The 119,001-nt window shown below is 35.4% G+C and overlaps 1 protein-coding gene across 6 annotated transcripts; it reads right to left on the minus strand.

Annotated features, from left to right (window-relative positions):
* Positions 1-5,580: 5,580 nt before the first annotated feature.
* Positions 5,581-111,894, minus strand: CEP128 (centrosomal protein 128). 6 transcript variants are annotated; one of them, XM_061998051.1, is made up of 24 exons: positions 111,727-111,894; positions 107,982-108,142; positions 106,321-106,407; positions 104,296-104,422; positions 103,266-103,387; positions 100,665-100,756; positions 99,894-99,948; positions 93,115-93,231; positions 85,005-85,091; positions 83,517-83,591; positions 82,037-82,166; positions 80,516-80,676; positions 72,963-73,313; positions 69,751-70,401; positions 66,702-66,866; positions 61,754-61,927; positions 58,614-58,673; positions 56,174-56,366; positions 32,598-32,647; positions 30,638-30,661; positions 17,418-17,495; positions 14,147-14,260; positions 10,592-10,688; positions 5,581-5,886 (listed from the first exon to the last, which is right to left on the minus strand). In XM_061998051.1, exons 2-24 carry the CDS (start codon positions 108,126-108,128, stop codon positions 5,813-5,815), a joined length of 3,231 nt encoding a protein of 1,076 aa, XP_061854035.1. In that variant the 5' UTR covers positions 108,129-108,142; positions 111,727-111,894; the 3' UTR covers positions 5,581-5,812. The 6 variants fall into 6 exon arrangements, with proteins under 6 accessions (XP_061854035.1, XP_061854039.1, XP_061854038.1 ...); XM_061998055.1 differs by having other exon boundaries at positions 5,581-5,919; XM_061998054.1 differs by having other exon boundaries at positions 70,270-70,401; positions 111,727-111,809.
* Positions 111,895-119,001: the final 7,107 nt, after the last annotated feature.

Raw genomic sequence — 119,001 nt, forward strand, 5'->3', positions numbered from 1 at the left:
GTTTCTCCTAAGGGAAATTTGATATTAACACAGTGAAGACATATACTTTTTAATATGAGGTTTTATTAGGTTCTAGACTAAGCACTTAGGTAGATTTCCTAAATTGGTTGTAGTCTCTTTTTCTGCCTGGAATCAATAATATTTCAAGGTTATTGAAGCAAAGACTATATTTTACTATTTTCATCTACAAACTGATATTAGAAGGTATATTAAGTTTTTAAAAAATCTAGACAAATATAATAAGACACATTTACTTTTGCCTGTGGGATAATCTTTAAAATTAGGCAGCATGTAATCTGCTGTTAGTCAGTTTGTCAAGAAGGTTATACTTTACTGAACAAATAAGAATGTCAGAATTCATATGAGAAGAGACTGTTACAAGAAACAATTGCTTTCAAAATTCGTGTAATGCCCTGGACATATCAGATACAAAAATGATTTTCATGGGTTGAGTGAAGAAATTATAGTAGATGGCAGATGAGAAAAGTAATCTAAGATAAAAACAATTCTGGTCTGAATATAGATGAAAATAACAGACAACTCACCAACAATTGCTGTACTTATCCAACCAAAACACCTATTAAGGAGCCATGTCCCTAAACAGAGATAGCAGAATTATCCTGACAGAGCTCTTTATGCAGTTCTTGTATTTGAATGTAATACCTTAATGAAAACCCGTTTTCAACGGGTTTCAAATAGCATCAATAGGTATCTAAATAAAATTACTACAAACTTAAAAAATATCATTGTGGCATTTTCTCCAGGCTCATGATATTACAGATTGTGCCACTATTAAGGCAAGAGAAAACAAAGCCTCATTCTTACAGCCTGAGAAATAGCAGATGTGCAACTTTAGCTTTAAAAACATGAAAGCTATTGTTCTTAGCACAAATGATAAATGCTGGATGTTGCTGTATTTTAACCACAGCAATCTCTCATTTTTGTTGCCAGTATTCCCAGAGGCAACAGTTTACAGATTTTTGAAAGACTGAGGTTATCAGATTCTGCTGTGCTGTACTTCTGTATACAGCACTAAAATGTTTTCAGATTAAAATTGATTTTTTTTCTTTACATAGAAAAGCAAAATAGTTTGCACTCACAACAGTCTAGATATGTTTACAGTAAAAAACCAAGATGAGTTGTGCTAGAGTAGAAAGTATTTTAGTATGTAAATGATGTATCAAAGATGGAATCTTATTTAAGCATCACTTTCATTTAAATATAAACACCAGCTCCAAAGCAGTTTTTCAATCAAAACACCAAGAATGTAAGTATTCTGAATTTTTAAGTTAATCATCAGCTGTTTTCTGTTCCCTCTACTACTAGTTTTCCGCTACATCCACTTCTAAATTCTATAAATAGATAAAAAACATTTGTTTTTTAATTTGTGTGATATCCTCCACTTCTGAGAGGACTGAATCCCCAGATACTGGCCTGCAGCTCCCATTAACTTCAGCACCAATTACTTCTTTGAGGGTCAGTCAAGGCTTAGAGAGAAACAAATATACCACTAACTGTTTTGGCTTCAGACAAACTAACCTTTGAACATCAAGAGTTTAGCAGAGCCACGGCAAAATTTTACTGTAACAAGCAGTTCCAAATAAATTTATGAATAAATTGTCTGCTTGTTGTAGATATGAGAATGTATTCAGGTTTCATACTAATAATTTTTCACCATAAAATTAATATCAGTGTTACAAAGAAACCCACTTGTTTTCTTCCAAGGGAATATTGGCACTTTCATTCATGAAAATTCCATTCGGTGCTACACAGGTCAGAAACTATCCCTCATCAGCCAGAGATGAATTGATATGCAGATTCCTTAGTGCAAAAGTGGACTTAAGAATAGTATTTTTTTTGGTATACGGAATTTCAATATATCTTCTTTATTTACTTTGGTGTGATAGCTAGTAAAAATGTGCATGAGGTTTGAATACTTTAATGGTCACAAAAGACTGTATTCCATGAAAAATTTGAGAAGCAATTTTAAGAAAGTTGCTTTGGTTTGCACTGTATTTTTTTCTTTTTATTTATTTATTTTTATTCTGTTTTATTTTTATTTTTTACATTTCTTTTTAGGATGACCATTGCATAATAAATTCTTTTGAATATTTAGTAAATGCTATCAAAAGTAACTAAAAATAAGTACTCTTCAGTCTACTGTAAAACGGGGGTTGGACTAGATGACTTTTCCAAGTCCCTTTCAACTCTTAAGGTTCTGTAAAGGTCATAAATTTTAAAGGTTATTCAAATGACAATTACTTGATGCTGAAATAAAGGGCCAGTGCATTTCTGAAAGCATAATACTGAATCACCATATTTCAGGACAGCATTAAAAAACCCTGGATGCCTGATATTAGCTTGTTAGATCCGTATGTACTGAGCACAGACAGATAAAATTGTGTGACTTACCAAATGTTAAACAAAGAAGCAAATCAACATTTTTAGATGGAATACAACATTTTTTGGTTGCTGAAAAATGCTGTTGGCAAGAATCAAGGAACAGGTTCTTAAGGGGTTAAAGTATTAAAAAATTCTGGTTACCAGAAGTGACAGCAGTTTTAAAGATCTGAAATACACAAAATCTGTGTTAAAAAATTATCTGTTTCTCTACTTTAGAAACTGAAATCAGGCAGAGGAATATTATTTTAAGTCAATATGGAAAAAATATTATTTCTTAAACCACAAAGGGACAATTTCACACAATGTCATTAATGGAACTTTAGCCTTCAGTAAAAAGGAAACAAAATTCACTTTGTAATATGAATCTCTATCAAAGGTGGAAGGGAGACAAATATTACATGCTATCTGGATTGTCATGCCAAGAGTGTAAATTTAAGAAATAATTTCCTGCCTTTGGAGTCCATAAGCCTATTCATTCAAAAATTCCTCTTTTTATTGTGGTTTGACTTCTTCCCTTCTGTTCCTACAGCTCTTTTAGAATTTTTTTTTAAAAGGATATAAAACTCTGATGAAAACCAAGTCACATAGTCAAAAGCAAATATACTAAGCACTCAGCATATCTAAAGTCTTAAAGCAAAAATTATTCACCTAGTAGACACTTGCATCCTACATAGCATAAACATTGACTCAACGCTTGATGTAACAATAAGCAAGTTCAGACTGCTTATGTTTAGTTTTCTAACACTACAAAGAAGAGTACATACTGTTTAAGGAAACATACTTCAAATTTCTGAGTTATAAATGAAGAAAAATGTATAAATACATAAAATAGTAGCAGTAATGAATATCCAGATTTTTACAAATTCCTTAGGAAGAAGAGAGGATATAATTTTTTTCTGTATTACTTCTCAATTCAGACTCTTAAAGCCCCATTCATCTACCAACAGGTGTGTTATCTCAAAAACGCTTTCAATATCAGTAAATTGAACTGGGCACACGTTTATCCATCAGCAATCCATGCATCAGACCTCATTAGAACGTGAGATGTTTTGAGAAGATAATATACTGGTTTGGAATATACTTTAAAATGATATTTCTATACTTTTAGCCATCATTTGTAGATACCATAAAATCAGGTGATGTTTTATTTTGCAATATTTAACTCTTTCACCAGAAAAAACAGCTAAATTATTTTAAACACCGTATTTCCAGATGAACTCTAGTCTAATTAAAAAATGAAATATGTATCACAGAATCAGAGAATCTTAAGAGTTGGAAGTGACCTTGAAAGATCATCTTTGTCCAACCCCCTGCCAGGAATCATAGCATCCTAGAATGGTAGGAGTTAGACCTTTAGAATCAGGTTCACCTAGATCAGGTCACATAGGAACATGTCCAGTCTCCTCTTCTCCAGACTAAACAGCCCCAGTTCCCGCAGCCTTTCCTCGTACGAAAGATGTTCCAGTCCCCTGATCATCTTGGTGGCCCTGTGCTAGACTCTCTCCAGAAGTTCTCTGTCCCTCTGGAGCTGAGGAGCCCAGAACTGGACACAGGACTACAGATGAGGCCTCACCAGGGCAGAGTAAAGGAGGAGAAGAACCTCCCTTGACCTGCTGGCTACACTCTTCTTGATGCATCCCAGGATACTATGGGCTTTCTTGGCCACGAGGGCACATTGCTGGCTCATGGTTAGTTTATTATCAATCAGGACTCTCAGGAATAGGACCACCTGAAGTATGCTTAGTTTCTGGTATCTGACTTGAGCTAAACACTGCTACATGACATAACGCTGTTTCAAAAACTTCCATTTAAACATTAAAAAAACCTATTTTACTCTAAGGGTGAGGGAGCCCTGGCACAGGCTGCCCAGGGAGCTTGTGGAGCCTCCTTTCCTGGAGGTCTTCAAGACCCACCTGGACACTTTCCTATGTGACATGATCCAGATGGACTTGCTTCTGCAGGGAAATTGGACTAGATGATCTCTAAAGGTCCCTTCCAACCCCTACCATTCTATGATTCTATGACATCTACACTCTTTGTAGAACATGACAAAACCAAGTTTCTTTTTGTGTTGCCTTCTCCATAGTAGAAGTTTGTTTATGTTTCTGTCTTGGCCCTGTCATTGCTGTTGAGATCAGAAGGGATAGTTGTATCCATTTGATTTCCTTGACCTTCCAACCGAGCATATATGCCAGAACTATGCAAAAATATAATGTCAGCACTACAACGCACAGCATTATACACATAAAAAAGGTAACAAAAAACTTTTTAAACAAAGTAATGTAAGTGGATACAAAATTCCTTGTCTGATTTTGATACTCTCAGCAAGAAGTTCTGTTTGAAATAGGCTGACTATAAGGGGACTGTTAAGTAAGAGCACTGTCCACAGAACCCACTGGGACTGCAGACCTCTTCTTCAGAAATACGAAAAAAAATAGAAGCAGACCAAACAAAATGCTTTCAGTGGTGACATATTGCTACAGTACTCTGATAGATTTGGCAAATTTTTTAAGGTACATTAATAGTGATTTAATCAGAAGCACTGGAGAGAAGAATAAAATAAGGATCATAAAAACCAGTTGCATTTCTTTTGACATTCAGCAAATTCTGTTGTCAAGTGCTATTTGAGACCACAGTAACACAGAATGGTATCCAAACAAATAGAACAGTGAAATAGTCTATCAATTCTCTTCTAATCAACAACAAAACAGAATAAATAAATGCTCATTAAACCCTGCTACTAAAATGTTTGGAGACACATAGCAGTGTCTTTCGACACACTTAATACAGACAGGTGAGATTCAGGTGCTAAGTGCCTCACCAGGGATCATCTGTTCTTGTCAGAAGAATAACAGATACATGCTGAATCATGATATGAATATCCACTAATTTTGAGGAAACTTAGTTTAATATTTATCACTTCTTTCTCGAATAATTGTCAGAAATTGAAAAACCTAAAACCATAAATATGTCTGCACAACACTATATAATGACTTGTAAGACAAAGGTAATTTCTGAATATTTTTTCATTATTAATAATGTTATTAAACGTTATTTTTTTAAAAAGTCAAAGTAATTCCTGTACATGGGTAAATAAGCTCAAAACAAAGATGTCAGAGATCTTTCATTTAATAATATTTCAGAAATACAATAAATTTAGTTTAGGAGAGCACAGAAGTAAATACAAAACAATAGTATAATCCCAGAAAATCTTCGGTGTACAAGTTACATAAGTTATCACAAGACTTCATTAGACTCTCTCTTGATGTTCTTCCATTTAAACATTTGGCAATAGCTGAATGACTAAGGGTGCATAACGCTATAGCACATGGAATTATTACAGTTCAAAACCAAAAAGAGTGGAATGGAATTTACCACAAAGCAAGCTGGTGTGTTTTTGTAAAACGTCCTACTGCTTCCCTCTTTCTGCTTGCAGCTTCATTTCGCTGACAGCAACAGTAATGGAATCTTCCTTGGTGGCACCTGTACCCAAAGGAGACATTCTTTTAATAAATGCTAGAAATAGACAAGAAAAGTAATTCGACATCTTCAGTGAAACATACATTTTGCTGACTGACCATCAATGTCTATATGAAACTAATATTTCATTACACAATAATTTATACAGCAAGTAATATGGTATTAACAAATATTTATCAGCATAAGTTTTTCCATATTGGTCCAAAACTATGCTAGTGCCTGCTATTTTAGTGGTATCTTCTGTGGTCAGTACTGAAAGTAAAGTGAAAAATAAAAGAAAATTCATTGCTATGCTAAATAAATTTGAATTTTTCAAAGTGATGATATCAAGTTTCTAACCATTACAGGTTCTTATCCTTGAGCAATCTGAGAAGGTTTTATTCTAGAATGGTGTCCCAACACATCATGATGTTACAATGTTTTTTTACTTTTAATTAAGTTACTTATCTATAAATACCAATACAAACAGTCTTAAGAACTTAGAAAAAGCATACATTGAGAGGTGAAGACACACATCAGCATACACTGAAAGAGTTAATCGTTATGACAATAAAATCAACATTCAGGACAACTTATTTGTATTCAACCATTATAACATTCTTACTCTATATTGTGTTAACACAAGACTATTGTGTATCATCAGAGCCAAAGGGTCAGAGAAGACTGTGAACTCAGCTACACAAGTTGAGAAAACTGGTGGCTGTTTTCTTGTTCTTAAAGGCACAGCTTAAGAAGCCCTGGAACATATTCCCCACAAATTCCCAACAAGAGTAGCAATCCTAAAAGGCATATAGCATCTGGGAAACCATCCAGGTTAAAACCTTGAACTGTACAAAGAGAAAGGCAGGACCCAATTCACAAAGCTATTACAAAGCATTTGTAACTCTAGAAACTTTTGTAATACACAAGAAAAACAACTTCTGAAGATTATTCTTCAGATAACATCTAGTACTGACTATTCAGATGAACCGTTTTGGTCTGAAAACAGCACTGACTGCAAACCATGTCTAATGAATGCTGTCTTGTATAAGTTATTTTCTCAGTTAAAGTTTCTAAGAAAATGGGTACAGAAATAAAAGCTTCTTTAAAATAGTTTGTTATGGAAAAGCTGTTATAATTGTAAAAATTATACCAGAAACGTGAAGATGAGACAAACCAGAATGTTAATTACTTTCCCTTTTAACTGCCAGCTGTGTTGGCAACTTTTTTCTAAATATATATCTATATAAAAGCAGATTATTGTTCTCTTATTTACTTTTTCACACTTTCTCCCTCTCTCTTCAATCGATTTTAAACTTTAATTCCAGAATCTTCCTCACATATAAATTTAATTATATCAAACATGTCTGCTGTCCTTCATGGTACTCTCTACAAGTCATGAGACATCCACATTGGAAAGGGAGCTTCTAGTGTTATCTATTGACTCTGTAATCTGTAAGGTTTCATGAAATTAAGAGAAATGGAGTGGGGAAATACTAAATCACAACAAAATCCATTCTTCCATTTCTGAAGAAGTTAGGATATAAATTAATCAGAAAACACGTCATGACGTTTATAGGTAGATTTATTAAAAGCTACAGGAGGTTTGGGAGCAAAAGACCTCAAAACACTTTGCTGTCAAAGTTTCAAAGTGTAAGTAATTAATAACCTTACTGAAATTAGAAATTCATGTCATTTATGTGACTAACATGACTGAAGTAGCTAAATTTATCGTTTGCCACTCATGAGTAATTACAAGAAAAGCTCCTTAATACCACTGCAGAATTTTCACTGTCCTCAAGAACTACAGCAACAACTTAAAAATATGTATGAGTGGTGGACATCGGGTTCAGCATAAAGGTAAAACATTCAGTCACTAACCAAAGCTGATGGAGTATTTCACATGCCTTAGTGCCATAAGCTATCACAGACATCCAGAAAGAACCGTGAAAGATGTGATGGGACCTATAGGAATCTTATATCTTCCTGAAAAGACAGCCAGAAGTACACTCTCAGACATCTAAAATGACATCAGGTATCTTGGACAGACACGTGACATGCTCTCATGCTTACTTGCTAAGCACAAAAAAAGAACATGCAATAACATTAACTCTTAGGAGATCGGAATAGGCAAAGTGATAAAGAAAAGAACACCACCTTTATTCTATCAGAGTCAATGGGATAGGAAAAATTTTCTATGCCTACTTCTCTGGTTTAGTCTCAGAGATTTTGACTAATGCATTTTTATAGAACACAAGTGAGAACTTAGAAGTCTAAAGATCTTTGTATCCAGTTCCTTTCCCTTAGAAATAAATCAGAAAAAGTGAAAAAAAACACTATTCTCTTACCTTTTTTGCTTTTTTTTTGAAAAAAAAAAGTATTCAAAATAGCTCTTTACCATTTATGCAAAATAAATGCATAGACGCTCTCAACAACATTCTGGGATTTGGAAAATACAAAATATTAAGATTAGCTTAATTTATGATGTGGAAAATTCCTTCCTAAAAATTTTAAGCAAGAAAAAAAGGTCTCTTACCCATGCTTGATGTAGTGGTTTTGTCTGGGCCAAGTTTTGGTAGCACAGGGGCTACAGGGTGGCTTCTTTAAACAAAGAGCTGCCAGAAGCTTCCCCTGTGGCTGACAGAGCTAATGCCAGTCAATTCTAAGATCGATCCAAAGCTGACCATGGCCTGGTCAATTAGTGACTGAGGTAACACCTCTGTGAATAATGTATTTGAGAAGGGGAAGAAGTTGGTGGGACAGTTGCAAAATGGCAGGAGCAGAAGAAGGGAGTGAGAGTATGAAAACAAATCTCCACACACACCAAAGTCAGTGGAGATGGAGGAGGAAGTGCCCAGGCATTGGAAGAGAGATTTCCCTGTGAATCTTGGTGCAGACCATGATGAGGCAACTTGCCCCGCAGTCCATGGTGGCCGTCGGGGAGCAGAGATCCACTCACAGCCTGTGGAGGAGCCCACACCAGAGCTGGTGGATGCCCAAAGAAAACTGCGACTCCGTGGGAAGCTCATATTGGAGCAAGTTCCTGGTAGGACCTGAGAACCCATGGAGAGGAGCTGGTTTGCTCATAGGATTTATGACCCCATGGAGGACCCACGCTGGAGCAGTCTGTTCCTGAAGGACTGTTTCCTCCATGGAGGAGATCCATGTTGGGGCAGCTTGTGGAAAAACTGCACCGTATGGGAAAGACTCACATTGGAGCAGTTTGTCAAGAACTGCAGCCCATCAGAAGGATCCATGTTAGAGAAGTTCGTGGACTATCTCCTATGGGAGAGATCCCACACTGTAGCAAAGGGAAGTGTAAGAGATCTTCTCCCTGAGAGGAATCAGTGGAAGAGACCATCTGTGACGAACTGACCGCAACCCCCATTCCCTGTCCCCCTGAGCCACTGGGTGCGTGGAAGTAGAAACTTGTGAAGAAGGGAAAGGTGGGGGGAGGTGTTTTAAGATTTATGGGGTTTATTTCTCATTTTCCTGCTCTGTTTTGACTCTTTATTAATAAATAAAACAGTTTCTCCCCATGTTGAGTCTGTTTTGCCCATGATGTTAATTGCTGAGTGATCTCCCTGTTCTTATCTTGACTCATGAGGCTTTCATTATATTTCTCTCTCCTTTGTCCAGCTGAGGAGGGAGAGTGATAGAACGACTTGCTGGACATCTGGCACCCAGCCAGGGTTAAACCACCACATCTGAACATAGTTCCAAAAGAAGCCTTCCTCAAATGCTCAAAAGACTTTGCAAATATGATCAACATTGAATCACTACTTCATCACTTTTTTTAAATTACAACCAGTTGAATTAGAGAAGAAATACCAGGAATGGTTCATCAGATTGATTAGAAAGTACTAAATAACAACTTTAGGCAGTTGTCAGAGAAAATGGGATTCAGATAACATGTATCCCAAGTCCTACCAAGTTCCATTCAGAGTAAGAAATTTTAGGAACATTTCTGCTTCATCTTTAAATTTCAGCAAGTTTCTTCAGCTGAATCACAATTGCTGAGAGGAAGATCATCTTGTTCAATGTACCTGCAAGGTATGGGTTATTTCTCTGCTATATTACAACCAGGCTGAGCTGTATATTAACTTACAAGGGCTATTTGACAGAGATGAGATTAGGGAAAATGGAAAAACAGCTCTCAGACAGGGGAAGCTACTCCTGAAGCACAGATGAGATTAAGCATTTGCTTCTATGCTTCATTCCCACTATTGCTATTCTGTTTGTACTGCTAAAAAAAGATGTTTATCACAAACCACAGATTCTGAAAGGAAAAGAAAGTAATTATGTTTAACCACATCAGATCGACTACTACATAAGCGTAAGACTAACTGGTACAAATGAACAATCTGGGAAAGAATTTGTGGTTGAGGATGTCTCTTTGGTCCCTGAAAAGATACTTAGGTTACAGGTATGATTCTTGATGCAGAGATTCAGAACCAAGTGCAGCTCTTTTTTTTCTGTACAGGTTTGGATGACAAAATATATTGTATAAACCAGTTAAAAAATCCGAAACAACTGTCAGTGGGATGTAATGAAATACTTCCTAGACAAAAGCATCCATCCAGTATCTAGAGCTAAAACACACAAGGACTCTTAAGATGGTTCTACCATATTTTTGTTAAAAAATAGAGTGCTCTCTCAAGCAAAACAGTTTTAAAAGAGAAAAATATATTACTTGTAGATTTTTTTTTTCCTGTGAAACAATACTTACAACCTGAATCTGAAAGCAGTGATCTGGACAAAAAGCTGGTTTGAGTTCTCCAACTAGAAGAGGGAGTGGTTACTTCTACATCAGAAATTTCAGCATCCTATGGTAGACAAATAAAATAACTTTTATCTGACAAAATGAAGCAGCTGTAAACTTTAACAAAACACATACAGTAGCACACATACAGGTATATGCTGTGATTTCACATATGCTGGAAAATCTTGATTTGAATTCTCAGTATAACAGTTAGGTTCAAAACAGTTTGCTATGAATTTCATGCTCATTTCACCACTACAAAACCTCTGCTTTGCAAAGAGACTGCTTTGCCTTAGGGAAAGCATTGGGAGCACTGTAAGTTTAGTCACTACAATAAGTTGTAAAAATTCTCTTTCTTGTTTAAATCACATCCACATTTAGGACAAAGCATAACAGCAGGGAAGACATCACAGAATGATGAATTCCTCATCAATGAATGGTCCACATTAATTCACCCAAGTTTCACAAGTAAGTAGTAATAAAAACTAAATCAATTTTCCCTGCCATTGAGGAAACTCAAACTTCATTGATTTCTCAAAATACCTGAAGTTACTCTTCCATTTTTTTGTTAAACCATTAAAGAAAGTCTGAAATATGATATTAGTTAGTATTTATGCCTGGACCCATACAATGTAGCTTTTTGGTGAGTAAAGTCATTTGGTTTATAAGCTAAAAAACCCAAAAATTTAAAAGCCATTTAAACAAAAATCTCCATAAATCTTTATTAGTACTGCAGCAAGTAGTTCCCGGTTGCAATGCCTTCCAAAATAAGGTTAAAAGTTTTGCTTAGTATCCAAATTACTCAGTTTCTTGAAATAATAATGCACAAATGCACTAATTCATAAAACATTAAATTTTGCTACCAAATTCTCATCATAAACGGCTTCAGAGAATTTTGTTAAAACATCTTGCACCTTATCATTCGTGCTGATCCTAAGACTTGAAAACGAATCAGAACACAAAATAAAGTTCAACATTAATTCAGAGACACAATGAGCTTTTGTCCCATCACTGAAGAGCGATTTACTCCTATTAAGTCTAATGGGAATTATACATACTAATCCCCTTATGTGCTGATGAGAGACTTAATATCTAAATTGCATATAGCACAACTTTCAAAGAACAAAAAAAAGCTTTTTTTCTTTTCATTCTGCTCTCATAAATGTTCTCTTAGAATACAGCTTTTAAAAAAGTGAGGTGCTTCCACTAGCATCAGTAGTACAAAATGGCTTTCTATTTATAGAAATTGTTTGACTACATAGTCATTTTTTGTGGAAGAGAAACTGTCCTAAAATATTTGCATCTATCCATCATTATATTTATCTTTATTTTTCCTCCAGCATTCTCTTTTGATTTTGCTTCAGTTGGTATTCTCTATTATTTCTTTTATTATTATATGTTATATTTACCTTCCTTTTCCTCAATTTTTTATCCTCTATCAGGTCTTTCTTAGTCAAAAAAATCACAATTATTGCACTTGATGGTATTCTGCCAGTGTCTGGCCTCCTTTATTACTGGAAATCTTACATTTTAACATATACAAATTACGATTATGCTTTTCCTGGGCTTCCAAGCAAAGGGTATTTTACTGCCATCTGACAAGACTACATAGGTGTATGGAGATTGAGTGGGAACAAATGAAATCATAATAAAGGAAGAAAAATAACTGCTTTTAGGAGCCCATTCGACTTTGATTTCACTTTTGCTGCTTGAAATGAAAAGAGCCTAAGACACAATATTAGACAATGTCTGTCTGAGATTAATGTTGGCAAGCAAGCTAAAAGAAATGTATTACAAGAAAGGTTAGAAAGATGATAACAGAGGAGAAAGATTAATTCCCCAAGTCATTTTATCTAAAATGGTCAGTGTAAAAATTTTACAAGAACTGTTTTTTAAAACATGCATTTTCTTATCACCTACACAGTATCTGTCTACTTTGAAACATTATGTTGTGTTCAGAGTATGAATCAGAAAGAAAGAACTTTGATGTCCTCTTTCACCTCTTTCACCTATCAATTTTACAGCCTCTCAACTGATAAATAGTAAAAGAAAAAAAAATAAACAACAATGCATTTGAACTTGTTCCAAGGGAGAGTAAGAAAGGCAAGCATTAGAAATGGGTTTTTTAGACTAAGATAGTCTGATCACTGAAATCAGATTAGCACCCATTTGTTACTTGGTTTTGAACATTCTGTTCTATTTGTAATGGCTGTGACAGCAAACGCTACTCTAAGTCATGCAAAAACCCAATTAGTCCTGACAAAAGTGACTCCATTAAATGCTCTCTGTTGTCTGAAGAGTGAGAAAATAGTTTGGGATCAGCCTTATACTGGTTTCTGAATATAGAATTCAAATAATGCGAGCTCAGTAAGTTCAGTCAGCTGAGTGCAACATTATATTCTGCCATAATTGACTGCATTTTAGTTAGTTTTTCAATGTTGTCCAAATTTCAGTGGTTACTGAATTAACAACTTTTATGTGAAGACAAGAGAAATTCAATAAACTGAAAATCATCATTAGAAATTGACTGAATCTGTCCTGTTTCCTCCTTTCAGTTATTTACAAAAGAGAAATATGGCTTTAAGTAGCTGAATACTTCCTTCTGACAACAACTTACTAAGCTAAAATACTCAGCCTTTTACTTTTTTTCTGCTTTTTAAAAGACCTACTGCTATGTCCTCATTTTACAGAAGGAAGACCACTATGGAAGAGGTGAACTCAAACTACTTAAAGTTTTTTGATCTATGATGCATAATCCTAGACTTGAGCTCAATTGCTTAAAGATATTGGTAAGATTCATGGCCAAAGCATCTTGCTTTGATTGTGATAAGTAGCAAAAATACTAGCATGATTCTTCAGATTACTTATTTCAGCCACGTCTGTAAGACATTGTAGTTCTACAGAAGCTGCTACCATAGTGACACACAGCGAGAAGCAATATGACCATGAAAGAAAGTGTGTTTACAATTGGAAAGGTGAACTCATTACAGTTAATGTTTCTAAACAAGAGCACTGGATCTGTATTGCAGGGAGTTAAGAAATCATGCTGAGCCCTGTTATCAGTCCACTCAGTGCACTTTAGCAAATCACTTCTCTGTTTTTCATTTGTGTATGAAACAGACATAATACAGTATCTTTGATAAAGAATACAAAGACAAATGAAAAAGTCACTTTACACAATCTACAAAACACTTATCCTTTTAATGGAGGAAACAGATTTCTGTATTTTGTCTTTTACATGAAAGGACAAGGGAAAACTGCTGCAGGCAACAATTTGACAAAGCAGGTAAACACTTCAGAGTATTAAGACACAGCAAGACACTTTTCTGTGAAATTGTAAAGATTTTGGGAAAGTGTTCATGGCACTTGAGAATGAAGACAACATTGCTGTCCTCAAATTTTATATCAGTCATAGCAGCTACATAAGCCAGAAACATCGACATGTGATTTTAGTCTGTGTTCTAGGAGCTTATATATATATCAAATAAACCTGTAAAACAAAAGTGGAGTACACACACATACCTTGAATTGTTGGACTCTTAGTTTTGAATCTTCCAGCTGTTGCTGAAGAGAACTCACTATTTCTTTATACTTTGTAAATCTTTCCTCAATCATCTTCCTTTGGCAATGAAACTCCTAGAAATGCATTGGAAGATCAAAATGAATATTTAACGTGAAAAGCAGGTAATAAACATGAGCTGGCTATTGTTAACACAGGTATCACCAAGGATTTTCAATACAGCAAGAAAGAATTCATTATTGAATTTCACGTGTTGAACTAAAGGTACCATATGAAAGCATAGTGTTCTGTACCAGATATGTTAACATCAAAATAAGTTAAAATGTAAACTGGTTAACTGGTGAATGATTTCTTGTAATTCTTTCAAAAATCCAGTAATATCATATCTTTTAACAAAGAAATTCTGTAATGAAGAAAATTAATTGCAATAATGTAGAAACAAGCACTTGAGGAAAAAAGTGTTATAAGGATATGGACTAAACAGTATGCACAAATAAGAAAATATAATGCTTCTCACTGAACTAGCTAACCATAGAATGGTAGGGTTGGAAGGGACCTTTAGAGATCATCTAGTCCAACACCCCTGCAGAACCAGGTCCACTTACATCAGGTCACATAGGAACGTGTCCAGGCGGGTCTTGAAGACCTCCAGGGAAGGAGACTCCACAACCCCTCTGGGCAGCCTGTGCCAGGGCTCCCTCACCTGAACAGTGAAATAGTTTTTTCTTATGTTTAAGTGGAACTTTTTGTGTTCCAGCTTCAGCCCATTACCCCTTGTCCTGTTGCTAGCTACTATAGAAAAAAGGGATGTCCCAACCTCCTGACACCCACCATTTAGATATTTGTAAATGTTAATAAGGTCACACCTCAGTCTTCTCTTTTCTAGACTAAACAGCCCCAGTTCCCGCAGCCTTTCCCCGTATGAAAGATGTTCCATTCCCCTGATCATCTTGGTGGCCCTGCGCTGGACTCTCTCCAGAAGTTCTCTGTCCCTCTTGAGCTGAGAAGCCCAGAACTGGACACAGGACTCCAGATGAGGCCTCACCAGGGCAGAATAGAGGGGGAGAAGAACCTTCCTTGACCTGCTGGCCACACTCTTCTTGATGCATTCCAGGATGCCATTGGCCTTCTTGGCCATGGGGGCACATTGCTGGCTCATGGTTAGTTTATTATCAGTCAGGACTCCCAGGTCTCTCTCTGCAGAGCTGCTCTTCAGCAGTTCGACCCCCAGCCTGTACTGGTGCACAGGACTTTCTGAGGAGGATGTTGTGGGAGACAGTGTCAAAAGTCTTGCCGAAGTCAAGGTAGATGACATTCACTGCTCTCCCCTCATCTAGCCAGCTGGTCATGCACTCATAGAAGGCTACCAGGTTGGTCAAACAGGACTTCCCCCGGTGAATTATGTTGACTCCCCCGATAACCACATTTTCCTTCATATGTTTAGTGATAACATTCAGGATGAGTTGTTCCATCACTTTTCCAGAGATGGAGGTGAGGCTGACCGGCCTGTAGTTTCCTGGGTCATCCTTCCTGCCCTTTTTGAAGACTGGAGTGACACTGGCCTTTCTCCAGTCCTCAGGCACCTCATCTGTCCTCCATGATTGTTCAAAAATGATGGAGAGAGGCTTAGCAATCACATCAGCCAGCTCTCTCAGCACTCTTGGATGCATCACTTCAGGACCCACTGACTTATGAGCCTTAAGCTTGCCCAACAAGTCTTTAATCGCTTCCTCTTCCACTCAGGGCAAGTTCTTTGCTCTCCTGGCCATTATAAAAAAAAAAAAACAATTCTTTCCTTCTCCCTTAGTATGAACACTAAGGGAAGAACGTGGCAGCAGTGAAAGCCAATGAACGTCTTTGAAATACCTGATTCATACATTGCATTTGAGATTAAAATATGCTATTCTGAAAAAAATACAATTTGTTATTTTCAAATAGAAGAATTAATGAAACTCCAAATTGATGTAATTCTTAAAGCTAAGGTAGAAAGTTTAGTTCTCTTGAATAAGAAATTATTTATAGAATAACACATAGGTGTTGGTAGAGACTCATCTTAAGCAAATAGGCCTGAGGAGAACAGAGCTCAGAATAAACGAAAAAAATTGGGTTCCAGTCTCATAAATGCTTGCTAAGTGACAACTACAGCAAACTAGAAAATAACAATGTCATTTCCCAGTAATGCTAAGCAAGGGAGTGTAAGTGTGAAGGAAACTGCAGAAACCTCATATTCAAGCTATTGCTGCTCTCAGCTGAAAGCAGGATTTTTCCTTTTAGCACTGTGGAAACCATCAGAAACACAAGGCCAATGTCAACACGTATCAGAACAAAATGCTCTTCTGGTGATATCTGGAACATGAATTAAAAACTACACATCTTAACAACAGTCTTCTTTAAAAAAGCCCAAAGGTTTCAATCAGCATCTGTGTTCCTAACTGTTCATGATGACAGCAATAAAATAGTATAAAATTATTGACACATGATCTCATGCAAGGACACTCAGAATAAACAAGGTTCCAAACATGAATGTTTTGAAATTTTTTTATGACTACCTCAGGATGAGAAATTCTGTAGCAAGTAAAATGAAAATAATTAGGCATTTGTTGATCTGTGATTTAATACTGACTTAAAATTTATATTATGCAATGAGGTTGTAAATTATTTTTTAGTAAACCACCAGCTTCGTATACAGAAAGTAATAATAATATAGCAATTTAACCACTTAGCCACTGAAGATCTAATGTGAGTTTTACCATTCTTGACAGTTCTCTACCTCTACTGCCGATATGTTCCACTATGTTGAAACACACACACCTTGATTTGATAGTGCTACTTGGAAAATAACTGACAATTATGGCATTATGTCAAAACAAAAATCAAAAAAAATGTAAAGCTCCCAAGTTTTTACTCATTACTTTCAATATTGAAATAACTGGCACAATTAATTTCATTTCATTACTTTTTTTTTAACAAGTAATATCAGAATTCACCACTCTATAAAAACATTCTGAACAAGTAATTAAGACTCGACCTATTAGGTCCAGTTATCAATGTTTGCTTATATTATGGAGCATGTTAGCAGTGTTACTAATTAGGACTAAATTTATAACCTCAAAATATCGAGATAAACATGAAAATAATTTTTTATGGGTTTTGTCTAGATAATATGTACATATGTCATTTATCTTTTCAATCAATTTATCTATACGTATGGTAGATATTAATTAATCAAAATATTTCAGAAGTACTGAAAGAGTTAAATGAAATCTTTCTCACCCTGATATCTTTGAAATTTTCCAACAGGCTCAGTTTCTCAGGAACAGACTCCAGATGGTCTAAAGCTATTCGTGTACTCTAAAGGACAGAACATAAGACAAAGCATAAAAATTAGTCATTTCCTTCAGACATCTCAAACATTAAAAATCTATTACATCTATGGAAACAAGTTTATAGTTATATCTGTAAATTAAACTGGTCAAGAGTAAACAGGCTGTTAAGGAAAAAGAACAAAATAATAAGCACAGTAGCTTCCTTAATTTGAATCTCCATTAATAGTTACTAATTTATTGACCAGAACAATACTTATTTTAAATTTTGGAGTTTATGTATCCTTCAGTTTTCTTATATTGAATTTCAGTAAAGTACATTTCAGAAAAATATGAATCTATACTCACAATGTTTATACCTTTGTAGTTAAACACATTGTAATATATATTTTCTAAGATTTTTTTAAAAATACAAATATGTGCAGTGAGCACACAGCTCAATGTAGAATAACCAAATTTCGTATTTTTAGCTTAGATATATCGTACGTACTCCTGAAAGATGAATTACAACTCTAGGGAGAGTTAGGGTTGGACTCAACAAAAAGATTTCACATCCACACCTGTGACACAAAAAAATCTAGTTTATAGCAAGATGTAAAGAACTGAGGAAAATGAGTATCATGTTTCAGGTTTGTGCATGGGTGAAGTTGGTTGGTTTTGTATAAAGACTAGTCATGTCCCCAGAGTCCTTTGAGTTTCTCAAAGGTTGCCTTTGTATTATTTGCTGAAGAGTAAGTAGAAACAATACTATTCTTACTGTCTGAACAGTTGGCATTTCCTTTACAATTCTATATCACATTTGTTTTGATAAGATTCTGTCAATCTGGTATGCCATCTACCAATAATGGGCTTCATGAACCATATTAATGCCTTGTCACTTTAAAGTAAAAATCTATACAGCAAATAAAATTCATTAATCCTTAAGTCAAACATCATTATGCTGTAAAGCCTGTGCAAACTGAGTTACTAACTTGCCCTGGTAATCTTGGAAAGTCTCAATCTGACCAACATGAAAAATATCCCATATCTACTTAATCCCCAAAAAGACTTCACACCAGAATAAGAAAAATTCGTGTGAATATCTCAGGACAAATACAATTTACACCAAAAAGCTGTGTTTTGTGTTACATGAAGCTCCCTGACAATCTTCAAAAGCAACCCAATGAGTCAAGCCTGTAATAAAGAACTATGCTGGATATATCAAACCACAAATATAACATAACATAATACAGGAAAGCCTGTATTTGCCTTCAAACAAACCACCTGACAGCTTAATTACGTGCTCTCTCAATCTTACACTATAACAGAGAGCTTTATCAACCTTTATTTATCTTCTCTCTCCAACTTCTCATTTTACAGACCTCTTTCAATCTTTTCCATTAATATCTTTTCAGGCTGAAGAGTCCCAGTGTACTTAGTTGTTCCTCATATGGAAAAAGTTTTATGCCTTTGATTGTTCTTACGTATTGTATAGCCTCTCTAGTTTTGTGGCTTTTAAGATGGAGATGTAGTGAGGAACAGAGAACCAGAACTGAACCGAGTAACCTATATACAGACACAGCACTAATCTAGAATCAATGATCTCTGTCTTGTCTGATTCTTTACCAACAGTTCGAACCATTCCATTCAAAAAATTGTAAGAAATATGCTTTCCATGACAAATGAAGATCAAGTCTCATAAACAATAGGATTCATTTGCATCTCACAGAACTGAACTTTAACCAATATTCACTACCAACAGATCAAATTACATAGTGGTCATGAGAGTGGTTTTTCAGTTTCTGTAATTATATGTATGCAAAAATATTATTTCTGTAACATTATTTATTTTTCTGTTATTACGGAAAAATTACACTGGCAGTTAATATGCTGACAATATTAGGAACTATTTCTATAAAAGAAATACATTGATAATCATTTTTCAAGATATTTGGGTTTTTTTTTTCCCCTTCTGAGATTAATGAGGTTCAAACAGTATTTCCCACCTTCTAGGAATAAATTTTTATCCTTAGATTGTTTGGTTAGCTAAAAAAAGTGCTCTCTTATCCCACTGTTACATTCTGCAGTAGGAGAAAAACACATGGGAATTTCCAGATATGGCCCTTTTTACCAGGATAATTTCTACTCTTGACACAGTGTAGAGGAGAACAGGAATATATTGCAGTCAAAGGTGCTAGAACAACAACTACTCCATTATCATGGAGAAGTAATTAGAAAATAAGATAATAAGAGAAAAGAATTTTACAAGAGAGTTGGATGAATTATTGCTTCAAGAAAAATGGGAAGAGGAAGAAGCCCATAAAATGGCGTAAAAGGATTGACCAGCAAAGAAGGATATTTTAGATTTCAAGAAGCAGAGGTAGAATTGCCAAAAATGAAACAGACTAAAACAAAGATTCTTTATTCATTTAGTGAAAAGAAAATAGAAATGAGACAGAGAAAAACATGGAGATAAGTTTTAGGTATGAACCAAAATGAGTGTATTTGCTTCTCTTTCATACCAACACATTAATTTTGGTAGATTATTTAAAAATACACAAAAATTATACAAGACTACAAATATGAAGTTACTCCTGAAAGACAGGTAAACCACTTCTTGAAATGGGCAACAAGTAAGAAAAAGTCCTTAATTGCAATGCTGAGAATTGACCATGGGAAATGCCAGGAAAAGCCTGGAAGGACAGAAAGCTGCATACTTGTGCTGCCTTCCACTAAATAAAGTAGGGAAAATCAGTTTTGCAAAACTCCAAGTCAGAATTAATAAAGGTTATTTCTTCTAACAAGCAAACAGTACTTTCTAGTTTCTCACCTGCTGCATGAGAAAGGAAGTAAAATTCATGCTTAGCTAGCAGTGTTTGGACCAAAATTAATATTTACTATCTTCATAAGAAGTCCTGTATTGCAACATGTAACTTAATTTGCGATTATCTGTTTTACTTCTAAAATTCACCCTAGAAGATTTTATAAGGAGAAAAGAAATTACTTTTCCTGTAATGTATCTGGTTCTTTACCAGAAAAGAACTACAGAACCTACAGCTATACATTAATAATTAATAAGTAAAATAGATTCTTCTTCATATTTTCAGGATGCAATAAGGAGGAGGCCTACGTATGGCATTAAAAGTGGTTTTTACAGGTTATAGTGTAGAAATATTTTTATAGCTAATTTTTTTTTCAAATGCTACGATACATCTCCACATAAAAGCAAAATTGCCTAGAGGTATCTATCAATCTCTAATGTTTCCCTCTTATAAGAGCCAACCATTTCACTTTTACCACAGTAAAGCAGTATTCATTCATATTTCATGCTGTATTTAAAATGGCCTTATGTTCATCAAAGCATTGATTTTCCACTCCATTAATTTATGACAAGATGCAATGTCTGTCAGAGACATCCCTGTGTGTGTTTGTAAGACTGGGAAACATATGAGAGGCAGCAGACAATAAGCAATCAAAATTTAACTACACGTGGAACAAAACACTGAATCCTAATGTTTAAGCAGTCATCCTAGCATCACACAGATTTCATGGACACACGTCTACAAAGTTTTTTTCACTTCGAACACCAAAAACTTCCTTACCCCTTCAGAACTAAAATCCTTCCTCACAGGAAATAAACCCAAAATTGTAACACTCCTCAACTTCTCTTCTTGGTCTAGCACCAAATTAATCCGTAAACATAGTTTAAATATAGCATTAATATACCATAAATATAGCTTATAGTATACATTACCCAATACATTTTGCTCAAGTATTTAATTTATGAACTGCAGAAAAATATACATTCGAGATGTCACACAGAGTTGAAATAAAGTTGCCTAGGACACAGGGCATATTTAATGTGGTGGCTCCTCAGCATGCTATAAAGTGTATTCAATTTACAGCATTTTTTGTTTTTCCAGCTACAAAGATTTTTGCTTTTTTCCCCCCCACTTTAATAAAGGCCACTTGTGATCTGTTCTTAGCATTAATGGAACTCAGCTTCTAAGTGTAAGCCCATGCCTTAAGCCATCCCATTTTTCAATTTGTTCTTTAAATTCTAATGCCAAAACTTCATGTCAACACTGTCTGTAAATGGAGTTAAGGAAGATGCTCATCATCTGTTCTTCCAAAGAGTCTCCTAAATATATCTCCTCTATTTCACATACTTTTTGAGGACGTGGGGGGTGGTGGAGAAATTTAGCTGTGCCTCAGCTAGTCCTCATTAGTTAAATTATTAAATGTCATCTTGAAAGAAGACCAGCCTTCAGCTTATATGCATACTCAGTTCCTTGGGGTTTTTTTTTTGTTTCCTCAAAAATCATGTGGATAACAAATGATACAGGGTATTTTGATTTCTGAAACGTTTTTAACACTTCTAAAAACAAAATCTAATTTTGCATACAAAATGATGGGCCATTACTATTACTGCTAAGAAAGTAGACTGTGGGGTAATAACATGTATTTACAAAAACTTGCTAACTCAATGCTTAATATCAATCAGAAAATGAAAACCAACACTAGATGTAATCAGGAAAGGAAAAAAGAAGCCAGAGAACAATTATACCTGAGTATTAATCCATACTGTACTTGCATCTTGAGTATTGAGTGCAGCTGTGGAACTCTATTTCACAATAGAAACAGGGAAAGGCCAGAGAAGAGCAACAAGAATGATCAAAGCCATGGAGTGCTTTCCACATGAGAAGTGATTAAATATAATGACTTGAAAAAACAGGACTCTTCAGCCAGGAAGACAGATGGCTGAGGGAAGAAATGCCCAATTTGCATAAAATCAGAAGTCAGATAAAGAGAAAATTTTATATGGGTTTAACCAGAAAACTGGGCAAGTTCATGAATGAGAAAGACCATAGAAGGGTTCCAAAACTGTAGAAACTACATTCAACTCTGTAAGACTCTGAGCTTTGAATGGCTGGAATCAGAATGAATGAGTGGGAAACAAAATATACATCATATATTCTTCCCCAAGCATCTTACTTTGGCCACTGTTATAAATGTCTATAACAGGGTTAGGCTGACCTTCGGTCTTAACCAGAACAGTTCCCTTTAAATTCTAAAAAGTCTTCCGAGCAGTTTGTGAAATGATTTGAACATGATAAGTCACATGCTAACATTTTCAGTGAAAGAAAGATGTGCTTTTTCTCATAAAACTAATGAAGAGAATGGAAGTGATGTGCAAATAAAAAACAGAAAAAGAAAAGAGTCAAGTTTGTTAGGGGAAATTAAATAAAGATGGTGGCAACAAAAGAATCTGTTGAAGAATGGGAGGGAAAGGTGATATAGCTTTTAGCCAGCCCACAGGCTCAGTCTGGTAATTTAATGAAATGCACAGCAATGTCCCCAACGTGGATCAAATGTCATACTTGTAACATTAATGACTACACTCTATTTGATTAACAGAGATCGACTGAGGTACACAGACAAAATGTGAAAAAAGATGTTGGCAGCACCTGACAGAGAGGGCAATTAAATACTATTAACTTTTTTTCCCAGCAAGTGGAAAGCTGTATGCCATAATGCATACAAATAATCCTAAAGAGCAGTCACATCTGTCTGCTCATTGTTTAACAGGGAACAGATGGTACTGATACAGTGCACGAATGGTACTGATAAGAGGAAGAAACACCAACTGTAATGACTGAAGCAGTATTAATGTTATGTTACTTAACAGCAGTCTCTTCCATAAGTAAGTGCTACTAATCTTTTTGTTTATAAAATAAAAATTATTTACTTTGAAAAGGGGCGTTCTATGTTTTCACAGAGAATGACAAAACAAATTACTCATTTTCCATTACTTCATACAAATACTTTGATGTTTAAACTGCATGTGAACAGTTAATTCTCCTATACTGAAGTATTCTTGGTGATAGACAGTTTCACAGTCTCAAGGGATAGATCTAAATCAAAATCAGATACACATTTTTAGTCTTAAAGCTGCAATGCTAAATGCAAATAAATCAAAGCAGGTTTCTATATAGTTCTCCTAAAGTTTGCCTTCATAGTCAATATATTGAAAATACAAAAATATTAAACCATAAAACAGACTTTCAAGTACAGTGCTCCTTTCTTATCTGACATAGGTAAAAACAAGTGGCTATCTGTATTGCATGTATATTTTGAAAATTAGAGTTGACTTAAGTACCAGTTAGCTAATCCGCAAAGAATACCCATAAAAAGATTAAATGCAACTGTAATTTTAACTGACTGCAAATGCAGCAGGCAGTTACTCACAATGCAAATGAAACATGTAATGTTAAAGGTGACCTACAATGATTTATTTTAAAATGGTCGGTCTCATTTCCCAAGTAATGAGTGATAAGACAAGATGAAATGGCCTCAAGTTGCACTAGGGGAGGTTCGGATTGGAGATGAGGAAGAACTTTCTCACTCAGAGGGCTGTTAAACACTGGCACAGGCTGCCCAGTGAGGTGGTGGAATCATCATCCCTGGAGATGTTTAAAAGAAGTGTAGATGAGGTTCTGAGGGATACAGTTTAGTAGTGGGCTTGGCAGTGTCAGGTTAGTGGTTAGACTTGATATTCTTAAAGGTCTTTTCTAGCTAAAATGATTCTATGATTCTGTGATTCTATGAATACTGAAATAGCAAGAATAGGATGCACACATCATGTGTAACAGTATCCTTTGCTTTCCTTGTTAACACGTCAATTTCTATCTCCAGCGCTGCTCTGATACATTATATATGCTGCTTTTACACAGGGTGTGATTCTACTTAAGAGGCCTGAAGTTCTCTGTTGACTTTCACATAACAGACAAATTCCATGATAGCTGCGTCATTCTATGATGTAGTACATCATATGTATAGAGGGAAGAAAAAAATGTATTCTGTATTTATATACTCCATATATACCATTACTGCAATTATACCACAGTTTTGATGATTTCAGGAGATCAAGAAATCAATTTACCTTTAAGATAGGCAACATAAAATTTATCAAATTACACAACATGCAAGTTTGACTGGCATTTTTTTCCTATATTACACAGTTTCATTAAAGTTTTGAGTAGTAAGACTGTTTTTAAGCAGAGATCTTTGTTAATAAAGCATTGCAAATGGCTAACTGGAGTTTTAATTTAAACCCCAGATGTTTTTGCATGGGGTGGAACACATTTTAATTAAGAGAGCTTCATGGATGCTTTCTTTCCTGTTTGCAATGACATCGACCACTCATGAGCACATACATGCCTGTGGTAACTATGGGAATGGTTTACATAGAAAAATAGTGGGAAAGTATTTCATGAATTTTTAGTCATTTGATGCATACTAGCAGCCGGAAATGGGAACGGGCCAGTGCAGTCTCTTCTGGCAAGTCAGCTGTCTGTGAATCATCAGCTAGCGCTCCAAGTTTCTGGGGGTCCACAGGACTAGTTCCTGAGAATGTCTTCCTTCTTATTAAGATTTCAATCAAAGACATGTAGATATAATTACTGGAAATTAAAAGAAATGTAACACAAGTGGCAGAGTGTGTAAAGTAAAACAATGTCAGTGCCCACATATTCTTAAAAGATATAAAGACTTCCTTGTCATTCATTCATGAATGCTATCTTCAACTTTCTGGAGCTTTGCAGGCTAAAAATTTTTTCATGTAATTTACATTAATGTTTTGTATGCCAACAGTATTCCATCAAGCCTTCCAGAAAGTATTATAAAAATTCAATTAACGTGGTCTTCATAGAAAAGAAGAAATATTGTTCAGTTTTACAGCTGAGAAAAACTGAAACACAAACATAAATTATTTAACCAAGGATTCACAGCAAATCAGTGTCAGAGTAGGAAAAAACACATGGAGGAATATGGCTTACAGATTTCCCCATTTTAATCAAAGATGCACAACAATGAGAGAACAAATATTATCATAGTATCAATAGTTGTAAATGGTGTCTCTGTTCCTAAGGTTGCAGTTTGATCAAACATTTAAATAAAAAATGAAGGATCTTGCAGCACATGAGAAACATTTTAATCAACAGTCCACTGTCAAATAAAATTGTAACTTGTTTTATGATAGGTAAAACAAATAAAGTATGATATATCACATATGTATCCTATATTCTATGGAAGAACCCATAGATACACATTCCACAAATGAAAGGCCAACATTTCTAAAGAGAATCCTGTCAATGGAGCACATAGGCTCCTTCTGTAAAATTATATTAATGTAATTATAGTCTTTGTAATAAAGATTTATCCTGAGATTTTAACTTTCTCTAATGGAAAATAGAGGGGGTTTTTGGTTTATTAAAATCTGGCAAATATACTTAATATTTGCAACATATGGAAGACATCTTCAAACACTGAAAAAAAGTTTTCTACTTAGAGAATGTAAGGTTTGCATTAAGAGGATAGATATGTCACAGGGTATCCAACAACAGCAACAGACATCGAGGGGAGAAGACAACATCAGGGAAGAAGGAAAGAGGTAGGTGAGCGTCAGGATAAAATAAACAGCTGGTGGCAAGCACCATCAGGTGGTAGAAGTTATTTGGTGGGAGTGAGCAGAGGAAAGAACCTTGGGAAGGTTCTCCACCCCCTAAGCAAAAGGAACTGATGCACAGTCTCATCAATCAAAGGAAAGGAAAGGGTGAGGCAGGCAGGACAGAGGATTTCAGACTGCTGCTCCTCTCCTGGTCATTTTTACAAGATCAAAGAATGGCTCTATTCTAGGAGGACCAGAAGGCATTTGACGTAATAGTAGTATTGGCAAGACTACAGAAGCAAACAAAGGCGAGAAGAAAGTATTAACTCTTAGACTCAAGAATTCCTAAACATTCTAAATATGACAGTCATGAAATAATCTTAAGAGCTAACAGAAAGATTTACTTATTGATGGAAGGCACACTGAAAGACATAAAGAGAGCATATCCTAAAACAAATGGTGGCAGGCAATTGTGCGATCTCTTCATGAAATGATTTGAGCCAGCAATGTGCCCTTGTGGCCAAGAAGGCCAATGGCATCCTGGGATGCATCAAGAAGAGTGTGGCCAGCAGGTCAAGGGAGGTTCTTCTCCCCTTCTATTCTGCCCTGGTGAGGCCTCATCTGGAGTCCTGTGTCCAGTTCTGGGCTCCTCAGCTCAAGAGGGACAGAGAATATCTGGAGAGAGTCCAGTGCAGGGCCACCAAGATGATCAGGGGACTGGAACATCTTTTATACGAGGAAAGGCTGTGGGAACTGGGCCTGTTTAGTCTGGAGAAAAGGAGACTGAGGGGAGATCTTATTAATATTTACAAATATCTAAAGGGTGGGTGTCAGGAGGTTGGGACATCCCTTTTTTCTATAGTAGCTAGCAACAGGACAAGGGGTAATGGGATGAAGCTGGAACACAAAAAGATCCACTTAAATATAAGAAAAAACTATTTCACTATTCATGTGAGGGAGCCCTGGCACAGGCTGCGCAGAGGGGTTGTGGAGTCTCCTTCCTTGGAGGTCTTCAAGACCCACCTGGACATGTTCCGATGCGACCTGATCTAAGTGAACCTGCTTCTTCAGAAAGGTTGGACTAGATGATCTCTAAAGGTCCCGTCCAACACTACCATTCTATGATTCTATGAAATGCATTGGACATTGTCAGCCTTCCCATACTACTTTTAAAATGAGTGGCAAATCAGAAAACTCATGCAAATTTGAGCCTGCTACTACAGTAGAAGAATCTAATAGCTTTTACATTGCGAGTACGTGCAGACAGAAATTTGTTCTACTGGTATTCAAAACCTTACTTTCACTAACATGAAATATGAGTTACAATAAAAATATGTAAATGCTCATACTGAACAGGAAATTCATATTAAATAACAATTTGCAGAATACTTACAGCATTACTGGAGTTAACCTAGATTTATGACATTGTAACAAAAAGCTGAATCGTGTCCAGAAAAGTCTGATCCAAATTTTCTAAGCAAGTGGTAACCTCAGTTCTCCATTGGTCAATAAAACAGCTTGCAGCTTTCAAAGGCTATAGAATGCATATGTTTGTTGGGATAACTTCAGGGCGTGGTTGAATTCAAAGTAGATTTCCCCGTCTCCTTTATCAGATTAGTATGCTCACAAATAACACAATGTAGTTTAGAGAAACTCACTAAAGTCACAAGCATGGCATAGTAGTATCATACACCTACACTATGCACTCCAACCTCTTTATCAGATCTGAGAATACAATACAGACCTTTTCCCAAGCAAATCATAGAGCTTTGACAAAAAACAATACAGAGCCAAACCTTGTATGAAAGAACTTAGCTACACTGAAGAATAAACTAAAGATCTTATTTAAAGACAAATTGTATTAATTCTGGCAAAACATCAGACTACATAACTGACTACTAATCATGAAAATTACTTGTTAATAGTTATGTTATAATTTAATTAACTTTATTAAACAGTATTGAACCAAAAAAATAGAGCCAAACAAAACATATAATCTAGGTACTCAAAACCTCAGTTTTGCCTGTACTTGTTACTCTGCTGGCACTCATGGGTTGAAGGATTATTCCAGAACACACCTTGGTTCTTAACCTCCTTTTACATCTACTAGTGAAGTTGTTACATGTTGACAGCTCTTCTATTGCTTAAAAAGGTATGTGCAGGGTAGAAACAATTTAGGAAGCAGCTACAAGAGGCTTCACACTTGTGGCAAATCAAAAACAGATCTTCACTAAATTTCATCTATTTCTGTGCAAAACAATTTCTTCCCAGTATTAGGTAGAATAAGAATCTCATGTTCAGGTATCCCACGTTCTTTCAGTTTAAAAACAGCTCTGGAGAGTTGATGCTTTCCTATGCATTTTGTATAGCTTGTGTATGTGTGCGTTCTGGCTTTTCGCTCTCTTGCCCCTTTTTGTATCTTGCATTTCATGAATCTCATGAATCTCACACTTTCTGTCCAAATTCTCTTAAGAAAATTTTTTTTCTACTATATTTAAACTTTTTTTCCCCTCTAAGGATTCTGTTTGAATTTGAACTGAATACTTTATGTCTCTCTTCCACTTTATTTTCTATAACCTCAATCAAATCACAAAATATGACTGGTTGCACTTGTTTTGATGTCAAGCTCTGAGAACTCAAATAACAAGGTGATGAGAAAATTATGCAAATATGAGTACCATAGCTACTATATACTCATTGTTATAAATTTTGCCTAGATTTACGGCTATGTAGACATACACACTATAAAAGTAAAGGATATGTTAAACAGCAAGCCTTATTCATTCTGATGCTCAAGGGCTTTTCAATCACAGCTCATCCTGACACACTCAGACCACCTAAGTATTACTCTGAGGGTATTTTGTTTTTAAGATTACTGAAGGATTGGGGGAGAAAGAAGAATGCTATCATCTTTAGAACTGAAACAGATATAAAAGTAAAACATGTATTATTTTAAAGTATTCAGCATCATCTATCTAACATCTGACCCTTGAGTATATTTAGCAATACATATAGCCAGAGTTCCTGATCAATTTAGCTATTACTGAAAGTGCATTTCTGAAAATCAGGCCTCAAAAGTCACAAAGTCAGATACCCATAAAATGAAGAACACAAGGTAATTAACAGTCTGTGAAAAATTTAGTTTAAGTGATTTGCCTGACATCATAGAAGAACTTAATGGTAAAAGTAAAATGAGTTCCTTGAGAGCATGAGTGCCTTGGGAGCATTCGATAGCCTTAGTGATCATCGTACTTTTCTTGCTTGCAATCTCAGGGCTTAACATTACACATCTTCAAATGTCAGCAATAACAAAAGCAGTGATTGATTTCAAGTGCTAGGATTTAGCACCATAAACTTCCATTCAGGTGTTACCTTCCAACTTGCATTAAGAAAGAAAATTATATTTTATTGATGACAATAATGCTCCTCTTCTTCCATTTGAACAACAATTTACAAATGTTCTTTCTTAAAGGAGAAGAGATTAAAAGTGTAAAAAGAGTATAGAAAAAAACAGAAACATTGTCACAAAATCTAGATTTAATTTGCTGCTGTGCTATTTGCAAGCAATTACCCTCTGCCTGTGTCAAAACAGCTCTGGGAACAGAAAGGATAAGGCATTTGCAAGCAAGCAGTTTAACTCATGGCTCACAAGAAACGGATGGTAGTGGATACATGCCTGACTAGTTGTCACGTAAACAAGTTACTAATAAGAGGCACTCCACAACAGAAGTTATGTTCTTGCAACACTTTACATTCCGACAACACTATGTGAAGGGCTAGGACACTGAATTTGAGCATTACATTCCTACTCCCACAGGGCAGGGGTTCCAACACTGCCTTTGATTTACAAAAACAGACTTTTATTTGTGAATGCAAGTTTTTTTAACATATTGAATGTATTTTAAATAAATGTTTGAAATTGAAAGCTGTTTTTAGAGATGCACAGAAAATCAGGAAAATAAAATAATAATTTGCAGAAGCAAATCTTAAGAGTTTGTATTTGAAGCCTTGATATTGTCTCAGTATTGGTTTATTTTGATGAAATTTTCTGGATTTCCAATGAAAAGAAACTATGGGCCTGACAGATACTATTGTGTCGTGTCTTATCAAACATTCCTACATAAATGGAAAGAAGCATGGTTCAAAAATGCTAGGGCAAGCCAAGACCCATCCCAGTCATTCCACCTGATAGATTTACTAGCTTGGGAGATCTGGATAGTCCAGATGAATTCAAGGGATGTACATGCATGAAGGCAATGCCCTTCTAATACTAAATAATAAAATGGTTCTCCTTCACACTTCTAATTCCTATGTTGACATAGGCAGATACATTGATTCTGTCTGCATCTCCCAGTATAAATATGTAAAAGAACGTGTAACAATTACTGAAATGATTAATCTATCACATGGACTTCGACCCTTAGAACCGTTAGCAACAGAAAAGTAACACGGTTTGCATGGCTCAAATTTGTGACACGTCCTCTTCCCATGGGTAGGATGAAGATTGAACTGTACGGAAAAACTACATTACAGTCTCTGCTATAACTGGTGCTCAAATATTGTAGTAAAAACCTACATTGCAAGATGCAGTGTAAAATTACCACTTCTCTTAAAGGTAAAGTAACAGTTAATACCGTAGAACTGCAATATCTTTTTTTAAATTCATAAAAATAATGTTTTTAATAATTTAGGAAAATTATCAGCAATGTCATTATAATTGGAAATGAATTTAAGATACTCACCACTTCTAGGGTCATAAAGCATTCCTAAAAATAAAACAAAGATGCCATTAGAAAGTAAAGAACATAAATGCAACTTCAGTTGAACAAAGATGAAAAGGATTCATTTTAATTTTTTTGGTGGTCACATGTGAAGTATTTTTTTTAAAATCTCACTGAATAAGAATTGCTATATTTAATTGGACCTGTGATCCATTCATGATACAATCTCACTTAGAAATCTATTCCAGAGAAGTGAATGCTGAGAAACAAGGCAAAAAAGAGTCTGATAGTACCATAGTTCAAATAGTACCATTAGGTTTTCAACATTGTTCATTTTACTCTTATGTACCCCAAAGTTTGATTTCTTGTCTTGATTGCCTGTGACTAAGTGTAGCATGATCTGGAGTTTATGTAACATTTCACATATGACTGTGAAAGCATGGGCATCTGAAGTAGTAAAAAATTGCCATCGAGCATCTGAATACAAAAACAGTAGTTACAAGTCACACGACTAGAAATACCAGTTAGGGAAAGGCATAAAGCAGTTTGATCAGAAATGTGACAGACCATCAGAAATACAGACAAGCACATATATGCACACCAGACACTATTATGATGCAACTTTCTGTAGTATAAAATTACTCCTCATTCAATCAGAAATAACATCACTAGAACAATTTGTCAACTACAGAGCTTCACATGAAAGCAGATGCAGAATTTCTTCACATGAAAGGAGATCTTTTTACATTGATGTAACTAGATACGCACCTGTGTAAACTGCTTGCGCAGACAAGCCCTCAGCCGTGCTGAACTTGAGCTGCCAGAAAGCTAGGCCAAGATTTTTGTTTGAACAGGAAACAGCTGGATTGGTGTGTTGTGTAACTTGGGTCTTGCAACTTGTCTCTTCTTACTGGATCAAACTGTTTCTACACTAACTCTTTGATACCTCTAGCCCTCAAAACGCCTTCTATTTATTATGAGAAGAGAAGGCTTATCTTCAGACTCCTATGGTCAAAATGCAAATCAATACATATTTTCATTTTCTTTAACAGTCTTATTTTCATTAATTCCCTCATAAATTTCCTGCTTCCAGTACACTTACAGAATGATGCTTCCGTGACACACTTGTCATATTATTCATATTTTTATAGACATGTTGGGTATTATTTATTGTAATTTGGTTTTTTTTCCTTCTGTATTCTGAAGAATACATACACTACTCTTCCTAATAACCTCCCAAGCCTCACAATTTAAACATTCCAGCTTGCTTTCTTAGCCATTTTCATCTCAAAGGAGTATGTTTTCTTTGACTGTAATGCTTAAATGCTATTCCAAAGCCAAGCCTAGTGTATAGGGTAATTCTTACTCTCTAAGTGTAAATTTAAATGGCTTAGCACTAGCAGCTGTACTGCTAGATGACATACAATGAGGATTTACTATATTGTACCAAGTCCTAGCAGATATTGACCAGTTCCTACTTCCTCAGGAAGGTGACTACAGACATTTAGTGTTAAAGACATATACAGAACATAAAATCTTTTACTCTGTTTTATTCAGAGATACAAAAGAAAGAAACACAGCCCAGAAAATAACACACAATCAACAAAACGGAATTTGGCAGTTCTGAATGCAGATTTGCCCTGTCCCTATTCACATACAGTTTCAATGAAGCCAGCAGTATAATATAAGAGAACAACTTTGGTGTACAGTGCGATTTAAAAGGAGCATTCTTTTCACTGATGGACTACATTTATTGACTAATAGGAGAACGCTGACTAATCTCCTCTAACTTTCAACTTAAGTCATGGTCAGAAACTCAGCAATGAGTATTACTGGCTATCAAGTCTATATTCAGCTGCATTTCTTTCCAAAGGTGAATGTAAGATTCTAACAAGTTCAGAAAACTGCAATGTTATAATACAATGTAGTCATTTTAAGGGTGACAAAAAGCATAGCTAGTTAGGTTAAATAGAAACCATACCTGCAGAACTCCCATTTCTTCCTCTCTTCTGAGGGTCTTCTCTAATAGCTCTATAAAATGCAAAATTGAATGTGTAAATTAAACTTCCTGTTTCATGGCCTGATAGAAAAAAGTACTACATAAAACAGCAAGCTTTTTGGTTTACAGATTTCATAAAATTCCTGTTCAATTGATTAACATAACATAATTTTCTGGCACTATATATATATATATATATGAAACATTTTTAAAAGAACTTATATATTAGAAGTGTTTTACACATTATAAAACAAATCAACAGAACTAATTTTTCAAATCAAGTAGGCAAAGATATTGCACTATAAATAGCTATGGTCAAAAGAATTATACAATATGCTGTATTTTTATGGGACTTTTTGTATGCTGTTTAATACGCTTGGGGTTTTTTAATAAGTTGTTGGGGGGGTTTTTTTTTGCTTTGGATTTGGAGAAAACATCCTATTATTTCAGATGGAGTACTACATAGAATCACCATTTAAAATGCAAAATCTGTTTTTTAAATATATGGTATCTAGCAACAGGACAAGGAGTAATGGGATAAAGCTGGAACACAAAAAGTTCCACTTAAACATAAGAAAAAACTATTTCACTGCGCGGGTGAGGGAGCCCTGGCACAGGCTGCCCGGGGAGGGTGTGGAGCCTCGTTCCTTGGAGGTCTTCAAGACCCGCCTGGACACATTCATGCAAGATCTGATCTAGGTTGACCTGCTTCTGCAGGGGAGTTGGACTAGATCATCTCTAAAGGTCCTTTCCAACTCCTACCACATAATTCTATGATAAAGGTCAACTCTGTAACATAAGTATATATTTTCAGTTAAATACCACCACTTCAATATCTACCTGTTCTTCTGGGGAGAGAGTTTTATGAAGTATCCTGCATGATAGAAAATTTGGGCAGTGGTACAACAAAGTAAATAGATATCCTTAATTTCAGATGCAGAATTTTCAAATCTAGAGACTGTTAGCCGAAATTACCTCGACTTACCATATATCTTTAAAGGTCTTTGAAAAGAAACTTGTAATAACATCGTTTTTACTTAAAACAATCATGTCTGTGCAATAGAAATTCAAATGTTGCATAAGAATTAAAAACAAAGTAAAATGAAGAATTTTGTTTTGGTCAAGTTAAATATGGAGAAAAATCATTTTCCATCCCACTTTTTTTTAATAAAGTTAGAATAACAATACAAATTTTTACCAACTCAGTTACAATACTGGAAAATGCCCAAAGAAAACATACAGGACAGTCTATTTCCAAATTCAAATTCTCACACTTAACTAATGTTGATAGCAGTCCATTTAGCTACAGTAATTTATATGGCAGTTGAGTCACTGTACTGGAAAGCATACTGAAGAATAATCCAGAAAAACACAAGTGTGCCAAAAGAAAGCAAAGAAACAGGAAAGGATTTGAAAAAAAAATGCATACAAGCTAGAAAGAAACAAAGGCAAGTCAATCTCTCTGCTTATGAAAGAAACAACTAAATTTTTATACATTATCTACATTGCTTTTAAATGATTGGTGCCTGAAAAATCTCAATTAATCTGCATGCAGTCAGAAACAGATAATGAACTATTAAAAAAGAGGGAATAAGTTAGGGTGCTTACAAGGAGGCTCCACAACAAAAGGAGAAAAAAAAGTAAAAGATAAATACGGCAAATTAACAAAATAAGGCAAATTCATGTTGGTAGACTTTTTGAAGTAGTTTCTATTGTAAGTCATTGAAGCTAATTTTTAGTAACTGAACTATGTATTTATCAGTAATCTTTACTTTTCAACAAAGTGTAAACAGGTACACAAGAAGTATACAGTTAGCTATTCTATACTTGGATGGTGAGAGAGAGAATTAGTCAGAATTCAGTCCTATGAGGTAGTCAAGGCTATTTCACCATCTCATAACTCTGCTAATCACTACCAAAAGACGTATGCAGTTATTCAGAATTTTTCAACATGCACATCCTCTCAGTTATAATTTTCACTGCTGGCAAAATGTATCAGAAAATAGATTTAGGAGCAGAATGAGTAAGATACAACTGTACCATCTTAGCTATTCTAATTGATCCATTAATATGCCAATAACTATAATGTCAAAAAGCAGTTCAACTCCTTAATCTCTGTGGTGGGAGTAACAAAGCTGGGAATTGGGGCATTGACTTTCTATTACCTGGAGCAAGCAACACCCTAAGAATTTCAATTTAAAAAAAAAAAAAAAAAAAGGAAATCACAGATTTTGGAAAAAACACTGAAAAGTGTTCATTCATTATTGAGTAAGAACAGGATTTTAAACTGCATGACATCCCATTTTAAGAAACTGAAGATGACAGACAATCTGCTTCACATTCTCTGTGAAGTCTGAAGTACCAGAGTAAAGTCAGTGAATGGAATCAATACCAGATTTGTATGTTACACAAGCATGTGGTAAACTCTTGAGACACCTCAATCATATTATCTTTAAGTCTGCTTTGATCAAAATTGCAATATATTTATTTCAAGACTTTCCTATCATTCTCACTTCAAATACACATCCCATAGCTTTCAGTCACCGTTTGGATATGGTGCCCACAAAGTTGCTGAACTGATACTGCAGCATTCCTGTAAATGCACAAGTCAACCAAGGAGATTTCCATCAAGTCTGAGGGAATTTTTATGTGGCATAATAAACGAGTTTCTCAGCTAGATCGTCACATGCCTACACAGCAAAGTTCAATTTTGTATTATATCATTTACATTTTTTTCCTTTACACAGGGATCTGACATGAAGTCCGTATTTTAAGCAGTGAATCAAGCAGTTTCTAACTGAACCAGTTTAAGCAATATGTTTCAGATTAGATACATTCATAGCCATTAGAGACAGAACAACTGCGAATTTGCCCTGTAGCTATGTTAGCATGATTCTTGTGAATGGTCTCACAGTACTGTGACAATAGCCATAGCCCAGAAACACTCTGAATACTGAAAGATGTTTCAATGAGGCTGAATCTTTTTTTCAGGTCAGGCCAGATACCATAAATCACCCTGACAAATAGCACTGGAACTCACATACTAATTGAAAAAGTACTTGTCATGTATGCAAGCTATTAAGAGAATTTCTACATAAACTATCTTAAAAGAGTTCCAGAGAAATAGGTATTTCTTAAAACTTTTGTTTTTGCTAGTGTAGAACAAGGCCAATAATATATGAGCATTTCAGGATGTGTTTACATGACCTCAAGTAAGATTAAAAAAAAGGAAAAAAAAAATTTGAACTCAAAGGTGATACTGTTTGACTCCAATGTAACTTACAGCATCTGTAAAATATCAAATATTTCTACCCTGCTAGTTTCCTCCCCACTTCATTCATAGATTTAGAGAATGAAGCTAAAGCTAAGACAAATTTCTAAAACTGGGGTGGGGTATATTTGAGTTGTACTCAAATGATTAATAGTTTTCAGGGTCAAGCTCAAATGTCACTACATTTTTTAATTTTTATTTTTAGCTTCTACTAAACATAAAAATCCTCAAGTGATTTTTTTTTTTTAATATGAATTGGAGCTTTCTAGTCCATTAGCAAATCTCTCACATTAAGATTGAGCACATTCCACTAACTTTAAAGATAATTCAGTTACCACCACTGCAATCAATGTAGTACTTATTACCACCAAGCTGAAACAGCTGTTTATTTGTATCTAAAACATTAGTTTTCTCATCTAGACATAAAAAGACCTCAAAACTCAAAGGAGTATAATTTTTAAAAAGGGATTCCCTTTTGCCATATTCTTTGCCTTTATAAATTCTAGCAATTTTTAGATACTACAGTCTTTAGCAAATCACATGACGAATATTTCAAAAGAATATCTTTTGAAGCCTTTTTTAATGAATTCAGTCTTTTGACACCTTTTAGATATACTCTTTTATTTTTGCTGTGGAACATCAAAGAAGTGGTGCGTTTGTTTGCATTAACCTGAAACAGCACCCACAATCGTAAGAAAGAATGGAAAAAAAAAGGCATCTGAAGCTAAGAGAAGGAAACAGTTCACTGTTCAAATTCCCTAAAAGACTTAGTGCTATGCAGAAAACAGAACAAACTGCATTTTCTTTCTGTTCCCTGAGGCTTTGGCAAAACTTTCTAATGTTCACATCTCCAGTGCTGGCCTGGTCTATATTGCGTTATTTGCAAAGAAGCTTTTGGGAAAAGAAAAGTATAACTTACAGAAGACAAATATAATAATAATTTGTGGGTTTTGAGGGACAACAGAGTGTAACTTAAGATTCTTATAAAATTTTCTCTTCAAGTCATACTCATGTTCATAACTTTTATGAGACATTTAGGAATTAGTGGTATCAATGTGTCAAGCCTAAAAGTCACACAGACTACATCCTAATTCAGACAGTAAGCACAAGTGTATAACAAAACAGGAAGATAAAAAAAGGTAGCGTTATTTACTCTAATGGCAGGTTCCAGCAATAAGAAGCTAGGAGAATTCCCAATCAAAATGATTATATCTGGACCATCCAGGATTGATCCAACCTCCATGAACTTGATTATTTCTTGTTTGAATCTATTTGTTGTTTTGGATGCCAGAATATTTTACAATGAGTTTCTTTAATTGAAACATATACCTTGTAAAAAACATGTTTCCTTTTATTTTAAACATCATGTCTGAAGTGTCTAAGGCTTCTTAACACACATAAATCTGGCTTCTAATTTATTTTCTTCAATAACTCTTCCTTATGTTTCACACTACTATTTCGCTTTATTATTTCCATCCTGGGGTGTATTAGAAGGGCTGTGGTCAGTAGGTCGAGAGAGGTTCTCCTCCCCCTCTACTCTGCCCTTGTGAGACCACATCCGAATATTATGTCCAGTTCTGGGCCCCTCACTTCCAGAAGGACAGGGAGCTGCTGGAGAGAGTTCAGCACAGTGCCACAAAGATGATGGAGTGGAGCATTTTCCTTCTGATGAAAGGCTGAGGGAGCTGGGGCTCTTCAGCTCTGAGAAAAAGAGACTGAGGGGTGATCTCATTAATGTTTACAAATACATAAAGGGCAGGTGTCAGGAGGATGGAGCCAGGCTGTTCTCAGTGATGCCCAATGACAGGACAAGGGGCAGTGGGTACAAGCTGGAACGTAAGAGGTTCGAAAGAAACACAAGGAAGAATTTCTTCATTGTGAGGGTGATGGAGTAGTGGAACAGGCTGCCAAGATGGGTTGTGGAGTCTCTTTCTCTGAAAACATTGAAAACCCATATGGATGATTTCCTGTGTAATCTACTCTAGGTGGTCCTGCTCTGGCAGAGTAGTAGGATTAGATGATTTTTCGAGGTCCCTTCTAACCCTTAAGATTCTGTGATTCATATTTGATGGAGACAGTTCATTTTTTAATATCTCCTACACTTCATTTACAAAACTTCTTCCAACTTTTCATTATTTCCAAGAAGTTGTCCTAAATTCTCATCAATTCTATAACCCCTTTGTACCTACAATTACATGAACTGATATGGTATCTGTCTTACACTGAATTCAAAATTATACAAGTGCATACGTATATATTTCACATAGGAAATTTAAGTATGCACTTAACACTGTGCCAAATAAGTATAATGCTTTCTACATTCCTAATATGCATGCTGTGGAATAGTTTGTCTGCACGAGAGATTAAATACAATCAGGAAACTATATAAGATTACCAAACAAAAAATTATAGGTTCCAATGTACTGTTTATGCATTTTTGAGACCTTTATCAAAAGAATGAGGCTTTTTCTAATGCTTACATAAGACTTTAGTTCTATTCCTGTCTCTGCCACTCAAGGTAGCATTTTCTGTGTGTCATTTAAAAATGGCTAAAGAAAATATTTGACAGAGCTCATGTGAGGCTTAAACTGCACTGAAATTCATGCAAAAGATATTGTTATGAATACAGAAAAACAGCACAAAATTTCATTATGTCTTAGCAATTGCCTAACTTATTAGCTGGGAGAGAGATGTTAAACTATGTCTACCATATTTATTTTGGACCATATTGATTCTCAACTGAGCCAAAATTCAATTAAAAGCAAGCTCTAATGAGAAGGATGTCTATAAGAGAAATAGGCTGGGAAGAATGAGGAAAAGAAGGTTAATTTAGAGTAGACAGATAGAAAAAGTATGTGTGGAATATTGTTCAAATAGAGGCTGTCCGAGGAGCAGGCTGTAATATCTAAAGACCTTATTGTGGTTCTTGAGTGATTAGTGATGCCTCTTTATGAGGAGTGCCAAACATATCTTTGTATCTGGGGAGGAGCTGTCCATATGGCAATGCAAATCTTTAGGAAGATTTGTCAGAGCTATGAATGTCTTCTCTAAATAGCTGCCACAATTACAAATTCAGAGGTGGTGTCCTGGGTGGTGTTTGTTCTCTGAAATACTGTCCAAGTGAGTAAGCTGAATTCCAGTTAAGACAGAATCAAGAGTCTCCTCTAGTCTAGAGATATTATATCAAAATCAACACAGCTGGGACAGCAGTATATAGGTTGGGACAGCAGCATATAACTATTAACTCACAGAAGCACTGGGAAACTGGTGAGGCCCAACTGCAGAAAAACCTATTTGTAAAATGCTGATTTGCTCAACTCTTCTCTAGAGAGATGTAAAAGCATATAATATCAGATCATCTGCATTTTAGTTTTCAACTAAGTTGTCTTGATCTTAAGCTGACACTGTTCTTTAGCAAAGAGTACTACATCTATGTAAGCATCCTTGCACTATGCACTTAAACTTACTTCACTGGCTGTAGGACAACACCACTAGTTTTTCTTATTTGAAGCCTTTACTAAATCACAATCCTGTAGATAGAGAAAATCACTATGGGCTAAAGTTCTCTTTATATCTCTAAAGATTTCTTAAAATTTTAATATATATTTCACAATAAATTAAACAGAAAAAAGAACTTTTCTGAAAACAAGAACTACCGGTGTCAAAAACTATAAGACCTGAAGAAAGACAAAGAAAATTGATGCAGTAATGTTTCTCAGAAAGTTATAGTTTCTGCCATGAAAATTAAAGTGGGATACATCAGAAACCAAGAATGCAGCTGCCAAAATTTTTTTTTTCAATTATTTTTAATAAATATCTCTGTAATCATGAAAACACTTTGGAGTTTCAGGATTTAGGATGGTTTCAAATTAAATACCTACTTATAAAAATAATGTTCATAAATCTGGACTAACCAGAAGATTGCTGTGAGGATTCAAAATAAGTCATACAGTCATTTGTTGAATCTATCCTCAAAAATCAATGAATTAAATAACACAAAAGAAACCAACATAAGAATTTCAAGGCATTCCCATACTGTAACATTATGTCCTGTGTAAAACTGTATCTGTCAACAGTCACCATCTTAGTAAAGCTGCCAGTGATTAAACAACTCAGAAAGCTAAAGCATGTAGTATAACATTTTTTTCCATTTAACGTGCTCAGGTTAAGGATGAAAATTGATAGAATATAGCAGTAAAAACTAGCATTGTTACTGCCTATGCTCTCCTCCCATATGAACTAACAAACATCATCCTGTATCTGCACTTCAACATTTCCAGTCAGCACCAAATCCAGACCTCAAACAATAACTGTGAGATTCTTCTAGTCAATGCAGCTTTTGGACTAGGTTGTCTACTAAGTGGTAAAAGAACAGATTTTTTTTTTTTTTTTTAAGTGCAAGACAAATCTCATGTCAAACATTTTTTTAGTACCACTAAATGCATTCATTAAAATATTTGCATTTGGTACCAGAGAAAGGAGTTTCAAACTTCATCTTGCTTATTATGAAAGACAAATATCCGAAAGAGAGATCAACACATGTACACTCCCTGCCTCTAGTTGTGCATTGCTCTTGGTTACTCTGCTCTGGCAAAAATGTTGAATTTGGACCTCCACAGGAATCAACTTTGTTCACTACAATGAGCAACGAGTATGCTGGCAAAACTGACAGTCTTACATGGCTAATAGTAAAATATTGTTATAGGGGGCTCCAATGAGGAGCAGACATGAAACAAGGGAAGGAGCAAGTAGCACAGATGGGAGTGAAAGAAACAGAAACAAGAACTCAGCCTTCTGTCTGCAGTGACATCAAATGACACCACTGAATGCGAAACTGCTGTCTGACCCACTAACTCATGATTATTTTGGATTTGTCACACTTCTGTCTGTAACACAGATCTACCCAAATTAACTGAACAATGGCTTTTCCCCCATAGTTTTTATTAGAAATGCTATTAAATAACCTGGAAAGGAGAGGGAAAGGAAAAAAAAAAAAACCAAACAAACCACCTCAAAAACATCAGCATTACAAAAGTCAAAATATAGTAAATATTCTCAGAGGGAGGCCTTCAGAAGAGCTGACATTTTAAACAGAAAATGCAGTTGAGCATTCTGTTTTATCACTGCATACAATATAGAATTGTTACAATTCTCTCCTGAATGAAGAAACATTTCCTTTCTGATGATGAATAAAATTTTCAAGGAGTTCACAGAAAGAAATTGAAACTTAATTTGTTTTCATCCACCAAATGCAAGCTTGAAAAGACAATTTGTCATTTCTTGTTTTAGAAAATTATATTGATATGTTTATGGTCATAGCAGCTACATAAAAATTATGGTATACTATATATAAATGACAAAATAGGAAATTGAATGCCATTTTCTTCAGTGAGCTCCCTGTCTTAATATCCTAGGCCTTTTTTTATGTTTATCATCCCAACCACATTTATGCATATCAACAAATTTTCTTTTGGCTACATCTGAAAGGCAGTTGCATATCAACGCAAAAATTCACAGAACTGTCTCTTCTTGGACCTAGCAGCTAAGGAAGAGTCAAAGATGAAGGGTATCAAGTTTTCTCAAAGCAGTAGTACAATTCATTTAAACTGAAGCAACTGAGCAAACCAAAGGAGGCCATCAGCTGCACAGCAGAAAGCTTTTCTAGCCAAGGGCACTCGCTACTTGAGACGAGTAATTCTTTGGAGTTTAGAAGTGTATTTTTAATTGAGTTGTTTAAAGATCAGAGCTAAACAATCCATCTGCAACGTTCACAGCGAAGGACAACAGATAATTTGGGAAGCTGAAAGATACAGGTCCTGAAATTAAGTTTCCCTACCAATCTCACGAAAAAAAAGAGATCTTTTAGAAGCTCAGGCATTTTAATAAACTGTCAGAAGAGTAAAGCACACTGAAAAGTTACAGCTCTGTGGGATTCAGTCCATAATAAATGTTACAATAAAGCTTTAATTCTACTAGGTAGCCCTATAACATCACTAAGGCTCAAACAGCTTCTTAGAAAACATTTATTTCAACCAGGCATACATACACATAGAGGTCAGTGTGTCTCACTGCAAAACAGGGAACTTTCCCAAATTCACAGAAGTCCCTTCTTAGTAATTAGATAGAAATTAGAAACCACAATATAATGCAACTAGCAGTTATACAACATCCCATCTCCCCACATATGCTTTAGAAAAAGATGCAAGAAACTGGAAACTGGCAATAATTAAGAAAGCCATAACAGTAACTCCTATTTCTAATTTTCTCAGCTGTGGTGAAGCTTCAGTATTCTTGGTGGGACAATACTTTCATTGTAATGTCCCCTGGTAACTGATGATATACAAATTAGACTTTTCAGCTTAGATAGTAAACACTTTAACTGCGAGCAGTAACATTTAATTATTTTGAAAATTCTAATATCTAAATGCAATAACTTATTATTTCCTCCATGTAGAAATGTATGAAAATCTACAGTATAACGATAGCAATTTTTTTCAGAGAAAAGCAGCTAATACACAGATCTGAGGATAAAAGTCTCCTATACTTTAAAAGAGAAAATAATAAGATAATTATATTAAACAATGAAGTTAGTTATTGCTTTGCATGCACAGGGGATATTTACTTGACTTCTTATTTCTCATCAAATTCCTAGAGACTGATCACAACAAAACCAAATTTACACTGCTGTTTTCACTGAGTAAAAAAGTAAGAGCCTCTGAATGGAGATTACATCGAGAAATGGATATCTAGTATGAGCAGTACAATAAATGCATTATAAAATCTGTTATATACAGTCATAGTCTTATTACAAGGTTAATCAGAGCTGCCAGAAAATTGTATTTATTATAGAATCACTTATCTCGTTTCTGCAACACTACAAAATTTTACAGTTAGAGATATTCCTCAGCTCAAGAGAGACAGGGAAGTGCTGGAGATAGTCCAGCACAGGGCCACCAAAACAATCTGGGGAATGGAACACCTTTCATATGAGGAAAGGCTGTGGGAACTGGGGCTGTTTAGTCTGGAGAAGAGGAGATTGAGGGGAGATCTTATTAACATTTATAAATATCTAAAGGGTGGGTGTCAGGAAGTTGAGACATCCCTTTTTTCTATAGTAGCTAGCAACAGGACAAGGGGTAATGGGATGAAACTGGAACACAAAAAGATCCACTTAAACATAAGAAAAAACTATTTCACTGTTCAGGTGAGGGAGCCCTGGCACAGGCTGCCCAGGGAGGCTGTGGAGTCTCATTCCTTGGAGGTCTTCAAGACCTGCCTGGACATGTTCCTATGTGACCTGATCTAAGTGAACCTGTTTCTTCAGAAAGGTTGGACTAGATGATCTCTAAAGGTCCCTTCCAACCCTACCATTCTATGATTCTATGATATTCAGTAACATTTAGCAAAAAAATGGCAAAATATGGTTGGACTAGATCTTAAAGGTCTTTTCCAACCATAATGATTCTATGATAAAATGACAGACAGAATCCCACAAAAATGCCACTGTAAAGGACCATATAACCTAATTCTTGTACCTGTTTACATCATAGTCATTCGTCTGTTCAGTCTTGACAAATGCTAGGAACAAACTGAGGTTTGCAAAGCTGATAAAATGTTTTATATGGTTTTTATGATAAATTCCTCTTGTAGCACACTGTTGACAAACAGAAACCTAGAAGTGCTTTTGATAGCTGGGGCATCAATGTCCTGGGTTAGTACTGAATTCTCAACAGTGTCAGGAATGAAGAGATACCAAGCAAATGGCCCTGAAAGGTGTAACTGCTGAGTTATCAGTTTAAAATGTGCATTGATTTGCTTATACCCCTTCAGAACTCTCTACAGAAAACTAGACTCTCAGAATGTGCTTATTGTAGACAATTCATACTATTTATGTTAAGATTTATATATCCTTTGGCAGCTTTAACAAATGGCTAAATTTCTCTTCCCCTGTGTTTTTTATGTTACGTAAGACAAAACATAATGACAGCAAATTAAAGTTCCTCAGCCTAAACGTAAAGACTTAAGCCCTAGCTCTAAAATAATGTTTTGCATTGTGAAAAAATACAAAAAAAAAAAAGTTGGGTTTACTTTTCAGAAATTTTTATGCCTCCAACCCAAAAACTGGTATCTTTTTCTGTGGATTCTATTATTTTTTTCCCTTTTGTCTAGTATAATTTCACTTTGCTGCAACGTTACCTTTTTGCTGCTAGCATATTTCTTTTAAAAGGTCCTTTGGTCAACAGAAGGATAAGGTTTTTTTCTATACTGAAATCTAAAGAAATAACAATTAAAATAATATGTAAATCAGACAAATGTCAGTTTCAAAATAATCTTTTAAATAATCATGCTAGGTTTCTCAGACTATATCAAGTTTTCTCATAGCATTTTTTCCAGCCCTATTCTGGACACATAGCATAATATCACATTGCAACACACAACTCTGCTTCTCCTATACATATTTGATCCTGAAAGTTAATTCTTCCCAAAGGACTAACTTCATAAACTATTAGGACTTTTTTCTCCATTAAGGACTTCCACTGCATCTTGGAAATGTCTGTCCTCCTGCTGTTTCAATGTCTATTTTATTTACTAGCAAACTAGTATACTTAGGCTGAAGGACAACAGTACTAGAATTTCCTCTGGAATAAGCTTTGGTTCTGATGGATCAAATTTTTATCTTTTCAAATTTGGAATATTTTTGCAAGAAGTTAGAAGCATTCCAACCTTAAAGGTCAGATCTTAATCATACTTTCTTGTTCATTTCCTAGCTGCATGTGTTTCATTGTAATATATGGTGAGTCATTAAATGTCATACAATGTCATTAAACAAATCTGCGTATATAAGTATTATTGCCCATGAATGAAGTATTAATACTTTTCCATCTTTGAAGAAGAACAAACATGCATACTGCTCTTATTATGAAGTTACCTGAATAATAAAACATGGCCCAACATATATTAGTTTTTGGGTTTTTTAAATCCAGGAAGAAATATATTACCTCTAAGACTTAGCTATTATATCTGTCCAGTAAGAAAACAATATTTCACAACAACGTTTAACAACAGTGCTTCATAATCTGTAACTGAAGTCCTCCATAAAATAGGCAAAGTTTGCAAATCATGCCCAAGAATATGTTATGACTGTATCCTAAACACATAATGGACTCAGACAAGAAAAATACTGTGACTCTCTTTGTCCACAATAAAGAAGATTCAAATATAAAATTCCCAATATTACAAGGGCATTTAAAATAAACCAGAGACACTTGTTATGTGGCAGTAACTCTTTGTTACTTACTGTTTTAATCACCATGATACTGTGTGTAGTTAATTTGCTTGCCTTCCTTGACTCAAGTTGCAAAATCCTTTAAAATATTTTTAAATTACAAAATTTGTAAAGCATTTAGAAGTATCAGTCACAATTCCCATTTTGAAAAACCAAACACAAATTTTGAGTCAGTCCTGTAGACTCAGTTAAAATAGTAAAGGAATCAAATCTGAATTTCACATAGATGCAGTCAGCTGTTACCTTAACAATGCTTACAAGAGTAACATGTTCACTGAATTGAGTAGCATCTAGCAATTTTTTATATTTAAACCCAGTAGAAGGAAAACAGTGTTAACTGACTGATCTACCACTTAGTGAATTTCATTTTTATTTAGATAAAAAGTCTGTTTTCTTTTTTCAAAGATTTGCTTGTAATGCCTATTCTGTAATTAAAATTATTTTACGGTATATAGTCGATATTAAGAGTTGATTTTACTGGCAACTGAAGCTCTTCACAAAATGGGAAACTTTCTGGTAATGGAATATAACTTAAGTTTCAGTTCTTCAAATACACTATCATTAGCACTCACTTTAGGGAACAAAAATGCTTTTTAAATAGCATGTCAGCTGAATGGATACAAAACCTCTTAACCTATCAATGAACCACACTGAAATACATATTCTAATACAGTCTAACAATTCCATGGCAAAACCGTAACATTAGCTCTAATTTTAAAAGATACTGAATATATAATATAGCAATATGCAAAATTCCAATTAATTCTTTAATTTCAAGAGTTTTCCATCTCAGATAGCAAGTTTCATTTCTGTTCAAATTTCCATCATGATTCATTTTAACTAAAATGACTTTGCCTATGGCAATAAGTGGGAGAACCACTGAGTCCTTGGTTCAGTTTCATTTCCTGAAAGATAGCATATTATTTAATTAAACAGGCATCTTGTCAGATATTGAAGAGTTTCTTGGGAATGTTAGTTTTAGTTAAAGGAGATTGCGTGACTGATAGTATGTTTCTGTTATGTACTTCTCAGGAAAATGCTAATTCAAGATACAAGCTTGAAACTGCCTGTGTTAGGGAGATTGTTTTGGTTGGTTTGTCTGTTCGTTTAATAGTGGTAAAATCAGTGATACTGATTCGGTATGAAAATACTATATATTCTGAAAGTGTGACATGCTAAGTCAAGGAGTTCTGATAAAGCTGTACTGCTACTTACAAGATTCTCTTTATTGTGCAGTGTTACAGCACTGTTAAAGTATAACTGTGATTGTATACACTCTTATGCCATGATTTCAACAGTTGTAAAACACCCCAAAAAACCAACAGTTCTTAGAATATCATCTCTTTATCTTGGTTTAAAGAAAAAAGTCATAATTGCTCTCCTATGTTATTTTTGTTAATTTTGACTTAGTTTCCAGTATGGAGAGGCAAGTCAAAAGGTAAAAGTCACAAATTTCTTACTGTTAGTTTGCACTACAAACTCAGCATTTTAATGGGCACATCATGCTTTCTAAGCTATATATCTGCACATAAATTTCAGATAAGCATTTAAAGTATGTGATTCAGAAAGAGAGAAGGAAAAGAATGAAGTCTTAAAAGTATCTTAGCTACAGTTTGATCCCATCTCTTACCTTCACCTTCTCACAATGGCAGCCATATTTTTATGAGAGCATAAAAAGTTAATGGCAAACAAAAATAGTTGCATGAAATTCTAGATAATTAGAGCAATATATGTCCAGACTGGTATTTCCAGATTTTCAATAGAAAAACCCACAAGGTACAATTTCCAAATGATTTGGGCTTATTTCCATTCTTCTAAGACTCCGAATGCAGGTTCATTTTGGCAAAGTTTAAAATAACTTAGAAGTCCTCCCTCCTCCTTCCCCCATCACATTAAAAAAACCAAACATTACTTAAAGGGCAAGAACACCATTAAGAAGAAATTAATTCTTTGAATAGTAATTATATTTCAACTTTATGCATTTTGACACTAACCATTAAAAATAAGTATTATGGAGACTTTCTCTGAAAACCTTCAGATTCCTTTATATACGCTTCAAAGGAACCCTCTCTACTGATGATCCAATTCCCTGTTCAATAAGAGATGACCTTAAAATACCTTGTGATGTTTCTTGCTGCCACAGTAAAAAGCATGTTGTCATAGAAAGACAATATGAGGCAATATATGAAAAAAAAAACCACAACAACAAATGGGAAGAAACAAAGCCAAAATGGCAAAATAGGGCTTCAAGTTATATTCAAAACAGTATATGTACTTCACTATTAAATTAAACATAATAGTTCATAATAGAAGGATTTTCGATATTTTAATTTTCACTGGTTCTGTATTTTGTCTTTTTCTCAGTTTAAGCAACAGATACTGCTCAGTGTCAGTGTACATGCACTCAATGTACTGTACTGTTCTCTATTTTGTACTTATACACCTTCTGCTTTAGTGTTCTTGGCTCAAACAAAATTTGGATGTTCTGGCTTTAAAAAAAACAAGAAATATAATTTGGAGGTTAAGATTTTGTTAAAACAAAGATTTACTTATATTTCAAATTTACTTCAATGTGACAATGTCTTTGAACCTACACTTTCAACAGGAGTTAAATAACAAATAATCCTGACTGAACCTAACAAAATTTTTAAGATCCTCTAAAATTAAAATAAAAGTATGTCATAGAATCATAGAATGGTAGGGGTTGGAAGGGACCTTTAGAGAGCATCTAGTCCAACCCCCCCTGCAGAAGCAGGTCAACCTAGATCAGGTTGCATAGGAACATGTCCAGGCAGGTCTTGAAGACCTCCAAGGAAGGAGACTCCACAACCCCTCTGGACAACCTGTTCCACTGCTCCATCACCCTCACAGTAAAATATTTTTTTCTTATGTTTAAATGGAACTTTTTGTGTTCCAGCTTCATCCCATTACCCCTTATCCTGTTCCTAGCTACAAGAGAAAAAAGGGATGTCTTGCTTCACTTACCAAAATCTTTATAAATATGCTTGATTTACCCTCACAAGTGATGAAACTAGGAGCTGTATTATGAATAGAGATGACATCATCAATAAAAACAGCTAAAACATAAGTCTTCAAATTCTATTTTTTATACTCAAACCTAAGAAAATGCATAAAAAATATTTTTTTCTTCTGACTCTTGTTTACAATGATTGTTTTCAGAATGAGAAGAGAATGAAAAACTTAACACCAGTGACTTGCCTGGCACAGTTTGGCACCTGTGACAAAAGCATCTCACCTAAGTCTCTTGTATCTCAGATCTAGAATCAATATCTTCTTAAGCCTTACAATCTACATCAGAGCAACTCTAAAAATGCAATCATTTCAGTGTGATTCTAGTGTAGACACTAAGAAGTAATACAGAATATTGCTTGTATCACCTGCTATTTCACATGAAGTCTAGCTTCTATATATTTCAAAAGACTTGCTTGCAAGAGCCATGTTTCAGAATCTGTTCATACTAAGTCTCCTTTCTGTACTGATTCCCAGAGTATGAGCCATAACATAACAGAAAAAGATACAGCTTTGTATAGAAGGTAAATTTTAAAGCATTTAGTATTTGTTACCTAAAACCACACACTCTTAACACCTTCCATTTTTAAGAAATGACATTACAATACCTGTAATATTTTAATGCTTTTTCTTTTAAGCAGCTACCCTACCTGCATTGTATATACAGAGGATTAGCTCCCTTCACAACTAAATTCAACATTATAAATGCTATGGCATCCTGACAAATACAGCCAAAGCTAGAGAATCTCACTATTTGTGAGACGGAGAGATGGAAAGATCAAGAAAGGAACACACATGGACAAATAAGGCCAAGGCCTGAGCTCTACAGTCCATAGTACTCACCTAGTTAATATATTTTTTTTTTAAATGAAGATCAAGATAATAACTTCCAAGCAGTTGAATCTATGCTTCCGAACTAAAGCCGACAAAAGAACACTAAAAGCAGTCATGTTCAGAAATTAAAAATTGAGACGTGCAAAGACAAACTAAATTACTATTACTTATGCATGAGATACAGTTTGATTACATAATTTAGAGGGAGTAGACGTGGTAAAAGATTTAAAGGGTTTGGGTATGAGTGGAAAATAAAAATTGCATTGTAGCAAACATCTTGACTCTGTTTTCCCAGAATGCTGATGTTGTACTCTTGATGAAGAGAGGGAGCAGACACTTTCTTTTGACTAAGCCAACCAGCAACTACAGCAAATCTATGTCTGTAAGACGAATGGGTGCTCCTAGGATCAAATAAAGACTGTCACTAATTTGTATGATAAGTTTTATGACTACACAATCTGTCTAGACCACATAAAACTGGATAAATGAAAAATGTGGGTAACGTAATTTGGCAAATTTGAGTAAAAGGTAAGGTAATTTGATAAATTTGGTAAAATTTGAGTACAATTCAGGAAGATGGAATTCTTCCTACACTCAAATATCTCTCTGTAATAATCACCTCAGGATATTCAGCAATTCCAGAATGCAAAGGATATTTAGTTAAGAAATTGAAATTTATACCTTTTTTATCTCGGATTTGCTCACTTCATTTAATTACTGAATATTTTATGCAATGCTATTAAAATAATTTTCACTTCGAGATCAAAAGCACTGCAAGAGGAGAAACCCAAGAAATTTTGATCCAAGTTGTTACTGAAATATCCCATTAGGTGGCATGTTAGATAAATAACCAGCACTGTATCTAAAGTACAAATCTGCAAATCAGAAATCAGAACCCACATTCTCTTCAGTTCTTAGGTAGATATTGCTAGATCTCTCAGTTTCTCAACTGTACAGGATGGCGTGCTTATCAACTGCAGCCAATCTTGACACATCATCAGGAAGCAATGAAACTTCTACTCTCTAAATGAGGCTGAAACTCTGTAATACATTGCAGTATCTTCCTTCATTCACGATTTTCTCATTCATGAATCTTTATGTTGGTGTACTTGTCAGGATTACACCACCTACTCAGACAATTTACCACCACAGGTAGTACTGTGATAATGTTAACCAATAGTAATAAATTATAATATTCCCCTCCCTCAACATGAATAAACTATAACATATCTGTTTTAGGAAGTAATACTGTCACGTATATTTTGGTGTTAAAAAAAGTGAAGGGTGTTTTTATCAATAACAGTAAATCTATTCTGCTTCAATAGCTTTATTCGTGCACCTGAGTTTTTCCCATAACTTTATTACTTAGTGTCTTGATATTTTTAAGTAATTATATTTTTTTATTTTTAAGTAATAAAAGCCAACCACCATTCTCTCTCCTATTTTAAATTTAAAATAATTTTGGTACATTGCTTTCTCCTTTCAGCTTAACACCTTTTGCATGCTTTATTCATGGGTTTTTTTGGGGGAAAGCAGCTTTTCCAGTTTTCCAAGTAATTTCTACACTAAACTCTTTATAAGTGTACATTATACTTATTGCATCATAATTAAACCTGGCTTTTCATTCAGCATATAGGAGTAACTGTCCAAGAAATATAAATAGCCATATTTTGTCTTACAAGTTTTTGTTAAAAAAAATTTAAACCCTTTATAAACATTTGAATGCATCACTTCATCAGTAATAGTACTTGGAACTCGTGTTGATAGACATGCATTCTGTTATTCCTCTACCTTTTACCAACTTACGAAAATAACTGATTTGGTGTAATGAAGACCATAGTTTTCAAATTTAAAAGAAAAAAAATACATTGACATGACTGTGAAGGAAACTAATAAATTCACAGGTAGATTGCAACTCTATTATCCTTGTGTAGTCACATGCACTGTCATTTAATTCCTTGGCACAAGCAAAGAGTATTGAGCACCAAGTCAACTTGCCCATTTCTTGAGGCATTAATAAAGAGATCTCTAAACTTTTTTCCTTCCTTGGCATCCAGCAAATGAGATTAAATGATACCAAATGATACTACTTCTTCTGTGTATCAACAGAGTCCCCACATTTTCTAAGCCTCCAAGTTTTATTATCATATTCCTACTCTCCACACTAAGCTTACTCATTAAAAAAAGTGAGTCTACAGACCAACATCTATAAAATAGAGCTTGGCTTGGAGAAGAGGAGGCTTAGAGGTGATCTCATTAATGTTTACAAATACGTAAAGGGTGGGTGCCAGGAGGATGGAGCCAGGCTGTGATGAAACGAATCATAAGTTTGTACACATGCAGACTATTCTTAATTGTGTACATAATGACTTGGCTGTGTAAACTGAAGTACCTGCTTCACTTTAACACTATTTTCTTCTCAAAGTCCAAAAAACTCCCGAGAAAAAGTCTTTTACAAATAAATTCTACCCAAAACAAAACCCCAAATCCCACGTTTCAAATTATATCCCACTAAAAAAAAAAAAATGGAGTGTGAGGAACTAGTAGGGTGCTTGACAGTTACCTACAAACACTGCCAAGTCTCTGTTTCCCTACCAAATATTAAATTCCATTAACGTTGACTGCCTACATCAGAAATAAATAAACTATTCTTTATGAATATTTAAGTAAGACACCAAGGAGGATGTTCTGGGAAAATCCACCAACAGCAAAGTTACCTACCTTCTGCTGCTGCTGCTGACTTCATGCCTATGTGACTCTGGATCGCCACTGTGAGCATATATCCCGACCCTAGACCCTAAACCTGACACTGGCCTGCACTGTAAGTATCCTATCATCTATTTTTCATCCTGTATTTGGTAGAATTTTAAAGTGTGTTTACTGTTTCGTGTTACTTAGAAAACTTTAACAACTATGTGATTTCCTTTTTCTTACCTACTTCTAAACCAGCATTCATCTCTAGAAGTAGATAGAAGAGAACATAATTTACTTAGAATTACAGAAATTGTAATTGTCCAGTAGCAAATAGAAATGCACATTTTTGTAGGGAACACAGGAATGGCCCTTCTATTCATAAGGTATGAGATTACATGCTATTTTAGGTCCTCAATGAATAGTATTACTTTTTACCACTTTCTTCAGTTTAATAATTTGCTATATTAACTTCGCCTATAGCTTGAAATTTAAATGCAGGCTATGAATTTTTCCAGAAAGCCTAAACCAAATTAGGTACAACAGATTTAAAAACTAAATATGACTTGCTTTATTTGCTAAGCATTTAAATTAAATAAGGCAAAGAAGGCCTCAGGGAGATCATCTTAGTAGATAATTTTTCAAATATAAGAACACTTAAACACTATTAATTATTAATTATTACATTGAGACCTTGGTGTTATTTAAACAAATGAAGGATAATGTTAGACATTTTCAATCTTGAAAGAGCAAACGATGTTCTTTTTCAAAGTTCTCTGTAAGTGGAAGAAGACAAATCTTGACAGGATCTTACTATTCTTGTAAAGAAAATAACTTATATTGTTCCATAAAATATTTACTTTTTTTTTCATTTTAGATCTTATTTTATTTTTGTTACAGTATTTCACATTAAAAATTCAATAACAAAGTCAACTACTGGAAGCTACTACTACACTTACTTAAAATTTCACTCTCATCTGAGTCTACAGCAATCTAAATAGAAAATTACTACTAAAAAATGAGCAAGAGTATTTATTCTGACAAAAAAATATATCCCTTTATCATCAATATTGAGTCCAGACTGAAGACCAAAAAATTCTCTTTAAAGAAAACACAAGAGGAAACCTGAGAGGTTACACTTTCCTTAAAAAACTCAGGTAGTCGAATACAATGAAAGCTCAGACCATGACACAGCGAGGTACGCAAACAGTAATCTAAGCTATTACATAAAAAGATGCAAACCAGATGACAAGTCACCCCTAATTATAGACTATCAACCCATAAGCCATGTTAATAGTTCTCAAGGTTTACCTAGATACAAACTTTCAGTAGATCTTACTGTTCTCTCCTCCATAGGTTAGATTAATGTCACTCATTTATATATGTCAAAATACAATCTCCTCACCATGTAAGCCTTCAACTTTTTCAGGTTTAGTCAAATCTTCCAATGTTTTATATGAATGAGGTGGAACATTAGAATATTTAAATACAGAAACTCTAATTTCTGGACCCTGTGTTCAACTGGCCCATTTTCTCAGTCATCACTTTCATACATAGGTTTAATCTCTTTCCTTTGATCACATTTCTTCTACCTCTACCTGTAGGATTCCCAGCTATCCACATTTTCCCTGATGTGTTCAGAAATCTGCTCTTTTGCTGGGACAATACCTTAGAGGGAGAGTGTAAGAAATACACTCTCCCTCTAAGGTATTGTCCCAGCAAAAGAGCAGATTTCTGCTCTTTTGTGTGAGTGTGTGTGTGTGTGTGTGTGTGTGTGTGTGTGTGTGTATATTGGGATAACATAAAGCTTTAAATATCGAGAATTAACCTCATATGACATTTCCTCCCTCTTTACTCACACAAAAACTGGATGATGTTCCTTTGGTTACAGAATTCTCAATATTAGCTATATTGTGCTTTTTAGTCTACTGTTACGCTTTTAGAAAATGATACCTAGGGACTGAAAGGTATCACCAATCACTACTATGATGGGAATATCATAGAATGGTCTGGGGTTGAAAGGGACCTGTGAAGTTCATCTAGTCCAACCCCCCTGTAATGAGTGAGGACATCTTCAACTACATCACATTGTTCATAGCCCCATCCAACCTGGCCATGAATGTTTCCAGTGATGCCTTCCAGTGTTTCACCACCCTATTTGTAAAAAATTTCTGCCTTGTATCTAGTCTAAATCTACTCTTTTTTAGTTTTAAATCATTACTCATCCTATCATTACAGGCCCTACTAAAAAGTCTATCCTCATCTTTCTTTTAAGATCCCTTTAAGTACTGAAGCACCATGATAAGGTCTCCTTGGAACCTTCTCTTATCCAGCTTAAACAACCCCTAACTCCCTCAGCCTGTTAACATCTCTGATCATTTTTGTGGCCTCCTATGGACCCGCTCCAACAGGCCCCTGCCTTTCCTGTGCTGAAAGACCCAGAGCTGGGTGCAGCACTGCAGGAGGGGGTCTCATCAGAGCAGGGGCACAATCCCCTCCCTCAACCTCCCAGACACACTTCTTGGTATGCAGCCCAGCATGCACTTACCTTTCAGGGCTGCGAGAGAGCTGCTGGCTCATGTGCAGCTTTTCCTCCACCAGTACCCCTAAGTCCTCCTCTGCAGAGTTGCTCTTAATTCCTTCCCCCCTCAGCCTATACTGATACTGGGAGTTGCCTCAACCTAGGTGCAGGACCTTGCACTTGGCCTTGTTGAATCTCACAAAGCTCACATTGGTCCATATCTTGAGTTTGTCCAAGTCCTTCTAGATGGTATCTTGTCCCTCAGGTGTGTTAACCACAGCTTGCTGTTGCCTGCAAAGTTGCTGGAGGTGCACTTAATCCCATTGTCTGGGTCATTGATGAAGATATTAAACAGCATTGGTCCCATTATGGACCTCTGAGAGACAGCACTTGTCACTGATCTCCATCCAGACACTGAGTTGTTGACGACTACCCTTTGTATGTGACCACCAAGACAGTTCTTCATCCACTGAACAGTCCATCCATCAAAACTATATATCTCTGATTTTGAGAGAAGGATGTTGTGAAGGACAATGTCAGACACATGAATTGGTAAGCATCAATTCTCATTTTGCTCAAAACTATCATGCATGGGTCAGTATACAGTGTGCAATTTCTAAGTAATTTTCCAAGCACTTAATAAAAATCCCATCTTGGAAATTAAAGGAAGCTTCTAAACACTAAAATAGTAAAGATACAGAGTTGTCTTCCAAAAGCAGCAATGACAGTAAGATACATCTTTGAAGATAAAAGTGACTGTAAGAGCTGGTGATTTGACTCAAATCAGCCACATACACGGGTTCTTCCTGATCAAGACCAAGGCTACAAAATTTTATACTTCACCTATGTTTGGATTTAATAATGATCCATTCTCTAATTGTTTATAATAACTAAAGCATTGATTTCTGACAGCAGAGAAGCAGTCAGTTTGAAAGACATACTGTAAATGACTTATGTTCAAAGTTTGCTATAATGCTTTAGTTTTACTATGAAAACACTCTTCATTGAATTAATGTTTTTAATGAAGCTACAAGTAACATAGTATAAATGAGTTTGTATACACATGAAAAGCAGAATGATGACAGACAGATCTTCCTGTCTTTCTGAGACTCTAGAATAATAAGGTTATGATTGAAAGCATGTTTCTTTGCTCCTAAAAGCATTCTGTTTAAAGTCAATCTTCAAGAAACCATAAAATACTAAACTACAAGAACTCAAGCTGAGACTAAAAAACGGCTCTTGGCTGTGGCCATTGAGGTCCATCCCTACCAGAACACTTACACGGCTCTGATTAGCATTTCCCCTTCCCAATAAGTACGGATAGTATGGATGCTGGCACTATGCCTGGCACACAACACTCCAGATTAAGAATTATATACCAAGAGAGAGAAAGCTATGTTTATATGGTATTTTATATATGTGTAATTTATTTCAACTAGAACCAAAACTTTTCTTACTTCATTTTGCAACACAGAGGAAGGGATGAGAATAAAATTTGCCAAAGCTCTTTGCACATACAATTTATGTGAAAGGGAGTAACTGCACAGGACTTGAAACTGCTTTGGGCTCTTTCTTTTTAATAGATAAAAGCAGCATTTCCAGTGCTGCCTCAGAGTCTTGTATAATTCCTCTTTGCCTGGGTCACAGAATGTCTCAAATGGTACAGTTGAAAAATAACTTCTATATCCACTGTTCATGTTGCAAACTCATGTGTTAATCAGCTATTGGTTGAAACATAGTTGACAATAGTTGTCTTTTTTGTCAGCAAAGGAAAAACACATTACTTCTTTCTCGGTTGTCGTGTTATCAAATTAGAGTTCGTAACAACTAGCTGATAAAATAAATCTAAATGTGCCATAGGAACTCTAATTAGAATTTTAAAATTCTTTCTCCTTTTCATTAAAAAAACAGAATCAGCAACATACCTCTTTTTTCTCTGTGAACTTCTGCCAAAAGTTTTTCTTGCTTTTTTATTTGTTTAAGGAGAGACTGATGTTCAGCTTCCTTCATCTCTGTAAAGTGCTTGAGCTGTTCTCGGGTCTGCAGTAAGTAGCATCGCAGCTTTTTTTCCTTACTCTCCGTCTCCTTTACCTCCTCACACAGCCACTGAAGCTTAGCCTACATTTAAAAGATGAGACAACAGAAAGTAAAGAATTCTAATGAAAATCAGAGGACATACATTTTAACCGATCAAACTATCTTTGGACTAACTAATTACTCATTTGTGCCTATTACTGAATAATAATAATAAAAGTGGATATCAAGATATATTAAGAGGACATATGTTGACCTTCAGAGTCTCAAGACTGATATATTTTGGCTGATAATTGTGAGGAAGCAATATTCAGGGTTTTTTTGGTTTTTTTTTTTTTTTTTAATCAGGAGCATGAATTTTCTAGGATAGGTATGAAAATTCACACTGAATTTGTGTGTACAGAGACATCAAGAGATGTGGTCAGTGGGTTCCACAGGGTTTGGTTCTGGGGCCAGTCTTGTTCGACAGCTTCATCAACAATCTGGGTGAAGGGACAGAGTGTACCCTCAGGAAGTTCCCTGATGTCACCAAACTGGGAGGACTAGGCCTTCATGGCCAAGGCAATGGCATCTTGGGATGCATTAAGAAGACTGTGGACAGCAGGTCGAGATTTTGCTCCCCCTCTACTCTGCCCTGGTGAGGTCCCATCTGGAGTCCTGTGTCCAGTTTTGAGCTCCCTGGCTCAAGAGGGACAGAGAATTTCTGGAGAGCATCCAGCACAGGGCCATCAAGATGATCAGGGGACTGGAGCATCTTCCTTATGAGGAAAGGCTGCAGGAACTGGGGCTGTTTAGTCTTGAGAAGAGAAGACTGAGTGAGGATCTCATTAATATTTACAAGTATATAAATAGTGGATGTCAGGATATTGGGACATCCCTTTTTTCTATTGTATCTAGTGACAGCACAAGGGGTAATGGAAAGAAGCTAGAAAAAAAAAAAAGTTCCATTTAAACACAAGGAAAAAAGTTCTTTCCTGTGAGTGTGAGGGACTCTTGGCACAGGCTGCCCAGAGAGATTGTAGAGTCTCCTTCCTTGGAGGTCTTCAAAACCTGCCTGGACACATTCTTGTGTGACCCGATCTAGGTGGACCTGCTTTAGCAGGGAGGTTGCACTAGATGATCTCTACAGATCTCTTCCAGTCCCTGTCATTGTAAGATTCTCCGATTCAGAACTTCTCCTATCTATTCTATGTTGATCAAACGTAAAGCATTTATCCGTTTTTTAAAAAAAAAAAAAAGTGACAACACTTTTGGTCAGCAGAAGTTTATATTTAAAGTTCATCCAGAGTGCATAGGTAAGATAGGTCATAGTCAATACAGTAAATCTAAAAGTGGTAAAAGAAAATGTTTCACCCTGCCTATTTTTAAAAAAAGAATAAAAAAGGTGGACTTTAAATAGTCATCCAGTGCTAGACTTCCTTCTAGTAATTAAAGAATCTTAGGTGCAAAATGTATCAAAATGATTATTAGGTGCTCTTTCAAAGGTCTTTTATATCAGTGTCACTTTTTTAAAATGAGAAAAATACTCCGGTATAACATTTCTTTGACTTTGATCTTATCTCTGCTATCCACAGTGGCAGTCATTCTTGGTCTACAAGTCTTACAAAGACCAAATTGTTTCTGTTTTCCCTTAAGTCAATTCTCCTTTTGACTTTTTCATGAAAGAAATAAAAAACCAGAACAAACCAAAACACCCGAGCCTTCTACAGCTTATTGTTATCTAATTTAATCATGAGAAACTTACTCCTTTTAAAAGACACTGATTAAGAAATGTCTTTATATATAAGAGCTGGAGGAGGAGAAAAGCTGCCAAATTAAAGGTAAGGGTTATAAGTTACCCATCACCACTTTGAAGAAAGTTTCAGTCATGTGTGTGCTCACCTTATAGGACTGAAAAGCCTCAAAGGGGGAAGGAAAACAGTTCATTTTCCAAGAATTCAATCTAACATCCTTTAGATTTAATAAATAACAGTCTTATTTAAAATCATTTCTGATCCTGTTATAACTCTCTAAGAGAAACAACCTGCTGATCAAAACGTTCTCATGTTTTTCTTTTAAAGTAATTGAACCAGATGTATCACTTTAGTTACTTCAAAGCATTGCTATTTATTTTGTTATTGAGACAGCTATTTCTTGTTGATAGCAAAATCTGGAAAATTATTTCATCAAATGAAACAACAGTCTGGCAATATCAGAATTACTGCCAGAGGAATGCTTTTGTGCTTTTCTTTTTCCCCTTTAAGTGTGTTTTCAAACACACTTTCAATTGAATGGTTATATATGTGGAATATTAGCTTTATTCAGTAAAATTTCAGGAAGTTTGGCTACTACCTTTGTTTCTGCTAACCAGCAATGAGGATCATTCAGCACCGTTGGTGTAAGCGTTATTGCCTGTAAAACAGTAGAGGAGAAAGAAACAGGCATAAAAATGGGAACCACTGAGAGCAGAAAGTCTTTGCCTCTTTGTGGAAATTCATCAACTAAATATTCTTTGCAAAAATCCAGCTTGAAAATCACATCTGTAAATGGTTTAACTATTTAACCATAAATCAGTGACATTTAAAAGCAAATTATACAAACTTACTGATAAATATGTTGTATAAAAGGTACAACTTAAGTAAGTTGCAATGATAGGAACTTGTATTCTGAATCTGTATAGTTATCTCCTGAGAATCACTCCAATGATGCATTTCAAACATACCTCTGGATCAAAGTGTATATTCTGAGTTTGAAACTATGTCCTTTCTTGAAAAATATCCTATTTCCAGATAGTTGATTCAGACTCTACTTTAAAATTACTATTTCTTAAGAAAGGGCCAACTTGAAAGTCATTCATCTGCTTTATCCTCCATTCTCCAGAAGAACAGTGATTGCACATAAATTAGAAGTAGCAGAATCAATTTATGTTAGACACCAAACTATTAGAAGTACATCTAAAAACATATAGACAACATGATAAACATCTTATCAAAAAGTAAAAAAAGGACAAATCACCAAAATCTTTACATTATGCGTCACGAAGATGGTCTCTGTGTTTTCATGGAAAAAAAAATAATCATTTACTTTGAATATTTGATAGTCACAAAAAGAAAATTGTAGTCTTCACTAAGTGGATAAAAATAAGATGAACGTGTACTAGAATGCCTCATTAATACTTCATACAATGAGAAATGTCTTTTTTATGCATTCAAATGAATTATGCTAAATTTGTTTTAAAGATACTTCTACTTGTGTTTTCTATATTAATTATGAAAAAGTTAGCGATCATGGATCTTTCCACCACATACACTTTTTGAGTGGATACACTAGAGGAAGGAAAAAAAGTCTCATACACTGCTCTCAACTGAAATCTATTTTAAATCAAGTAATCTATTAAGCTCACATCCAGCTCATTCTTTACCTCATATGGTACTAATCCCATGATTCTTACCTTGTGCCTTTCTCTAAAGGTTTTGTTAGTTTGTTTGATTTTAATTTACTACATTTTGCAATTCAGTGAGTCTTTATGTACTTTTAGTTCTGGTCTAATAATTTTCTAACTAGCATATTTCTTTAAGAAATATTAATACGGGCTTTATTAATTAGGTGAGACCAAAGGTGCCTAAACAGCACCATCTAATTATGTACACACAGATGTTTTACATGAAAATGATAAGCACATAAGGATATAGTTTAAAACAAATGTTTAGTAGATATGTTGACCATGACTTCACAGAGCAATGTGTACCTTAAAGTTATGATTTGTATGGCAGCAAACCTTATTCTGTGCAGTCACATTCAAAGAAGGCAGTATTCAGTTTATAGTTTAAGCATGACTGGTATAGTTATTGCGAGCACAAGATTTTTTTTATAAGAAAATACTTTTTTAAGAAAATAAATATGAACAATACTCCTGTAATTCTTTGCTTAGAACACCAGTACAGAGTCATCATAAAAAATGCTGTATATTTTTCATCATGGAAGATTAAGTCTGGTGTTTAAGCTCTGTAAATACAAGTACTTTTCCATTAAATTCCTCTTTGTTCACTTCCATTGCAGTATCAACTTCTTGAAGTAAAGAACTTGTCTGAAACCTTTTAGAAACCTTGGCAATACCTGAAGTACTGGGCAGAGGAAAATTATAACAAAAGAAAGGTCTTATCTTTTTAAAAGAAACATTCAGATCAGACACCACAAAAATTATGTAGCATTTGTTTTCACATTAGCTATCTAGTCAAAAGTTCCCATTCAAATCCATTTCAAGTTTGACTGTGATCAACAGTTAAAGGGGATAAATAAAGAGAATTGGGAAAATAGGGACAAAAACTGAGGGAGGTGGGAAGCAAGCCCAAGGCAGCATCTACCTCTACATCTGCCTCTACATCTGCCTCTACATCTGCATCTGAGAAAGCTTCTTTGTCAAACACACTTCCTTAGAATTGTAATCTGGTTGTATGCCACAACGGCTCAACTCCATAGGTTAGTGAACAAAAAGGCACAACCATACTACAAGGCTGAAATAAAATTACTTCTCTCCACACCTTCAAACAAATCAGGTGAGAAGAAAATCTTAAAATAGAAAACAAAGAAAAAAATATTACAAATATAATAGATTTCCAGTGTAATGTTCATAAATTTGCATCTCAAAGGTAGTCTGGCCCAGTCAAACGAACTGGAGTTGTAGCGTATAAAGCACTCTGCGCTTAAATAGGAAGACTAAAAAGGCATAACGTGAGTGTACTCTTTGTTAACAGCTAAGGCTAAAAAGCAACCAGATCAAGAACTTGTGATATAAATATCCATAATGCCTGTGAGTATGGTGACAAGTTGAGTTGGACTGTCTGTATTCTTTATTCTTAGCTGTGCACAATGTTGATTTAAGAGGATTAGTCAAGTAGAATCATTGGGAGAAAGGAAGAGAGGGTTCTGCCTCTGGGGAGCAAATTAAAATGATCAGGAAAAAAGCTACCGTAAGAAAAGGGTTGCAGGAGAAGTAAATGAGTGGAAAAGCTACAAGTTTCCTGAAACTTTCAGTCTGGATTTTCTGGATATAACAAGCTGTTCCACTGAAGAAGAGGTAAAGCACTCTTTTCAATTCCAGCATTTACTTCTCTACTTAAAATAAAAAAGTATCCAATTTTAAAAGCCATTTCTTTAGGTCTTCCTTGGGGATTTTCCACCTGCCTCAAAATTCTGGCTGATATAAGGTCCCTTCACACAAGCAAATAAAAAAAGAACTATTTCTTACCAAAAAAAAAGTCAAAAGAAAAATAATAAAAAACAATAACAATTTATGCATTGGCAGATCTTCATCATATCCAATTCTGGTATATAATGATGCACAGCTCTACCAGTTGAATATTCATAACCCTATTGTCCATAAATTATCTATACCAGTTAAGCAAGGAGTGACAGCAATACATACAAACTCTGCTACAAATATTCATTAAGAAAACAGTAAAATGTGCAGCATACTTAAACCTTAGAATTACTTTTAATTTCTCCATGGAGTCCCGAGAAATAATTTCACAAGCAGCATCTACTTCACTTCCAATCATACTGAGAATGGATTCCTGTTGCACTTCTAAATGACGCAGCTGGTCCTTGAACTGCAGTCTAGCCTCATCCATCTTTCTCAAATGATCTTCATTGCTGATCTGTTTATCCTGGAGTGAAAGAGGAAAAACAAAACAAAGTATTCATTGCATTAATAATATAACATAAGTAATTAGCAGTTTATCTTTCAATCTTATAATCACACTATACTCACTCTTGCACAGAGTTCAATTTCTTGCCATGGAAAATAATACCTTCTAATAGTACTCATAATTTCCTCTCTCAATTCTCCTTATTCTCCTATGAAGAGTTGTGAAGATACTGCTACCAAATCCAAACACAACAGTCATAGAACTAATTTTCAGAGTCAAAACCAGACATTCTATTACAAATCTTTTACACAAGTAAAGAGAGCCCACAAAAAATACTCCCCTTATTATTTTTTGCCATGAATCAGTTACGGGCATCTAATTTCTGTGACAGTACTGGCAGTCAGTATGTTCTCAAGAGAAAAATATTCAAAGAATATCTCACAGGATAGTGACTGGCACAGAAGAAAGCATTTTCCAATAGAAAGACTGTTAAATGTGTTACACATTTTTAAATTCAGATTCTCTTCCTTTATATATATTAAGTTACCACCTTCTGCTATACAATATATTGCACTATGCACTGTAACATGCTGCTGAAAACAGAGAGTGCCCTGGTGCCTGAGGATGCAGAGAAGGCTGAACTACTGAATGCCTTCTTTTTTTCAGTCTTTATGGCCAAGGCCAGGCCTTGGGAAGCCCAGTCCAGCAAGGATAGTAAGATCGTCTGGACAGCAGAGGACTTGCCTGGGGTGGAAGAGGAAGCAGTTAAAGATTTGTTGGCCAAGCTTAAGGCTCATAAGTCAATGAGTAACGATGGCATGCATCCTAGAGTGTTGAGAGAGCTGGCTGATACGATTGCTAAGCCTCCCTCTATCATTTTTGAACAATCATGGAGGATAGGTGAGGTGCCTGAGGACTGGAGAAAGGCCAATGTCACTCCAGTCTTCAAAAAGGGCAAGAAGGATGACCCAGGAAACTACAGGCTGGTCAGCCTCACCTCCATCCCTGGAAAGGTGATGGAACAACTGAATGTTATCACTGAACATATGAAGGAAAAGATGGTTATCAAGGGGAGTCAACATAATTCAACATGGGGAAATCCTGTTTAACTAACCTGATATCCTTCTATGAGTGCATAACCAGATGGCTAGATGAGGGGAGAGCAGTGAATGTCATCTATCCTGACATCACCAAGGCTTTTGACACTGTCTCCCATAACATCCTCATCAGAAAGCTCAGACAGTGTGGCTTGGATGAGTGGACAGTGAGGTGGATTGAAAGCTGGCTGAATGACAGAGCCCAGAGGGTGGTGATCAATGGCACAGAATCGAGTTGGAGGCCTGTGGCCAGTGGAGTTCCACAGGGATGGGTTCTGGGGCCATTCTCGTTCAACATGTTCATCAACGACCTGGATGAGGGGACAGAGTGTACCCTCAGCAAGTTCCCTGATGACGCCAAACTGGGAGGACTGGCTGATTCCCCAGAAGGCTGTGCTGCCATTCAGCAGGATCTCGACTGGCTTGAGAATTAGGCAGAGAGGAACCTCATGAGGTTCAACAAGGCCAAGTATACAGTCCTGCACCTGGGAAGGAACAACCCCATGCACCAGGACAGGCTGAGGATTGACCTGCTGGAGAGCAGCTCTGCAGAGAGAGATCTGGGAGTCCTGATTGATAATAAACTAACCATGAGCCAGCAATGCGCCCTCAAGGCCAAGAAGGCCAATGGCATCCTGGGATGCATCAAGGAGAGTGTAGCCAGCAGGTCAAGGGAGGTTCTGCTTCCCCTCTCCTCTGCCCTGGTGAGGTCTCATCTGGAGTCTCGTGTCCAGTTCTGGGTTCCCCAGCTCAAGAGGGAGGAAAACTTCTGGAGAGAGTGCAGAGCAGAGCCATCAAGATGATCAGGGGACTGGAGCATCTTCCTTATAAGGAAAGGCTGTGAGAACTGGGGCTGTTTAGTCTAGAGATGAGAAGTATATAAATGGTGGGTGTCAGGAGGTTGGGGCATCCCATTTTTCTATAGTAGCTAGCAACAGGACAAGGGGTAATGGGATGAAGCTGGAACAGAAAAAGTTCCATTTAAACATAAGAAAAACTATTTCACTGTTCAGGTGAGGGAGCCCTGGCACAGGCTGCCCAGAGAGGTTGTGGAGTCTCCTTCCTTGGAGGTCTTCAAGAACCACCCTGGAAGCATTCCTGTGTTATCTGATTTGCAGGGGCAGGTGGACTAGGAAACCTTGAAACAGGCACATTTCAGCATAGGAACCACAGAATTATTCTCCTTGAGTGAAGAAATTTTTCCTAATATCTAATCTAAACTTCCTCTAGCTCAACTTGAGGCCATTTCATCTTGTCCTATCACCTCCTATCTGGGAGAAAAGACCAATACCTACCTTGCTATGAAAGGTACACAACATTTCAGGAGACTGTTTACATATATATGTATAGGTGTTAGGTCAATTATCAAAAAGAGGTGGCGTTTTAATATAGGTGACCTTCAAATGCAAAAAAGCCATAGCTGGTAAGCAGCCTGAGTTTTTCATTTAATTCATACAAAAACACTTTATATTAGATAGCAGCTGTATCAAACTGAAAGAATCACAAGAAACTTTAACGTGCATGGGTTCCAGTATTTCTGCACTACCCATATGGGGGCTGAAATCACAGTTCTGATCTAGATCAGTATCCTGAAGGTAGTAAGATTGCATTATATAAGCTTCCAGAGACAGTATTCTACACTGCTATTCAATAAAAACAGGCCATCACATGTTAAAGTTCACTCCCAAGGACCATGGCTAAAAGGGAGTACTTCTTTTCTTTTGCATCTGCTTGATTTTCTACTTTCATGGTCTACGGGAGAAATGAAGTCACTAATGAATCAGAATGCACAGAAGGAAAAGAAACAAGAATCTTTACCTTTATATTCTGCCTTCATCTTTCATGAAAAAATGAAAATCCAAGCTATCTATAAGACCTATATTTCTTTGAATTAGTATTTGCACTAAGGACAGAATGACATTAAAAGTATAAGTGTCAAAAAGGAAAAGGGAGAATTTCTTTTGTAAGACAATAGGCTTCTGCAATTCCACAATGATAGCTAGTATGAAATTTCTCAAGAGGTAATATTACCATTTCCCCCATACTAACACCTCTTCTGACAATCCACAATAAAACCACAATGGCTAACTTAAGAGAATATTTACTAATTAACACAATCAAGTGGAATTCTCCATCTGCATCCTCAAAGGTTGAGACCATAGGATGGTGTGCTTAAAATAAAGCTTCTTTTCCAAATTAGAGATAAAAGATCGTCTCAGTCTAAAAACTGTATCTTCCCAATATCAGGTAAGGTTAGAGCTTGTTTACAACTAACTGCAGAAGACTGTGTACATTCCTATGAACTCATTTCCTTAATAATACATCTTATAGCACTACGATTCCAACCTAGAAAAAGCACTTCTTGAATTTTCATTTGAAGTGCTTTTTTGTCAGTCTGACAAATTGAGCTTTTAAAGCACTTCCTTTTAGTTTAACACACTAAGAGCAATGCCAGGTTTAAGATTTTCTCATTCTATACTTTCACACCAACAGACAGTTGGTACATGCTGATACATGCAGTATGACAAAAGGACCTAATAGCATTTTGAACCAATCACTTCAATTTACTTATGTTTAAAATAAGCTCGTTAGACTTTAAGCTCAAAACTTAAGTGCACTTCATTGATAATAACAAAATTTGAGTTGACAATTAAACTGAAAAAAACTGAAAAGCCACAAAGGATCTACAACATTCATAGGCCTCTTATTGGCTTTCAATAGTTTGAAGCTATTTAAGTAAAGAAGAACTAACTGATGAGTATTCAGGAAATAAAATTTGTCACAGATTAGAAATAATCATTTTCAATGTTATTTTAATGTGAATTAATCAAAACAGTATGTGCTTCACACTGAAGAAGGTAAAACTTAATGCATATACAGAAATATTTATATGAAATCACAATGTTGCAGGAAGAGAAATTTAAGATACAAAATCAGCACAATATAAAATACACTCATGTTTAAAAAATATTAAAAGGCGATGCTGTGGAACCAATCATGGAAAAAAAAGAAAAATCAAAAAAGTAGAAAGAGGAATTACAAAATAAAATTTGTCAGAAACTCTGAATTTATCACTAGATTTTTTTGAAAAGGTGACAACTCAGGGTTGCAAGACTGCAAATTAATAGTTGATGATAAATATTAATAACCAGAACACTAGATAACAAGAATAGCTGGCAGACAGCATCACCTCTAGAAATGCAATGCAAGTATGAGAAAGGGATGTGAATATCTTTAAAAAATTGGCATGTTTTAAATATTCAAGCAGAAAATAATTTTTATCAAGTTATTTGGAACTTATTTTACTGTGCTTACATGGCGTATCTGCTTCAAATTAGCTTTAATTATTCATTACTGCACTGCAATCTAAAGAAATGTGAAGAAAACTTAATGTTTGGTTAAACATTTGTTAGTTACTTATATTAGAAACAGGGCAGGCAACAGGAGTTATATTTCTACTCTTACATAGTATTAGTAAATCTTTGGAAGGATACAATTCGTGACTCAGGCAAAAGCAGTTTTGTTTTCTTTGATTTATACAGAAACTGTGTACTACAGTATGACTGTATTCTTTAACATGTACATATATTTGTTTTATCTTACATTTACCATCTATTGCTATAGTTCGTCAATTATTTCAGGTTTTTATCAGGAGACAGACTGATTAATTATGGTTAAAAACCAAATACTTTTACCTTTTTCTCCAGTTCTTGTTTTAAAAAATCACACTTGCGCCTGAGTTTTATATTTTCTTCTTCATTTTGGGTTAATTCTTCTTTTAATTTATCCCATTCACTTTTTATCTTATCCAGTTGCTGAAATTGAGTTTTAGCTATGTTTTGCTCTTCTATAAGTTCCATCTGATGGCAATGGGAAAACAGAGTACAAAGTCACTATATTTTAAAAACATTATTATGTTATTTTAAAACATTCACAGATTGTAGAGTTTCAAATCATTATTATCAAAACACTATTACGGAATGATAATTCTATTTAATTTTTGATGTTTAAGTTACATTAGGCGCAATCACTTATCTGAAAATAGGAAACATATCACAGAGTTGTAGAACCATACAGCAATTTAAAAACAGTAAACAGAAGTCTCACATTCTGCATTTAACCTCTGCTACACTAATTAGCTTACATCACCTTAAGAAGCCCACTATTTATGCAACCCTTCCATTACTGAAATAGTTTTAGACTTTCTGATTCCAAATTAGTATTTCATTTCAGGATCTAATATTACAATTGTATCTGAAAGGAAATAACCGCAAAGATTTGGTATTTTTAATTTCTAGAATTGTGTGGTTTTAATGCTATTCATGGAAATATTCCAGGAAAAAAACCCACAGAAAACATTTAAGGGCCTTGAAAGTCTTAAATAGGTGAATGACAAAGTACATTGGTTTCCAGTGGAAAAGATAACTGACTGAATCAGACATATTTGAAAAACTATCATTTCAAATATCCAGAAAATGCAAAAATATACAAAAAAGACATATTACTCAAAACCAGCTTCACATTAGATGAACTGTGGGACACAGTTAAACACAAAACCAAATCTGCAGAGTAAATTCCTTCCTGAGGAAAACCAAAAATTCTCTTCTCTCAGTCACACTATAAATATAACTTATATGGGGGAAAAGGGTAAGGAGAGATGTTTTACAAGTTAATTTAGACACCAGAGCTAACAGAGTACAAAAGCTCATCTGAAGGACAATTCCAAGAGAGAACTTTGGTGTCTGAAGTCAAAAAACACTTATGAATACAAAAACCAGCCTGCAATGCCTAAAACATTTTCTGTGAATCTGCTTATAAAACTAACTTTTCTGTTCCTACTAAAGACAATTATATTGTAATGTCTATGCAGATGGACACAATCCAAGAACCAAATTCTTCACTTATATTACCTTTGAGACACAATAGAGCAAGCTAATTTTTATTAATTTCCAGTACAGATAGGTAGATGTGACCATAATTTAACTGATCTGGACTGAATCCATTTTCCACATCTGATAATCTTCAGGGAAAGAAGCGCTATACTCACTTGGTTTATGTACAGAAAAAAAATTTTACACCAAACATTCATATATATAATTTTATATGTATAGATACATATCCCTATATAATCGTATTGTAAAGATTAATTCTTGAAAGTGCCATCATGCATGAGGACATCTTGTATTTCACCATTCTAAGAGAAAAAGGATGTTTTTAAACCCAATGAGTGCATGTAGTAAAATTAGGGGACAGATTCAGAGCTTTTGAAAAAATAGCTGATTGGAGATCACTACATAAAAGCACTTAATTTCCTATGACTAGCTTATCTATTATTTTAAGAAATTAAAAAATAATGTTAGGATGTTCTAGCAGAAACAAAATTAAAAGCTTAAAGCACAAGAATCTCAGCACCAAGACAGTAAGATTCTTCTCCAAATCTCTCTCAAATAACTTTTGTTTCGAAGCACATTAACATGCACATTAACAACAAGGGTTATGTATCTTCTTCCCAAAAGCAGTTACAAATGTTAGACGAGGCCAAGACATAAATAAGGTCAAGTTTATTACTGCAACAATAAAAGACAATTGGTTACTCTGCATCAAAACTTAACAGGCTGAAAAAAAAGTTAATATGTAAAAAGCCTCCCACTTTTCTTAATCTAAACTCTATCCTAAAACTACAATATTTAAATAAAATTTTATAAAATGAATACTAAGTTTACGTTGATTTGGAAGAAAAGTATGTCAATAAAAGTTAAACCCAATTGTAATGTAATCATTTCCGACAAAAAGTCACCACATCACATGCACAACCATATGTTCTCATCAGATCTTCCTACCGATTCCTAGTGATTAGATAGAATTGTTGCACTTAGTTTTTTAATTAAGATAATAACACATTTTCACAGACCATTTAAATAGTGCTAGATACACCACAAAGACCCAACGTTAACCACTGCTGTCAAAATATTTTTATTTTAATGATTGTTCCACTAACAACCACGTGGATTTTTTTATTGCTGTCTTCGTTATATGCTCTTTGTGTTACCAAGTGCTTAAGAATTATTTTCAATTATGTAATGAATGATATATTAAATAACTAACCATCTTTTTCACAGTAATGTCAACTCATAACAGCAAAAATGTGGAAAATGGGTATTTTTAAATAGTTGCACATTTCTGAGAAACAAAACTAAAAATGCTTATATTACTTATCATGAAGTAGATTATTAACCACTTCAGCTTTAATTAAGGATTTTAATGGTTAAATTGGTAGAATTTTGACATATGCTAATTTTTAATTTGATGAGACTAAAGGCAAAGGACATTTATAATGTTTCAGAAGGAATAAAAACTAGTATGAAAAATACATCATGTATTCAAGTTTGCTTCAGAAGTGCAACTTATAGCTTATACAACTGTTGATAGTTAATTGTGTAAGTTCTTTAATGAAGCCGACAGTAATTGTAAAAATAGTTGAAGAAATATCAAATCATATTAAAAACACTACAGCTTCATATACCTAGTTCTGCCCTATCACACACATACCTATTTCACTATTTTTGAACTAAGAAAAGCTTTTGACCTAGAACTGTTAACTGTTACATTTTTTACCCTGAACTTTAAACTTCTGTGACGAGCTGCAATAAAATGTGTGTTAAATGTTTTAAAGCTCATGACTTTACTACTTTCTTCACTCAATAAGGAAAAAGGTCTGACATTGGAACTCTTCAGAATAAGTACCTTCAGTATTCTAATCTGAGCCTCTGCATCATCCTTTTCTTGTTTAAGGTGTTTCATAAGTTCTTGAACATCTAGTTCATGTTTGATTTTAACATTTTGCAACTCTGATCTAAGATTTGCCAACTCCTGTTGGTGAATTTCTCTCTCCATCTTCAGCTGCCTGTTAGCTGAAGTCATCTCTTCATGCTTAGATTCCTGCTGTTCCTGGAGATCTGACAAGCTCTTACGTAATTCTTTTTTAAGTTTCTCCTCTTCTGCTATTCTGTTCGTTAGTTCCACACGTACAGAACTTAAGTTTTTTACATCAGCTTGCATTTCTAAGAGTCTTTCTTGGTCTTTTTTATGGATCAAGTTAATAGTTGCAAGTTCTGTCTCCAAGTGCTCCTTCTCAGCTTGCATTTGATTTTGTAGAAAAATTTGTTTCTTCAACTCATTCTCCAATTTATTTACAGTATCTTGATTTTCTTTGATCTCTTCTTCAAGAGATACCTGGTGAGAACTCATTTCCTTCAGTTTTACCTCTTTGCAGTGGAGGAGTTCTTCCTGCTGGGCTCTCTTTGTAAGCACATCATTCAGCTCTTTCTGAAGGCTTTCTATTTGGTGTACAGCAGAGAGAAGTTCACTTCTGAGGTCATCCTTTTCTTTGAGAGCCTAGGAAAGAAGAAAAAAAAAATCCAATAAGACGTAAAGTTGTCAAAGAAAATTGATGAAAGGATGTCCTTAGATGTTGCTAAATTCTAAGGAACAATTAGCATACTTTGTAATGTAAAAATTCTGAAATCTCTACTTGTTATGAACTTTTAACAAGCAAATTCAATTTAGACATGGAACACTCACAATCTCAAACGAATACTTGTTCTTAAATGATCTAGCCTCCTAAGCAGGGATAGTTCTGGTTATTCTTCTCTGGTTCCTCCAAATAGCAAGATGAAGGAAATGAGGCAATACCCTAAGGCATCAGAATGCAGGGACAACTATAGGCCACACACATCTTATCTATAGGTCCATTTCTTAGGCTGACTTGTTTTGCTTATTTTCTAAAATATTACATAAGAAACATATCAGCTTTATTTTTGAAACTGCACACAGTAGACAAATGAATACCAGTTAAAAGCCTGGTTCAGTTATGCATCAAAGCAAAGAAATAAGACTTCATCTTCAAAATAAAAATTAGCTGCATTTAATACACAATCCACTTTTTTCTTAAAGAATGTAAGAGTTGGGTTTTTTTGAACATTGATTATTTCAGGCTAAAAAAATCCTAGAAAATGTGTGAAATGACGGCAAAAAAATTGCACTGCAAATATATGTGTTACTAAATACTCCATTTCATTAAATTCATGTTACACACACCATTCCTGATAGATTCTAATTTAATTTGGTTTACATTTACATTACATTTAAAATAAGATGGAATTCATGGTAGACCTAGCAGTCACATACAGCTTCTACTATAGGAAAAAAAGAATGACAGAAGGACAATACAATATTTTCCTGATGTTATCATATAAACTATAGGATTTTTTAACTGGCTTAAATAAATTGTATACTAAATTTTACTATTTCCACTAATTCCACAAACAGTACATATTTCCTATAGACACAGTAAAATTACTTGAAACAATCCAGAACAAGGCGGCGATTAAGGCTAAGAGTGTGTAGGTTCAAAATAACAATTTGTAATTACATCAAGAATGAAAAACAAAACCTTCAGAAAACTGTCTTGCAATTCTACTTGCATGACTTGGCTAAAAAAAACTACAGTTTGAAAACTAGAGTCTTTGAGTAGCACAAAGGAGAGGATGGTATGGAGTCATTCAAAGCCCATCAGATTTAGTAACCCAAAATAGATGCTTGTCACTAGAAATAAGTGAAAAGAGGTGAAGAAAGCTTTATAAAAATAAAAGCGGACAACAAAATATGATAGACTGCACCAGCAGAGCATGTAAGTTAAAATAAAAGTTTACAGCATGAAGCTTAACACTGTATCGGCCATGTAGTGGCTGCATGGACAGGCACCTTTTGACCCAGCCACTTGAAAATATAAAGACCTATAGACTCATTCCAAACAGAATGATGTTTTCTATTACTATCCCAAGACAGGATGATCAGCATTAGCATTGATGAGAGTTCTTGTCTTTAAAGTAGTGTTAGTAGTGTTTTTTTGTAATCAGAAACAACAAAACCCCAAAACAAACTAAACAAGACCCAGTGTTTTTTTTCCTGAGAAACTTTAGAGGAGGAAGATAATACGCAGTTTGTCACATTGAACAGAAACAAATGAAAAGACTAGAAATGGTATACAAATTTTCAATTTCATTTTTTTCAAATATAAAGTTCCTAAAAAATAGAAAGAGGCTGAAACAATACATGCATTAAAAGCATTAAAAAAAGAAGTTACAAAACTATAAAGAACACGGATTCTCTATCCAAAAGAATGGATACTGCATGGTAGGTGTTAGTAACATATTCATCCCAAACACAACTAACAGTGTCTCTTTTGCTAAAATCTATGTACATTCTCAAATAAAAATGTCAGCTTTTCTGCCTCTAAACATCAAATCCAAACTGAGTTGTAGTCCTTACAATATTTCAGAAACGATAGCCTTTATTGGCAATAAAAGATGTCATTACTAAGCCTTGAGTCTGAGAAAAGCTTAAATACAGAATGGAATTAAAAATACATGAGTTGTTCAGAAGTCGATATAGCATTACAATCTGCTAGTAGTCTGACATACATGGTGAAAGTAAACATCTACTTTCAAAGACATGAGCACTGTCCACTACATGAAACAATCCATAACTTGAACATGGGTTATTACTTTATGTGATTAAAACCTTTACAAACAAACCCCATCACATTATTTCCTTTAAAGTAAAAACAGGCTAAGTTATATTAACCATGAATGGAAAAAATAAAGTAAAAGCAACATTCATAGAGAATGAATGAATGAGAATTTTCTTCTTTACTAGAGGAAAGCCTTAATTAAGTGAAGAGACTGGAATAAATACTGGATGAAGATGAGAAAGTGGAACTATGTAACAGCTAAAAAATATTGCCAATTAGCTGTTTTGTAGTTCACCAGAAAGTTCACCGACAATTTGGTTCAGAACTTAAGGTGGAAAGTGGTTAAAGTCACAGTTTGCAACAATTCCTTATCTTCATTTCTAAAAAAATGGAAAGGGTACCAAAAAAACCAAGTCAATCTTACCTGACTATTCTTGTCCATCAGTTGGTTGATAGTTTCATTTTGTTTTTCCACCTCACAATCCAGTTTCTTACACTTCAACTTCCATTGGCGAATGGTCTCCTGTGCTCTCACCTTCAAATCTTCTCTTTTTTTCTCTGTTTCCAGTCTGAGTGCCTCTGAATGCTTGAATTCATTGAGGTACCTTTCTGCTCTCTTAGTGCTTTCTTCAACCTGTTGAGCTAACTCAGCAGACCGGAGCTCAGTTTGTCTACGTTCATCCCCACAAGCCTGGTAGCAACTTTGTATCTCCTTTAGCTGGTCCAGCATTTTTTCCTGTTGCTTCTCCCTGTTTTCTAGGTCAGATGTTAACACCTGGAATCATCAAAACAAAACATGAAAAATCCAACTCTGAAGACACGCAATATGAAACCTTATCAAACAACATACAACAACAATAAATCCCATTTCTAACTAAAATATGAATGTCATAAAAGGCGTCTGACTGCCAGGGAAAGCTCTATTGGCCCACAGAATCTCCCTCTTTGCAGAGAAAGAATTTCAACACAAGACTTAAAATACATGGTTACTCTATCTCATTTTGTACTTTCTGCATTTGTTCCTCTTCTGGTTGTTGTTGCTATTTATATCATAAGTTTGAAAAGGAATCATTGACCAGGATCCTCATATGTTATCCTCATAGTAGACAAATATAGAATAAAGCAAATTGTAAAATGTAAAAAGACGAATATAAACCAATAAGAGGAAAAAGAAAATTGACTGGGAAAGAACAGCATCCACCAAAATAAAAGCAATCTATAGTGTATGAGTTAGCTATTACTCTGTTTTCCACTGGTTTCAATTAGGGAAGTAACATGCCGAATAATGGTGTTTTGGAAAGATCTGATGACTATAAACAAAATGTAGTAGCTTGGTAGATGCTTCTAGAACAAAGTGCAAAGACGTCTGAAAATGTAAAGAGCGTATTACAGTCAACATTAGCTGACCTTTCAGTACTGAATGAAATTGAAACCACACATTTTAAAAATGACAAGCGCTGCCTGTATCTAATCTGATGATATTTCTCAGGACAGTTTCATAAGCAAGTCGTTATATTCTTCATATACTTTCTGCAAGGGCATATTCAAAAACCAGTTATTAAAGCTTCATTAGCAAAATTGAATTTTATTTTGTTTGAAGATCATCACATAGAATATCACATTTGTATTCTGTATTTTGGGTCCATTTAGATTGCTTTTATACCATTCAGTATTTTCATTAATGAATTCAAAAGCCCTGCTCTATCGTCACTCAAAGATATTATCAAGCTTCAAGAGACGGAAATACTTTAGAGAAGAAGATTAGATTTCAGAACAACTGAAACAAATTGAAAATGTAGTCCAAAATAAACAGAGTGCAACTCAGAGGGACAAGGGAAAAATACTTTGCCTAAGAAAGAATAAGCGAGCTTATAGATACACATAGAATTACTAGCCAGATGTCCTTCCACATGCTGGAAGAGGGGTAGCTTGGGTTTGTCAGTTGTGTTTTTGTTTGTGGATTTGTTGTGGGGTTTTTTTCCCCTCTGAACCTGGCCATTACCTCCTGGGAGGCATAAACTGTACCAGTCTTTTCACAATAGCATTTGCTGTCCTGGAAAGAAAAGTGCTAGTGCACTCTTGCACGTGGCAGACTCTGGTCTGCCAGAAAAGAGAGACAGGAAAGGGTTGATGCTACAGATAAAAATGATCAGTCCAGCTTGTGACCCATGATGCAAAACAGGAGTAGGAATATCTATTGGACAAGCAATTGCTCACCTGTAGGATGAGTACTCCTGAGACACAGCTGAGGTAGATGTAATAAAAAATACATAATAAACTAGTCAGGAGGAAATCTTATGCAGGTGATAAAATGAAAATATGGAAGTCTAGATTTACAGTTCTATACATCAGAAAACTCTCACATGTTCTGCTTCACTGCTATTTAAAGATGCATTTTCAAGCTCAAAAAACAAGGTGGCAAAACAAGAAGGCCTAAACTTGTAAGAAGTCTTGCTTCATAAGACAACAACCAAAGAGGAAAAAAATCTCACAAGCTAAAACTAGGAAAAATTCAGATGAAAACTTCTTTAAAGGTAATGATTTAAATTCTGGATGTAGTGGAAACCAAAAATGGTCTGATAAAGTAAAGTTGGTCATTACATTTACCCCACCACAGCTTTTCTAAAACAAGACATCATTTATTCAGTCATATGATCACACATACTACTATCACTTCCCATTTCACATCTTTCTGGACACATTGTAAAAGGATGTCAGCCTCAACTGGTGGGCTATTCAACTCTGCATCATTAAGAAATAGTTACTTATGTATAATTCTCCCAGAGAACATATGTCATTAATACTACTACACTTCCCACAGACTTTAATAACGTGTGTCAGATTAAACACAGAAAACAATGTTCGATTAACTATAAAAATTAATTTCACTATGTAGAAGTAAATCTTAATCTCCAATTTACTGATTTACATTAAAATGAAAATATGGGAACATTTGTTTTAGATGTTTATCTTGAAGCATAACTAATTTATCAACATGAGCTATTTGCATGAGGAGGCAAAATTAAGTTTGACATAGATGTACCAATATAAATGCAAATTTTAAGGTTTTATTTTCACAATTTGTGAAAGAAACACATCTTCGCAAACTGTTTGCACGCAGTTTGCACAAGTTAAGCAAAGACGGACCCAAAACAGTTGAAATAATCTGGAAAACAGCAGCATAGTATATAAACGTTTTGTGCAGTTTTCCCTGTAAAGCAAAGAGACAGAAAAATAAATGGTCTCCACAGTCTTTGTTTTTATATCATAACAGGGGTCCCATATGTACTTCTGAATTTGTATTTGACGTCACAGAAACATACAATAGTAGGAGTTGGAAAGCACCTTCTGCATGTTAACATGCACCCAGTTGTTAAAAACTCTGTCAAATCTCCAAGAGTTTGCCCTACTGGTATTTAAAACAATAAATAAGCAACTTTTTGGACATGGGATGTCTGAAAATAAGAAAGTAAGAAACCTGGTATGAAGCCATATTTATTATCTATACACATAGACAGACTTCCAGAAAGAAAGTCTCTTTCTAGGTGTTATACATGCACGTTCACTCAAGGGGAACAGACGTACACAAGCAGTATTGGAGATTTTGTTTCACTTCAGTATTTATAAGAGCACACCTCAGATCTAACTGTCCATGTACAGAGCATCTATAGCAGATTGTCTATTTACAGAGTGTATACAGAAATCCAAAGATTATGGTCCTTCTTTTTGGTTCCTTGGAAAATTCCAACACACAAACTCCAGAAAAAAGTAGAATGACTGATTGTTTGCAATTTTTAAAATAACATTTCTAATAGAACAGTTATAGCCAAGTAATCACTTTGCCACTTGTCATTAACTGCTCACATACATGTCAACATTGTCTTTGATTTGAATCATTTCTTTACAAGAAGGAACATCCAGAGGTCATCAAAGCCTTCTTAAAACAGCTGTCATTTAATGATTGAAAATTAATAGGGTCAGTAGAGCATATAGTGCTAACCATGATAACACTTTCAGACAAATACTGCTCAGAAAATGGTCAATTGCTAGTTTTTGAGAAACTGTACTATCAAAAGATAGTAAATAATTAATACAATACAAAGCTCTATTAAGCAAGTTACAGCAGTGTATCTTTTAGTGCTTAATAGTTATTTTATGAGAATTACAATTGTTTTGCTATTTAGAAAAAAAACCCATGAAAATCATTGTTGTCATTAGAAGAATCTCGTACTTGGGAGTGGTAGGCTGTGAAAAGTATGTCCTTGTAGGTTTGTTTCATAATTACCACCTGATAAATTTAAGCTTTAAATTTCTCTCAAAACAATCTTTACAACTACAAATAATTGATAACTGAGCTAGATGTATAGCATCCCATTTTTTTATTTTATAATTTGAATAAATACCATGTGCCTATTGTTTATAAGTTTGTCAGGACCTTCAGTCTTGAAAGATGCCTATTATCTCTTAAAATAATGAATTCTCTTACACAGAATGTTTATACCTGCATCCTACTATAGATGAACATAAGGTCAGTCTTGAATATTAAAATAACACCTGGAGTAAGTAAGTACCTTTATCTCTTGATCACATACTATATAATTTGTATGCAGACATCTGCAGAAATCTCAGCCCTCTGTTTCCCTTCAGCTTTTTCATCCTCCTTTTCCTCTCAGTCACAGAATTTCAGTTTAAAAGGGCATTAAATATGCATGTAGACAATACATTACAAAATGGTGTCATTAACTTAAAGCACATAGCTCGACTGTTTCCTCTGTGAAGCTTTTTATACGCACATCTACTGCAGTCGTGGCCAGAGAAGTACTGCATAAAAATTCAGCACAGGCCGAAACTCACACAGAGGCTCAGTCAGACACTGTGAGGACCTATTTTCATATTATAATCAAGTGCTGTGTACCACAGCGGTTTTGTTGGCTTGTTTGGGAAGCTTGGGTTTTTTTTTTTCATTAACATTGAGAGTGAACTGCTGTGTTACTTGTGAGAAAGGAGACTCCCTCCATGAGGATGCCACAGCATATAGAAGATAGTGTCACTAAAAGAAAAATAAATTAAAAACCTAACACTGCCTCCAGAGTCATGATACTTGAAGGAAAAAGTCAGAGAGAAATATCAGTCCTTATCACAGACTATACCGTAATCCAGCTGCCAGGTCTGCTTAGATTTACAATGCCCAGCACTCTGATAGAGCTAGAGAAGTTGTCTAGCACACATCATAGTCTCCATCTTTGTTTTGAGAACACATTTAAACTTAGTGTTTAAAGTTTCCAGACAGCCCATGTCCAACGGAAGGTGTCTGAAGATAATCTCTTCAACTCTATGTTACTGAAGCATGGACAAGCTGAATGTCTCAACTGTGTTGATGCACATACTGAGAGGGATTCCACCAGACACTGCTGTTTCTTGAGCATTGCAGGCTGTCCTTTTACTCTGGCAAGAGAGTTTGTTACAGTAACGCAACATTGCCACAAACATTACAATTGTCAGGCTCTGGCTAGAGATCACACAGAACAGAGGTGATCAGCAAACTCAAAAAGAGATGAAATATTTGCTCTAAGTAGCACAGTTGTGCATCTAGTTTTCTACATACCCGATGTCCCAATATGCAATCTAGCTTTCAATTTTCATAAGAAATCAGAGGCAGAGAAAGAGGCCAACATTTTCGAGTTAGAACCTTGTTATTTATCTGAAGTGTAAACTAATCACCGCAGGCACTAAACAGGCTCCACTGTTCCAGTAAATGGCGTAGTCTGGACTTCCTAGTCCCTAGCTTGACTACACATCAGACCTTTGACATGCATTTTTAACAGCTAAGTTAAAAATAAAATCACCATAAATTGCAAAATAGTTTGTACAGAAAACACAAACACAGTATATTTAAGCACAATATTCCTTAAAACTTTTATGAACATTTAAAATGCAAGTGAAGATCACTTATTTGCTACAGTTTACTGAACTAGTGTTTTCTATCAGCTATGTGCAGTCTGTATTGATAAGAATACAGAAAGCTGCATTTCATCCTGACACACTATTCACTTTTTAGTCACCTGAAGTGAATCTGTATGTATTTTTCTCCCTTTTTTCTGCCCTGTATCAGCAGTGCAGTCACCATATTCTAACGCTATGTAGTCATACTGCTTATTATTGATATTTCAACATGCTATCCACATGATACCCTTAATTATGTCTCTAATTTTTCCTGAACGCAGACCTCAAATATTAATTTACTCATCACAATCTGATCTGCATCTCTTGCCAATGACACATATTGTATCCAACCATAAAGAACCATTAATCCCAAATGTTTAGATTTTTCACACAAGCACAAATTCTGCAAATTGAATAACCAAAGATGCATACATGCAATCAATTAAGAAACGTATTCATTCAGGAAAAGGTGTATTGCACAAAATCAATTTCTTAAAGTGATTTTTTTCCCATATTTTCCCCAAAGCTTAAACTGCTATTTATTCTGACAGGTAATGGTTTATGTAAATAGAAGTTACAGTTAAAACAGATTTTTTTCCCCTCCCAGATGGATATGTGATTTCAGATAAAAACTTTACTGAAGTAAATAGTATCTGTACACTTTAAATCTATCTGTACCACTATTTCACCACTTGAACTCCATTGACATGGTGATATAGACATATCTGCAAAGGTATTCTCTTACTTTGCAAGAATATATTTTTAAATTTAGAAACACTTTATTATATCTCTTCAGATACCTTAATTGGGTCATATGGTGAAAATAACTGGCTAACAGTTTCATCGTTAGAGGATGAAAAAGCCATAAAATGGATTCTAATGATCAGACCTTCATCAATCTTCGTAAGGCTGAAAGACTTTTATTACTGAAGAATTCTAATTCTAAATAAACAAATCATTATTTTCCCCCAAAAAACCTGAAATATTTTAAACTATCTGCTATTATGCTCTACTAGATAATACTGTAAGACTACTTTGACCTAATTACAATGGGAAGTAATTAGTAAATCAAACAAATTTAACAAGCATAAGAGCTAAAACATGAGCTTAGGAGTGTGATTATAATCTTTTTTTATTCCATACATTTCACATCACATTGTGAGTTTAGAGAAATTGTCATGGACTACATGTACAACTCATATAACTCAAATTGTTGAAAACAGTATTTAAATAAATCCAAAGAAATTTCTAATATCACAAGTAAACCAGAGGTAAGTGCACTTGGTGCACTTACCATCCCTCCCACTAACCAAAGATAAATTGCATTCAAGCCAAACACAACTGGTCACTTCCAACTAGGAATCAGACTATCTGATAGGAGCAGCTGTTTAGAACATGCTTTGTTAGTACATAAGTTTAGAAATTCACATCCTTGCATTCCTTGATGTCTCATTAAAAGAAAAAACACACTAGCTATTTTCCTGTTACTGCCTCTGTAGGAGAATAGCAGTGGGAAGCAGATAAGAAGTACAAAGTATTTTCTATTGAGGTAATCAGGAAAGTCAAAGATTCGTAACTCATGGCAATGACAATGACCTTGGCTGAGCCCTCTTCCATCCATACTTTCACAGCATAAGAAACTAATATTAAAACATCACTCTGAGCCTCAAGAAAGCAGGTTCTAAAAGTAGAAGTTTAAAAAAATAGGTTTTGATGGGTTTTTAACCTCTTAACTCCTGCCACCAAAGTAACTGGAATTTCTTTGCACATTGGAAAGAGAAGTAATACAAAAAACATCCAATTCACAGTCAACTGCAAATATCTCTCTTGGTTTATTAGCAAAATGGGAGAGGAAATCAACTTTTATGAACTCAGATCACCTTTCAAAGTTAATTATACAATAAACTAAGAAGAACATGACAGTAACTGTTACGTTTAAATGTTACTACATAATCTGGCATATTGCCCACCTTAAATATATGGGAAATTATTTTTTAGAAAAACGCAAACCAAAAAAACCCAAACCCAACTGACCTGTATGTGCATTACAAGCTGTGCATTCTCTTTGTCCTTACGTTCAATGCATCTCTTTAATTCTTCTACCTCTGACTTTATAGCGTTATGACTCAGCTTTGCTTTAAGCTCCAAAATATATTTCTCCAGTTCTTGCTTCTCTCTCTCATATCTTTCAGCTACTATAAAACAGTGAGAACACAACCTTAGGCCCAGTAGAAACACCAACTTGCAGTATTTTTTTTTCCCTCCTCACTTCTCTTTTGGCAATTCTCTTTGATACTTGAGACTATTTTCCAACTATTGAATTTGATCAAAGTACTGGTGAAAAATGGCTATAACTAATGCAGTAAAAGGTTATGAAATAATCTGTATTAAGTCATTTATATGGGGTTTTTCCCTTCTTTTACCCAATAAAGTAGAAGAGGATGGAAAATTTTCTTCATATTTTATAATAGTTTTTATTTATAATTATAAAACAAAAGGAAAAATATAATTTCATAAACATGAATGCCTTATTGTTCGAAATAAATTCACTTTTAGGCAGATAAATTAATGTGACTGGAGAAAAAAAAAATTCCTATTTTGTGTAACAATTCTTAAGCTAAATCCTTTACAAAACATGGGTATCGCAGTGCTCTGTATGAGATTTGTAAAACAAGGAGTCAAGAGTCCTATTTTAATAACCCAGATAATTCAGTAGCTAAAATATAAAAATTAGTCACTAATTGAAGTACAGAGACACTGACTTGGAGTCACTATTTCTCTGTTATCTTGAGTAATACATCTCTATGTTAAAAAGGAAAAAGATAAAGACTTTCTCTAATGACTTTGTGATTATATTTGAAAAGTTTAAATATATATAGTTAACTAATAATATAATGAAGACATTGCTACAGTGGTAATTTAGTATATAAATACATCTTGAAATATTTTAGTTATTTTTCTTCTAAATATCATTGTTCCACATCTAAAATTCTAATATACTGTAAATAGGAGCTCTGACAGCATCATACTGGAAAATTTTCTTAACCTCTCTGAAACATGCTGTTACCCCTTAGAAAATCAGTCTTATTGATCATCTATGTAATATAGCTATGCTATAATTTTCAAGATGGTAGAATTTCAAGTGCAAGTGAACTGAAATGTAAGCTTTTAGAAAAATTACTATTTTAAAATATTTCAAATATCTTTCTTCTGTAAAAACACTATCCACTGAAATTGTCCCTAATAATCTTAGAATCATGGAATCATAGAATGGCAGGGGTTGGAAGGGACCTTTAGAGATCATCTAGTCCAACCCCCTTGCAGAACTGTGTTCACCTAGATCAGCATATCAAGGTATTTCATCCTAAAGTTGAACTCTCATCACGATTTATTTGTTAATATTCAGGTGCCAATACTTATCACCTTAAAGCTGAGGAGATAAATGGCTGGTTTTGTGAAACAGTACAAGAATTAGACTAAAATTCAAAAACAGAGTTAATGTTCAGACTAACTACCTAATTTGCAGGTGTCTCGTGCAAAATATGAGAGTTGTACCTGTTCTAATTCTCCTGTCATCATTCTGTACGTCCTCGTAGCTCTGGCGGTGCATAGCAACATGTGAAATTTGATGTTCCAACTCTACTCGGTCTTGTGCTCTCAAAAGTTGGGAACGGAGATCCTCAATCTAAAATGTATACACAAGAATCAAATGATTTATGGTGTTCTTCATTAAAGAGTCAACAGCATACTTTTATTAAATGCTAACAAAAAAATCTTGAAAAAGACTATATACATAAATAATAATTTTCTAAGTAAATCTGAAGAGCATTGCAGATAGCAAAGAAAAAGACAAATTGCTTTCTAATTATAGGCCATAAAATGATTACTCAAAAGCAAAGGATGCATTTTAATTTATGTTAACTACAGATGAGCATTAATTTCTCTAGACTGAACAAAATGTTGCCATCTTCTCTTCAAGACTGGCCTGAACATGTTCCTATGTGACTTGATCTAGGTGGACCTGTTTTGCAAGGAGGTTGGACTAGATGATCTCTAAAGGTACCTTCCAACCCTACCATTCTATGATTCAATGATCTTACATGTTGCAATTCTCTTTTACATTGCTAGTGAAAATATCAATGTATAGGAATTTAATACACAATATTTTTCATTTAAATTCTACTCATATAAAATACAATGTACTTATTCTTAAGAAATATTTTTACATTTTTTCCTTCCTATCATAAATGGTCTAGCACTTAAAATGATGATATTGTGTACAGGAAAATAAAGAAAATATGACATACTAAAATGGAGTGTTACAGCTATTTTCCTTCAATCCACTACCTGTATGTGATATAGCACTATATTCCATGCACAGTGAGTTAAATTAAAAAAAGTAATACAGCTAACTAAAACTTCTGCTAGATACATGAGTCAAATAACTAACGCTAACAGTTAAGTATGCCAATTGCCACCTGTCTATTTATTTCAATCACTTTCTTCAGTTCACCTGAAAGAAAGATTAGAAATGTTTATAAGAAAGGACACTTTTTTGAAGCTAATCTGGAATTTTTCCTGCAGCTTCTAGATTCAATCAATAGGTATTGTTTAGAGGACACTTCAGACAGTTTTTCATGTATTTTTTTACGTTTTTATCATGTGTTAATAAACATTACAGGAAATACTTCTAGGTCACAGGTTTATCAGAATTCACCAGTTATAGCATTTGCTTTGCATAGCAATAATTATTAATATAGAAGTTGTTCTAAAACTCTTACAAAGGGAAGTTACAAATAATATGTTTACATTTTTAGACAGTACCATAATTACTACCAATACTAAAATTGTTATGTATGAACATACATGATTAAGGTTTGGAAAAAAGAAAAAGTACAAGAACTCAATCCACATATTTTAAGACTTAAACTTGTTTTTCTGTATCACCTTCTTCCCTTACCTAAACGATGCTAACAAAAAGATTCAGACACAGCCTAAAATGAAAACTTCAGGATTTTCACACCAAAGCAGTTACCTGACGCAAAAGAGCTTCTCTACTGCCTTCGGATTCATACAGCTTTTTCTGCGATTGTTCCAATTCCTGTTCCAGCTTTCATTACAGAAGATGACAAAGAAAGAAAAACAGTGTATGTAGCATAGTACAAAAGTGTATCTTCACTACTTAATTCTGGCACAAGTTAATTGATATTTGCATCTATTTAAAATCAAGTATAATATGCACAATATTATTATTTGTTCAAAATTTAAACCAAACTCTTTTTTTGTACTAAATCCCTGCTATTTTTATTTAAATTACACACAGAGAATTTAATTTACAATCTATTCTGTACAATATTCTACATCACATGTGGGATTCACACAAAAGCAAATCTTTTACTGGGTTATAAGTAAAAGTTTAAATATGTTGTCCCTGGACTTGAAACATACTTTCAATCTCAAAATTAACAATTACTTAACCTTTGAAGTCAACTTTGTTAGATAGTTCATTCATAAAAGTGTTAAAGATGACATGCATTGGTAGAACTAATAATTTGTAAATTCTGTGTTTTTAATGTGTTGTGCAAGAAGATGTATCTGAATTATTCTGGAAACAAGACAAATGAAAAATTGAAGTATCTGAAATTTTACACAATTAATATTATTTTTGTAGGAAAATTTCTGAGGGAATGTAACAATGTTTCATCAGAAATAGTCAGTAAACTGATGATCATTTAGAAAAAAACAAAAACCAAAAGTTACAAACTATGTTCCGATTTCTATCATAAATAGTTCAAAGATCACAAATGCCTATATGGAAATAAATATATTTTTTTATAGCAGCAATTGTTGCTGCAGACACAGCAATCTCAAAGAGGATGTTGAGAGGCTGGCAAATGGGCAAAGTAAACAAGACCAGCAGAAACAGAATGGAGGGTAACATAACATAAAACACTACACAGACGGTTTAGCACGAAAGGGTATAATTTTTGGAAGTATTGAGAAACTAGCCAAAAAGGAAAAATCTAGAAAAAGTTTGATATGTCACTTCCATCCTACTAGAAGAGAAAAATAATAAATCTTGTTTTCTATGAACACAAAGAGAACAACATGGTAATAGATAGTTCAGTAAGAGTAATTAGTAATAACCACGGTGCAAAATAACTAGCATGTGTCAGTTGCAGGGATGAAGAAAAGCTGCATCTTTGAGCTGCTGCAAAGAAGCAACAGCAGACTATGTATCAATTCAGAGACAAATCAGAGAAAGAAATAAAGGATCGTTCCCAAGTTATAAACCTGGCAGGATAGAAGAGTCATTAGAACTTACACTCTATAAAGAGTTTTGAAGAAAAGACAGAAGTTCAGCATAGCTATATTCACAGTGCCTATGATGCAAAAAAACCCAAACTCCTTGTAAAGAAAGTCTCATCCTGCTGGTTTCTCTGAAAAATGAAGTATATAGTGTAAGTTATGATACCATACACTTATTTAAAACCAAAAAATAAAGGAGAAAATTAAGTCTTACTTTGTTCTTTTCACTTTCATATTTCAGAAGTTTATTTTTCACGAGTTCTTCTGTTTCGTCTGCTTTAGCATCTTGCCTCCTTAAGGCCTTTAAAGGGAAAAAATATACTGTGAACTGAACTATAAAAGTTACAGAAGTCTTCTCGTAAGTCTGTTAAAATGAAGAATCTGATGATGTATTTAAGAAAGATCTACACAAATGCTTTCTGTGTCTGATATTTCCATGGGCATTTAATCAATATTGTTATGAAAAAAAATAAATATAAGTCTATGCATACATTAACACAAACACGCAGCACGAAACAGGGTGAAACAGAAAGCCAAAACTAACATACTTCCAATGTATAGAGCTCCAGATGCTCATGGCTGAAGCAAATACTTTGAGATGAAGGTCTAAGAGGCTCAAGAGATCTCCTACAGATAAGCTTTGAACATACCAGATGAAAAGAATATGCTCTCTAATATAAAATATACATGATACAAAATAAATGCACTGTAGTAAGGAAAACACTACCTCAAGGTTGTGTTCGAAGTCAAAAAAAGGAAAAAGTTATTTTTATCTGAATCTGGACAGATGCTTAGAATTGCAGTATTATGACAGAATCAACTGAAACTTTCCTGATCAAAGGTTACTGAAACTGGCATGCCCTAATTTAAACAAAAATATTAAAATAAATCCATGGGAGCCCTTCCTGTCCTCCTCAAACACTTATGTATGTTTTCTAAAGCACCATATGAAAATAAAATTGCCTTAAATATAAATGTAAAAATCTTTTCTCTTTGCAAACCAATACTCTTTCCAGATCATAGCCAATCACTAACAGAGGAATGCATTAGATATCACAGACATTAATTTTTGCCACACACACTTCCCAAGTTTGGTATCTGAAGCCATAACAATTTCATTGGCTCATCTTAAACATCACTTAGAAACACCAGCTGAAACAGATCACTAGCCATACTGATGAAATTTGCTGTGAATTTCAGTAACAATAAATTTTCTCTGCTGCACAACATGAGTAAGCAGTTTTCTCACTATCCACAGGTTAATTAGAGACCTTCTACTTTTATCCACTATCATAAAGTACAAGTGCATCTATTCCTTCTAAAATTACTTGCTAAAACTACAGCAGAACAACAACAGAAACATATAACCTGTCCAGAAACAAATATCTTTTTCCGATCTGTTCCTTCTGAGCAGTGGGTTTTTTATATATTTTCAGGGAATATCTCCTAAACAAATTTCCCAGAAATTTGTTCCTATAATTTGTGCAATTTTATGCAGTTTTTGAACATTTCTTTCTTCATTGTAAAATGGGGAATGATTTCATTGTAAGAAATCAGAAGGCAAGATATTAATCAATCTCAGTGAAGCCAAGCACTTAGATTTAGAAGTCTTGCTTTTAAAAGTAGCTTTGTGGAGAAAATACATGCATGTATATAGTTATGTCTTATAACCTTGCCTCAGGAGGCATAAGGGTTTTAGTGTAGTTTGGACTACTCTCTTGGTTCAACAGTTTACAGTAGAATCTGAGATTCTGGAAGATATTTATCATAATTATGTCACTGAAAATATTACACTGCATAAGGAATTATGCTTTTAATCTTACTGCTTCATAATCAGTTACTATAAGATTGTAATATATTTAAGACATTTCTCTACGTATTCGGTACAGATTCAAATCTATCATTCCAGTCAACCATAAAACTCATCATTGCACATAGAGCTGACACTCCCATTTTACTCAAAAATACTCCAGGGATAACTCCCAAAAAGCTATATTAAAAAAAAAACAAAACCAACCCAAAACAAAACCAAAGAAGCTCATTATTTCAGCTAATGCCATTATTGCAGAGGTTGTTTTTCAGAATGACTAGTAATACTGCAGAACAGCCTACTAGGGATATATGATGAGCACTAACTTTCCTATGTGTAGTCTTTCCTATCACTGACACTACAAATATGATGTTCAGTTTTACTTGCTATATATTGTAAAAACAGTCCATAAACATTTTAAAGGGAAAAAAAAAAAAACAACCAGTTTGTACAGATATTTGTCACAGTTAAAATGCTACAAAAAGCATGCACAGTTAGAATAAATTAAAAGTGAGACTACTGGTGCATTATATTTATGCTGGCAGAAATACACAAGCAGACCAGCTTCATGCTGTCCTTAAAATAAGTTAAAAATGTACCACATTCTAATCTGAATGAAAATTCTTTCCTGAATGTGTTACATTAGAACCTAGCATGAGTCCAATTATGCTACCTAGATACACCAGACAGGCATTTCAAGACAGACTGCCTAAATGTTTCTGTGACAGATACGTATGAGACTTGCTCATGTTCTAAGACACAGTCAGATTTGAAGTACAACCAAAACAGAAATCATTAGCCACAAGTGACATAGCATAGAGCCAAGGAGTAAATAACAATGCATTAAAATATCTGGATGGCTCCTAGTACAGATCAAGTTTTCTGATAATCTAAAAACATAAAGATACAAAAAAGAGAATTTTCAATAATGCTTTTGACCATCAGTGTACCTCACTTGCTGTTGAAAGTCCACTGTCTCTTGTACTTCATAATACGTGCAGTGAGAGACAAACAGAATCCAGTTGCATAGAGAAAAAGGAAAAAAAAATTTCCTGGCCTACCCAAGTTATCATAACTACAGTCATTGCCTTACCACAGTCAGCAAGTTCAAAATGTTTATAGAACATTTATAGGCCATCCAGGACATCCAGTGCATAGAAAAGCTGTTTGAAGCCCATTTTTAAGAATGACACTTGATCTGGTTTAGAAAACGAACGCACAAATGCAAACAAACAGTACAAGGTAATGGTCTTCATATACAAAACAAAGCACTGAAGAAAGTCCAAACACTTTTAGTTTACACAAACAAATGTATTTTGTTAAAGCAATTCTTGTATACATGTCAGCAACACTGGCAAGATGAGCATATTTGTTCTCCTTTAATCAGAAACACATTCTTATTAGGCATATAGACAAAAACGAAGATGTAGAATTTGCATGCATTCTTGTTAGCTAAACGCAGTTTTCTGATTTGCACTAACTGCTGTTTAAACATACCACAACACACTAAGTTAAAAGACAAATAAAAATATAGAGAAAATAATTTTTCCACCTACACACAGCACATACACAAATTTAGATGTTAAAGATGCTAAATTATATATGTCAAGCTTTCTTTATAGTTAGCAAACAACTAGATATCATTTTGGTTACTAGTCTGTAATTATTAGTGAATACAAATAAAAAGTTTACGCAGAAGACAGACAGAAAGACAAGACAGATAGGAGAAAGACCTAAACAAATGTATCATCATGTTGACTTAGACTTTGAAAATTTTTAATTTGGGAAGGTGATTCTCTTAAAATGGTAAAATACTGACAAGTAGTGGTTAGTTGCAAGCATTGCACTTTCCTTAAAAAACATTTAAACCTGACAAGATTTCTTGATTTAAGCAATTACTGATCAAATCCAAAAGTCAAATTTGATTTTCTTTCATTTTGAATGTATAACAGTCAAACTAATGAAAAAATTGGCTCAATAAATAGCCACAAATGCTTTAAATAGCATTTCTTTGTAAATAATTTATGCTGTTTTAAACGACAGGATTTCAGACCTAGTCCAAACCCTACCCTCCTTTCCAGTAATGTTACTTGGGAAGCATCTGTTACTTGAGAAGTAAAAAGAGCACAGAAAAAGACTTTAGTAGAACATTACTTCCACACAATGGTCACCACAAGATTGCAGCCACCGACAGATCTAAAAGTCCATCTAACTCATAATTCAAATTACAAAGAACGAGAGACAGAATAACAGAGTAAAAAGCTCCTCTTACAAATTACATAGAAACATGCTCCATTCAAATAACAATTGCATCGACATATTTAGTTATTTAGTTTATTCTCACTACACTAAGTTTATTCTTTCCAGTGAACAACAACTTAAGCTGCAGAGATACACATCATGTCCTAGGAACATTTGTACAAAGACTACTTGATACATTCCTCAGTACATACTGTCCACATGCCCTTCAAGTTCTCAGATTGAAAGCTTTTACTTCTAATCAGTAGCTGCAGAAGGCATGGCTATCTTTCACTTTCCTCGAACATGTCCTCCTAATTCTCAATCTTAGAGTTATTAAAAGAAAGGGGCAACAGAAGATGATGGGAAATGGAAGACTACAGGCAACTGAGCAAACAGTTACCACTCCTCAAAAACTCAGGTTAGTGACAACGAACTTTCTGTTCCTAAGGGACTGCACAGATGCATATTTACATGGGTGAATTCAAGCACTCCACTACAAATGGAGCAGGAACCAATTCTAAGACCATTACCATTCAAGTTAAGGTTATTACTGTAGATAAGTGTTATTAAAGAAAATAGGAAAAATGAAACTATCTCCAAGTCTTCTTACAGAGAACCAGTACAGATATTTATTAAGAGTTTACTGTCTCGGCTTTACCCTTAAATGTGTTCTTGCTTCACCAATGGAAGACATCTTATTTATTGAAAAGCAGTTTGGCTGCTGCTTCTGATACTCCCGATACTTCAAGCCAAATATAAGCCACCACAAGAGGAACGGCTGATTAAAAAGCCAAGCTGCCAAAAAAACAACTAGCTTCTCCCTATGCTAATTGTTTTCACTAAGAGTATTTTCTTCCACATTGTCCTCTAAGAATCTTTGAGTGAGTACACACTTCTACAGATGTATGGAATGAAGAGATCCACTTTTTTCAGTAGTCAGTTCTCAGCATCATTCTGTATAGCCCTGAGAGGTCAAAAGAGTACACTGATGAGACACTCAGACTTAATAGGATCTGCAACAGCCAAGTATCAAAGCAGCAGCAAGAAGAACATTTCACAGTAAGAGAAAAAAAAAAACCCACAATGTCATATATTGTGTTAAGAAGTTTCTGCCCTTAATGTTCAAGGTAGTCACACTTCAGCTGTAAGGCAGTCAAGGAATAAGTAAGGTTCCATGCTGGTGTCTAACAGTCTCTTGCTTTTCTTGACAATTCTCCCACTCATCATGCAATCTTTGTGGCAAATGCTACCATCAACTGATGGGTGATCAGTAAGAAAAAAATTAAATGGCATCATATAGTTTACACAAAATCCAATTATTCTTATCAGTAATTTTATTACTTTATTTAAAAAAAAATTACTTTGTAGGATTGCATGAAATCGACTACTTACAATACAGGGGGTTTTTTACATCATAAAAAGTGGTGTAAGCTATTAGGTTTTTCTAACAACTTTGCTCAGTGTACTTTAAAGCTAAATCTCATTTTATCAGTACAGAAAAATAAAAAATAGCTTAGCAAAATACATCAAACAATTACAAGTATGTAAATAATGGACAAATCAAGAAGCTACCAACTACTACTAAGCCTTAAAATACATTGTTGAACTAACAACCTCTTTAAACCATTCACATTCATACATTTAAAATACCTCATAGTTATAAATTACATTATTCATTCTATGTGGTTTGTCATACTGAATCTAGTCATCTGTTAATAGCACACACATTTAAAAAAACTGAAAAATTCAAAACTAGCAGCTTCAATCTGCCACATCCAATTCTCAGACTGTTTTGGTGTTGGCATTTTTTCCTGTTTATTTTTAATCCGAAATTACATCCGTTCAAAAATTTGCTTCCTTAGATATTCTCAAATTCCTATTTGAGAATAAATTCTATAATTTATATTCTATAACAAAGTAATTTTCTTGACAAAGCTTTCCCACATAGCAACCTCTCAGGACAACAGTACATAGAGAGGTAGCATGTATGGAATCCAGACTATTTTTCTCTCAAAACCAGGCATTTCTCAAAAAGTAGAGTGCAAGGTCATCCAGTTTGCCAATGTGAGACCTAAAGAGTTCAGAAAACTGTTCAAGAGATGTACCATTTGTGATAAAATAGAAACATCATCGAAAAGCGAAACCATTTTCCACCTCGAGAAGGACAAATTAACATGAGTATTCAATGGGGAAAGCAGACAGGAAAGCAAGATAGACTCTTGTAATAAGAGTCTGAGATGTAAAGACCTTACCAATATTGGAGTCTAAAGAAACCTGGCATGTAGGTAGGAAGTTGCACCTCTATCACAAAGATGTTCTCAAAGCTGTTAAGAGAGCCATGAGAGAAGTATCAAGAAGAGGACATACTGTTTGCTGCTATTGGCAGTGTAATGGAAGGCTGTGTTTCAAGGATGATATTGTCTCCCTATTTTTCTGTAATCTGTCAAAGATTACCTAATATCTATTGAAAGAAACACCCTTCACACTTGTCATCTGACACCACCCCTGAAAAATTCATAATTCATTGCAACAGGATGAATCTAAGTTTTATTAGAATTTCCAAATACAGTCACAAAAGTCTAGTCCAAGAAATGCAGAGTTATGACTAAGATCAGCCACCCTGAAGGATATTTGGAGATATGAGCCCCTGCTTGACAAAGTAAACGTAATCACCAAGAATGTGATTGTAGTCCAGTTAGCAGCAGTAGCTGCTCTCCCAAGTAGACTGCTCCAGTCTGGAAAAATTCCTAACAGTAAAAGCTTACACCAAGCAGACTAGCAAGTGTTCAGCTTTCCTCTAAACTGAGAATGAGAACTATATATCAAAATATTGAACAGTGATGTCAAAACACCTTTCAAATAGAAAGGGGCTCACTGAGAAAAGCAATTTACAAAAATACGCATGGAACAAAACAGTATTTGCAGAAGAAAGGATTAAAACTTCATCTACAGCTGGACAGCTTAGGGAAATTCAAGGTTGGGGATGTACTTAGCTTTTCATGTTAATTTTGCATTAAATTCAGAAGATGAGCTACTACAGAAAAAGTTATCCAGCTTGAGGGCTCAGGATCACCTGGCCAATCGTATGAAAGCCTTTGCAATACATTTGAATTCATTCACTTGAATTAAAGTTTTTCTTCTAAGGAAACCATGGCAGTGTCCACATATCTTCATGGACACAAGTCATTATGCATTTAAAAGCATCAAAAAAAAAAATTATTCCAATCTGCAGACAACACATGAAATGACACCAACTCACTTCATTAAGCATCCTGAATGCAGAAATGAAGAACCTAGAAATGAACGTAGGCATATTAAAGAACAGTGAAAACAGCACTCTAATCCTTTTCACCCACTAGGACATTAATAAGGGGAAACATTAAACAATAATTCTTTCTGAAATACCAGTAGAAGCACCACTACCATTTTGATAAACATTACCTTTTATCTCTATCAAAAGAGCATATTATCTTCTTAAATATGACCTCTTTGAAGAGTCCCTAGCCTTACATGAAATACAAAGCTTCAATCCAAATTAAGGTTTCTCAGTATCACTGCAAATTATGAAAAACAACCTTCCAAAAAACATGTTTATTGCTGCTAATAGTAAAAGGGAACATCAGATATTTCTTCTCAACTCTAGTATTCTACTGCATAGGTACAAATAACATGGTAAATTATATCTTAAAGGTAGTGAAATAAAAAGTTATGCTATGTTAAGACAAAAATTTTCCAAATAGCAGTAAAAGCAGAAAGAGCAAGATGGGTTTTTGATACATTTCCTAAAACAAGCAGGACAAAAACTACTATGTCCAATTTTAATTCATAGTATAAACATTTTTATCTCCTAAACAGTATTTTCTACTTATCAAATACTGTTGAATAAATTGTTTGAAAAGCAATGAAATCTGTTTGGCCACTACAGTGCATTTGATTGCGTGTTGAAATAAGTTAAAAATAAAATGCTTACTGCAAAAAAAGTATACATTTTTTAAAACATAATTTAATTGAGAAAAAACAACTAATGACTTGATTTTGTTTGGGGTTTAAGGGAGGGCATAGGGGGCGGGTTGCTTTAAAGAACAAAGTACTCCGAAGAATAGACACTATACTTGCTATCTTCTGGTCACTAAAACAAGCAGAGCTGGAGTGGAACAGCTAAAAGGACACGTCAAAGATATGAGCTCTTTTACAAGTTTGAAAGGTACAGGCTCACAAATTCAATACATTTCTGACTCAATTCCGAACACACGGGAAGTTTTCATTTGCATACCTCTTGTAACTGCAGAGACATATGTCCCAGTTGGTCCTGGCGCCTTTCCACAATCTGTCTTTCTGCACGCATTTCTTGTTCTATCTTCTGAAGTCTTCTCTCTACCCGTTCCGATACCTTCAAAAGGAAAATAAACCACCCTGCATCTTTTACCATACTTTAAGATAACGATGGCAAATCAGGTAAATAGAGCGTGAGGCAGAAGAGAAAACACATCATTTATTTTATTTAATAACAGAATCATTATTAAATTGTGTAAATCGTTATCCAGTTACAGCAGCGAGTACTCCAGAAGTGCTTAAGCAGGGAACAGAATTGCTACCTTGCTATCTGTATCCTTCTTTAAGTATATGCATATTTTTTCTATTATGTTGGTTCTACACATGCTAAATATGTGAATATCAAGCTTGGCACAGCCTAACCTGAAGCTGCAATACAAAAATCTTAGCTTCTCTGTCACAGGCCTGATTAACCTATGGAGAGTCATTTCTTTCACATCTCCAGTCTGTAAGACAGACCAGTGTTTGTCTCCATGACCCTCTGAAATCTACGAGTGGGAAGCAGTAAACAAGAACTAAGTACACAAGAATAAAAAAAAAACACACATTTTTTCCCAATGTGTTGTGAATTCATGTACAGATTAATAAAAGTAACCACTACTTATTTATTAAAGCAATTTGGATTATAAACAAAACAGCCTTAAACCACAATACCAGAATGATTCTAGTTTTTAATTTCAAGCTGCTAGCAGACAGCACCCTCTCGTGGCCAGGAAATTAAATACATAGTGCTAAAGATAAGCAAGGAAAGTATTTATACATAGTTCCCCCTTTACCTTAAAAATAAGTATTTTAAGCAATCACTAGAAATCAAGGTATCTATTACCAAATGGTATTTAGATAAAAAGATAAAAACTTCAAAGAACATTCAGCTACTGTTTTCTGGTGCATGTAGAGGGGAACAAGTTCTTATCTGTACTTTCACCATGAAGTATGCTTCTACTAGCACTAACTATATGCACAGACAACTTTAACATGAGGATCACTGGTGTGTAGCAACAGAAATATAATTCAGGTACATTTATATTCTGGGCTTCACATTTTAAGAAGGAAATAGTCTTTTTCTTAACAACAGAACACATCAGTGTGAAAACACTTCCTGTTTGTGCAAACAGACAAATAGTCAGTTTACACTTTCAAATTTTGTATTCTCTTAAAATCATCAGAAGACACTCAAAAAATGTGTTGCATCAAATCACACTCTTACATGTAAGATCAATATAATCAATAGCAATTAGTTAATAAAATCTAATGTATAAAAAGTACCCCATCACAATGTTTGTATTTGCTTTGACAACTATTACTAAGTATTACTTCAAATAATTCACAAAATAGTCCAGCTAACAGAAACAATGATACTATGTAGCAGGAACAGAAAATAACACTTGATCACTAAATTTAACTCTTTGCCAAAAATTGTGAAATATCTGTCATCCTTTTCTCCAGATCTAAAGCACACAAATGAAACAAAATCATATTTTTACATTAAAAAAACCCACTTTGGCTTTATGTTTCTGAAGGTAGAGGCTTTTCTCAGTTCTCTTGTACGTAATTTTAAAGTGAAGTTAAGCAAAAAGTACTCTAAAGCTATTATGAAATAAAATATATAATTTAGACTTGACAAAAAGATCCGAAAGCAGTGTCACCCTGAAGAAGACATTCAAAAGGAAAGGTCAGGAACTTTCTCACTGACGTGAGGCAGCACCAGGTAAGCTTCAGATTCCTGCAACTTCAGATCTCCTTTTCGTTCTCCTGGAATGTTTCTGGTTATTTGCCCCACAAAGTAGTTAATGCATCACCTAAAAAACCTCAAACAAAACATTTACCCAGTCTACACTGGGGTAGGCATTATTTCCCAGAAAAATTATGTTCCCTGGTTTTAGAGACTCAGTTTTTGTCACAAATCCCATGACGGACAAGAATAAGGATAGTAAAAGAATAAAAATAAAGATTTTTAATATTTATTTAATATTTAAAAATAAATATTTATAAAATATAAAAATTACTCAAATGACTGACACAGGACAATGTTTCCTACCACAACAGTATGTACCTCATCCTCAGGATCTTATCCAAAGCTTTAAGATAGACAAGAGATTCACTGAAGAACTGTACAAAGAATATGGAAGTTCTACACAATTACATGAAATTCTAGCACTGTATTATTGTATTCACAATGTATTAGAAAGTGATTTAAAGGAGCATTTTTAGCAACACACAGCCTGAATTATAATCATGACACTAAGAGCTGTGTGTCTGCAGGCTTTCAGGTAGCTTAAAAAAAAAAAAAGAGTTCCCCCACCAACAATTAGACACAAAGAAATTTCTTCTTTAAAACCAGTGTGTCAGCTAAAGATTATCTTGTGGAATATGCTAGAGGATTAATCTACAAAAAACAGCATCTTACCTCTTGAATATCTCTTCTGTTTTTCAGCTTTACACTTGTTTTTAGTGTGCAAGTCCTGCTGACTGAAACTTATTTCAACATTTTTATTGCCTTTCTTTTTATGACTTATTTTATCAGCAATTTAGACTTGAAACAGAAGTACTGGAACCACAAAAATGGCAAATCTCTTTCACAGATTGCACTTAAAATATTGTTAAACTTTTCCCTCACAACAAATGATCACGTGTGATATACATTTTACAAATCATATGTGCAGTGACAAAACCCTCTATATTAGATCTTCCAAAGGACTGTTCCTTATCTGACAATAAACCTGTCTAAAATATCATAACCGTATCGTAACTCCACGTGAGACCCATTTCACTCGACATTGCTGTCTCTTTCCACATATAGTGCCAACACTAACTTTCTAATGGCATCATCTCAAACAAATTTGTGCTTCAGTGCAGTTGCTTTTTAGGCGCAAAGATCAGCTTTTTTGGCTATTTAGGATGTGCTTCAATACCAGGAGATAGATAACCATAAAGTGAGTAAACATTCTTTCCCTTGTTTATAGGTTTGTATGGACATCCAAACTATTTTCAAGAAAAAAGGATCTCAAAAAACATGTAGGTAAGAGATTTTGATATATTGTTGCCTTGTACCAAAATCATGCACAGATTCTCAAGTACAAGCCATTGAGAGTGCTTGACTTGAAACAGACATGCAATAACACCCATTCCACCACTTCAGATATCCTCTAGTTTTTATATTGCAGTGGAAAAGTCTCCCTTGATGGGTAAAATTAATGTGCATTGATTGTGTTGTATAGCTCTTTAAAAAGTACTTCATAACTAGACATCACCACTTATCTATATACATGCAATTTTCAAACAGCCCTGGATATACTGAACAGTATGCCTGAGCAGCTAGAATTCTTATCAAATCAAGACTAAGAAAGTATTTATCAATGTTTTTCTAAATAGTCAAGTCCCAAGCACAGAGGGTGGTTAAAGTACCCATAAATATCACTGGGTTTGAACAGATTTTTGAGTCGTTTGCTCCAAATCTCCATTTTCTGTGAAAAACCCAACCAGCTAAAAACTTCTGAGCTTTGCTCAGTTCTTAGCACAACAGCCCAGAGATCCCCATCAGTGCAATGGGATGAGTCCTAGCACAGGCTGCCCAGGGAGAATGTTGAGTCTCCTTCTCTGGAGGTTTTCAAGATCTACCTGGATGTGTTCCTGTGTGACCTGATCTAGTTGGACCTGCTTCTGCAGGGGGGTTGAACTAGATGATCTCTAGAAGCCCCTTCCAACTCCTATCATTGTGTGATTCTGTGATATATCCCTACAGAAATGAAGACTGAACTGCAAAGAACGCTTCTACCATGAATTCATCCTGTCAAATTATCAAGATTTCTAGTTGAATATTTATCACCATGAATCACACATTATAATACAAGGATGGTAATGTCAGAGGTGATAAACATTCCAAAGTGAAATGATAAATGTATTAAGAACAAAAGTTTCTGTATAACTTTGCATAAAGAAGTTGGGAGGAAAAGAGTATTTTTTCCCTACCTGACTTTCACCAATGAGAAATTAGCTCATTAATCTCACTAGAATTCCAAAACACGGACATGTACTAAAGGATTTTAAAAATCTGCAATAATAGGTCACAGTTTCTACATGCACTCTAGTCTCATGCTTTCCTGTGCTCAACATTAGAATTATTTTTATTCTTAATGTCTTTTGCATTTACTTCATCTCATCCATTCTGTCAGTCTCAGCAGTTAAACAAGTACAACATTAGGCTTTGAACAAGGGCAAAGGATCCATACTTTGTATCACAGAGCACAGGTAAAGAAGCAGGGTAGAATATTGCTACATGACTAGGCTTTTTCAGTAGTGTGGAATTTCCCACATACGGTGGGAAATGTCAGAACTCTTCAGCCTGAAGAGAAAGGGAATTCTCTGAAAAGTCTCTGAAGAAACTGAAAACTCTCCTCCTATGAAAATTAGCGATTAAAAAAGAAAATTAAAAAAAAAAAAAATCCTGTGACAACAACAAAGCCAAACAAAAAAAGACAACAAAAAAATCCAAAACAAACACATCAACCAAAATACATAAGACACACATAGGCAAAGCACAATTAAAAAAAAAGGTGCCACAGAAGTGGCAACTCCTGTGACAATACGTATTATACCTGGAGAATTCCTTGCTGTAGGACAAGAAATACGTAAGTTATAAATACCGGACAAGTTGCAGAAAAGAAACCACCAGAGAGATTACTAAGTACAGAAAGTATAGAGATCAATTCCAGGAAGCCCCCAAGCCACAAGATTAGATTAGTATTGTACAGAATTATCATTAGACATCTTGCTATTCTAACATGATTTACTAAACATCCAGTTTCTGACTATTCATCATACATGGCTTAGATCTTTCCTAACTACATATTTATTCTGCAAACTATACTCCAGCAATTGTTTTAACCTTTCAAGGAAGTACTTGAAAGAATGGTCTTTTTTATTTTCCTCCCTTTTCTTCCCCCTCAACTCTTCTCTTTCTCATCTTCTCTCAATTTGGTCAATGCTCTTCCTAAAAATAATAAGCAGCAATGAGCAGAATATTCCAGCTGAAGTCTTACTAGTCCTAGACATGAAAACCACCACACTGTAGCTTACTGCAGAATTTGTGTCCTTACTAAAAAAATGGCATTAAACACTTCAGCTTTCATAGCTTTATTGGATAGTGGTATTCTCTCCCAAGTAAGAGGCTTATTCTTCTGGTATTCCCCTCACCATTAACAAACTACAGAAGGCTTCCTTGTTGCACTTCACATCTCTAGTTTTTAGTTTCTCTTGGGTCAAATGTTGTAACATACAACTTCAAATCTTGAAATTCTACTATAGGAGGTCACAAAGAGCTACTTATTTCATTCATTAATGAAAAGACAGTGGCAGCATTCCAGAGGACTGAGGAGGAAGGTTTGTTTCTCTCATTCTAAGGCATTGAAAGGTTGTAGTGGAGCCAGCTATAGCAGCTATTTTCTTGAGAACTGTCTCTGTTAAATCTTACGGAGTTTGCTAATTTCCTGGTAAACAAAAGAGGAAAAAAAACAACCAAGTATACTGAGAAGTAGGTCACAATAAGAAAAATCCAGAGTTTTGCAAATATCAAGAATTCTTTAGCAGATAAACTTACTTTATCCTATGAGGTTATTAGGAGAAAGCAGAGCTAACATTCTAACAAAGGCAGTTATATTTTTCTAGGGAGACTGAAAAGGCAAGTCTTCTCCCACTGATGGATTCTGTCATACCAAGAATATAACCAGTACTGATGGATTACAATCTCTTGAATCCCTGTCCAACTTAATCTACAGTCAGGAATTTAAACAAGTACAATCATTAAGTCTGCTAGTGTCAACAAGCGGTCTGTGCCAGCAATATTGTTATGAGTGACCAACACATCCCTAAAACTCTTGGTAGAGCATTTAATATCAATTAATGCAATTTTAGGGAAAGATGAAAAATAGGAAAATAAAGACACACAACACTTGCTCCAAAAAGTCAGCATTGCTACCGATACCACATTAATACTTATATAAAACATACACTAAAGTCTTAAGTGCCAAGAACTACGCACAGGATTTCAACCTCCTGATTACCTGAGAGATTCTCAATTTCTCTTGTTCCTACAGCAATATGCTGTTTGACTTCCATCTCAGTAGCAGAACTCTGCCATATTTAAGTGATATAGAGACTGCAGTAAGTCTGCTTCCAACAGATACAGGAAGTCAAACCAAAAGAAGTATCATGGCTGTCCTGTCCCCTTTGCTACATTTGTCACAATGTCTTCAGAGAAGAGTGCGGCCCCAAGACACAGCTCCTATTACGCTGCAGAGATGGATAAGGATTGAAAAGGACAAGAAGGGAGGATGAGGAAACAATATTCATCATCATCATAACATGGGAAAGCTGTATCTTTCAAAAGGTGTCTTCAATGAGCATGATAGCTTTCAAACTAATGTTCAAAGTTAGAAAGAGGCTTTCTCAAAGACTGTGAGTTTTGAAACAGAAAAATTCCTTACATACACCCCTGTAAAACACTCATTTTTGCTTTAAACAAGCTTCTGAAGTGTAAAATTTGTCTTGCTCATTTCATTATGGAAGGGTAACGCTGTAACAACCAATAGCAGTCTAGATAGGATCCTGTTCAGATACATACTAATATGCGGTACTGATTATCAGCACACGCATTAAACTGGAAGTTCACACCTTGCTTAGAATTTTAAATATAAGTAATTTTTTCATGTTAGTCACACTCACCGTTTCTTGCTTTTCAGACAATTCTTCTAAAGTCTTCTTTAACTCAGCATCAGTCCTTCATAGAAAAATAAATGTAAGACAATGTTCTATAGTGCAAAAATTAAATATCAAATACAATAAATCAGCAACAATCTCCTGCTTTTTTATGCTACTTCAATTTGTTCCACAGACTCAAATTCCTAGAACAGAGACACGCCTCAAGAGGAAAATCCATTATAAAAAGCATTGCCATTCCTCAAATGAAGATAACGGAGCATCTATTTTGAAAGGTTAAGTACCAGGTCAACAAGTACAAAATTAGGAACATTTCCACATTCCTTTTGAACAGTACTAGTTTCTACTTGGAATTATCAGAGTAATTCTTGTTATTGCTATTAGACAAAGCATATACGGAGACAGTGTGTACTTTGAAAAAATATAATAGCCTGCATGAGAGCTTGCCCTCAAGAAACTCGAGTACCAAGAACAAAAAGGGTACAAAGTTGTAATAAAAGAAATTCCCAAGTCCTTGTTGTTTTGTCCATATATAAAAAAGGAGGGAAAAATATAGATATACTATACTAACCAGAACTGATGGGTGTTATTTACATTTATAAATACTGTACAAGATGACATGGAACAAGCAGTTCATAATACCGCATTTATCTACATGTTGTGCTCTCCCCAAAATTACTCTTATTAAACACGAAAGAACAAGGGAGTATAAGAAACATTTTAAAGTATAACTATTTTCCACGTTATTATTCACATGAATTTATATTCTGTTTATACCGATTTCTTCTTGAAAGCTCCCAACTGATGTCATCTCCTTGGCGAACTTGTTCACTACTGATATCTCGAAGAGACTGGTGAATAGAATGCAGCTGTAAATTGAAGTATACAAATTGCAAAGCTTAGGAATCCCTTTTCTCTGTGACATTCCAAGAAAATAGATATATACTCTTTTAAAAATAAAAGCTGGTAAAATTAATCTACAAATTAACAAAAATCCATTAATTGCAGGTGAGCCTGGATGAGTGGATGAGACTTGCACGCAACCCTTCACAACACTTGCTCATTAAAGTTTAATTTTCAGCAAATTATTTGCTAAACCAAGCTTCCCGACTATGAGGGTTTTTTTCTATGGTTCAGAGCTTCGTAATTTCAGTTACCTGAAGCTGCACATCCTTGTTATCCTAATGCAAACCAAGTTGAAAGATTTGAACAGATGCAGTCAAAATAGACACATTTCCTGCTAATAAACACTAGTTTAAGTGAAACATAGTTCTGCTCAGATATAGATATATATATATTTTTATATATATACACACACATACACTATAAAAAGGTGGCATATGAAATTGGAAGTGACCAAGCAGAACACTACGATGTACTCAGGAACAACCAAAGCAGTGAGAAAAGATATTTTATCTTGTCAAGACTTTACATATTCTACCAGAATACACTTTTCAGAGCTTTGGGAAAAAAAAAAACCAAAAATCCAAACAAAACATAAATTAAAAAAAAAAAAAAAACAAAACAAACACAAAAACAAAACCACAAAAAATAAACACCACCCCAACAAACACGTTTTTCCTCTTTAAAACCTTTCCTTTCTCTCATTCAGCAGGCCCCTAATTTCTAGTCAGAGTTCTTAAAGAAGCAAATGAAAAAATAATAGGTCATCCATCCTTCATGAGATAAAAAGTGACAGATAACCCATCGTAATCCTAACTACTGCTTTCAATGGCTCAGTGGCCAAGACCATCATTATGGGACACCCTGGTTTATAATAATCCCATGTTCTACACCCAAGACTTAAACCTGGATCTTCCACAGCCCAGATTACTGCTCTTCACATTCAGATACAGGCACTACCATCACCCCTGTGTGGCAAACCAGAAATTTCAATCTGACCCAAAAGACTTTGAAAAACACAACATATATTCAGACTGTATCAGCCTAAAAAGCAGAGAGGCTCAGATGTGCTAAAAATCCATTCAGATGGAAAATTACCTTAGCTAGAAGCAATCAGAATGGGAATAAAGGGACTGTGGTTATAGAAAGAAGAAAGCCACAGCTTTAGTTAAGTACTGCTTTACATCTGCCCCAGTTTCGACCTGTGGCTATGATCAATGACTACTTCTAGTTCATCATTCCTCAAAGGACTATACTCTTCTTACAAAGCAGTTAATGATTCAGTAAAGCCATATTCACTCACTGAAAAGCAAAAATAAGGAATAAACTAGCAGTTATCATCAAAATAGGTAAGCAAATAGCTTTTTTTCCTAGTTACTTAATATAAACTAAGAATTTGCTGAATTGCAGGAACTCTCTTGAAAAAAATCTCTAAGACATTTCTAGATTATTTAGAAGTAGGCTAAAATACTTCTAAGACTTTTGGAAGTTTAGGAGGAAAAATTTTCATTAAAAAACCCTATTTTTTTCCAAGGATTATGTTCCACAATGATCTTGGGTGAGGAAGGAATGAAGAGAGAAGTAGACTGAAAGGAAATGAAACAGGGTTAAATAGAAGTCTAAGAATTTCTGTAGCACCCAGATCCCCCAAAAAGCAACTAAGAGAAGACATTGTTCTTAAGTTTAAAATTAATTATTTGGAAGCTGAGACAGATTTAATAAAGTCAAAATTAACATCTTGCAATCGGGTATTTGATTATTAGTCATAATACATTTCTCCTGGATAAATTAGTTCACGATGATAGACTCAATCAAGCAGGTCTAGCCGTTCTGTCTGGAAGAGCAAAGGCAAGTAGTGAAATCTCCTATCTGTAGGATATAGAAAGCCTGCAATCTTATCCATTTACTTTTTCTGAAGAGTCTGTAGGTAGAAACAAGTTGAGGGGTATATGAAAACTACTACTGTCACATATATCATCTCCTCACATCATACATCTGAAGTACAGAGTCAAATTATCCCGTTCAGAATAATTAAGATGGATAACTAACTGACTCAAAATCAGCCCAGGCTACACTAAAGCAAAAAGCAGAAGTACTAAGGTCCCATGCCATTAACTCATGCAGAACAATTCCCTTTATAGGCACACTGGATTTCAGCATGTAGGTAAATGTTAATCAGAAAAATCATCTCTGGATGTTTTTCATCCATGGCCTAAAAAGTACAGAGGTTTTTTCCTACATTTATTTTGATACCACTACTATCTGCATCTTTCTCTCTATGACAGATTTTTACGGAATTTCATGACACTGACAGGTCCAAGAGGTGATTATCTAATGAACAATGGCACGAAACATTGAAAATATACAGAAACATTCTTAGCTGCATCATCAAGAATAATTTAATTTGATGTAGAATGTGGTCTGGTGACCACATATTGCTTATTTGGGGAAGCAACTCCCATTAGTGCTCTGTACCTGGTCCAAATTATCTGCCTCATTGATAAACCGAACGCTTGCAGATCTAGACCTTCGATGTTTATTGCCCTGTGAGTCTCTATAATCCCTGAGAGGAGAAGTAGGCAGGAAGTGGCGGATCCCTTTATGAGATAAGAGACAAAAAAATAAGGATGAACACAAAACTTCATAGGGGAAATTTTTCATTTTTCTTCATGAAAAACTGTTCCACCTTGCCAATATCCTTATAGGTAACATTACAGACAAAACAACGACTAAAATTATATAAAATGTACAGGCTTGCTTCTTGTTTAGCTCTTCTCAGGATTATTCTTTAATTTAAATATTTCTGGAATACATATATGTTACAGGTGAGAAAGAGGTTTCCTTTGTTCCTTCAAGGAACAGGTATTTTTTTCTTCAGATTTTATTTGTCCAAGCAAGAACTTTTCCTCCACCTGTATCTATTCCAGCTTCATGCTACAGTACTACATAGCTTTCACATTACAAAAATATTAAAGTTTTGGAGCTTTCTACTAAAATACATTAAATGTTACTTCTGTGATGAATACTCCTCCCACAAACACCTTTTCCTAAAATATAATGACACTTCAGGAAGGTATACAAGAAAAAATACTTTTCTATAGGTTTTACATTTGTTATTTTTCCTTTTCTACTGAGCCTTACAAAATTTCATCCACAAATCTTTTACATTTAAAATTTAATTTTGCTTTCTGCTGTGAAGCAAGCTTCAGAAGCCACAGTATCTTTTGTAACTTGTATGTATCTGCAACTCATGCAGCAGACAATTTTCTGTAGTGAAAGAATCATTTACATCTCTTCAGATATCAGCAGAAAAGACTATGTAACAGCTGTAAGAATGTACCAAACAACTGTATCAGTTAATGCAGGTTTTCCAAATTTCAAAATTAAAATTCTCTGAAGTAATGAATGATGATTTTGTGGCCATCATCTTCAGTTTTTTGTTGTTAATGTCCCCTTTCCATGCAACAGCTATTTGACATAATTTAACTATACTCAAGTATTTTACCTGATACTCCTTCTCCATCCAGATCACTAGGGTATAAGCTTGAGAGAGAAGCACTTTTCATTCCAGAGTTTCGAGTTAATCGTTGGCTCCTTAACTGACCTACAGACTCTTTCAGTGCTTCTTTTAGCTGCAGAGAAATTACAGTTTACTGAAATATGAATACAGACCAACTTAAAGAAAACTCACAGGTGTAAATATTACATTTTCTTTAAACTTGTTAAGAGACTCAAAGCTATTTTTAAACCAAGTATAGCTATGAATTAACAAAAGCTTTTTTTCAATATCTTGTATGTCATATTCACATAACTAAAACAAAACACATTTCCAACACTGGCAGCTTCAAATATCAAGTTTCTTAAGACAGTGGTACAACACATCAGTAAAACTCAAAACAAAAGCATGTCTCCAACAAGGAAAATAAGACCTGTTTGCCAGCAATGCTCAATAACTGTCCTACAAAATCCAGAAAATAACTTCAAATATTTTTTTTTTCATTGGAATTTTTCTACCAGACCTACTTGGAATCAATTTGACATACAGCTATCAAATTTCACTAAACAGCTTTACATCAAGCCCTACTTTTAGTAGTTAACACTTCCAGAAAAAGGCAGCTGGTCCCAACTTCAGAATTCAGAACTAATTATATTCCTAAATAAGTTCCTTATTTTCCAAACTTGCATCTTACTTTCCAAGATTGAATTTACTAACTTTGGTTCTTAGCTACTTGCTCTTGTCATATCTTTATTTGACAATCTATGACATATCAACTTCTAAAGGTTCACATTTCCTCTCTCTAACAGAGACTTACGCACAACTGTTCGACTGCTGCTTTATTCTTGCTGAATTATACACACTGTGCTGGATCACTTTCTGGGTGGTACTTTTTCCCCAAAGCAGAAAATACTACTATAAATTGTTTCTGAATCTTTCAATGCTTGATTAGGTTCTTTTAGAAGTATTATGTTTTCATTATATGGTTTACTAAAGCAACTTAATTATCACTCTCTAAGCAAAAGCTTTAAGGAGTTTCTAATTCTTTCTCAAAAAGATGGAGACTACTTGAGGGAAAAAGATACAACAATGTATGTATGTATGTAACAAAAGATCGCTTCTGTATGCAAAAAACTAAAAAGTTTTTTAAAAGAAAGAGCATTAACTTTTAAATCTAACTTGTCTCTGTCAAAGACTTACCCTGCATCTTTAACAAGGCAATATAAGCTCTAAATTAAGCTACAGGTGCTCAGTTTGCATGCTCAGTTTTCATTTTTTCTTACTTATTTTTATTTTTAAAACAAAGAACTATGACAATGTTGAGAATTAGCGAACTTACTATGACGCATGTCATATCCCCAATTACTTCCATAAAGAGCTTGTGCACATTGATTTAGAAAGCAAGCCGTTTGAAACAAACAAGCTGTATTTTCTTTATATTTACTTTTTCTTTCTTTCTCTGTACCCTCACATACAAAATATCACTACATCTCATATGTATTTGTTGTAGCCAACTTAAAAATTTCTCTTGCCCTATCAGCACTAATTTAATTTACTTCCTCTGTCTAGACACCCATTTTCAAACTTCGTAAAGCTTGATCTCTATGAGAATTTCACCCTTTCTGCAATGTAGAGAAAGTTGGTGAGATTCAGAAGCTGTTGTAAAATGACAGGAAGAAACCTACACCAGTATGATCAAAACCTCATTCTCTGTTGTAATTCTACTTTTACCTTATCACTTATTAAGGCAAAAAAACATGTTCCCTAATCATCTATTTAAGCTGTGCACCTTGACTTGTCACAGTATCAGAACAATCTAGTTGGTGTTTATGAACCTGAAAAGTAATAAAGCTACAAAATCTGCCAGTCATTATATAATATACTACTACAGTTTGATTAAGGTTGCTCAAATAAATATGAAAAGTTTTAGATTATATCTACTGATCTGTTGATATATTCTGTCCATTACTACCACGTTTTCAGTTATGAATCACAAAAGATTTAAGAAGTTAAGACAAACTGAGAATTGCTCACCGTTATTATTTCTTCAGTTTGTTCCTTGTCATACTCTCTGTATTGTCCTAGCAAATGGTCAACATGTCTCAGATTTCTGTTGGCATCCTTAAAAAGAAGATTGAGGAAAAAAAATCAAAACAAAAAAATTCCTCTAATCAAACATTTCTGTTGCCTTTATTACTCTTGGTATGTTAAGAGTAAATTGATAACACAATTGCTTTTTAAAGAGTCTAAGGATTCAAAATCCTATTCAAGCAACCAGAATCTGAAGATGCAGAGCATGGCTAAAAGGAAGAAAAAAAAGAAACAAAACCAAACTATCACTTACAGTATAACTATAAGGTTTCAGCTTCAAATAAAAAGTTTGCTAACTTTCAGCCACTCTTCAGACAAAGCTTTTTCATTCAAAGACCTTAATGTTAATTTAATTCTGTTTTACAGGCAGGTAACTGAGAAATAATTTTTTGAAGATCAACACATCAGATATGGTCTCTGCATAAGCACTCTCTGACCAGATAAAGACCTGGATCAGATGGCAGATCTGCTGAAAAACAGTCCACAAAAAAGTAGTTAGCTTAAAATCAGAATTCCAGAAGAGTAGCTGGAAAGAGGTTAGACAGAAACAGAACTATACCAGAGTCCCTTTTAAAAAAATAGTCAGATTATGTTCTTACATCATAACTTTTCTAGCTTGATGATTATTTTCCTACTAAGGAGTTTTGAAATTTAAATTCTGCATTCTATATAGATTATTCTCTTCTCTCATATTAAAAAAGAAAAAAAATTGCTAGCCAAACAATACTTAACATAAGTGATAAGCCCTCTCAATCTCGGTATTCACAACTGTCAGCTAGAAAAGAACAGGATTGACTTCTTAAGCAAAAAATGATGTTAAGATAGCCAAATATCTCCTTCCACTCACAAAACACATTCAGAGATTTCCTCTGCTAAAGAAGCATAAATTAGATAAACAATATTTCCTGTTTGAATATGGATCTCTTGTAAGTTTACAAACACTGCTTCTCATTATGTTGTTTCACATCTAGAAAATATTTAAATCGTAAGCTCCATCATGAATGAGGGAACTGACTGCCTACATATTTACTGGAGTATATATACAGAGTATAAGACAACAAAGATCATAGAATCATTGTGGTTGGAAAAGACCTTTAAGATTACCAAATCCAACCACTAACCTCACACTGACAAGCCCACCACTAAACCATGTGCCCCAGCATCTCATTTATGTGCCTTTTAAATACCTCCAGAGATGGGGACTCCACCGCCTTCCTAGGCAGCCTGTGACAGTGTTTAACAACACTTTCAGTAAAAAAACTTCTTTCCAGTCTCCAAGATGGGGCTAGAACTTTCTGCTACAAAACTGAATGCCTCTTGGGAGAATCTAACAAAGTTTATTTGGCATTATTCAGCTGGCTAATTTTATAAACAATATTATCAAACCCATCATTATTTCTAACAACAATCTATTACTGTTGAAAGTGTAACAAGCTGCATACTTTCAGGTCAAAGGCAATATGATCAACTTCCCAAAATCTTTTTGATATGAACATAAAGCAACGTTTCCCATCAGTACAGTATTTTATGCAACTTCAGAAATGAAAATTTGATCCTATGTTACAACAATGCAGACTCTATAAAGACCATATTTCATCAACAACCTGTAAAGTGCTTGCTAAAGTATGGATCTTCTCTGTAACTTCTTCAGCATCATAGTTCCGATCCCTGTTGTGGGATGCTCTCAAAGGTGTTCGCCTTCCTATTCGGCCCCTGAGAAAGCTGTCTGAATCACTGGATGAATCTGCCATTAGTATCTTGAAATCTAAGCAGGAAGACCAGAAAAAAGTAATGAATGTTAAATCTTGACAGTAAATGAATAGTCTTTGATTCACACGATGTTCCCAAAGCAACTTCATAGACTCACACTACCTCTATATCAGCTTTTCTGGTTCAGGTCAGCAGGCCATACTTTTGAAGCAGACCACCTAATTGCTCCTCAGTAATGTTTTTTCACGTCATGAAGCAACACCAAGATGTAAGAGACAGAGCCTATTAGGAGAGAACTAAGTCAAAAGATGCACTCTAACTACTTCTAAGTGTTCAGTACTCAGGATAAGACCATAGCCCAAAGCAAATTCTCCCCTCAAAACATACAATGTAGACACATCAGGGCTTTACCACTTGTTCTGGTCTGCAGAACCATCCCCCTTTGTCTCACATTACTTGCTAAGCTGTGTTCAGATTGGCCAGGGACAACTAAGACAAATAACCCCAAGAAACTATTTGAAGCAAGTAGAAGAACTGGTATCTTAATGACTAAAAGAGAACTGGAGATATTACAGAGGAAGCAAATGCAGTGTCTTAAAAAGAAGAGACAGGAAAGCTGTAGCTAAGAAGTTACCTGTGGAAAAAAAATAAATATCCTATATTTAGTTTCCAACAAAAGATCTGTTATTAAAAAAAAAACCAATCAACCAACAATGTATCTGTTGATATGAGATCAATCAATCTGGTAGTGAGTAACTAAATTTGTTAAACAAGGAAGCCTAATTGAGGCTGAGAAAGTATAAACACAGCACTGGGTAAAACAAGAAACAGCAGAGAGAGAAAAAGACAGAGAAAAATAAAAGAAATAAAACACCAATAGAAAACATGACATGGAATAATATTAATTTTTACCATAATCCAGTTTTAAAAAAAAAGCCAAACAAACCAACTTGTATTTCACTACGTTAAGTTGTATTTTCCCCTTGATCTTTACTAGAGCCTCACATGAACATCAACAGGACCCATATGCCTGCACAGACCATACGTATCACTAATAAACATAAAATGAGGCTCCTCTCACACAAGTTTGGCATCACCTGTTCTAGAGTGATTGTTAATTATTTCTGTAACTGCAGTGTCAGTTCTCCAGGCTAAAACTTCTCTTTCAGATCTTACCAAGCATGACTATCGGCACTGTCACTCAAAACTCAATAAGCAACTGCTTCAGTAACCAATTTCCTCTGAACTTAACACAGGTTTTCAGCTTCAAAGCATACTGTGAATATATCTTTAAGATGCAAAGTAAAGATCCTATTAATGGCAATACTACAAATTAAGCTCAAGATCAGCCTTATTAGGGTTAAGAAATTCAACTCTGAGACATTAATCCATAGGAATCTAGTCTTTCTATGTGCCAGCATACTTTGCCTGACTGTTATCATTTTTACAGTTGTAACAAATACAATTTTAATGCTCACAGCAAATGGCTGATGGTCTGTATCTGTCATATACTATCTCAACTACAAAATCATGGTAAATATTGCTTTGCAACTTAGATTCTTCAGAACTCCATTCACATTTCCACAGGAAGAAAATTCTCTTTTCCTTCCAAACGGGGGAAAAAAAACACTTGTTGGGATTTACTGCATTATAATACTGCACAGAAGTATCCTATAAGAGCCACAAAACTAATCTTGCAAACTAATCGTGCAATTCATATAGCTTGTCTGCAAGTCAAACACCTCCAAGTGAAAGATTAGGCTTAACTCTTAATCCCACCACATCACATTCCTTTCTAGAAGCTAAGAGCCCAAAAATAACACCACTTAACAACACTATCAGTTTCACCTTAGTAAAAGGAGGCGTTTTAAGGATTGCTGAATAGAACGAGAAATTAAGAACAAGACATGTAAGAACATTAAAATGATATAAAGTGTTTTAACTCATTTTGAGATGAAATGGGATCAGTCAACAGAATTCCAAAGGTTAGTTATTACATCTCAGCCAAAGAGAACTAAATTCTTAATAGTTACTCAAACTCCTTTGAGAGCAAGCCTCTTAACATGGCCCTACATCTACCTCCCATTAGGTAAGTATGGCAAATTGTAATGTTAGAAAAGAGACAGGTATTGACAGAAGTTAATGGCAGTTGACTTTGCTGAAAGCATCACTCAGAGAAGTATCTCAACCTTAAGAGCCCCAACTACTGAAAAGCTATGATAAAACAAAATGGAAATGAAGAATCACAGCAAAAAAGATTAATGGGTTTGTTTTCAGCTGTCCAAAAATAGGCTTACTAAGATACTTACTGGCCAAAGCAGTAAAGAAAGGCTAGTAAACAAGACAAACATAAAAGGAAACACTAGACACAGGAGGACATTTTGTCTGAAGAAAACTTCCTATTTGTGGTTAAGTAGCCATTCCTCTTTGTCCTCATGAGCAACCTAGAAGGAACCATAAGTACTTCTAAATTGAAGACGTTTTGCTCCATAAAAAGCAACATCCTCATTTTTACAAGAATTACAGGAGTTTCATTTTACATTAAAAAAAATCATAAAGAAGTAGAAATTTGCACTAATATTCTGTATTAACATTTGCTTGTTAATTTCAAAATAATGAAAAAAGAGCCTATTGTCACTTTTTCAACAAACCTAGACTGATTTCAGTGTATGATCATACAATCTACTTGGTGCTGAGAATCATTTGTCTTTTATTGGTTTTTAGTCTACCCAATCAGACTATAATCTTTCTTGCACCAAGGAAAAACATCAGCACTCTGTATTTTCCTTTCCTGTAGAAAACAGGGCATTTCAGATTCAGAGGACTCCCTTGCTGAGAGATTGGGGGGCAAAGTAAACATGAGATACAGCTGACAGTCTCAACAGCAAGCTCTCCAGCTCAAGTAAGCAGAAGATGAACTCTGTGTACACAACCTCACTACTTTAAGTGTTTTTATTTGTTTATCAGACAAATCTATCACTAGGTAACTCTTAGTGCTAAGGGCATGTTTGAAGCTTTATAGTTAAGATACAGCATGACTAAAATAAAATAAAATTGATAGCCATTCCAGAAAGGCATAACATGACACCTGAAAGTGCTCCTAACAGAGCAAGGAGACGTTTTCAAAAAGGCAGGAAGATGATCCAACATAGTGACGTTTCACCATCATGCTTTCAAGCAACAGAGCTACACTTGACTCGTGACGCCACGTTCCTAGCCCTCTTCAGCACCACGACACACAAAACGGTTCCTTCGTACCGACCACAGCAAGTAAGCGAAGCTAATGCAAATCCTCCTTCCGTCGTGCACGTATCGAAACTGGCGAACACCTGACCTCGTTTGAGGGCCTCCGGGACCTTCTGCCCTGGACGGGACGGTGACAGCCCCATGGGACAGCGGGACAACTCCAGAACGGCGCCGGACCTGCCAACTGCCGGGCCTCTGTTAGGCCCGCAAGCTGCGCCGGCTGCCGCCGCGGCTCGGGAGCAAGCCCGCGTCCCCCCGCCGGCCTCTCGCCTCGGTGCCCGTACCGTCGCCGGCGCCCAGCACCCAGCCAGCCCCGGGCGGAAGAGCAGCCCCTTCCCACGCGCCCTCCGGCCGCAGCCCCGGCTCTGCACTTCTCACGCCCTCAGCGCTCACCGCACAGCAGCTGCGGGCGGCCCCCTCCACCATCCACTTCAACCTCTGGGAGGCGAGGCCGACCCCTGAGTGGACACACACACCTCCACGCCTCGCCGCTATGGCAACTTGAACTAACCGCCTTGCCACCAGCTGCCACAACGGCCTTCCGGGAGCCTGGCTCACCACCCCGCAAGGCACTGTGGGACGGGTAGTCCACGAGCCACGAGGCCGCCTTGGATAGGAAAGCGCAAAGGACTTCAGCTCCCAGGAGACACTGCGGCGGTGGCGCCGGCCGCAGGAGCGGTAGCGGCAGGTCAGGCCCCGTCGGTCGCGGGGCTGTTAGTCCGTCAGGGGTGGCGGCGGGAGGACTCTCGCCTACGCTGATGTTCAGAAAAGTTTTTCAAAGATAAACTTTTACAGAGTTGACCTCTACAGACACTACAGCTAAATAAACATGGAGAGCAGAAACAGCAGCTGTTGCCCTGGTTGAGCAAGTGTGTACACTCCACTGATGAGACTGGGCACCTGTCTGGGAAAGGAGAGTGTGAGCAACTTCAGTTGTGGAGCCATCTCTGTTCCTATTTCTTGACTTTTTCTTGTTTCTTTAAGCCAGGGGTCTCCCTATTCACAAATGTATCTAGTACCCTTGTGTGCAGTAAAGTGACCAAATATTACAGATGGACACACTAGCTAGCCCTGAAGAGACAAAAGGAAGAAAAGAGTGCTGTGAGTGACCACGGGAAACGTCGCCCGGGCCTTTGAACCTTGTGCAGAACCTGCAATAGTTCTAAAATGACTGGACTATTTGGCTGCAAGTTAGCCATGGGTGAGCACTCTGGCCCAAGGTAAATGCAGTGGGTTGGCCTTTTTACTACAGATTTATCCATATTGCCTTTGAGATCCACTCCAGGCAGTGACCATTGGCCTCTGAGCACTGTAGTGAAGCATGGCTTACAGTCCATACAGTCTGCCTTTGTTCCTGTGTGGCAGGACTGTTTCATTTACTCACCCACAAGTCTCTAATGCAGCAGCAATGCTTGCATGCCATATGATTATCACACACTTCAGCAGTGAGCCAAGCCCCCTGCACTGGCAACATCCACTAACAGCCCGGGAAATAGCTGTTGGACCCTGCTGCTGTGTCTGATTTGTCCTCGCACTTAAGAGACCTTATCCTCTCCTGAGCTGAAGGAAGGAAGGTGAGACACAGAACAGGAATGTAGTGATAACATTTACCCTGTAGTGAGCTGAAGCATTAGCGAATATTTAGCAAAGAAGTAAGTCTTCCCTGGCTTCCAGTGCATGACCATTGCCCTGGCCTTCCTCTGCAAACTGCAGTATGGTCAGGTTGTGCTCACAGGTCTAAATGCAGGGCGAGAGTCAGGGCTTCTGCTAAGTCTCATAAGGCTAGTATCATTATGGTGGTCTCAGGGAGACAGGTACTGCATCTTTTTGAGCTTTCTGCGGAATTTCTGATTCTGATGTCTCCTAGTTTTGCACCTTGCTTGGTCGTCCACAGACTGCTAGAATGCATCCATGAGCAAATTTCTTTTTGTGCCCTAATAGCCTCTCTCAGATCCCTTCCAACCCTTAAGATTCTGTGATTCTTTGATCACAGAGGGGGTGAAGGCGTAAGGATTGTATCCTGGATGTGTCTGGTGCATATATGAAAAGTGTGTTTGGATCTATGCTGTTCCAGTGGAAACTAATGCCAATGCCAATGCCTGACGCTGCCAAACTGAGCACATGCACAAGTGCTAAAGACTATGCTAACTGTGAATATATCAACTGTGAAAGTAGCTAGTCAGCAAACAGCACTTGCTGATTGTGTATCAAATGTATATATTGGGCTAATGTTGTAACAGAAGGAAGCAGATGCTTCCAGTGCTTCAGGCGGCTATTTTTGCACATAGTTACATTGTCAGCTGCAGCATTACTGCAAACATTGTAATTCTTCCACATATGCATATGCCACTGACTAATACATAGTTTTCCTAACCTCATCAAGCTGAGGCTTTCTTGGTGTAAAAAAGTGAAATACTGAGAACTGTCATGGAAAACATGTAAGCAGACATATATGCCTACACTCCTGGACTATGTATATCTTTGCTGAAAAAGATCCAAACCATCAAGATCCCACGACTCACACAGAGAAGAAAGCAGCAGGCCAGGGATGTTTTCAGATTCAGTTGATTCAGTGAACACTAGTGTAACAAAGTGCTTGAAGCTCACTGTGGTTTTTGCACAACATACATAGTACAAACTGGTGGTGTTTGTGTCAAAATTCAAGGAATGACAAGGTGAACAAGTAAGTGTGATAGGGCTCTTGATGACAGTTGCTAATTTACCAGTGTGATGGACTGTCAGCTCAGTAAATTCTGTTCCTGTAACCTTTGCATGTTCATTTACAGACTAGGTGGATGCATTAGAGGGTTTTTTTGCTGCCCTTTTCTTTAGAGTAGAGAGAGGGCAAAGATTTGTATGTGTTTCTTTTTCACCATGACCAGATAGGAACATAAAAAACTGCCCATCTGGTCTGTTTGGCCCAGTATACTGTATTCAACAGTGACAGCAGGAGATGCAATTCAGAGAGAGTGCTTGAACCTGGCTGCATTCTGTGATCTGACCCTCTCTGAAGTTTTCTCCAGCATCCACATTTTTCATAGAGGACATGTATAAGAGTACTATTTATTTTTATATCTGTTTGCAGCCCCTACATTTGTATAACACTGTCTTGCCTCCCCAACCTTCTGGCAGTGATTTCAGGAAGTTTACTCTGGATAGTGAAAAAGTACTTTCTTTCTACTCTGTGGCTGCACAGTTTAAGCCCCTTTGCTGAAGGCTGGCCTTAAGGCTGGTTCAAAATCTAAGTAAAATGAATCTAACGTTCTTTTGGCTTCAGAAGACTTCAAAGATATATGAGGAGCACCTGTCTTTCAAGAAAGCTGTTTTGACTCTTTCTCTAAAGATCTTATTTATACATGCATCATTAATTTTGTTCTTTATTATAGTTTCTACTAATGTACCCCCTACAGTTGTCAGAGCAGAAATTGTGTATTTTTTGCTTCATGACTTGTCATTCCGTGTTCTGGATTCTGCATTCTCTGAATCTGAAATTCCTTTATTTCATTAGAATCTCTGTTAAATACTGGCATACTATTAATTATTCCTCTTGTACAAAAAAGATGCTAATTGAGAAGTACACCTCAGTCACTAGTTCTGCTATTTCAGTCACAAAGTAGGTAAGATTTTCACTGGGTATCTTTCTCAAGTTGAATTTATCTGTCCGCAAAGAACTATCAGTCTGAAGATCTCTCCGAGCTCTTTTACAGTAAGCATAGAAGCAAAACATCATTCCGTTTGGGATTATGGCTTTATCTGCTCTGCATGGTCATTTTGTGTTTTAATTAATTTACCAGTCTTACAGACTATGGCAGCATTCCTTGTTGTGTTGTATTTGAAAAGATATTATTAGTTTTTTGGGGTTTTTTTATATATATAGGTTGTTCATCAACTGCTTTTGAGCTTGTTTTACTGTATGTTACAATTAGCCTGATAGCATTTGAAAGAAAACTCTGTTCTACCCAACAACATGACATTAGCTTTTTGAAGGATGATTTCTTACTTTAAATAATGGATCTTATGCTAGCATTAACAAGGCTGGCTTTCTTGTGCCCTTCACAAAGCCGTGTTTACTAAGTATGCACTTGCAGGTTGGTTTCCTTAAAGATTCATTGTGAAGTATGCAAGGTAACTCCCTTGTCTGCCTCCTTTATCATTTTTAACAGGAATTTTCTTATTTCTCTTAATTATTTTTTTTGACAATGAACGATACTGGGATGAATTTTACTTTTGTCATAAGGATGCTAAATGTAAGTTCTTAGGATTGCTACAGAACACCTCTTCAGTGTGGAATAAGTATGCATGAGAAATCGATGATTTAACTATTCATCATAAATAACTGCACTAGACATATTTCTAAAGAAGTTGTCTAACTTTACAAACACAGAACACTTTCATGTTGTTATATGAAATAAAAAATATATATCCCAGCATTCTACTGTCTAAAGCAGAGACAATCACTTGACAGTGCTTGCATGTAGAGAGGTGTCCTGGTTTTGGCTGCCATAGAGTTATTTTCCTTCTAGTAGCTGGTACAAGGCTCTGTTTTGGATCTAATATAGAAACTGGGGAGAGATGGCAGGGAGGAGCAGAGTGATGCTTAGGCATTGGTCAGTGGGTGGTGAGCAACTGCACTGTGCATCAGTTGAGAGTCTTTTGGTTTTTTCTCCTGGGTTTTTATTTTTCTCTTTTTGTTGTATTATTTTTCATTACTGTAATTGTTGTTGATATTATTATATTTTATTTCATTTTACTTATAAACTCTTTTGCTCCTTTTTTTCTGATTCTCTTAATCCGACTGCTTGGGGTGGTGAGTGAGCAGCTGATTGGTGCTTAGTTGACGGCTGGGATTAAACTATGACAAGAGGCCGGTATGGTATTACTGCTTAAGGCCAGTGCTGCTTGATTAATGCTATTGTGCCCCTTGAGTCATACACTTAAGGAAGATCATTATTTGGAAAAAAATAATCAGAAATAAAAAACCCACAAGTCTTTGTTCTACTCTTACTGAGTTGTTTGAACACTTCCTCACACAAGATTTTACAAGATTTAACTGTGCCTAGTAATCCCTTGAGGAGTTTCTGTGAAACAGCAATTAGAGCTAATTGCTTCTTTGTTAGAACCTGTTGTGTTTTATCTGATTTGTGCATAAACCACTAATCTGTGCATATCAAATCTGGCTGATGAGAAATTTGGTTTTTTTAAATCACCTCCAAAACAATGGAATTCTGACCCTCGCAGTGCATGACATGACAGGTACTAAATGAGTGACTGTGACTGTCACTAGAGGGAGTGTCTGGAACAGTGAAAAACTATGCTTGTCAATATATGCCATGTTTAATTAATAGGGACTAGCAGAGGTCTCTGAAAGAGCACCAGGGGGGAAAAAATCTGCAATATAGTGCAGATTTACAAGTAATTTTCCTTTCCTATTTCCTTTTTCAGATCAGTGCAGAAGCCATATTACTTGATTAAAAACTACTTCTTTTCTCTGTCCTCAGGGTAATACAGTATTTTGATTGTCTGTTCCTAAGATTGTGTTTAAAATTTTGAGTGTACACATGTTGATGATACTTTTAATACATTAACATTTTTTAGTATACAAAAAAGGAACATTTTTTAATGTTCTACACAGAGTGGAAAGTTGCCAGTCACTCTAAACTGCTAGATGCCATCATTTTTCAGAACTAATGTGGTCAGAACTATTGGTTATTGTTCATTTTACAGACTAGAATACTTTCATTCTTGAACATGAGTTATCTTTCTAAACCTCCTGTTTTCCTTACCATCCTATGAATAATCCTCAGTTTGTGTACTTCTTTCTTGACAGGTAAAATATTTCAGACATCTCCAAAAATACAAAGTGGAATAATTGCACAATACTCCCATTTTTCTTCCAATGTGTGTCTCACTGCCTATAGCAACTTGTGTTTGCTTTTCGGACTTTCAATTCTGACCTACAGTTCACAACTTCTGTAGCCTGGGGTTATCTGTAGCTTTACAAACATACTTTTCACTCCAGTATCTGCCTACCTGTTCAAGAACAAAAAGACCAGAAGGTGTAGAGAAACAGAGTATAGCACCACAAGGCTAGCAGTTTTCTCACGGCCAGGCACTAGGAGCCACAGGGGATCCTCCTAGGCCATTGGGCTGGGCCTAGTAGCCCATTCTATCCCTCAGCTCAGCCAGGAGCCAGACAGCCCAAGGGCTCTGGGGCAGCCCTGGCTCCAGGCACTGGGCACCTCCCTGGGGACTGGGATGACAAAGTTGGGCTAGGATGCCAGCCTGGGTCCCAAGTGCCAGGCAGGGCAGGACTGCAGGGAGCTGGAGACCAGACCCAGTGTGGTGACACTGGGTCAGAGACTAAGAGCCCTGAGAGCTGCTCTGTAGCTCTGTGGCTCTAAAGGACGCCAGGCAGGCACTGTCTGGCCTATCAGTGCCCTGCTCTAAGAGGAACAGCAAGCAGGGAGCCAAGCGTTGCCACAGCACAGATAGTGACCTTGCAGTAGGGCACAGTCCTACAGCATCTCAGCAGGATTGTGGTTTGGTGATATTTACAGTTCCAGCAAAGCAAGGAATCCAGGATCCAGACAGGAAGAGCAAGAGACAACTGGAAATAAGACTATAGTGTAGGTCCAAGATCTGTCAAGGAGACAGGACCAGAGAGATGGCTAGAGACAATGCTACCTTCCAGCTTCTATCCAGGAAAACCACTCAGCAAGACAAGGCTGCAGAAATTGAAATGAGAATGGGTTCAACTTTTAAATTGCTCGGGATGGGTTTGGGTGCCCAGGTCTGAGCTGACATGGAGCCCTGAGGCTATTGCAGAGGATACATGGTATTGACGTGGGTAGGTTGGCCAGGGCAGAGCTCTGACAGATAGAAATATCTAAACTGTGACTGCAGAATTCTAGCCATCAGATTCCTTAATCATCATAGAAACTATAATTAAACAACATCTTACTTTGAACAAGAGTATTCTCTTGCTTCTCTCATTCAGAGTTCAAACTCCAGAACTATATGTTAAGTAGTTCTTATTTATTTTGAAATCTGCTCAGAACATCTGCAACTTCAGTATAAGCCTTGCCATTTTTTCAGTCTGCAATCTTTTATAGTTGCCATATTTGATCCCTTAGATATAGCTGGGAAGGTATTTATGCTTTCCATTGACACTTTCTGGACTACCACTGCTGCCACAGAGCAGCTGACATGTCATAGCTTCCAATGCCAATATCTATGTGCATGCTGGTTTTTCTACTAAATATAAGGTAATTCAAAATACTTTGTCCTCTGTGAAAAAGCAATGAAACAAATTACCCTTCCTCTAGTTTGAGAGTCTGAAACACAATTACTATGGAGTAGCTAACACAGGGTAGCCTATTGGTAAGCAGTATTGCCTAAAGGTAAGCAGTATTAAGAATAAATATGTTTAGTACACCAAATGAATGAATATTATTTGGTTTATGAAAACACATTAAAATGGCTCAAATCTTGAGACTATAGAACTGCTCACCATAAAACTATTATGTCTTTGCTTAGTCTAATCACAGTGATAAATAAAAACTGATGCTGAAGTCAGAATAAAGTGCAGGAGAGGGATGTTGCAAAAGAATACACATAAGACTTGGCAACAGAACACCCCGGCAGTAGTCATTAAGGAAGGGATGCACA

Source organism: Colius striatus, chromosome 6 (genome assembly GCF_028858725.1).
Source record: "Colius striatus isolate bColStr4 chromosome 6, bColStr4.1.hap1, whole genome shotgun sequence".
Lineage (NCBI taxonomy): Eukaryota > Metazoa > Chordata > Aves > Coliiformes > Coliidae > Colius > Colius striatus.

Coding starts and splice junctions, on each gene's coding strand:
- CEP128 (XM_061998055.1), bottom strand. CDS start 108,128: ATGGCAGATTCATCCAGTGATTCAGACAGCTTTCTCAGGGGCCGAATA. Junction 103,388..104,295: donor GGATGGAGAAGGAGTATCAG/GTAAAATACTTG, acceptor TATCTCATAAAG/GGATCCGCCACTTCCTGCCT. Junction 66,867..69,750: donor CTCAGATTAGAATACTGAAG/GTACTTATTCTG, acceptor CATTGCCATCAG/ATGGAACTTATAGAAGAGCA.